At 45.4% G+C, this 144,179-nt stretch overlaps 4 protein-coding genes across 9 annotated transcripts; all 4 read right to left on the bottom strand.

Annotated features, from left to right (window-relative positions):
• Positions 1–42,911: 42,911 nt before the first annotated feature.
• On the bottom strand, positions 42,912–51,859 carry LOC120707001 (chaperone protein dnaJ 15-like). 2 transcript variants are annotated; one of them, XM_039991758.1, is made up of 12 exons: positions 51,571–51,859; positions 51,335–51,480; positions 48,244–48,367; positions 47,330–47,412; positions 47,138–47,249; positions 46,948–47,052; positions 46,787–46,837; positions 45,267–45,356; positions 45,083–45,191; positions 44,858–45,006; positions 44,711–44,764; positions 42,912–43,414 (listed from the first exon to the last, which is right to left on the bottom strand). In XM_039991758.1, the coding sequence occupies exons 2-12, from the start codon at positions 51,463–51,465 to the stop codon at positions 43,196–43,198; spliced, it is 1,227 nt and encodes a 408-aa protein (XP_039847692.1). In that variant the 5' UTR covers positions 51,466–51,480; positions 51,571–51,859; the 3' UTR covers positions 42,912–43,195. The 2 variants fall into 2 exon arrangements, with proteins under 2 accessions (XP_039847692.1, XP_039847693.1); XM_039991759.1 differs by lacking the exons at positions 51,335–51,480; positions 51,571–51,859 and adding an exon at positions 49,335–49,477 and having other exon boundaries at positions 48,244–48,460.
• A 16,242-nt stretch (positions 51,860–68,101) lies between these two features.
• LOC120706998 (magnesium transporter MRS2-E-like) lies at positions 68,102–71,934 on the bottom strand. 5 transcript variants are annotated; one of them, XM_039991750.1, is made up of 6 exons: positions 71,467–71,934; positions 70,967–71,059; positions 70,716–70,861; positions 70,293–70,511; positions 70,073–70,199; positions 68,102–69,668 (listed from the first exon to the last, which is right to left on the bottom strand). In XM_039991750.1, exons 1-4 carry the CDS (start codon positions 71,476–71,478, stop codon positions 70,418–70,420), a joined length of 345 nt encoding a protein of 114 aa, XP_039847684.1. In that variant the 5' UTR covers positions 71,479–71,934; the 3' UTR covers positions 68,102–69,668; positions 70,073–70,199; positions 70,293–70,417. The 5 variants fall into 5 exon arrangements, with proteins under 5 accessions (XP_039847684.1, XP_039847685.1, XP_039847687.1 ...); XM_039991751.1 differs by having other exon boundaries at positions 68,102–69,633; XM_039991753.1 differs by having other exon boundaries at positions 68,102–68,835.
• Positions 71,935–73,429: 1,495 nt separating this feature from the next.
• LOC120707000 lies at positions 73,430–75,378 on the bottom strand. The gene is made up of 4 exons (XM_039991757.1): positions 74,230–75,378; positions 74,084–74,164; positions 73,883–73,993; positions 73,430–73,786 (listed from the first exon to the last, which is right to left on the bottom strand). The coding sequence occupies exons 1-4, from the start codon at positions 74,258–74,260 to the stop codon at positions 73,611–73,613; spliced, it is 399 nt and encodes a 132-aa protein (XP_039847691.1). The 5' UTR covers positions 74,261–75,378; the 3' UTR covers positions 73,430–73,610.
• A 9,264-nt stretch (positions 75,379–84,642) lies between these two features.
• LOC120706999 lies at positions 84,643–90,701 on the bottom strand. Its single transcript, XM_039991756.1, has 3 exons — positions 90,303–90,701; positions 85,176–90,230; positions 84,643–85,102 (listed from the first exon to the last, which is right to left on the bottom strand). The coding sequence occupies exon 2, from the start codon at positions 86,454–86,456 to the stop codon at positions 85,626–85,628; it is 831 nt and encodes a 276-aa protein (XP_039847690.1). The 5' UTR covers positions 86,457–90,230; positions 90,303–90,701; the 3' UTR covers positions 84,643–85,102; positions 85,176–85,625.
• Between the last annotated feature and the right edge of the window lie 53,478 nt (positions 90,702–144,179).

The raw sequence follows: 144,179 nt of genomic DNA, 5'->3' as shown, positions 1-144,179 counted from the left end.
GAGAGGTGATTAGAGGATGAAATATAATCGGATTAATAGAATAAATAGTCGTACTATCAAGAGGGGTCATTGTGCCTTTGCTTAACAGTTCTTTCGGGCCATTTTGCTCAAGTTTCATTGTTGCATGCATGAGGACTAACTTCGTTTGAAAAAATGGCAAAGTTTTGTTTCAAAGAGCTGAAATGAAGGGGCGGATGGTCCGCCCTTAGGGAGCAAATGCTCCGCCGGTCACTCTAATTCTTGTGGTATGGCAGGTTAGGTTGTCTGAAGTATCCGGACTGAAACCTAGAGTCTCCGGGTTGTAGTTCGGATGTTCGAACACTTGCCCAGAGTTTCTGGGATTATACCCGGAGTCTCCCGGTACCCGTCATCACCAGCCCTGTAATGAAGAGGCGGACAATCCGGTCCCGTGGGGCGGATGGTTCACAACATATCTTTTAAGTTTAGTCAGAAACGTTGTGGTTTCGGTCGCCCAGATGGCGCGGACAGTCCGCCAGCCACTGACCAAGTTAGTCAGAAATATTTTCGTCTCTTAGTGTTTGAGACCTTATACGGCGGACGGTCCGCCCCTGGGGTGCGTACAGTCTGTGAGGGCTGTAATGGTCATCTCTGACACGTAATCATTGCACTCTTAGCTATTGGTTTTGAATGGCGGACAGTCTGGTCTCTATGAGGTGAATAGTCCATGAATGGTATGGGCTAGATTTCGAGAGGGGACCTATATATATACCTTGCCCGGCAGTGGTAGGTCTCTCTTGGCCACTTTGAAAGCTTCCTTGACACATTTGAGCTGGTCCCCCCCCCTCTCTCTCTCTTTGCTTGGAGGTTGCATCCTTGTGAGTGTAAGAGCATCCAAGTGCATTACATCAAAAGTTTGAGATTTGTGGCACTAGGGAATCTTTAAGCAAGCATCATCGGCTTGTAATCTTGGGAATACTGACGCTCTCTAACGACTCATTTCAAGTGTCATCTTGAGCCTAAAATTATGAGAACAAAGCCTCATACCTGCTTATGTTATCCAGAAAGAGCCAATTCCACGTTTCTTAGAAATATTGCTATATTGGAATTTAGGCAAAAATGCAGGTAAAACAGGCCTCAAGCGTCAAGACACAAACCTGACCATTAGAGCAAGCGATCAGCTCCTGCATGCGTGCATAAAAGACGAACGTCAACATTAGTGGTAGGTGTTATTTCTAATGAATTCCACAAAGTGTTGGTGTACATTTGTGTGCAGGTTGCTTATGTTTAGAAATGAGAGGAGAATGCTGCCTGTTGGTGTTTCTTATGCCCCAAAAGAATGTTAATTCCGCAAGAACATAGAATCACCGCTATAGCACTTCACCATGAAGTATTCCAGGGTATCGTATTTTTCCTCAGGGAAGCACTATGGTAAAGAGTATCGTAAATCAGATGATAACCGTACTAGCTTAATCAACCGACTAACTAGACGGGGGTAAGCCAGATACAAGATAAGATAAGTGACCAGTCTATGACCGAGTGACACACGGAGGCTCAACTCCTTAGAGAGGTAGCAACTGGGAGGACAATGGGCGAGATAAGACACCTGATACACTTCTGAACTATCGAGCTAGCCTCTCTAGATCAGACTAACTATCTAACTAATCTTCGGGAAGGTAGAGCTTACTTTGGCGACCTTAGGGAAGGACTCAGAATGGGATGAGAAGGGAGTCCAACGGCAGTCAGCACTACTACTATGAAAGCACCCGAACATGGTGGACTACGAGGGACGGACAGGGTTGTCACCACCTGCCGCCTACCACAACGATACCGTGAGGAGGAACACACTTTCTAGCTAACACTAAGCTCAGACACCACGTCTGCACTCGGTGTTAGGATTTCTCTCGAGGCCTTCGAGAGAAATCCCCCTCAACCTAGAGTACTAACTTGAGATACTCTAGTCCGGGCGAGAAAACCCGTAAGATAAATTCCCGACTATTAGAGATATAACTTAGCCTAAGCTAAAGGATACAACTTCCGCACTCGAGCTGAACACTCAGACTTGAGAGGATAAAAGAAAGCGGAAAGTAAAGCTGACTCAGAAAAATAGAGAAGATAACTTATATTGATAAATTCGAAAGAAGGATACAAGAGCTATACCAGACTTCCGAGGACTCCGGAATCCCGATCAAGCTCGACTCGACTCTAACTCCCAAACTACTAATCCTACTCTAGAAAGTGAAGAGAGAATGAGCTCCAAGGTGTGTGTTACAAGTGAGGGATGAGTGCTCCATTTATAGCCTGCCAGGGTCAGTTCTGAGCAGGTGAAGCACGTGGCGTCGGTTGGAGGACGTTGTGGTAGTTGTGCTTAGCTTCCACGCGAAGCCGGGGCTTGAGTGGCTGCAAGGTGGGGCCGGCCGGCCTCCCCTAGGCCGGCCGGCCTGGGGGTGTGGCCATCTGGCCACCGCCTTTGCGTGGACGTCCCTGATCACTCCTGGATGTCGGCGACCGTTGCGTAGCTGCAACGCTTGCACGTGCTAGGCCGGCCGGCCTCCCTCTGGCTCTCCTCGGCCCTCCATTGCACCGACGTTGCGAGTGGACGCTTGTGATCTTCCAGGGAAGTGGATTGCTGATTTGGACATGTCTTTGCACTGAGTTGTAGGTCCTTTGATCCTTGTGCAAGCCTTTCGGTCCATACGATCAAACCGACGTCCAATCCTCGGCTCAGAGACACTTGATCTTATCACATTGCTCCTGGATCGAAGACGTGGTAGTGTACGTGGAGATGCCAGGCCGGCCGACCTAGAAGAGGCCGACGGCCTAGGTTTCTGCCCATTTCAGCCCAATTTTGGTATATGTTCACCTGAAATCACAACTCATCCAAAACTTGTGGAAATTATTAGAATTAAATAAAATATGAATGGAACATAGTGTAAAGCTCGATTTATTCCCGAGAAGTTGATGGTCAGAACGTGAAATAATGGCCGTCAACACCCCCCCAAGCTTAAACTTTTGCTCGTCCTCGAGCAAAGCTCAAATTGAGGCTCGGTGGATCAGGAGTTGCATCAATGTTCACACCTGCAGGTACCTTGTGCACAGCATATTACTTGTCCAGTATGTACTATGAGTAAGTTGGCTCATACCTAAGGTTCTGGAGGATGGAGCGTATTCATTTTCATCTCTTGGTCTTGAGTGGTTGAAGGACTGAACAACCTTCACCGGAATATTTTCTGCTGCTCGTTCAAGTTCCTAGCTCGGAGTTTTGCAAGACTTTTCAAAAGAAGTTCAGGTTTCCCAATGGTACTCTCGAGTCACTCGAGGTGTATGATCCTCACATGGGGTCGGAGTTTTGACCCTCTTTTCCCTACTTCTAAGGCTGATATGTGGAGTTTATAGGTAGGGAGAGTGTTGCATACCTTGGTTACCTATATTGCCAAGCCGAATGGAGATCCATGAAGGATTGGAACTTAACCAAATTCTGATCTTGTGGGATGTCAAAGAGATGGAGGGAGATGGACTCATGCTTGGAAAGGGAATTTGGTCTTTTATTTGAACTCCTTGTTTGCAACTCTTTGGGAGAGTGGGATTTTCTTCTCTCATTTTCAACTCTTTTTTTAAGAATAATCCCCTCTCTCTTTTGCTGAAATGATTCTAATAACTTTGGAGTTTCATGATGAGAAGACCTTGTATGGGATGATTGGGTATATGGTGGAGACTTTGGGTGTATGACTGCAGGGGAAGGATGCCTGGCGGTGGATGTCAATCCCAGAATGGGTGGTTGACAGACCAGATATTTGAGGCTAGCAAACGATGGGTATATGAAGGAAATCGATCGGCAGATGGAAAGTTCCATTTCCTTGATGGACACACCGCTCGGCAAAGCTCATGATAACACAAGATAGTTCATTTTCGATTTATATAACATGAAAGGCTCTGGATGGGTCATTATAACCATGTTGGAAACCTTCACCATAATTTTAATTTTTCAAAAGATTCTGAGAGGTTTCCTACTAGAGCAAGCAGTTTTAAATCCGGTTTGGGCTATCTCGAATCCCGCAACAACTTAGACTTCGGAAATTAAACTCATGCCTACACTCAACCATTTTTCAATGGAACTAAAATGTGCCAACTAGCTCATGTACTAGGAGAGTAAAAAGATGTAAACGAGGCACATATGAGGCATGAACAGAGCAAATATTCATCATTTTTAAAGCAAGAGCTTACACGGATTTCCACTCATATGAGATTATTATTATTATTATTTATTTTTATATGCGTATTTATTATGGCATGGCCACTGAAAACGGTCGGGATGTAGTGACTTACTTGGTGGTACGACCTCTCCCAAGCTTCGAAGAAGCTCAGTCCTCCTCATCGGAGTCCTGATCCTCCTCGTCGGGGTCCTCTTCCTCCTCCTCATCCTCATCGTCATTGTCCTCTTGTTCGAGCTGCTGGTACTGCTGGGGCTGATAGTACGGCTGGGATGGTTGATGGTTCAGCCCCATGTGGATGAACATGTTGGAGACGTCGTAATGCATGGCCGATGTTAGCCCCCCAGCTCTGCTGAGTTAGCTCGGTGTTGTGTGCTATGGTGTCCTGCATCTGCTGCTGCTGTGTGCCAAGTGTGGTGATCTGGCTCGAGAGGTCGGTGATGCTCCGCATGATCGGGTCCTCATAGTTGAAGCGTGCTGATGCCGAAGGACCCACCTGTGGACCATAAGACGAATGCATACCTAGGGGGTAGTAGGGTCCCTGATCACCGGCATACCCACTGCTGCTTCCTGGAACGTGCTCGGGTCGCCATAGGCATAGTACCCATAGGCTTCGTCGAAGCTCATGTTATGAGTAGAAGGCCCGGGTTGCGCAGTAGTGGGGGCCGGGGGCGCTTGACGTGATGGTCCTGCTCCGGCTTGTTGGTCCTGCCGGGTTCTGCTTCTCGTCTGTGGACCTGCAACGCTCCGTCGCGCGGAGCGGGCTCCTTCTTCTCCATCTGCAAGGTTAGGCTTTTCACCGCGTAGAGAGAGAGAGAGAGTCTCAGGCATGGAAGCTTGATCTCTCTATCGTACCCGGGGTAACACATAAAGATAGAGTTTTCGGGCCCTTCACGCATCATGTGTCCCTGCACGAAGTGCTCAAGGCTGACCTCGTACCTGAATGCCTCGGTCTCTGGCATGAAGGTGACCTTGGCATTGTTCATCACACCGATGTACCTCGCAATGCGAGTTACCAGGGAGGTCATATCGATGGGACTTTTGCCGGAGATCATCTTCTGCCAGTGAGCGAGCATGGTTCTGACTGGAGAGCAGCAGATTTGCTTTGCCATGGCATACAAGTACTGCAATTCGGGCAAGCTGCAGAGGCGAAGGTCTGCACGAGGGTGCACGACCATGGCGAGCCACTTGGCTAGGAACCTCAGGGTAGGATTATGGATGGAGACTATGCTGTTTTTGCTACTCGCAGGTTCATTTGATATTGCACTCCACCATGAATTTTGGTCATAACGATGTTTCTTAGCAAGCTCGTTGGGGTCAAGGATGCATCTTTTATGAAAACACAATGCGATGCTAAAGTCTTTTAGTTTTATTTCAAATTGTTCATAGAAGAGACGGAAATAAACTTTAGTTTCAGCACCGGTTTCTTCAACGGCAAGAGAAATCAGAAACTCCATGGTTAAGAGTTGCGAACTTGGCTCAACAATGTCGGCGAAGTTCTCCCATCCGACGGCGGTGAGGGCATTGTTCATGTCCTGCTTGAGTCCTGTCTTCATGAGGAAGCGAGATTCGAACCTCTTGGCATGGCCAAAATTTTGCTTCTTCAGTAGCTCCAGGGCCCCCCGTTCGTAGTCATTCTTGACGGCGATCTGCTCGACCATTGTCAGAATCCTGATGCGGAGACGGGGCTTCGGGACTGCTGGAATTTCCTCTTCCTCCCGGGACACATTTGTATGGCGGCCGGAGTCGACCGACATAGTATCCCACGAGGAAGATGAACTCCGTGAACTCTTCGAGAACGTCCTCTTGATCTTTTCCTTGGCCTTCTTGAACATGGTTCCTGCAAAATGTTAGCACACAATACCCAAAGGATATGACAATTAAGAGGAAGGTTAGTCGTTCTTGCGGGGCGTTAAGCCACCACAAACATTCATCATTCAGTGTTCCATGATTTTATTCAAGGGAAATATTTTTGGTGTTTTCAGATTTATGAACTTCACAAAACACTACTGAATTTGTTTGTTTTTGGTTGAGCTAGCACTTGAGTTCTTTACTTGATTAACCCAAAAGAGCTTAATTAAGCAAAGAAACTCAAGGAAGGGAGAGATGGATGAGCACGGGCTGAGGCACGCAAACCTGAGCTTCTAGTGCACTGAGGAGCGTCGCCATCATCGATTTTTATATAGGGGCACACGGGCCAGGCCGGCCGGCCTAGTGTAGGCCGGTCTGCTCCTTCTCAGCACAAAATGATCCACGCTGGTGCTCTACTTCGTAGACTTGCAGGGGAACATGCACTGGTTGGTGGTGACGGGACGTGGGTGGAGGAGAGGAGCCAGCCGGCCTAACATGTGGCCGAAATTTTTTGAGAATTTTTGAGAAGTTCTTTTGAATGCAGATTTTCGAAAATCAAACGTGCTTTGGTTTGAAAACAAAGATGCTTATGCAGAGATGAAGTAAAGTTTATGAAAGAAAAATTAAACTATCCTATATGTAATGCAATGATGGATACATACCATGAACCTCATGGCGCGGGCTCGGGTTTTGAGTCCGGAGCTAGACTCTCCTTACCTTTGGTTCGTTTGGCGTCACTGGGTGGAGTTCCTGACGATGACCCTTTCTTCCGCCACACCTTCTTGGTGTGGGTTTTGATTCGACCACTTTCTTTTTTGATTCCAGAAATTTCTTACGTTGGATTCTTCGTCTCGCATTTTTGTAGCTGTGAAGTTTAATTTGCTTTGCCTCCTCTTGAATCCGTAGACTTTCTACGTACTCAATGAGGGCTTCGATAGGTGGGATGGACGGCTTCTCCGGCTGTTTGTCGGATTTCTTCTTCCAGTTGATTGCCTTGACTTGAGAACATTGTTCTACCTTCGGCTTGAAGGCGAACGTCTCCTTCTGACCATTGATGTTGAGCTGAATTTCTCCGGCTCCCACATCAATACTTGCGTTTGCGGTACTCAAGAACAGCCTCCCAAGAATGAGAGGTGTCTTGGTGTCAACTTCCATGTCGAGGCGACGAAGTCTACGGGAATAAGGAAATTCCGGATTTTCACCGGAATATTCTCCGCTACTCCCACGGGGTAGCGAACCGATTGGTCCGCTAGCTGCAAACACATGGCAGTAGGGGCAACCGCATGATGATTAAGGCGGTCATAGACTACCTTGGGCATGACGCTGACGCTTGCTCCCAAGTCGCATAGAGCGTTTAAGAAATGTTGAGTCCCGATTGAGCACATGATGGTTGGGCAGCCTGGGTCCTTCTTCTTCACCAGGAGACGATTGAGTATAGCTGCGCTACACTCTTCTGTTAATTGCACGACCTCGGAGGTGGGCAGCGCTCTATTGTTTCCAAGAATATCTTTGATATACTTGGCATACGTAGGCACCTGCATAGCATCAAGAAGCGGTATATTGACATATAGCTTCTTTATTACCTCGACGAACTTGCCGAATTGTTCGTCAGCCATCGGCTCCCTTATCCATTCCGGACACAGTAAGGCAGTTGTGTCGCGGTACTCCCGTGAAGTTCTAGGGGGTTCCACGGGGTCTTCCTGGGCTGCAATGGTGTTGGAGTCGACAACCTCCTCCTGCTCTTCTTCTTCAGCATCGGCATGGCTGGCGGATATGGCTTTCCGCTGGGTTCTTGCATCCTATGGAAAAGGTGGCTCTCGTGTGGACTTACCACCACGCGTAGTCACCGCATTAACGTTCTCTTTTGAGGGAACTTCCGATTGCCCGGGAAGTTTCCCCGTGTTAGCATTAGGACAGGATGAGGCTAGCTAAGCTACTTGAGTTTCTATCATTTTATTAAAGCTCAACTGGTTTTTAATAACAGAGCTAAAGCCCTCTAGTTGTGAGGCCAAGGATTCCAAAACCTTGTCATTAGCAAGAAACTTCTTGCTAATGTTGTCATTTATTTGCTTCTGGCCATTAACTAGGTCTTTTAATGAAGGCTGAAAATTGTTATTAAAGGTCATACCTTGCTGATTTCCGAAGGGGAGGTTGGGCTTTGAGTTCCAACCATGCTGAGGACGGAATCCCGAGTTGGTATTGTTGTTGTTGGTACCAATGAAGTTCGCGTCCTCTTGAGTTAGGGGCACGACGTGCCCGAGTGCCCAGTCTCGCCACATGTTTCACATGTCATCCGAGACTCCGAAACCTGGTTCACCTCCTTGTGCGGAGATTCCAGTTTCTTCATAAGAAGGTCCATCTTGGCAGCCAGCATATCGACGTTGTCGATCTGATGCACGCCCCTTGGACGGGCTGGCTTCTTGTCACCTCTCCAACTCTTATTGGAGGCTATCTTGTCGATCAGCGTCTTCGCTCCCACAACATCGAGAGAGAGGAAGGAACCACCCGCTGCTGGATCTACATGGTCATTGGCTTGCTGATTCAGGCCATGAAAGAAGTTATGAATGATCAGCCATTCCTCCATGCCGTGGTGTGTGCATGCTTGAATGTGGACTCTCCCAGGCCTCTGGGATGGTCTCATCTGGTAGTTGCTGGATATCGGAGATTATGTCCCGGATGGCATTGGTCTTGCCCACCGGGAAGTACTTGGCCAGGAATGCATTTGAACAAGCTTCCCATGTGTTGAAAGCCTCTTTATTGGAGTAAAACCACGTCTTGGCCTTCCCGAGCAGTGAGAACGGGAATAGCCGAAGGTGGATGACATCCATCGTAGTACCCTTGGGGTTGATGGTGTTACTCACCTCCAGGAAATTCTGGAGATGGGCATTGGCATCCTCGGATGCCTTTCCACAGAACGGACTTGCTTGAACCATGTTCACCAGTCCAGTTCTCAGCTCAAAGCAGTCATTGCCGGCTTGGTCTTAGTTCAATCCAGTAGGAATGTGGCTGCTGGACGGGGCTGAAAACTGACGAAGAGTCTTCTGGGCCATGGGTGATGAGGCTGAAGTGGATGGCAAACTGATAGGCCAAGTGAGTCTTTTCTGAGGTGGGACGACGCGGCGTCTCACGATTCTCCCAATTCTTTCTGGATTCGGATTGAAATTACTTGGTAGGTCGAAACCGGTCATGCACTGCTCTGTAATAATAAAAAAGATAGAGAGAGCAATTGTAACACCTCAGTGTTAATCGCGATGCTAACCATGTGCTTAACCCTCTAATCGTGGACTTAAGTTCGTCGTTAGCGCTAATTAAGTTCGTATAGTAAGTGTTCGCTTAGCCGTTTTCGGTCTAGTTTTTCTCCCTAATCCAAGCCTCAAATAAACTTTCGCCCAAAACCAAAGTTGTAGATCTTTTCTTCCTCTACAACTTCTATTTTGGCCAAATTTCATGTTCCCATATGAAAATTTGAGTTTCGGCTAGTCAAAGTTGGGTCAAAATTCGTTGAAACTCCACTGTTGATTCCCTGTTCGTCACTGTGTTCGGCGCCCATACCGCGACGACCGCCGGCGACTCCACACGTCGCGCATGCCGTTGATCCTTGCCCTTCGCACTGTGTCACCCTTATCTGCTCACGAGCCTGGATGCTTCTCGTTCCCGTCCCCTTCTCCTTCCTCGCGCACGGGTCGAGCCGAGCCTGAGCTGGCCGCCGCTGGCGTTAGTGCCGGCCAAACTCGCCGCCCTTTCTCGATTCCCCGCACCCCAACCCTCCTCGCCTCACCCCGCACCTCCAACGCCCCTTCCCAGAGCCGACCGACCCGCTCCCCGGCCAAATCGGCGTCCAGACCACCGCGGCCGCCATTGTTGCCGCCCGAAGCTTCGCCCCCTCGTCGAGCTCCCTCTCCCGGCCCTCCTTAGCTCGATTCGAGTGCACGGTGAGGTTCCTTGCCTTCTCCTCCTCCTCCCCGACCTTTTCCCCCGCAGAAACCGCCACCACCGCCGCCGGCTCGCCGTCGCACCGCCGCGGGGCCGCCCTGCGCGGGGCCGCAAGCCGCTGCCGCGTGCCCCTAGGCCGCCGGGCTCCCCTGGCCGTGGTGCTGCTTCGCCCGCAACCGGCCGGCCTCGCCGCCGGCGGGGAACGCCGCGCCACCACCCCTTCCCCGCGTGCGCCGCCGCCCTACCTCGTGCGCCCCCTATGCTATGCCCCGCGTGCGCCCCCGCATACCCGCTCCGCCGTGGCCGCGGGCCAGCGGCGCCGCGCCGCCGGCCTGCCCCCGCCGGCGAGGCACGCCGCCGCCGCGGAATGGCCTGGCGCGCGCCGGCCATGGCACAGGCCAAAAGCAGGGGAGGGGGGCGGGCTGGGCTCCCTGACGGGTGGGGCCCAGTCGTGAGCCCCCTCTTTTACATTTTGTTTTCCATATTTATTTATTTTATTCGACTGAAAACTTTGAAAATTTGTAGAAAAATATAGGAAAATGTGAAAAATACAAACTAAATTTTGTTGCGTTTCTTAGATCAAGATCTTCAGAAGAAAAAATACTTGTTCTTGGAAAATGTCAATTTTGCCCCAGCTAAAAATTCAGTTTGTGTTTAACCTAGTTTATTTAATACCAGTTGTTCTGTTGCTCTAAAAATTATGAAATTTATTCAATAAATTACTTTTTGTATGTGTAGTTCACTGAAAAATTTTCAGGTGCATAGCCTATGTGTATGGTGGTAGATAAATTGTTGCTCAGTTTATGTTGCTAGGGCAAAAATAAATGTTTCCTTTTTGCAGTAAAAGTTAATAAATTATTTTTCTTGCATGTGTTGTCAATGCATTTTCATGCTAGTAAAGTTTTGTGGTTTATTCTTATCGGCAAGTTGAGTTCCTACACGTGTTTCGCTCCTAGCCGCTGTTTTTCTTTTTGCGCTGCCAAATAATCTTCCTTTTGGTGTTATCATTGCATCATAATCGCTTGTGTCATTTCTTTGCCATTTTAATTATTGCATGGCATCCTTTTTCATACGTGTAGACATAACGAGCGAAGCCGTCTACGAGTTGGTCGCTGAGCCGATCCAGGAGCCGCAAGCAGGGGAACCACGAGCCGAAGCAGCCGTCGAGCCAGATCTAGAAGTCGCTAACCCCGCTGACTGGCAAGGCAAGCCCCGGAGCATGACCCTTATTTTAATTACTCCATGTTATATTAAAGTATTGTGCATTTACGTTCAAGGAATTGATTGGAACCATAGATGCATAATCTTGGCTACCCAGTGTCTCTACTAGTATACAGATCGTTAGTACTGCAATGCTTAATTAGGATCCGGTAGAAGTTGAGTGATTCCTGTCACTCGCGAGATATAGGTCTTGTTACTTATGGAAAAGTTACTGGGGAATGAAGCAATGAGAAAAGAAAGGGAAAATGGAGACCGGGCGGAGGAAAGTTGGTTCTGGGCATGGAATGAATGGAAAGTGAGCCTCCGCCTGTGTCGATTGAGGACCGTATTGTTGTTGGCCGTGCTGACCAAGTTTGAATAGTACTAACCGCATGCCGGGAGTAGGAGGTAGTCGAAACCGGTAAGCTCAGTACCATATGTGCACCGGTAGGCGGACTTGATACTGTCTTCACCAGTGGAGCTAGTATGCAAACTCATGGCTGACCCTTCATTAGTATCGGTGGGGCTAGCAGTCCCGGGTCGCAGGGCAGTTCGGCTATTCGATGTGCATATGTGAAGGGCTGCCACGTAGGGTCCGACGGGGCCTATATGTGACGTGTGTGTTAGGTCCACCTTGCAAGGTTAAATCGGATCGATTCACCGTCTCTCTCGGTTAATAGAACCTTGGTCACTTCGTCACATCGTAGTAAAGAAGTGGAATGAGATTGAACTGAGAATGTTTGTTGTGGTACTCTGAAAAGATAATGTGATCAACCATGCGTGCTCTAGATGTTGGTGAAAACCTAGTTGGTATTTGTATAATAACCTTGAGCTAAAATACTGAAAGTAAGGATTCACTGTTAGTAGCTTTTCAGCAAAATAACTCCAGAGCCAAACAGCTTTGCATGTCTAGGAGTCGGCTAACTATATACCAATAGTCGGGTAAGTCTTGCTGAGTATTAGAATACTCAGGCTTGTTGGTGCCATATATTTTAGCAGGATGCGTTCCAGAGGACTCCGAGGAGATCTGCGCCTCGTGGATCGGTCAACCACTTCCTCCGGGTTGGTCGGGCGAGTGGGTCCCGTCTTCTCCATGAAGTTCGGGCAGGTGAGCCTCACATCAGTGGGCAAGGTGTGAAGCTCGTCTTTGTCTGCGACGTTATCTATCGTACTGTATTTTGAAGCTTGTTTTCAACTCTAAATTACTTTCCGCTACATTTGAACTCTGAGGTTTGAATTGTAAATCTGGCTTGTAAACACTTGTTGTAGATTAAGTCGGTTCTTCTGTTTTAAACTCGGGTTGTAGATGGCTTTGAACGCTTTTGTTGCCGGTAATCATCTGTGCTCGTCTTTTGGCGAGAGTTCCTGTGTAATCGATCCTGGTTACAGCAGGCGGTCTGAGTGTACTGGTTGAGTGCAGTAATTCTGGTTTGAGTTTAAGTGTTAATTATTGCACTTGATTGGTATTATTTGGACTTTTGGACTGTTCTATGACAGCTGGCATCAGAGCTAATTGCACTGGGGGGTGATTACTGGCGTACTTAACTACGTTAAGTAAACTTTGTTTTGCAAAAATTTCGGGTTTTCAAAAAATTGACGCTAGATGCGCTAAGGAATAGAGTAGATAGTTCGTATGCCCTAATTATGCTCTATAAGTTAGGTGGCATCTATGTATCTATTTTATTCCACCACTTCCAGCATTTACTTCTCGTTAAACCTTACTTTTATGCACAACTACTATTATGTAACGACGCACCTACGCTGAGGTAAGCAAGGTGAGTATTCTGATAGTCCTTAGAATAGCCCACGTGTTTCATACGTGCGCGGGTCCCGTATGATGAGCATACGAGGAGGTGATAAGGCTCAATTCAAATGAGCCTGTCGCTATCTGCCGCCTGATATGGAGTGCGGATTTCTTACCATGTGATTGTGATCACGGCCATCTCGTAAGGCAATGTTACGAGGTGAAGACTCATTATGCAGTTGGTCATAACCGTGTACCTTGGGACACGTGTACCCTTGCGTGTCCCGTAAGGCGATTTGTACGGGAAGTGAATACGTTGCTTCGGTAACGTATGCAGCGCTGCCCATTCAGCGTCGAACGTTTGGGTGCCATCTCTATAGTGGATGGTAATGTATGTGTGAATATGTGGGAAACTGTATATGCGTTACCCGTGTGGCGTAGGACACATGGGGGCCGTTCGTGTGTGCTGGCACAAAGGGTCCTAGAAATGGATATTTATATCTATCTCTTGTTGTCTTGGTTTGTTTGCAGGAACACTAACTACGTAAGCACGTTATGAATCCTTGATCGTAGGAACGACTAGTATATATAGGGAGAGTATGTAATTGTGCCACTAGTCGTCTTTGTATACCATAATTGGTAATTGTTTGAGTGAGAACAATAGAACGTGCATGCATCTTGCATATTCGAGTTGGTTGGTCGCTTCGTAGTTAATAATTGTGCAACCTTATGACTGCAACGTTATAGCTAGCCGAGTTACCAACCTGCTGTTCAACCCGATTAGATGCGGTTTCAACTGAAGCAAACCATTTTGTTGTCTTGGTGAACCATATCGCGAAGGGAATGATTCATGTTGTGCGTTCATATTAATTATGCACATTCTTTATTTGCATGGATTAGTCCCGATAGCGGAATGGCTAACCAAGGGATGGTGCTTTTGCAGATGGGCAATAACAATGCTGCTAACCGTGGAAATGAGGGTCAAGGAGCACAGCCACCACCGTCTGCCTCCTTGGCTCAGGCTATTGCAGCTCTTATCGCTGACCGCAATGAGCAGACCGAATTGTTGAGGCAACTGGTGCAAAGCAATGCTGGCAGAGGTCGACAAGCACCATCAGCAGAAACTGACTACGTCAGTTTTTTTGCCACCCAACCACCTCTGTTTCACAAGGCCGAAGATCCCCTTGAGGCAGATGCTTGGATTCGCACCATGGAGGACAAGTTTGGCATTCTTAATTGCACAGAAGTGGACAAGGCTACCTTTGCAGCGCAACAGCTGAGAGGCCCGGCAAAGATATGGTGGGCCAATCATTTAGCTATGCAACCAACAGAGAGACAGATTCCCTGGTCAGAATTTAGAGAGATTTTTAGGGCACATTATATTCCAGAAGGTTTCATAAAAGTGAAAGTGGAGGAGTTTCTAAATCTGAAACAAGAGAACAAATCAGTGATGGAATATGCCAACATTTTCAATCATCTTGCACAATATGCTGCACATCACATAGATACCGATGAAAAGAAGCAAGATTGTTTCAAGAAAGGGTTAAATACCGAGTTACTCATGCGTTTAGCAGTGAGAGCATTTACCAGCTACAGTGACTTGGTCAGTAAAGCTATCCTCCAAGAAGATGCGATGCTGAAGCATGAAAAGGCGAAAAAGAGGAAGAAATCACCTATTGGGTCCTCTGGGAATGTTGTGCGATGCCTACGCCTAGGGTCCACTAGCTTTTCCCAAACTCAATATCAACTACAACAGGGGATTCCCGAACTTGTGGCTCCTCCTCAGTTGGAGTAAAAGAAACCCGTATTGCAGCATGTTTTTCGCTCCCACCCTGACCCGTGCAAGCATCACCTAGCCGAGGGTTGCCATCACTCGGAGAATATCTGTTACACTCCACCCAAGCCGAGAAAAGGCTCTAGCAATACAAATAAGAAAAAGAAGGCGCCGTATATTAAGGATGGTTGTGTGAGTTACACCACTTGTGAGGACGTGCCAGAAGGGGAAAACGTGATGGCGGATATATTTTCCCTCAATGATCATCCAATTTGGGTTCTATTCGACTCTGGTGCTTCGCATACATTTCTTAGTAAGGCTTGTGCAGATAGGCACGGATTGAAAATTGATTGCATGAATACTTCATATAAAATTCAATCCCCAGGTGGTCAAATAATCACAAACTAAATGGCAAGAAAGGTACCAATCAACTTGGCTGGGCGAATCTTTCCGACTAATTTTATCATTCTCCCACATCAAGGGATTGATATCATATTGGGTATGAATTGGATGAAGGCGCATGGAGTTGTGTTGGATACTCAGGCGCATGATGTTCATATCAATTCACGTGCACATGGTTCTACGGTGTTACCTTTGACCAAGTACAAGGCACACAATACAACCATAAATAAATTGGAGGGTAAAAGCTTAGAGGAGATACCTATTGTGTACGATTATTCAGATGTCTTTCCAGAGGATTTACCTGGACTGCCACCTGATCAGGACGTTGAGTTTGTTGTTGAACTCCAACCGGGTACAGCACCTATCTCTAGAAGGCCATATCGGATGCCACCAAATGAATTGGCAGAACTGAAGGTACAATTGCAAGACCTACTGAATAAGGGTTTCATTCGTCCAAGCTCATCACCATGGGGATGCCCAGCCTTATTTGTGGAAAAGAAAGACCAAAGTTTGAGGTTATGTGTTGATTACCGGCCTCTAAATGCGGTTACCATCAAGAATAAATACCCATTGCCTCGCATTGACATTCTCTTTGATCAGTTAGCCGGAGCTAAAGTATTTTCTAAGATAGATCTTCGATCCGGTTATCACCAAATAAAGATCAGACCTCAGGACATTCCGAAGACTGCTTTCTCCACTCGCTATGGTTTATTTGAGTACCTAGTCATGTCTTTTGGATTGACTAATGCTCTAGCTTATTTCATGTATCTTATGAATTCTGTTTTCATGCCTGAGTTGGACAAGTTTATTGTGGTATTCATTGATGACATCCTGATATACTCCAAGAATGAAGAAGAGCACGCTAAGCACCTTCATATTGTTCTTCAACATCTACGAGAGCACAAGCTATATGCAAAATTCAGCAAATGTGAATTTTGGCTTAAAAAAGTTCCTTTCTTAGGCCATGTCATATCTACAGAGGGTATTTCAGTTGATCCAGGAAAAGTTCAAGATGTATTGGATTGGGAGGCTCCAATATCAGTTAAGGAAATCCGTAGCTTTCTAGGATTAGCCGGGTATTATCGTCGATTCATCCCAGAGTTTTCAAAAATTGCTAAGCCTATGACCGAGCTACTCAAGAAAGGTGTCAAATTTCATTGGAATGACAAATGTGAAGAGGCTTTCCATACTCTGAAAAAGTTTTTATCTTCTGCACCTATCGTGGCTCAACCCGATACCTCAAAATCATTTGACATATACTGTGATGCATCTGGTACTAGTATTGGTTGTGTCTTGATGCAGGAGAACCGAGTGATTGCATATGCGTCTAGGTCACTCAAACGCCACGAGGAAAACTACCCAACTCATGATTTGGAATTAGCTGCTGTAGTTCATGCTCTGAAGATATGGCGGCATTATCTCTTGGGTAGTCCTTGTCGCATCTACACTGACCACAAGTGTCTTAAGTATCTTTTTACTCAACCTAATTTGAACATGCGCCAAAGGCGATGGCTAGAACTGATCAAGGACTATGAACTTGAAGTGCATTATCATCCTGGTAAAGCAAATGTAGTTGCAGATGCGCTAAGTCGCAAAGCTCACTGTCATTGCATCTCAGGCTATACCATTAAGCGAGTCTCTTTGCTTTGAAATGGAAAAGCTGAACTTGAGCATTGTACCACATGGCACACTGGCCCATCTAGAACTCACTCCTACTCTTCGTGATCTAATCATCACAGCACAAAAGAAAGATAAAGGAATAAAGGAAATTCAGAGGAGATTATCAGAAGGAGATTCGAAAGTAAGTTGTTTCCACCAAGATAGTGGGAATGTGTTATGGTTTAAGAACCGATTAGTGGTGCCTAAAGATTTTGAGCTCATAAAGCAAATTCTTGATGAAGCTCATACCTCTCGACTATCAATTCATCCTGGTAGCAACAAAATGTATCAAGACCTGAAACAACAGTTTTGGTGGACTCGGATGAAACGAGAGATTGCCAAGTATGTGTCAGAATGTGACATCTGTCGTAGGGTCAAAGCTAGTCATCTCAGGCCAGCTGGAACGTTGCAACCCTTGAGTATTCCTGAATGGAAATGGGAAGACATCAGCATGGATTTCATTGTCGGTTTACCCCGAACTCAAAAGGGTTATGATTCGATCTGGGTCGTTGTAGACCGCCTTACCAAATCAGCACATTTTCTCCCAGTTAAGACAAAATACTTGACCAAACAATATGCCGAGTTGTATATGGATCGCATCCTATATTTACATGGTGTGCCAAAGACTATCATATCAGATCGAGGAACCCAATTTGTTGCTTGCTTCTGGGAACAATTGCATACTTGTTTAGGAACTTGATTGATCCGCAGCTCAGCCTATCACCCTCAAACAGATGGTCAAACGGAGAGAATCAATTAGATTTTAGAAGATATGCTTCGCGCATGTGTCCTAGCCTATCCACAGAAATGGGATCAATGTTTACCATTAGCGGAATTTTCTTATAACAATAGCTATCAAGGAAGCATAAAAATGGCACCATCCGAAGTTGGAGAGAGGACTATTTTTGGACCTGACCTGGTTAAAGAAGCCGAAGAACAAGTTCATCTTATTCAAGAGAACTTGAGGATTGCACAGTCCCGTTACAAGAGTTATGCGGATAAACGGCGTGATCCACTTGTTTTTGAAGTTGGTGACCATGTATACTTAAAAGTATCACCTTGGAAAGGCGTGCAAAGATTTGGAGTAAAAGGAAAACTAGCTCCCCGCTACATTGGCCCATACCCAATTGTAGAAAGATGTGGTCTAGTAGCTTACCGGTTGAATCTTCCAGCAAAATTTTCGGCAATTCATAACATCTTTCATGTATCACAACTCAAGAAGTGTCTTAGAGTTCCGACTGAAGTTGTTGAAAGTGACTCGATTCAATTAGAGTCTGATCTCACTTATCCTGAGCATCCTATCAAAATTATTGATCGCAAAGATCGAATTACTCATCGCACAACCAACCGATTCTACAAAGTTCAATGGAGTAATCACTCCAAAGATGAAGCTACTTGGGAGCAAGAGGAATTTCTAAGATCCAAGTATCCGGACTTTTTAAACGCTCATCAAGGTACTTCTCAATTAGCCCATCTCACCATATACGTTTCTATCGTGCGTGAATCTCGGGATGAGATTCCTTTAAGGGGGGAAGGCTGTAACACCTCAGTGTTAATCATGATGCTAACCATGTGCTTAACCCGCTAATCGTGGACTTAAGTTCGTCATTAGCGCTAATTAAGTTTGTATAGTAAGCGTCCGCTTAGCCGTTTTCGGTCTCGTTTTTCTCCCTAATCCAAGCCTCAAATCAACTATCGCCCAAAACCAAAGTTGTAGATCTTTTCTTTTTCTACAACATCTATTTTGGCCAAATTTCATGTTCCCATATGAAAATTTGAGTTTCGGCTGGTCAAAGTTGGGTCAAAATTCGTTGAAACTCCACTGTTGATTCCCTGTTCGTCACTGTGTTCGGCGCCCATACCGCAACGATCGCCGGCGACTCCACACGTCATGCGCGCCGACGATCCTCGCCCTTCGCACTGCGTCGCCCTTATCCGCTCACGAGCCTGGATGCTTCTCGTTCCCGTCCCCTTCTCCTTCCTCGCGCACGGGTCGAGCCGAGCCTGAGCAGGCCGCCGCTGGCGTTCGTGCCGGCCAAACTCGCCGCCCTTTCTCGATTCCCCGCACCCCAACCCTCCTCGCCTCACCCAGCACCTTCAACGCCCCTTCCCCAAGCTTACCGACCCACTCCACGGCCAAATCGGAGTCCAGACCACCGCGGCCGCCATTGTTGCAGCCCGAAGCTTCGCCCCCTCGTCGAGCTCCCTCTCCCGGCCCTCCTTAGCTCGATTCGAGTGCACGGTGAGGTTCCTTGCCTCCTCCTCCTCCTCCCCGACCATTTCCCCCACGGAAACCGCCGCCACCGCCGCCGGCTCGCCGTCGCGCCGCCGCGGGCCGCTGCACGGCAAGCCGCTGCCGCGCGCCCCTAGGCCGCCGGGCTCCCCTGGCCGTGGTGCTGCTTCGCCCGCCGCCGGCCGGCCTCGCCGCCGGCAGGGAATGCCACGCCACCGCCCCTGCCCCGCGTGCGCCGCCGCCCTACCTCGCGCGCGCCCCTGTGCTATGCCCCGTGCGCGCCCCCGCATACCCGCTCCGCCCTGGCCATGGGCCAGCGGCGCCGCGCCGCCGGCCGGCCCTCGCCGGCGAGGCACGCCGCCGCCGCGGAATGGCCTGGCGCGCGCCGGCCATGGCGCAGGCCAAAAGCAGGGGAGGGGGGGGGGCTGGGCTCCCTGACGGGTGGGGCCTAGTCGTCAGCCCACCTCTTTTACATTTTGTTTTCCATATTTATTTATTTTATTCGACTGAAAATTTTGAAAATTTGTAGAAAAATATAGGATAATGTGAAAAATGCAAACTAAATTTTGTTGGGTTTCTTAGATCAAGATCTTCAGAAGAAAAATACTTGTGCTTGGTGAATCTCAATTTTGCCACTACTAAAAATTTAGTTTGTGTTTAACCTAGTTTATTTAATACCAGTTGTTCTTTTGCTCTAAAAATTATGAAATTTATTCAGTAAATTAATTTTTGTATGTGTAGTTCACTGAAAAATTTTCATCTGCATAGCCTATGTGTATGATTGTGGATAAATTGTTGCTCAGTTTATGTTGCTAGGGTAAAAATAAATGTTTCCTTTTTATAGTAAAAGTTAATAAATTATTTTTCTTGCATGTGTTGTCAATGCATTTTCATGCTAGTAAAGTTTTGTGGTTTATTCTTGTCGGCAAGTTGAGTTCCTGCACGTGTTTCGCTCCTAGCCGCAGTTTTTCTTTTTGCGCTGCCAAATAATCTTCCTTTCGGTGTTATCATTGCATCATAATCGCTTGTGTCATTTCATTGCCATTTTAATTATTGTATGGCATCCTTTTTCATACGTGTAGACGTAAGGAGCGAAGCCGTCTATGAGTTGGTCACTGAGCCGATCCAGGAGCCGCAAGCAGGGGAACCACGAGCTGAAGCAGCCGTCGAGCCAGATCCAGAAGTTGCTAACCCCGCTGACTGGCAAGGCAAGCCCCGGAGCATGACCCTTATTTTAATTACTCCATGTTATATTAAAGTATTGTGCATTTACGTTCAAGGAATTGATTGGAACCATAGATGCATAATCTTGGCTAGCCAGTGTCTTTACTAGTATACAGGTCGTTAGTACTGCAATGCTTAATTAGGATCCGGTAGAAGTCGAGTGATTCCTGTCACTCGCGAGATATAGGTCTTGTTACTTATGGAAAAGTTACTGGGGAATGAAGCAATGAGAAAAGAAAGGGAAAATGGAGACCGGGCGGAGGAAAGTTGGTTCTGGGCATGGAATGAATGGAAAGTGAGCCTCCGCCTGTGTCGATTGAGGACCGTATCGTTGTTGGCCTGCTGACCAAGTTTGAACAGTACTAACCGCATGCCGGGAGTAGGAGGTAGTCGAAACCGGTAAGCTCAGTACCATATGTGCACCGGTAGGCGGACTTGATACTGTCTTCACCAGTGGAGCTAGTATGCAAACTCATGGCTGACCCTTTGTTGGTATCGGTGGGGCTAGCAGTCCCGGGTCGCGGTGCAGTTCGGCTATTCGGTGTGCATATGTGAAGGGTTGCCACGTAGGGTCCGACGGGGCCTATATGTGATGTGTGTGTTAGGTCCACCTTGCAAGGTTAAATCAGATCGATTCGCCGTCTCTCTCGGTTAAGAGAACCTTGGTCATTTCGTCACATCGTAGTAAAGAAGTGGAATGAGATTGAACTGAGAATGTTTGCTGTGGTACTCTGAAAAGATAATGTGATCAACCATGCATGCTCTAGATGTTGGAGCAAACCTAGTTAGTATTTGTATAATAACCTTGAGCTAAAATACTGAAAGTAAGGATTCACTGTTAGTAGCTTTTCAGCAAAATAACTCTAGAGCCATACAGCTTTACATGTCTAGGAGTCGGCTAAGTATATACCAATAGTCGGGTAAGTCTTGCTGAGTATTAGAATACTCAGGCTTGTTGTTGCCATATATTTTAGCAGGATGTGTTCCGGAGGACTCCGAGGAGATCTGCGCCTCATGGATCGGTCAACCACTTCCTCCGGGTTGGTCGGGCGAGTGGGTCCCGTCTTCTCCATGAAGTTCTGGCAGGTGAGCCTCACATCAGTGGGCAAGGTGTGAAGCTCGTCTTTGTCTGTGACGTTATCTATCATACTGTATTTTGAAGCTTGTTTTCAACTCTAAATTACTTACCGCTGCGTTTGAACTCTGAGGTTTGAATTGTAAATCTGGCTTGTAAACACTTGTTGTAGATTAAGTCGGTTCTTCTGTTTTAAACTCGGGTTGTAGTTGGCTTTGAACGCTTTTGTTGCCGGTAATCATCTGTGCTCGTCTTTTGGCGAGAGTTCCTGTGTAATCGATCCTGGTTACAGCAGGCAGTCTGAGTGTACTGGTTGAGTGCAGTAATTCTGGTTTGAGTTTAAGTGTTAATTATTGCACTTGATTGGTATTATTTGGACTGTTCTGTGACAGCAATGGTAAGCCCGCTAAGAGTAGCGGTGACAAACTAGTAAAGTTTATCAAAATATTTACGATATCTTTAGCCAATTGCTTCCCCGGCAACGGCGCTAGAAATGCTTGTTGGCGTTTCTTATGCCCCAAAAGAATGTTAATTCTGCAAGCGCACAGAATCACCGCTGTAGCACTTCACCATGGAGTATTCCAGGGTATCGTATTTTTTCCTCAGGGAAGCACTATGGTAATGAGTATCGTAAATCGGATGATAACCGTACTAGCTTAATCAACCGACTAACTAGACGGGGTAAGCCAGATACAAGATAATATAAGTGGCCAGTCTATGACCGAGTGACACATGGGGGCTCAACTCCTTAGAGAGGTAGCAGCTGGGAGGACAACGAGCGAGATAAGAAACTTGATACACTTCTGAACTATCGAGCTAGCCTCTCTACATCAGACTAACTATCTAACTAATCTTTGGGAAGGTAGAGCTTACTTTGGCGGCCTCAGGGAAGGACTCAGAATGGGATGAGAAGGGAGTCCAACGGCAGTCGGCACTACTACTATGAAAGCACCCGAACATGGTGGACTATGAGGGACGGACAGGGTTGTCACCACCTGCCGCCTACCACAACTGGTACCGTGGGGTGGAACACACTTTCTAGCTAACACTAAGCTCAGACACCACGTCTGCACTCGGTGTTAGGATTTCTCTCGAGGCCTTCGAGAGAAATCCCCCTTCAACCTAGAGTACTAACTTGAGATACTCTAGTCCAGGCGAGAAAACCCGTAAGATAAATTCCCGACTATCAGAGATATAACTTAGCCTAAGCTAAAGGATACAACTTCCGCGCTCGAGCTGAACACTCAGACTCGAGAGGATAAAAGAAAACGGAAAGTAAAGCTGACTCAGAAAAGTAGAGAAGATAACTTATATTGATAAATTCGAAAGAAGGATACAAGAGCTATACCAGACTTCCGAGGACTCCGGAATCCCGAGCAAGCTCGACTCGACTCTAACTCCCAAACTACTAATCCTACTCTAGAAAGTGAAGAGAGAATGAGCTCCAAGGTGTGTGTTACATGTGAGGGATGAGTGCTCTATTTATAGCCTTCCAGGGTCGGTTCTGAGTAGGTGAAGCGCGTGGCGTCGGTTGGAGGCGGTTGTGGCTTAGAGACACTTGATCTTGTCACATTGCTCCTAGATCGAAGACGTGGCAGTGTACGTGGAGGTGCCAGGCCGGCTGGCCTAGAAGAGGCCGGTCGGCTTGGGTTTCTGCCTATTTCTGCCCAATTTTGGTATATGTTCACCTGAAATCACAACTCATCCAAAACTTGTGGAACTTATTAGAACTAAATAAAATATGAATGGAACATAGTGTTAAGCTTGATTTATTCCCGAGAAGTTGATGGTCAGAACGTGAAATAATAGCCGTCAACACTGCCCATAAGCTAGGTGACGCGTCATCAATCCAAGGCAAAATCTTCTCGACGAATCAGACACGTTCACGACGATCTACGGGCACACTAGAGCATCCAAACCGACTCAAGACAGGCCCTTACCCATGTAATGACATGGGGGCCCACCTAGCAGCTACCTAACCAAGAATAGGGCCGAACGAACTCAGCCCATGGTCAGCCGACCATGCTGTTGAGGACCAAAATTGGCAGCAGACCAGACCAGCCGCTCTGACTAGTCATCCCAGGCAGTCTGACTGGTGGGTCTGACCGGTCAAGGCAGAGTCCTAGTACAATTTGTGATTTTCATAGAGTTAGATCTTGTAATAGGATTTTTTGTGGGACAAGTCCACTCAACCCTATAAATATAAAGGGTCAAGGCCGATTGAGGGACCCAACCCAATCAAATCTATCAAATACATTTATCTTTTATTATCTTTACTTTTTATCTTCACCCTAGCTTTTCCAACCTCGACACATTGTTCTTCCATCGTCTCCAAGGCGTTTGAAGACGCTCTAGCTGGCCTGCCGAGCCTAGGGCAACCCAAGGTGCGCCTGCCCCGACGGGGTCCCTCCCGGGCGGGCGTTCGAGACTGGTATGACCGATCCACTATACAGGTTTGACCGGTTGGTGCTGCGGCACTGCAAAGTGCGCCGCTGTTCACCGCGCGATCGTGTGCGTTCATGTGTTGGCCCAGAAAAGGCATCAACATATTTTGGTGACTCTGCTGGGGACAAGAATCTCACCATTACGGCCGATCTATCAAACTCTAGTGACATGATGGCACTTGAAGGATTGCCTGAAGACCTACGCAAGGACATTGATGTAAATATGCATACTCACTGCTATCGGGTAACAGAACAAGGTGTTATCGTGATGAAGATATTTGTCATCGACGAGTTGAGGATGTACGATCTACCAAAGCATTGTAAGTCCACAACCAGCTTTATAATTGTTTTGCTTAATTTTGTGGATGATCTGATTAAGAAAAAGAAAAGTAGATCCAATTCTTGTTATTCAAAAGTCAGCTATTGAGAAGCCAGTTAATAATCCTTGCAATGATTTGCCAATTTGTGATGTTGCTGGTCAAGATGCAATTCAGATGTTTCAAGCCGAATTTGTTGATCCAAAATCCCCTAGAAAGAGCACAGAGACTAAATCTAATACTTCAACGCTCGGGGGGGCAACAAAACAAGGGCAATGGTACCAGTTCCACCACAACTGGTCTGACCGGTTCTCCAACCGGTCTAACCGCCTCGTCTAGAGTTTTGCAAAATAAATTAAAGCCAAAGATGGTTAAACTCAAGAAACTCGAGATTGGTGTTTGGAAAATTGTTGAATCCAAAAGCCGTCATAAGCATGAAAAGGAAAGGCCGAAGCCAAATAAGAAGCTTCCGGCTAAATCCTCAAAACAAAAGAATATCAAACATGTTAGTTGGACTAAAAATTCCAAGCAACCAAAATCTGTTCCAAAATAGAAATTCTATGATCAGAATCGGCAAAGGAGCAATCCTCACATATCAATGTCGTTTTCATCATCATATGGATCACCTCTATATGTGCCATGGGAATTTTATTTTAATATGCATTATTCTTATCCTCCATGCTCTTACAATTCATATATGCCGTTTTCTCCTAGATATTTTTGTTCAGATTATATTACATATAAGGAATTGGCAATTAAAAAGTCACAACCTGTCAATAAAGACTGTTTTAATCATAAAAATCTATCTGTGCAGAAAAAGAAATATGAGGTGACTGATGCATTATTGTATCCTAAATCAAAGCGCACCCTTTTGAGTTTCAAAGATATCTGTTTGAATGGTTTCCACGTAGAGACCGAGACTGAAAAAGGTTCTGAATATCTGCTCATCACTAAATTCGTTAGATTCTAAAAGCAAATAGTGGAAAGACTCCCTTCATCGCCATCAAGTTTGTACTACACATACATAAAACCCACTGAAGGATATGTTGCGATGAAGACCATATTCCGAAATGCAGAATCGTTTCGAATATGGCATGACCGATTGGGTCATCCTGGGTTGAATATGATGAGAAGAATCATCAAAAAATTCTGCTGGCCATGGTGTTAATGGTTTCTTTTATCCTGAATATTTGATTTGCACTGCATGTGCAAAGGGAATGCTAATCACTAAACCATACCTCTTGAAGATTAGGGGTGAGTCGCTTGTGTTCCTATAAAGTATACAAGGCGACATTTGTGGACCTATTCAGCCCCTGTCGGGCTCGTTTAGATATTTCAGGGTACTGATTGATGCATCTACCAGATGGTGCTATATGGACCTGTTGTCCACTAGAAACCATGCTTTTTCGAAGCTCATTGCCCAAATAATTAGGCTAAAGGCGAATTTCCTTGATAACCGCATGTAGTCCATCCGGATGGATAATGCTGGTGGTTCAGGTCAAAAGCCTTTGATGATTATTGCTTAGCCATGGGCATCAAAGTATAGCCATGTCCACACACAAAATGGTCTAGTTGAATCCTTGATCAAAAGGATCAAGTGGATTGCACGGCCGTTGTTGCAGAATTGTAAGCTGCCAACCAATTGTTGGGGCCATGCAGTCTTGCATGCTGCAGCACTGATTCAACTCAGGCCAACTACATATCATGAAACATCCCCCTTACAGTTGGACCGTGGGAAAGAACCAAACATTTTCTATCTGTGTATATTTGGCAGCACGGTGTACATGCCAATACCACCACATCAGCGTACATCAATGGGAACCCACCAAAAGTTGGGGATCTATGTTGGTTATGAGACTCCATCCATAATCAAATATTTAGAGCCCGTGACTGGGGATCTTCATACGGCTCGGTATGCTGATTGTGTCTTCGATGAAGACCATTTCACAGCATTAGGGGGAGATAGGCATCCAAAAGAATGCCGGTAAATTGAATGGAATGCAATGGGGTTGCAATCCATAGATCCACACACCAGTGAGTCTGAACTGAAAGTTCAGAGGATCATACATTTGCAAAATCTTGCAAATGAGCTGTCAAATGCCTTCACTGATCATAAGAAAGTGACAAGGTCGCATATACCTGCAGTAAATGCACCAGAGAGAGTTCAGGTACCCCTGAAGGCTACCAACTCTACAGTCTCTGCTCCTAATCCTAGGAAGAGGGGGAGACCTCCGGGTCCTCAGGACAAGGTCCCGCGGAGATGTCCGCAGAGGTGAGTACTTGAGCCACTTGCATCACATAAGGAATCAGCTGAAGAAGATCAATCTGAAGTTGAGAACGCCCCTGAAGTGGCGGCTCGACCTGGAGTCGAGTTGGTCCCTGAAGGACCCCATCCTGAAGATGGAAACCACCATGCGTCGTGCGCTCAATATCGCATGGGTGGATCGAAATGCCCCAGCTCAATCGTTATGGGAAATCACGATGAGCGGGAGGATGATCATGAGGAGATCGCCACTAATTATGTGGAATCAGGAGAGTCATATAATAGAAAAACCACTATTGTCGACATAAATTTTGCCTAAAAAATTGTTGACTCGATGGATCCAAATCCAGAACTAAAGTCCATAATAGAGTGACAGAAGCGCTCTGATTGGGACAAATGGAAAGCAGCAATTGAGGCAGAATTGCGCTCGCTTTTCCAAATAGAGGTTTTTGGACCTACAGTTCCAACACCTCCAAAACATCCCTGTAGTATCAAAATGGGTCTTCCTCCAAAAGAGGAATGAACATGGTCAAGTGGTAAGGCTGGTGGCACAAGGGTTCATGTAGAGACCCGGCATCGAATATGATGAGACTTACTCTCCTGTTATGAGTGGCATAACATTCTGATATCTCATATCTATGGCAGCTACCTTGAATTTGAAAATGTAGTTGATGGATGTGGTGACCGCATATTTGTATGGGTCACTTGATTCAAAAATTTATATGAGAGTCCCTGAAGGACTCAAGATCCATGGACCAAATCAAAACTGCAACATGTTGAGTGTCCGCCTGCAGCGGTCGTTATATGGGTTGAAACAATCCGGAAGAATGTGGTTCAACTGTTTGAGTAACTTTCTCCTGAAGAGAGGTTACACAAACAATGATGATTGTCCTTATGTGTTCATAAAGAAATCCGCTGATAAATTTTGCATCATCTCAGTTTATGTTGATGATTTGAATATCATCGGAACCACAAGGGACATTGAGGAAGCGTCAGCTTACCTCAAGACGAAGTTTGAGATGAAAGACTTGGATAAAACCAAGTTTTGTTTGGGCCTGCAGCTCGAACACCTCCCTGAAGGAGTGTTTGTACACCAGTCCACCCATACAAAGAGGGTACTTGAAAAGTTCAATATGGACAAGTGTCACCCTCTGAAAACCCCCATGGTCGTTCGATCCTTTGAAGTGGATAAAGATCCATTCCGACCCAAGGAAAAAGATGAGGAGGTTTTGGGACCCGAAGTCCCAAACCTAAGTGCGATCGGTGCACTAATGTACCTTGCAAATTGAACAAGGCCATACATTGCATTTGCAGTGAACTTGTTGGCAAGGTACAATGCCACCCCCACCAGAAGACATTGGGTTGGCGTGAAAACCATCCTCAGGTACCTACAAGATACTCAAGACCTTGGATTATGGTATTCAAGAAAAGGGGTTTTCTCTATGGTGGGTTATGTTGATGCTAGCTATATGTTTGACCCAAACAATGCCAGATCACAGACTGGTTTTGTATTTCTCTGTGGTGGTGCAGCCATCTTTTGGCGGTTTGTGAAACAGACCCTAGTTGCCACATCGACTAACCACTCAGAAATAATCGCCTTATATGAGGCCACACGAGAGTGTGTTTGGATTCATTGAATGATTGACGACATCCAGAAGTCATGTGGTATGAATATTGTTGACACCCCCACCATTATCTTTGAAGATAATGCGACTTGTGTTGCACAGATGCATATGGGCCATGTCAAGAGCAATCTCACAAAGCATAATTCTCCCAAATTCTTTTACCCCCACGAGCTCTAGAAAAGCAGGGAGATAAAAGTCCTCCAAGCTAAGTCATGTGAAAATCTGGCAGAATTATTCACAAAGTCTCTGCCAGCTTCCAGCTTCCACAAGTGTGTTTGTGGAATTGGTATGAGACAACTTAGAGAGTTGCAGGGTTCAGAGGGAGATCAACCTTGAAACCCATAGCCCATAATCGTGGTCCTGAAGATCACATGCCGATCCCGAAGAACCGACTCAACATCAACTATTGTACTCTTTTTCCCTTGATGAGTTTTTTCCCACTGGGTTTTCTCATGCAAGGTTTTTAATGAGGCAGTAGGTGTAACATAAGCTGATGCATGTGATGTACTCTTTTCTCAAACTCTTTTTTACCACTGGGTTTTTGGGAAGAGTTTTTAACGAGGCATACACGTAGCATAAATTTAGCCATTCAAAGTCAAAAAATAGTGTACGAACAAAGACTTTGAATGGTGGACAAATTAATGAAGAGAGAAGAAATTCAAGAGTTCAAACACTGTAACTCAGCCCTCTTTCTTTATAAATAGGGGGTCACTCTCAGATGTACATGATGATGAAAACTGAATAAAGGAGGACTCATTCAGTCATTCCTCTCTGCACCTTTGTTCTATCTTTTCTGTGTTTGTGTTGTGAGCAAGGAGCTTGATTTCTTAACAATGATGATGTATGCATGTGATGTTATGCTAGTTCAGAATCTCTGTTTAGTCTGTCACCAAAGTAGTAGCTCAGTAAATGTGGCATTGTCTATTCATGGGCCCCACGCAAAGAGCCAGACCCTATAAATAAAACCTCACGTTCACACTATAAAATTTTATTAAAATTGACTGAAACTTGTTGGAGATGACTCAGTATAATTGGTAGCTACTATGTATAAAGCAGTGTGCCTAGAACTACACGTTAAGAGACGGACCCTGGACATAAAACCTCACGTTCACACTATAAATTTTATCAAAATCGACTGAAATTTGTTGGAGATGACTCAGTATGACTGGTAACTACTCTATGCAAAGCAGTGTGGCTAGAACTACACGTGGGCGCCACGTCTAGTGTCAGACCCTAGAAATAAAACTACGCGTTCACACTATAAAATTTTATCGAAATTGACCGAGACTTGTTGGAGATGACTCAGTATGACTGACAGCTAATCTGTGCAAAGTAGTGTGGCTAGAACTATAAATATGAGAGGGGGGTTGAGAATGAAGACACACCTTAATTTGCAAGCTCAAACTCTTCACTTGTTTAGTTCGATAGGTTAGTGGAGTTTAGGCTGAAAGTAGTAGTCATCGGGTCCGCGAGGTTGCTCAAGAGTTTCGGTATGTATTCATCTCTAGCTCTCCTTTGTAATTCTCGATCGTTTGTATTAGACTTATCTTACAATTATTTATATTTGCATGACTTATATCTTGTGGTGTCAAACATATACTTCATGATTAGTTTCATTGTGATTACACAATTTGCTTTAGAACACCAGTACCCATTCCTGTATTCGTATGTTTGATCTAGTATGATGTCTATCCATCCGAAAGGTCGGGGTCCCCGAGATACTAGAGTATCGCTTGTTAATGCAGGCATGGTGTCTGGGTTAATTAAGTGTTGCTGGATGTCACCTTTTCCCATGATTTGTAGAGGTAGCCGGCAGGTGGTGACAGCCCTATTTTGTGCCTTCGTAATCCTTCACTTTCAGTATAACTGATGGGAACAGGGGGTCCCGATCTTCCGTCAGGTGGGGTAACTATCGATTTGGTAGAGATGTCACACAAACGATCTGGCTTCCAATCAACACGACTAGAACCCCACAATCGCAGCACCACTTCTCCTTTGGTTATCAACCATGCGCTACACGATTGACCTCGCCACGAAGGCTAATCCTTTCTTGTGAATCGAAGACACAAGCAAGAACAAGAAAGAACACAATCTGGAAAATTGCGGATGAATGATTAAGCACTCGAGTTGGGGTCTCACAAACCGACACGGCGGCGAAACTGTTCTTGACAGAATAATCTAAGCAAAACCCAAACCCTAACAAGGATGTGACAGCTGCAAATAAAGTCTCTAGGGTTGTGCAAGACCCCCTAGACATGCCCCTAATAGGCTCCAACACGATATAAGGCCCAAATACCGAAAGACGGCGCCGCAGCGCCGGGACAGAAACTGGATGTCAAATTCCTCGGACGATTCCTGTCAACTCCGGATGAATTTGTGCCGGAAACCAGGTCCATTGGAAGAGTCTTGAAATTATCTTTCCAACCATATAAAGCACGTCCAAATCCGACTCTGTATGCGGCCTGGGCATCCATTTTAGTGCGGGCTGTTCCTGGACTCCGAAACTGAAACGAAGTCGAATCAGTTTGGGCCTCCATCTTGTTCTGGACGTCCTCGCTGGTCCTCCACGCCTCCAAGGCCTTCTCCACGCCTTTGCTGGTCCTCTCCTTTGTTCCTAAGTACAATTAAATCATTAGGTAGTAAACTATTCTCAATGTCACAAGAATAATTACTTAGGAACGAGCTCACCTGTAAATTCAATAGTCGAGCGCGTGCGTGAGTAATTGGACCTTGTACATCAACTTGAGGAGTGTTGTTTGTATCCATGGGAGTGATGTCCTCATCATCCTCCCCCTCTTGAAGTGGAGTCGTCCTCGACTCAAGTTCATCCTCTTCTCCGAAGTATGGTTTCAAATCTGAAATGTTAAAGGTGGGACTAATCCCAAACTCGGAAGGCAACTCAAGCTTATATGCATTATCATTAATCTTTGACAAAATTTTATATGGTCCAGCAACACGTGGCATCAATTTAAACTTTCTCAAATCTGGAAATCTGTCTTTTCTCAAATGCAACCACACTAAATCACCTGGTTCAAGTTTAACTTCCCTTCTACCTTGACTACCAGCAATTCTATATTTTTCAGTCATCTTTTCAATGTTTTCTTTAGTTGAAGCATGCAATTTCAAAATAAAATCAGCACGCTCCTTAGCATCACTATGTACTCGCTCAGTAGTAGGTAGAGGCAAAAGATCAATGGGAGCACGAGGGTTAAAGCCATACACTACCTGGAAAGGACTTACCTTTGTGTTGGAGTGTTCCGCCCGATTATATGCAAACTCCACATGCGGCAAACACTCTTCCCACATCTTCAAGTTTTGCTTCAATATTGCTCGCAGCATTGTAGACAATGTTCTATTCACCACCTCTGTTTGTCCATCAGTTTGGGGATGACATGTTGTAGAAAACATCAACTTTGTCCCCAAATTGTTCCATAGCGTGTGCCAAAAATGACTCAAGAATTTTGCATCACGATATGAAACAATAGTAGAAGGCATACCATGCAAGCGAACAATCACTTTGAAAAAGAAGTTAGCAATATGAACGGCATCATCCATTTTATGACAAGGTATAAAATGTGCCATCTTAGAAAATCGATCAACCACCACAAAAACACTATCGCTCCCCCTCTTCGTTCGAGGCAATCCCAAAACAAAGTCCATAGAAATATCCGCCCACGGAACCGAAGGAATAGGAAGAGGCATATACAAACCATGTGGATTCAATCGTGACTTAGCCTTTTGACACGTCGTGCAACGAGCAACAAAGCGCTCAACATCACGCCGCATCCGAGGCCAAGAGAAGTGTGTGGACAGCACAGCCTCTGTCTTCTTAGCACCGAAGTGGCCCATCAAACCACCACCATGCGCTTCCTGCAACAACAAGAGACAAACAGAACCAACTGGAATGGATAGGCGGTTAGCTCTGAATAAGTATCCACCATTTAGCACAAATTTATTCCATGTACGTCCCTCTTAGAATTCAATATCACATCTTTAAAATCATCATCTAGTGCATATTGTCCCTTAATCGTTTCAAGTCCAAAAATACGATAATCAAGTTGAGACAACATGGCATAGCGTCTAGACAAAGCATCAACAATCATATTATCATTCCCCTTTTTGTGTTTAATGATGTAGGGAAAAGTTTCAAGAAATTCCACCCACTTAGCATGTCTAGGATTCAGATTTGTTTGGCTACGAAGATGCTTAAGTTATTCATGATCCGAATGAATAACAAATTCCTTAGACCATAAATAATGTTTCCACGTTTGCAAAGATCAAATGAGAGCATATAATTCTTTATCGTACGTGGAATAATTAAGAATAGGTCCATTCAATTTCTCACTAAAGTAAGCAATGGGTTTACCTCCTTGCATCAAAACAGCACCAATACCAACTCCACTTGCATCACATTCAAGCTCAAAAGTCTTACCAAAATCAGGAAGTTGGAGTAGTGGCGCGTGAGTAAGCTTCTCTTTCAAAAGAGCAAAGGAATCCTCTTGTGGCTGCCCCAATGGAATGAAACACCCTTCTTAGTCAGCTCATGTAAAGGGGCAGCAATGGTGCTGAAATCCTTCACAAAACGGCGATAAAATCCTGCAAGTCCAAGGAAACTCCGCACTTGTGTCACCGTCAAAGGCATTGGCCAACTCTGAATGGCATGCACCTTGCCCTCATCCACCTCAATGCCCTATGGAGTCACAACATAGCCAAGAAATGAGACTCGTTCGGTGCAAAAGGTGCACTTCTTAAGGTTACCAAATAAGCGCGCAGCTCGCAAAGCATCAAAAATAGTACGTAGATGATCAAGATGTTTAGATAAACCTGTGTTGTAAATCAAGATATCATCAAAGTAAACCACCACAAATTTGCCAATAAATGGACGTAAAACCTCGTTCATTAAACTCATGAAAGTACTAGGTGCATTAGTTAACCCAAAAGGCATTACTAACCACTCATACAATCCGAACTTGGTTTTAAAAGCAGTTTTCCATTCATCGCCCAATTTCATTCTAATCTGGTGGTATCTACTGCGCAAATCAACCTTAGAGAAAATCTTAGAACCACTTAACTCATCAAGCATGTCATCTAATCGAGGAATAGGATGACGGTATCAGATGGTGATGTTGTTAATGGCTCTACAATCTACACATATGCGCCAACTGCCATCTTTTTTTGGAACCAAAATGACAGGAACAGAACAAGGGCTAAGGCTCTCACGTACATACCCGCGGTCCAAATGGTCTTGGACTTGGCACTGAATCTCCTTAGTCTCCTCGGGATTTGCCCGATATGCAGCACGGTTGGGCAAGCTTGCTCCAGGAATCAAATCAATTTGATGCTCAATCCCGCGAATGGGAGGAAGTCCTGGAGGTATTTCAGAGGGAAAAACATCTCTGAACTCCTGCAAAAGGTTAGTCACAGGAGCAGGCAAAGTGCTAGCAATATCATCAATGGAAAATAAAGCATCTTTGCAACCCAAAGCGTAGCAGCAAGCATCATCAACATGAATTTCAGCAAGATCAGATTTCATTGCAAGCATGACAGGAGCTTTCAATTTAATTGCTTGCTGATTTTCAGGTGGAACAGTTGGTTCTTTTTTAGCACTTTCAGCTCTATCTTTTTCAGCTTGTACAATTTCAGCAGGAGTCAAAGGCAGCAAAGTAATTTTCTTCCCCTTATGCATGAAGGTGTATTTATTACTTCTACCATGATGTTTAGCATCAGTATCATATTCCCAAGGTCTACCCAACAAAAGAGAGCATGCATCCATAGGTAAGACATCACAATCCATAAAATCAGAATATATACCAATGGAAAAATGCACTCGTACCGTGTGTGTTACCTTAACCTTGCCAGAATCACTGACCCACGGAATGTGATATGGGTGTGGCCGTGGTCGTGTGGTCAAGCCAAGCTTCTTGACCAAATCTGAACTCACCAAATTGTTGCAACTTCCTCCATCAATAATAACACGTGCATGCCGATTCTGGATGGCGAAGAAAGTTTGGAACAAATTATGGCGCTGCTGCTGCTGTGAGGGCTCAGGCTGAGTACTAAGGACACGCTGCACAATGATGCTCTGGAGATTCGCCGTGGCAGCGCCACCAAACATGGCATCATCATCTGTGGCAGCCTCACTGGAGTCACCATCATCATCATCCTCAGCATCAGAAGCACTAATATAGCCATCATCTATAGCAATGTATGTCCATTGGCTAGGGCAATCCTTCTTCACGTGACCAATCCCATGGCAGCAGTGGCACTTAATGCTCGAAGTGCGACCACTGGAGGGTGCTGGAGGTGTTGCCGAATCCGGTTTCTTGGCGGGTACCTGCAAAGGAAGCTTACCATTATGTGCCGCAAGGTGTAGCGGGAGTCGAGGCAAGTCGCGTGGCTGATGGAGGGGTCGAAGGTGTGCGACTCGAAGAAGGTGCACTCGTCTTTGGCGTAGGTGAAGCGCCAAAAGTACTCTGGGGTCGCTGTTGTCGTCCCTGCAATTCCTTTTCTGCAAGCATAGCAAACTGGAACAGCATGTCGACAGTGTTAAAGTCCTTATAATCAACAATGTCCTGAATTTCACGCCTTAAACCCAAATAAAAATGATAAATAGCATCCTCGGGTCCCTCAACTATACCACAATGCTGCAATCCTTTTTGAAGCTCACCATAATAATCCTAAACAGATTTATCCCCTTGGTCTAAATGCATCATTTTCTTACGCAATTGTCTATGATAAGATAGAGGAACAAATCTATCACGCATAGCTACCTTAAGATCATGCCAAGTCATAGGTGCTCTACCATCGGCAACGAGACCAGTCCACCAAATGATAGCAAAATCTTTAAACTCACTAGTGGCTTGTCTAACTTGATGACGTTCAGGTACAAGGTGTGAAGCAAATTTTTGTTCTATTGTCATCTCCCAATCAAGATATCCCTCAGCATCATAATGACCCGAAAAAGATGGTATGGTAAACTTAATCTTAGCATAAGGGTCATCAGGAACACGATTGTTATTACCTTGGTGACGGTGTGGAGCACCAAAACCCATACCTTCCGTGTTCTAGCAAAGGCGGCATCGTAGGCGTAAGTCACTGGTGGCTGCTTCATCATAATTGCCATGTTCATCAAACACCGCATCATCTGGAAAACGTGGAGGCGGCGGCGGTGGTGCCTGCTGTTGTGGACGTGTCTCCAATGCAGCAAGTCTGTCGACGATGTCGGACAACCGTCGATCCAACCTCTCATAAGTCTTGCCAATCTCCATGGCAATGATCGCATCATGGACCGACTTATGGACCGTTTCGTCCATCTTTTCTAGCATCAGCTTGTTGGCCACCTCAAGCTCTTCCCGGCTGACACATTCATTAAAATCTGTAGGGATCCTTGCTTCATCTTCACCGTCTCCTGCCATTGCAAACACCAAAACAGGAACAAACGGTGAAGGTTATCCCTAATAATCTCACTACGCGCTCTCTGGTGGAACAAAGATACACACTATGTCTTTCCAAGCTCTTACAAGTATCTTACGAAAATACAAAGCAAAGGAAGGTACAATCGGAGGCTGGTTCATGATACTTACCAAGAGGTAGTGAAACCGCGATTGCAAGGTCAAAGCTGTATTGATCAGAAGGTAACATGTGGAGCTAGGAGGGCACAATATGTATGTTAGTGGAACACAATTCAATAACCGATAGCAATGCTGAATAAAGGTCCCAAGTACTGGTCCTAGTTGCTGGCCTATACGTGTCCTAGAAAAGTAGTGCTAACAATGAAGGATCAAGTATGGAGATGATAAATAGCACTGAAATCAGAGGCAAAGCACACTTGGACAGTTGCAGCAACAACAGCAAAATAGGGCTCAACGGAGCGCGTCGTGAGTTGGAGGCACTAGTAGAAATCAACTTTTTTCTCTTTTTTGCTTTTATTTTTCTTATATTTTTTCTCTTTCTGCCTCACAAGAATAGGCACACCACAAAAATTTAGATCAAATGGATATAAGGTGTGGCATATGGAAATTCTGCAACAAACTTTAAAAAACGTGCAAAATCTTCAGAGCTCTGACAGACTCTTTTCTGAGCCGAATTTAAAAATTCTGAATTTGCCAAACCCGACGAAGCGGGGAACGGATGGATGTGAAATTTTTTTCTCTTGTCCGAAGTGTTAAAGTTTGCCTGATTCCGAGTTCGTATGCGAAAGTTATGGCCGATTGAAGTGGGAAAGTCCGATTAGGGTTTTGGCGGAGGCAAAACATAATCGGTTGGAAGGCGATGGTGGATCTGGTGGTAGCGGAGGATGGAAACACACTACTAAACCAAAACACAAACTAACCAGCAACAAGACTAGGAACTAGGACACAAAACTCAACACTACGAACTCTGAAAAAGAATTATGCAAAGGCTAAACGCGACTGTGGGATGGGGAAACTAAACCCTAATTTTTTTGGCTTTTTCGTTGACTATGGGACGAAACAAAGTAAACACTCAAACTAGGGTAAGCCTGATGGTAATACCTGAGTCTCTGATTACCACTTGATGGGAATAGGGGGTCCCGATCTTCCGTCAGGTGGGGTAACTATCAATTTGGTGGAGATGTCACACAAACGATCCGGCTTCCAATCAACACGACTAGAACACCGCAATCGCAGCACCACTTCTCCTCTGGTTATCAACCATGCGCTGCACGATTAACCTCGCCACGAAGGCTAATCCTTGCCTGCGAATCGAAGACGCAAGCAAGAACAAGAAAGAACACAATCTAGAAAATTACGGATGAATGATTAAGCACTCGAGTTGGGGTCTCACAAACCGACACGGCGGCGAAACTGTTCATGATAGAATAATCTAAGCAAAACCCAAACCATAACAAGGATGTTGCAGCTGCTAATAAAGTCTCTAGGGTCGCGCATGACCCCCTGGACGCGCCCCTAATGGGCTCCAACATGATACAATGCCCAAAGACCGAAAGACGGCGTCGCAGCGCCGGGACAGAAACTTGACGTCAACTTCCTCGGACGATTCCTGTCGACTCCGGATGAATTAGGGCCTGAAACTGGTTCCATTGGAATAGTCTTAAATTATCTTTCCAACCATATAAAGAACATCCAAATCCGACTCCGTATGCGACTTGGGCGTCCATTTTAGTACGGGCTGTTACTGGACTCCGAAACTGAAACGAAGTCGAATCGGTTTGGGCCTCCATCTTGTTCCGGGCGTCCTCGCTGGTCCTCCACACCTCTAAGGCCTTCTCCACGCCCTTGCTGGTCCTCTCCTTTGTTCCTAAGTACAATTAAATCATTAGGTAGCAAATTATTCTTAATGTCACAATAATAATTACTTAGGAACGAGCTCACCTGTAAATTCAATAGTCGAGCGCGTGGGCGAGTAATTGGACCTTGTACATCAACTTGAGTGTTGCTTGTATCCATGGGAGTGATGTCCTCATCAATAACATTCATATATTGTAACAAAATATTTGAGTGACCGTAGAGCTTATTTCCATGGAATATTAGCATGGCAATAATAGACATTTGCAATGATATATTTGCAAGGCAAAAGAGGTTAGTGCTTATGCGTGGAAATATACCCAATTGAAACAAATTAATTATAATGCAATATAACCAATTACAACGAACTAATTTTGGTGGCAAAATTTGCAATTGCCACAAAATCTTTGCATGGCAATATATACTTTTGCCACCAAATATATACGTGGAAAAAAAATATTGCCACAACATCTTATCGTAGCAACAGAGGCTATTGCAACTAAATCTAATGTTGTAAAACAACAACGAAGGTCGTGGTAGTAGAAATATCTAATACAACACATCAATAGGTGGCAATAAATCATATTGCCTCGACTTCGGTCATTGCAAAATCTACAAATGCAATGCATAAATCCGTGGCAAAATCTACTATTACCTCGACTTTTATCATTGCAAAATGTATCAAATACAATGCATCATTGCGTGGTAAAAACCATATTTATTGCAACAAAATAAAAAAATGTGGCTCAAAATTTTAATCACGCAACTATTTGCCACAGCAGCCAACGACAATCATGTCTTGGCAATTTTGATAAATTGCCACGATTTGGCCCCTATTGCCACAATTTTTAGTGTTGCAAGAGCCCAAATTTCTAGTGCAACTAGGGTTCTTCTAGTGCGAAATCTTCATCCCAAAAGAGTTTTGCAAGTTATAGCCAATCCTACCAAGATATTACTCTAAGAATGTAAAGGCACACAAGTTGCAATAAGAAATATAGAAACATAAAGAAGGGATGAAGACAAGCAAACTCTTGACACAAAGATGTATTATGTGGTATCGGTAGGCAAATGACACCCTTAGTACACGTTGTTGAAGCACTCAATCAAGAGAATCGCTTCTCGGCCACGAAGTCTCTTCTTGGGACACCTTAACTTGCCACCAAGGCAATGCCACCAAAGCTTACCAAGTTCTTGGTCACCTTGATTCCGTTTTCCACTAAGGAGCTTCTCCATGAAGGATGGGGGTCTTCACGTCCCCTGCACAAAGTTGTCGACGCAGCTTCACACCAAGCCGGAGGGTCGAAGATGTGCCGGTGAACCACCAAGACTCCAAAGATGGCTGGTGCACCGAGATACACGTTGGTTCACTCTAGAACCAGCTCACAAGGTGCAACACCTTGCTCTCACAGTCTCTCAAGAGTTAATCCTAGCACAAACACTCACAAAGCTTGTGTTAAGCCTAAGGATTTGATCAATTTGCACTTTGTAGCGAAAATGGCCTCTCATGCCATATTTCAATATAATGTTTTCGCGATTGATGACACACACAACACTTGGACTAATATGATTGTTAAGATGACCATTCTCAGGCTTTTAGGTTCAAGTGATGACAAAGAGAAGATAGGCGTAGCTAGGCCCGAAACCTCTTCGGTCCAAAGGATTCGAAGATTGAAGAGACCGTGAAGAAACCAAGTCAAAACAATCAAGACATAGATATTTAAGTATCACCGGTTGAACCGACGATAAGAAAATTACATACGTCGGTGCATTGACTTGGAGCACGTCTGGGAGTTTTGGTAACACCGGTTGAACCGACGCTAGGAAAGTTGAATACGTCGGTGCAATGAACTCAGCAGCTGAGGCAAAATCTATACACCGGATGAACCGACGCTAGATATTTGTGAACGTTGGTGCAGTTGTCCAGAGAGTTAGTTTTTCAAGCAACTACACTCACCGGTTAAACCGACGCTACATCGGTTGATTACGTCGGTCGATTGAGGTAGCCGTTGAAGTATAACGGCTAGTTGGAAAATGCACTCACCGGTTTAAACCGGTGATGACAAAAACGGGAGCATCGGTTTAACCGGTGATAGCATTTTTGTCAGCCTTTTTCCAACGGCTAGTTTGGGGTGTGTGGGCTATATATATGCCACCTCACGGCTCATTTGTGAGTGCTGGAGACCAAGGAAGTATACAAGAGCTAAAAATCATCTCCAACCACCTTAGAGCTTCATTGTACATCATATAGGCTTAAGCACACTTGTGAGAGTGCTTAGTGCTTGTAATAGGGACTAGTTCTTGCGAGAGCTCCCTTGAGAGAAGTCTTGCTGCGGCAAGCAATCCTTGTGATCCGTCGTGTGACCCTCCGACTTGGTGTGAAGTGGCAACGACACTTTATGCGGGGGAAGAGGAGACCCCCTCCTTGGTGGAGAAGCTCCGTAGTGGATTTCGGCTGGGTGACCGAGAGAGACGGTGGCGGTGCACGAGACTCGGTGTCTTGTGGGCACTTGCCTTTGCTTGCCGGCATCGCTTTGGTGGCGTAGTGCAAGACGGTGATCGAAAGAGCCTCGGTGTCCCGTGGACGTAGGCGTTTGTGCCGAACCACATTACATGACCGTGTCTACTCGGGAGTTTGCATCACTCTTGCACTTAACTCTTTACTTACCATATTATGTTTCCGCATTTACTTTATCTTGCGTGCCTTTACTTTCCTAGTTAGTTTGTTTAGGATTGGTTATAGGTTGCAAGTATTTTGGGGTAAGTAGAGAGTAGCAAAGATAAACCTTAGTCATTACTAGCATGTATAGGACGTGTTGGTTTATCTTATGCAAGTAGTTTGAGCCCTAGGTTAAAAAGCGATTAGCGACCCACCCCCTCCCCCTCTAGGGTCGGACACCCCGGTGATCCTTACACACTTGGATGGCTTGGAAACGATTCTTCAATGTGTGTGTGGGTTCTCTAGACTCCAGCAAACTTCAAATGGCTGGGGTGAGGCATATATATAGGCCACCAAGTCTATAGAGCCGCTGTCCCGACGGCTAGCAAAATTCAGCAAAGCATTGGTTGAACCGACGCCTTAGAATGGAGGGTATCGGTTCAACCGGTCACCCACAGTCTGAAACTATCCGTTGGGCTTTCTGACATGCTGCCATGCTGACTCAGCACCCATTGGTTAAACTGATGTATTGCACCGATGCCCCATCGGTTTAACCGGTCTTGAAAAGATCTGCCTCGACCTTCCAACAGTGCTGATGTCATTGCACCGACGCATTGCACTGATGTACCATCGATTTAACCTGTGCTGGAGGCTTCGCTCATGGCCCCTTGGCATGCTCTATGAGTAATAACCTGGTGAATGTACCGACGCCTCTTATTCCTAGCGTCAGTTTAACCGGTTGCAATGGGTTTTCTTCACTTGCCTTTTACCTACACGGTCCAATGCACCGACGCATTGCCGTTGGTTTATCCGATGACTAGACATCAGTTTAACCGGTGCTACTAATTTTGGTGAAACTTATCCAATGCGTCGCAACAGTCATTTGGTTTTTTCCTATGGTTTGGGTATCTCGATGGTGAATTGGACACGTCAAATTACATTCATGGAACCTAAAAATCTTACAAATGTGATCTCACAAACTTGGTAGTTCCATCGATCCTGTTGTCACACAATCATCAAAATCACAAACAATTGCCTAATGGGACCATGTTCCTTGCAGCTACAGCATGTTCTATTCGGAGCTTGGAAACTACTCGATGATGGCTTAAGAAGTACTCGAAGGCCTACAACTCGACTACGAAGAGCTCGGGGGCTTGTCAGACCCGAAGCCATGGGGTATCTGACGTGTCGCGGATCTGTACCGAATATGGGATAGGGCATGTCCTATACCCATACGCAATGTAACTAGTCGTGTAGACTTAGAACCGGTTGGTATAGAAGAAAACCACCTGAGTAATACTCTGAATATACTCTTAGACTAGTACCGATCTAGGATTTCATATAACCCTGCTCCCCCGGCCTATATAAGGGCAGGTAGAGACCCCTCCAAAGCATAGACCTTCATCTACAACCCTCAAGCAATACAAACCACGAGACTTTTACCTGTATATCCTTATGTTAAGTGCTCTTGACCTCCATACCCCTATTTTTTCAGTTGCACCTGTATGTTCTGCCGCCAACTTATCTTTACCCCTATACCCTTCCGTCCATGTGCCATTAGAAGATAACAGGAGTAAAACTCTGGCAGGTGGGACTCAACACTAGAAATGACCCTATTGCCCCTAGGTACCCCTTTACTCATATTCTCAAAAAAAAGCAGCCCCCCTTCCCCCTGATCGGCTCGGGAGGTCTCTCCCGCGGCGACGCCCCTTCCGCCGCCGGTCGCGGCCTCCAGCGAGCGCCCTCTCCGGCACGCCCCTGCTGCCGGCCGACGCCCCCTTCGGACGCCCCTACTCCAGTCGGACCCGCCGTCGGCCGGCCCCCTCCGGCCCGCCCCGACTCCGGCCGGACATGCCTCCAACCGGCCCCCTCCGGTCGGCCCCGCCTCGGCCACCGCCCGGAGGCCGCCACCGGCTAACGCCGCCCCCTCCTGTCGCCACCCCTTCGTGGCCCTCTCCAACTAGGGGCCATAGCGCGGTGGCCCAATGCTCCCGGTCCCAAGCGCAAGCGCAGCGGTGGAAATAGCCGGAGCGCCACCAGCACCCCCACCAGCAGCAACCCCGGCTCCCGGGCCTGCCGGACCACCTGGTGCAACTCTGCCTCGCGTCGCTCCCGTCGCGGCTCCTGCGCGCCATCTGCCGCCCCTTCGCGCCGCGCAGGTGGTGCGTCGCGGGGAGCGCGCTTGGCCACGTGTCCGTCGCCGGCAGCGTCGGCGCCGGCTACGACACCACCGCCCCCCTCCGGCGGCCGCCCCTTCGCGGCACCCTCTAGCGCGGCAGCCTGAGGGGCACCGCGCGGCCAAGGGCTCGTCGCGGATCGTGCGGCCGGGGCAGGGCCACTGCTCAGCCAAGGGCATACAGGTTAAAAAAATTTCAGGGCAACACCTCTTACACATCAGGGCAAAATCGTCTTTTCCCCGTTAGGCACTGTTAGTGGTCATTCCGTCCAAAAGGATATAGGGGTAAAGATAAGTTGACGACAGAACAAACAGGTAAAAAATAGAGATATAAAGGTCAAGAGCGCTTAACATAAGGATATACAGCTAAAAGTCTCACAAACCACCCAACATGACATTGAGTATTATACATCTTGCGGCTCGAACCTGTCTAAACCCCGTGTTGCTTGCTGCTTGCACCATCGTGTTCGTGATCTCGGTGGCTTCCTAAAACACTCATTGAAATGAGAAACACCACAACAAAAGAAGTAGCAGCTTGTCCTACGACAGTTCTTTTTTCCAGATAACATTAATCCGTTTGTCTGAGCTGCAGCTTTTGAAGTTTTCTAAAAAAACTGCTGCTAGCCTTTTCCTTCTGAAAAGCTAATAATAATTTTTAGACAATGCTTTTATCTTTTGGACTAAAAAGACTACAAAAAGCTAAGAAAAATGAGTTTTTCAAATTTACATGTAAACTCAGCTTTGCAGGGCTTTTGACTTTCTAAAAGCTGCGCAACAAATTCACTGTTTGTTTGAGCTTCTAGCTTTTCATGCTAAAAAACTTCCCAGAAACTCAAACAAGCAAGGCCTTAGTTGATTGCTGATGCAGTTATAAAAGTTGTAGGATTTGAAAAAGATAAATGCTGGAAGAGATAGCTACCACTAACTTGGCTTGTGTATTAGTGTATGTATACACAGATTCGGACATCCATCACCAATACAACTTTGCAGATGAACCGTGAGAATGGGATAATGGAGGAATTTAAAGACGATAATACATGTCATTAAAATGCTGTACCAAAACTCCTATAGTATGCTACAAAACTCCCAAAGAATTGGCAACCAAACAGCTCATAAGGCATGAATACAATAAGGTTCTGAAATGCACAACGAAGTGAAACACATGCAATTTCCAGCAAGACTCTTCAGGCTTTCTTGTCAGATCTATTAAGGTTTAGATTAAACCACTTCTTTTTGCCAGATTTGTCTCTGCCATCTACGCTACCATTCTCAGGGCTCTCAGGGATGCTATGCTCTGTGGTATACCTACTGCTGCTACTACCAGGGCCAACAGGGTTTACCAAAGTTCGTTCAGTTGTGAATGAGCAGTGGATATTATCCCTCTCTCTCAGCATATCATCAACCTGCAGATAGTGCAACTATTTAGCACATTTTCAAACAATTCTTCAGATTAAAGACCAGACAGAGCATAATTTGCCAGTCTTTAGACAAGTGTATAGCAAATGCTCACATAAATGACAGTCAGACAGCCTTCTTGTTCAAGGCGTATCCTATTCAGGGTATTACATATATACGAGTTCAAGGCACACATCTAATAAGATTTAACAAATTAACTCTCAATAATTAGTATTTAGAAATTCATGTGATCCTATTCAGTCATCTGCAAGCATGCATCATTGACCATGCGAGCCTCATTTTAACTCTTGTGAATAATTAAACTCAATAATTAGTATTTAGAAATTCATGTGATCCTATTCAGTCATCTACAAGCATGCATCATTGACCATGCGAGCCTCATTTTAACTCTTGTGAATAAGTGGCCGGATTTGAACACAGCATGAGGCCAGGCCCAGCAACAATGAGAATGACAAAGTGCACATAATGCAATCACAGTTTTCTTGCACACATCCAAATCACAAAAACAGCACACATGAAAAGAATACCCAAAAGGAAAGGAAAACACATGATTGTCGAAAACATACAGGCTAGACTTCTTTATATAATGATGTTCGTTCGAAAGAGTTAGCTACAATAAGAATAATATTTGCAATGACACATGCCTTTACAATGAATTTATTAGTCAACATGTTACAGCATCCAGTAAAGTCATTTCAATCAGACACGTTGTCTAACAGAAATGTAGCTGTAACTATCCCTATACATTGTTTAAAACGTAATTACAAATAGATTACACAATACACACAGACTATTCTACACTATTGATCTCATACAGAACAATAAGTTTCACAATTTTTATCAGAGTTAAATAGCATAATACCTACAAGAATCATCTTTACACAAGTTTCAACCAGTTACAAGAAAGTGTAGAATACTATCCATAAAACAGTCGCAGCGCGGAAAAGGGGATATTATTTCTGAGTTTCTATGCACAATAAGTTGTTCTGCCTTAAGGAGGTGGCTAAACACATCAAGGAAAGTTCGAACCTTAGAAGCATCTACATTAATCGTACCTATCTGTACTCTTGGCTTACCTATGTTTTAGTGTGATTTACCCCTATAGCTTATCACTCGGACCCCTAAGCTACACCCATGCATAGCCACTCGCTATATTACCTATGTTGGACCAAATGTTTTTAGGACAGCAGTAAGCTGCCTCTTTCTTGTCTAGTTGTCATCTACTCATCACAATGTCGTCTAGTTGTACATGAGAGAAGGGGGTGAGGGAGCTATATGCATACCGCTTCTCTCTCTTGTGTATATCTGTTGGTGACTTCTTGAAATCGTGCCAAAGCCTGGAAGCCATATTATTCAATTAGATCATTATTCAAATGGATAAACAGACCAAAAAGAATGATTAATAACAAAAGGAAAACATAGGTACTGACTTTTCTGTACTCAGTTTCAAATTGACGCAGATCATTTCTTTTTGCTAGAATTTTGGATTCTATTTCCTTCAGTCTCTCTGTTGTCTCTTCATAACTTTTTGCACACATTGCTTCAATCATATAGCTTGCTGGCTTGAAAAAATTATCACCTGCACAAATCATTTAGGATGGCTCAGTGCAAAGGAATGGCATCACAATACAAAGGGAGATGGCAAGAATGCAGACCATATACAGCAAATATATGAGTTCCAGGTTTGAGAGCCGACACTTCGCAGGGTTGGAGACCTTCCAATCTTTTAAAGAAGGCGGCCTCAGGATCTTTGGCCATTGCCAACTGCAGTTGTAAGAAACAACTTCTCAAAATCAGTTACAATACACAGAACTAACAACAGACCATAGAGTTACTTACCGCATTCACTGTTGAGTCCATACGGTACACCTGGAAATGCAAGAAGTACATGCCTGCAGATGTCACCTTGCCAGTCTTCTGACTATCTTCCTGAAGGTCAAAGGGAAAACTGAAGATAATAATAAAATAGAACTCTGAATGCATGTCTTATTCTTATCTGTAATGTACCATGAGCATACACAGAAAATAGAAAGGAGATTAATTGAGAAAATATCAGTTATTCATTATCCATTCGTACTACATAACCATACCGTGATCTTAAGGTATACCAACGCAAAATTAGGATCACCACTTGACAACACATTTCCTTATGATCACTTCCAGTAGAAACAATGTACTCCCTCTGGTTTTAAAGATACGATGTTAGCACAACTTACGAAGTTCTTAAGTTGTTCTATCATCATATTTTAAAAAACCGGAGGGACTACAATATACAATGAAAAGATGTCCCAGAAGGCCAAAACCATCCTTTACCTACCTCACTAAGCAAGTAATTTCTTTTATCACACTTCCCACTACACCTAGCACATAAGAAATAGAAATGGAATGAAACGAAAAAGATCTTGAAACCTTAAAATAAAGGCGAAACAAACAAGTAATCCATATGACCCCGCCCGTCCATGAATGAAGACATAAGCTAAGTGAAATAATTGTCCATTATACAGTAAATCAGTTGCCTTTCAAGTAAGGAAATGTTGATTTTTATTCTTAAGCTAAATTCCCTATGTCAACCATAGTTATTTGGACAAGATCGGTGATTGAACCGCTCGAGTGCAAAGTTTGATGGTTCATCGGTCCAACCGGTTAAACCGCTGGTTCAAAACGGTCTAAATATATTTCATATGTAACACAACTCGCAATGTGCTCTGGTGTAGGGATCTAAGTTCCAGAGTAGGACCTCGGGTGTTCAAACCTTCCCCATGCCATATTTTTAACATTTATTCTTCATTCCCCCACCACCTCCCACCTCGGCTGCTTGTCAGCTGGCGCCCAGCACGCTTTTATCCAGTTTCTTATACCAGAAACCAGGCGGTTTCTAGAGAAAACCAGCGGTTCGACCGGAATATCCCCCGGTTCGATTGCATGGCAGTCTTTTAGCTCAAATGGACCAAAGAGGGCTCCAGTTCCCAATTCAACCGGTCAGTCCAGCCGGTTAGGTCTGGTCCTAATAACTACGAAGTCAACTGGATCAAGTATTACATATGTCAATTGGAAAACAGGAATCATAACATTATACCACCTAGATTTAAGAAAGTATGCATATAAACAGCGATTGCACTTAGGTAATGATAATGATGATAGCAATTTCAGTTCCCTAAAAAGCTATACTCAAGATTTCGATCACCAGAGCTAACTCTAGAGTTAAAAGATCCCTCGGTAACTATAACATTCGTTCAGGAAAGTCATATATCTATGGGAATTAAACCTACATAACCTATGGAAGATGCCATTCTATTGAAAATACTTGGTACCAATCTATCAAAGCATATTAAAAATACAGTAGAACAATTACAAATTACCTGTAAAGCGAGTCCATAACCTCCATTAACTTCTTGCTCAAAGTAAAGAAGCTGTATATATTAAATAGATAAGAAAATTGAAGGAGACACAAAAGAAAGCAACATAGAAATGCTCTAGTTCTAGAGCAAAGGAATTTTATAAAGAAAAATCAATATCATACCTTAAATTTACTTTGTGCAGGTGAAGTGACTCTGACGACTATTCCAGAATGAGCTTGTTCTTCAATTATCGTTACACCAAAAAAATGAGCACATTGCTTATCAACCTATAAATAAATAAGATGTAACTATATATATAAGATAAAACAGCAATCACATTATAAATATTATCACAAGAATAATAGTATTCACCTTGCCAGTAGCTGATGTTCCAACAGGGAGTGGTCTCACTGTAACTGTGCCATTCATAGCCTCTTCCAGCACGGTGGGAGATATTGTGGTCTTGATAGGAACTCCAAGCTTGCTATAAGTGGTAAAATTTATTACAAAAGTAAAATAAGGATATTTAATTCTAGATATAAATATACCTGATTCTACAATTACCTAAAAAGTGCTGCAAACATTGTGTTGACAGTTCCAAGATTGGACAAATCAATCTCCATATCCATTCCTTCATTTTCTAACGCCTGATAAAAGAAATGTAACAAAAGTATCTCATACATAACTTGATCTTTCAACGAAAGATTTAGTCCACTGCTAAACAAATGAAACATAGCAATCACATATGAAATTTACATGTCATCACATATTGAATTTTCATGTCATCAAAATAACAAGAACCAATGTCAATTATCATGTCTAGTGCTACATCAAGATGCCATAATTTCAACTTAATTACAAACTGCTTATGGCCTGAATCACTAATTTAAGAAAAACTCGGTCTGCAAGCAGCATGGTACAATCATTACCCAATGCATAATTTATCCAGAAATAGTAGTTGTGGTCATAATCAAGGAAAAGGTGGATTTATTAGAGACCACAGTTCAATTGCCATATGGAACTAATATTTCTTGTTATGAACCTAATTACACCTAATTAGATAACATCCACATCACCCTGTGCTAACATTTTGTCATGTTAAAAGATAGCCTCATTGGCTGAGTAAAACTAATTCTGTTACATAAGGAATAATCAATGAAACCCGGATAGTCATAATTTATACAAAAGAACTTTCCTACTGAGAAAAACATGGCTGAAACTCAATATATGTAAAAAAAGATGATTAAAGAATTCCAGTACCATAAGATGCTGGAGTATATGTAACAAACATAAATATCATTGTTAAGAGCATAATCATTTTGACGCACTTAAGTTAAAGCAACAGTAAAAACAAAGGGTTTAGCATCTAGCAATTTTGATCAGACAGATCTGAAAATGTGAAAAAATGCAGAAGCATTGGAGGGAATACAAAATAATTGTAGTATGTTATGGTAGATTCAACAAAGATAAAACAGCACCTCAAAACCAGCAGTATCATATTGCCTCCTTTTATCAGGATCTGACAAGATGCTATAAGAATATGCAACTTCTTTGAAGAGTTCTGATGCTTCTGGATTGCTCGCATTCTTATCAGGATGGTACCTGTCAACAATGATAAGAATTATTATGATCATTCTACAGTAAGGTAGGGATTCATCCACACTGTAAAATGCAGGCATAGCAAACACTACAGAAACAGCAGAAATAATTTCCCAAAAGCTGGATGCAATGGGATGGCAGTATCTGATATTTTAAGGTACCATGGAAATTCCTCATAACTAAAGGAATAATCATTTTGACACAAAACGGCAGTAACATTAAAAATCTAGGCAATGCAGAACATACACTATTTCCATGGAAAGAACACTCCCAATATCGCGGAAGTATTTCACTGGAGCCACCCTCCTTTCTTATGTGAAGGGTCACAGAGTGCATACACGTGGTGTGACTTGTGAGAGCAACCATGACTTCAAAGAAATGTGCTTGGATTTTTCCAAAAAAAAAAAAGAAATGCGCTTAAAGATTGGTTCAGTGGTTTTATTGCTAAGCCAATTTCTAAGGTCATCTGAAAATAGAAGTTAGACATAATGGAGATAATGATGGTTCAAATCAAACCATTCTTTGGGTGTGGTTCGAGCGAGAATTCAATGATCAGTATTTAGATGTTATGTCTCGGGAAGCGCTTGGACAGCAATTCGTTAGCCTAAAACAAGGGAGTGGTACTGTTCAGGACTACAATATGAAATGCGACAACTTGATGAGGTATGCTCCTGACATTGTGGCAGATGACTTCCGCTTGCGACAGCAATATCTGGAAGGGCTTCATCCCAAATAATCGACCTTCCTGGTACAGTGAGACTAGTGGATCTGATGATGCGCTACGAGTGGAGTCATATGAGCCTAGCAAGGGTCAGCAAAGCTTTGTTCTCAATGTAAAGCCACGAGTTGACAGAAGCCCTTAAAATCCAGCTGCTATGGCTGCAAGGGTTATCCATTTCATAGGCGAGGGTGGGGGGAGAAGCAAGCCGAACCTCTGATCGACCCGGACACGTCCAAAATTCTTGAAGAAGTTTTCATCTTCCCCCTGGTACCTCACCACTTCTACTAGCCCGGCCTACAATACCACTACTTCTAATGGTTATGCCGAATCACACTCTACTTTGACTATCTTGACTATAAGAAAAGGCAATCAAGTCAGCAAGAAAAGCTTTCAAACATACTCTCCTTTTATGCAATTATGAAATGCACCTACTGTTCTGAATAGTCGTCCTCCTCATTATAGTCCTCCTAGAATCCAAGGCATTTCGTCGGAATACATCCTGTCTTTTCACCTTTGTAGTCCTATGCATAGTCAGTACTATAGCCCCAATCATAGCTACTAATAAAATCAGACTAGAAACCAAGAACCAGACGGAATAGTAGGTATAAAGTAAATTGCCCAATGTTTCCAAATTAGTCCAACTTCGTACCTTTCCGGCATAAACCGTATATCTCAGAGAGGTCGTATTTCTGTGGGTTGGTAGTAATGGAATGGTTTCATTATCTAAAATGAAGAACATTTCCCACCAAAAGATTAGTCCAATAATACCACTCACTGGTAAACAGTGCAATACTTCTTCGTGAATCTCCGCTATTTGAATATTGAACATCATAACCACGAATAGGAATGAAACAGCAATAGCTCCTATATGAACTACTGGGAAGATCATAGCGGAGAAGTCGAGACCTAACAAAATAAGTAAACCAGAAGTGTCGCAAAAGACTAGGATGGGAAACAAAACGGAATGTACCGGATATTTAGCACGTACAACCATCAAACCAGAGACCAAAGCAGGGCTCGACAAAACAAAAAGTATCATGGTACGTCGTCCTTCCTTGAAATGGAACTTGAATGCTGGAGCAAGAAGATGCATTCAAGTCGATCTATTACGACCAGCGCAGTTGTTCGTATTTCATTTTCTTCTTCCAAGCCGACGCTCTTCTTATAAAAGAAAACACTCACTGAATTACTTACTGAATCTCGTCTTTCTAGTCACTATGTAGTTTGTACTTTGTAGGATGATTGTCATTTTCTGTAATGTAAATGAGTATAAATATATAAATCCATAATTTAATAAAAAAACATCAGTTACAAGGGCAGTATCATACAATGTCAATATGGCTTGAATATCAAAAGAATAGCTGTTACTAAGGTTTAGGGCATTGAATGGAAACAAGATACCTCATATCTGCACTTTTTGTGGCACTATGCTTAGCAGTATAACTTTTTGCTTGCGATTCTTTTCATGTTGTAGGTTCTAAGATGATTTACGAAAAACATAACTAGTGCACGCGATTTTTCAGGAATATCATTTATGAAGACAGGAAAGTATAATATTATCGTTTAATGAAAGTGATACAGCATTTTCAACTGAAACAAACAAAATTTATTGGAGGGGTCTTCGGAACATATAGAATCTATTCAACACAATCACTCTGTTCGGCTGGCTGTGGAGTGAATAATACATTATTAAAAGCCATGAAGTATATACATCTGAAGCCTGAAGAAAGTTCTTTGTATTGACTTGGAAAGATTGCCATTGTTATGTTTTCCATTGCTTTCTCATTAAGAAGCAGACAGGAACTACATCATTTAAGTGCACCTCACATGACTATTATTTCCGAAGTGATGTATCTTCATTACAGCATTGCTAACAGCTGGATGGAAAAATTTAGAAATAATGAGATAATAGAAATTTCCAACACTATAGCCAACATATTGATTTGCTTTGTTGACAATTACCAAATCGGGGGCAATTCATTCACTCATTCAGTCTTCAATCGTCCATTTACAGATACCAAGAATCAAGTATAAAGTGAAGCATATGCAAATTTGACATATATAGCATCCGATAGTAGTATTTGCATACACAAACTACGTGACCTCCCCTGCTGCAAGGTGCAAACAAACCTAGATAAAGCATTCTGCACAACTAATGGAGTAGCGTCCTGTTTTTCCTCTCTCATGCGGAATAAATTAACACAGCATTGCAACACGAACAAGAGCATGGGAGAAAAGGGGGCACCGACTTGAGTGCGAGCTTGCGGTAGGCGGACTTGATCTCCTGGTCGGAGGAGTCCCGGGGCACGCTGAGCACCTCGTAGGGGTCCCGGCGGACCGCCGGGGCCGATGGCCCCTCCATCTTCGCAGACGACGCCATCGCGGGACAAAAACCCTAAGAATAGATGAAACACCAAGCCGTCACAAACGGAAATGCAAGGCCTCTGCCCAAATCGACATGAGATCGGAGTTGGGAATGGCTCACCTCACAGGCGCGGGAGCGGGCAGATCTCGCCGCCGCCTCCCGAGGAGGCCAGGAGGGCGAGACGGCGAACAGGGGCAGAACGGGGTTAAGACGCCTCGAGGGAGCAAGAGCACGAGCCGCAACTTGCTGCAAAGGGGAATTTCGAAACGATTTTCTGATTTTGTTTGGGCCTTCCTTCGCCTCGACCTTGGATTCGGTGCTCCTCCTGCTCCGAGGAAGGGGAAGGCGAGGTGAGCACGCAGCTTTGACGACTTGCTCTTTCTTCGCCGATCCAGCGATGCGGGTTGTTTTACTACAAAAGTTGGATTCATGCTTTCGAACTATGGCACAACTGCACAATCGGGTATTTCAAAAAAAAACTGCAAAACCGGATAATAATATAGGTTATTCAAGTGTCAAAACTGAACAAATATAACGCTTCAAGTGCTTTGAAGATGGGTTTTTTTTGAAAAAACAAAAATATAATTAGATCGAAAAATCAAAATTAATTTACTTTTAATTAGATAAATATGAAACTAGTATCAAATTTTTTCTAGAAACATAATCTATCTATTGTTGCTCCATTTGAATCTTAGTTATTCAAAAATAATCAGTATAACTATAAGCAATAAAATATTATTTTTTGAGCAAGAACCATGAGGCAAAGCCCCCGCAACAATAATATATATTAACAAACAAGAGTACTGTTGACGGCCATTATTTTCTATTTGATCGTCAACTTCTCGGGAATAAATTGAGCCTTGCACTATGCTTCATACATATTTTACCTATTTCTAACAAATTCCACAAATTTTGGTGGTTTGAGATGTTTTGCAGTATTATGCTCAGAATATGCAGGAAACAACACTAAATGAAGCATTTACAAGAATGGTGAAACATGGATATAAGATGACACCATCATAAATATTGTCAAATGCCATATTTGACATTGCCATGTTGAAGAGCTCCTTGAGATGATCGAATTACATATTTGGTTCACCCAATTCAGAATCCGGACGTAAAAGTTATGCAAATTACAAGTTTCGAACTCTTGTTGTGCAGAGGCTGCAGACTGGCCAGCCTCACCTAGGCCGCCCGGCCCGACACCTTTGCCAAACACATCATTCATTGCCACGAGATCATTAGGGACCCTCCAATAGACCTCTATGCACTTGATATACAAGCAAATACAAAAGATATGACCGAAAGACCTAGCACATGGATTAAAGGACCCATCTGCAACACTTACCGAGATCTTTTGGCCCGGAGCACCACTATAGACTTCATGCACTCTTTGATCAAGATGTTGGTGAAACGGGAGGTCAAGACATGCCAAATTCAGGCCAGCCGGCCTACAAATTTCAGCTTTGAACCAACGCAATCATCCATCGTCATCTAGAGAAGATCAGGAGCATCCACGAGAAGGTCGGCGCCAAACGGAGAAAATCCCAGGCCGGTCGGCATAGGGGAGGCCGGCCGGCCCCACTTTGCGGCGTCTTGAGCTCATCTTCGCGAGGAAGCTACATCAACCGACTCTCTTGCTTACAACCGACACCTCGGCCAAATACTGACCTCTAGCAAGTATAAATAGGCCTCCCATCCTAACTTGTGGGACACACACCAAAGGAGTTCTCTCTTCTCACTTTTAGTTTCTAGAGTAGGTTAGGTAGTTGAGAGTTAGAGTCGAGTCGAGCTTATCTCGGGATTCCGGAGTCATCATCGGAAGTCGGGTGTAAGCTCTTGTATCTTTTCCTTTTATAATTATCAATATAATTTATCTTCCTTATCTTTTCGAGTCAGTTTTACTTTCGCATTTATTTATCTTTCCAAGTTATCTTGATTATGTGCAGAAGTAATTCCTCTAGCTTAGGCTTAGTATCTTTCTTGTTTATCGGGATCTTACCATACGGGTTTTCTCGTCCGGACTATGGAGCTCAAGTCAGTTCCCTAGGTGTTGGTGTTTCTCAACTCTTACAAAGAAGTTCGCAAGCGCACGGAAATACCGTTGTAGCACTTCACCCGGGAGTATTCAGGGTATCATATTTTCGACGAGAAACGGGTGTGTAACTGTCTTCTAACTAGATTACCCTGAAGAAGATAAGAGATGGATAGACCTTAGGGTAGTGTGGTTCTGATCTAAAGCTAGGCTCTAGGGAAGATACACTAATGTTTTCACTCGCTCACTTCAGGCACCGATCTGACCCTGGTCTGCCAGGGACCTCCAGTATCGCTCTATGTCGTACCCAGGCGGGAGGGAGTGCACTAACCATGCAGACTGTCTCCGTAGCGGACGGACAGGGCTGTCACCACCTGCCGTCTACCCCACAATACCAGCTGAATACGAGGCAAACAAAGGTAATCTAAGGCCCAGACACCACGCCTATGCCTTCGACTACTACTCTAGAGTTGCGCAGGGTTATCCCGTCTTTATCAGGGGCCCTCTTCTAGAGTATCCGCTACGCGAACGGACAATGAACCCGCGAATGAATGAGAACAAAAGAATAACTTTACTAAAACTCACCGAATAGAAGAACCCGGATATGTACTCCAACCATACCATATCCGTAGAGGTACAAAGCCGAAGAAACGCCAACAAGTCCGGCTCTTCTCCGCACTCCTTCCTCACACACTCCCTAGGCTAATGATACAAAGAGGTGGAGCCTCTCTACTCTTCTCCTTCACATATGAAATGGTGTGTGTATTGAGAGGGGTCTCTCCTCCTCCTTATGTAGCCTCTCCATGGGTGGATTCGCGGTTAGACTCGCGAGGTGGTACTATGCACATCCGGAGTAGACGTAGGGGAGCTGTGGGAGACTGCAGGAGAAAGCTGGGCCCATTTAGGCCCATTAGGGGGTCGGGCGACCCATTGGGTCGGCTGAACCCAAATGGGGCTCCCTCGGGCCTATCTTCTTCTAGATAACTGATAGGTGGGCCCTGGTGTTGATCCTTGGGTGCATCTTGCTTGGCGTGCCCGTTTCATCCGATTTGTGGGCCATCCTTGTAAGTGGCATTTCTGGGTAGCAGTATTCTGTGCATTTCATCGTGTGTTCTCCTGTGTTTTCCCTGCTTTGCAGATGTGGGTGCCTGTAGATGACAATTCACCAAAACTCGTGGAATTGATTAGTTATAAGCCCTATATCTAAGTTTGGTGATTAAATATCCTGAAAAGCTGTAGGAGTTGACGGTTGATTTTAGCACTTAAGGACCGTCAACAACACCCCCCACACTTAAGCCCTTTGCTCGTCCTTGAGTAAAGTTTGAAGGACTAAGGCGGATGCCACTCCTTGAACATAACCTACATACAAGTTATTCCAAGTTTCTTCCAATTTCTGTAAACTTTTGAGTGGCTACCATGCTTTCTTGGGTAATTGAAGAACGGAATGAAGCAGACTTCAGGTTCCTAGATCTTTCTGCTCAGAAACTTGGGTTTTATTTTTGAAAACAAAAGCATAGTCTTGCTCCTCAAATTATTCTCTCGAATCTCTCTTTTTGTTTCTCCAAGGCAAATTTGTTGTCTTCTTTTCTCCTACCGTCTAATCAGGCTTATGTGGAGCTCAGGATAGGGGTAAAGAGGCACGTTTGCTTTGTTTATATTGTTAAGTCAAAAATAAGATCCAAGCAGAAACGAGTCATACAACCTGATCAAGAGGTGCAAGTGTGTGGAATATTTTTGGTGGATAGTTGAACTTCATTGGATGATCTATCTTTCTCTCTGTATTTTTTTCTTGGACATGGGCTATGTGTGTGTGTGTGTATTGCTTCTCTTTTTTTTCGACATGTCTTGTGGACATGTGGCATACCTTTTTTGGGTATGCATCTTTTCTCTTTTTTTTATTGTCATGCATTTTGGGCATGTGGCATACCTTCTTTGGGTATGCATCTTTTATTTCTTTTTGTATAGCCCATATCCTTGATGATAACCTTGGAGAGAGAGAGACATGATAGAACTTGGAGTTTTATTTTGTGAGTGGATGGAAATAATTGCTATCTTCAAGTGGTAGAAGTATAGCATGTGAGTGGACGTGTACGTGATCTTGATCACGAGAGTATGACAAGTTTCTAATCAAGGGCCAAAGAGTTTGACAAAACTCAAAGCAAAGTCAAATTGCATATGAGGGTTTGAGCATGAAAATCTAAATTTGGCCTTGGTAGGAATTTGTAATTTGAGGAGACAAGCCATTGCATTTTTTTATATATTTTTGAAAAGAAATCCCAAGTACTTTGCAAGGAAGAGCATGGTTCCGTTCATCTAATCATATCACATTCGTCAAGTACTTAGATAGCATGGGTTTCCTATGAAGAAATGTGTTCACAAGAACCAGAGAGAAAGCAAGGAATAAAGAGTATGCAAATTTATTCATGAAAGCGCATGGAGTGCAAGGCCCTTCTTTGCATTGTGATTTGGAGTTAAAATTTTAGATCAGAATTTATTTGAATAGGGAGGTGTGAGTTTAGGAGAGCAAACCAGCGTGATGTATGAAGAAGGGCTGTACAGGCCTTCTTAGGAGTTCGGCAGGCCTTGGGGGCCCGGCCGACCCTTTAGTTGGCCTGCTAGGTCCTATCTTGGGCATGTTGCTTGGAGCTGGTATGGCGGTGTCGTGCATGATGTTGGGGGAGAGATCTCAAGTGAGTTTGCTCCTTGTGCTTTTGAGAGATTTCCCCCATACTTATTCTTGTACCTGCTTTTATCCAACAAAACAAAGGTAGAAACAAGCAAGGACTCTGCCGGTTGTAAACACCGGGGAGTCTAAACTTTTATTGAACAAGTATTTGAAAAGCCTAATTTTATTTTTACTTTTTATTTTATTTTATTATTTTATGTTTTTTAATCATAGCAAGCAAGGCGTGACGGGTAACTTAGCAGGGTGGAAGCATGACATGAGGATGCACGAGTTATGGGATTACGTACCTGAGAACTCGCCAAGCATGAATGATAAGACAATAGCTAAGCTTGATGAAGCAAAGTTCTGCATTTTGTTCTGCTTAGTTACTCGTGCATCTGTCCTCCATGGAACCAAGGAGCGTTGCATGAGTGTTGGGTTGTTGCACGTTGCTCGAAGGTTGTTTTCTTTTTATTCCCTGCAAAAGGTTAGTGGACAACAAATACTCGAGGCATGTTTAAAGAATTTTGAAGGGATTTCATCTTTGCCTTGAGATTAGTTGTTTACATCCATGCTCTAAGAACAAAACAGATTTGAAGGTTCAAAAGACATGGATCCCAGATTGTTTGCCATTTTATTTCATCATCATTTTTTTTCATCATCATTTGTAAAATCAAGCTATGTTCAAAAGGAGATAAATATGAGTGAAGGATTGATGAACACTGACTTACCTTAGCACATACCTAAGCGTACTTACCAGCAGCATATATGGATGGAAGTATTGGAGTTGCTGCAGTGGTGGCATGGTCGCATAAGATTGTTGACGATTCCTCCTTTTGATGCGAGCTGAAGCGGAGGAGGGCACTCAGACCATCCCAACTCGAGTGAACAATCAAGCTCAGGTCGTACACACGGCTAGTGTGTAGAAAACATGAACCTAGGTTGCATGATCTATTGGCACAATGCTTTGGGATTGGAGGTGCAAAGTACATCTCCTTTCTTTGCATATGCGCATGTGCCAAACGGGGTGGAGTAGCAAAGCCCTGGATCGTGAGAGGAGCATTCCTCTTCTTTACATGTGTTGGGGCTGCTAGCGACGCTATGCAAAGCTGGAAGTGGATGGGAGTTATGGCAAGGCTTTGCAAGCGCGCGAGAGCAAGGCTAGGTGGAGCCAAGTGGTGAAATCTTTTTCTGTTGAAGTGTAATGCCACAGCTTGAAGGCGTGCACACAAGACAGCCTTTGATGTGTGTCCAGCTACCTGGCTCACTCTCACTCTCTTCCTTTCTTACTCCCCCTCTCTTTTTATATATATATACCCTCTTTTTTTCTCTCTCTCTCTTTCTATTTTTTTTATTTTTCTTCTTCTTTCTTTTTATCTTTTTTTCACTCACTCTTTTTTTTGTTTTCCTTCTTTTTCTTCATCTCTTTTTTTTCTATTTTTCTTTTAGAAGAGTAGGCTAATACCAACCTTGGTACGGATGAATCTTATTGCGGGGTGATTACCAATCTCCCCCACACTTGGATTGTGTCATACGACACTAAATCAAGTGTCCAGTGTTGGTGCCTCCTTCAGAGTGTGCTCCATCGCAGATGTACCAAAGTGTTGATGCAATCCCCATGTTTCCGGCCATTGTATGTCCCCTGTTCTTCTAAATCTTAACCTGCAATGGCTAGGGCCAAGAATACCCGAAGGTGCATACTAAATTGAAAACATGTTCATGCTTATTATTATAAAGAAGGAATTTTATTACATGTATTCCTTTTTTTTCTTTTTGATAATTCGGGCTGTCTCCCGGCAGCGCTTCATTTAAAGTCACGAGCTCGACCATGGGGGCTTCTTCCTGCAGCTATCATCTGGTGGTGTAGCCCCCGTCTTCACCACCGCCCGTTGATTGTGCTTAAGCTGCAAGGTTAGTGCGATAGTGCAACCATGAAATATACAATGCTTATGATAAACAAACGCGTCTACAACCATCCTTCTAAACGTTTTGCTAGAGAGAGTTTTAAGGAGGTTGCAGCTTGCGAAAGCATTCGTGGTGGAACAAGCGGCTGACTCTGGAGGGGTGCTAAAAGAGCATGGTGGTGGTGATTCCAGGATGAAGCTAACATGCTCGTCTATAGATTCGCTTCCTTCGCACTCCAGAGGCAGTGCCTCATTGAATTCCCTAGCCCAAGGGTTCTCTGCCTCAAAAGGTTCATCGTGGACGACCATGGCTGTGTCTCGATCATGATCGAGAACAATACGACGTGGGCTAGTGGGACGAGGCTCGAACTCGATCAAGGATGATGAGGCTTGCACCATTATCTTGAGTGGGTTCTGGTTGGGAAAAGGCTTTATCGAAAGATTTTCTAAGCAAGGTATGGCGAAAGTCATTTTCCCAAGCTCCTCATGTAGGCTCCCTAGAGGTGTATGATAAAGGTTGTCCGGAGGGCAGCCTATGAGAAGATCAAAATCGAGGACATCAAAGATGTGAAAGTCAAGGTTGACCTCGATTTTGTCTATAGCAATTGGCACGGCACTTGCGACCCCTCGGCACTCAAGAATGTGTCCAAAGGGACACCTTTTCAAGAGTTTGCCGGATGGTCTTAGCGAAACACTACCTAAGAAAGAGTGTGCCAAGTGCCATGTCATGATATTACCCTCCATGCTGGGGATAAGCTGGGCTTCTATGGTGATTCCCTTTATGGAGCATGGAATGATCGTGGAGGGCGAATCAATCCAAACTGCTTCGGAAAAGTATCTCGTTCCGTTTGACCGTTCCTCCCTGGTAACTTCCTTGAGAAGTGCTTCATTGAGAGGATTGGGAGGAGAAGCAAAGTTTGGAGAGATGAAAGGTGACGCAAGCATCATCTCTTCGAATGGGTTGCGGTTGGCATGATGCTTCGTCATTGGATTTTCCGGGCTGGAGATAGGAGTGGTGGAAGCAGTTTCGCCGAAATCATGACTGCGGCTCCCTTGCGATGATTTTTCTTGGGGAAGGTTTTCTAAAAGGGAACCTATAAGGAGTTCGAAATCGATGATCAGGTAGACATGGAAGTCTAAGCGAACCTCGATTTTGTCTATCTTGACTAGCACTGCTCATGCGATCCCTCGACATTTAAAGAATAGTCCTGAAGGACTTCGGAAGAGTCTGTCGGTCGGGTCTAGAGGCATGCTTCCTACGAAGGTTTCTGCAAGAAATTCAGACATGATGCAGGCCTCGGCAGTGGGGTCATGAAGGGCTTCTACGACAGTTCCTCTTATTGAACAAGAAATGGTCGTGGAGGGTGAGCTAATTCGAAATACTTCAGAAGAGCGTTTCATTCCCTCCAACAATTCCTCGTTCATGGATTTTCTAGGAGAAGAAAGGGATGTCGTAGGTCTCCTATCACAAAGGTAACTCGAGGTGTTTGTAAGGATTTCATAAAGATAATCCTCGAGTTGGGAAGAGAACTTCGAAGGTTGAATTTCTTCTTCCTTCGATGTTCGTGGTTCGGGAGAGGGCTCAACAGACGAATCTAGGGATGTAGGAGGTGAAGTGTTGGATTCGGCTGATGAGGGGCTCTCATGGTGCAGCTGGAACTCGTGCTGGGGCTCGCAAGGGTAGGAAGGAAGAGAAGATTTTCTTAAGATGTGATCAAGGATTTCTCTTCCTTCTGTTGGAGATCGATGTGCAAACGAACCTCCAGCGGCAATATCGAGATCGTCGGCTGAGTCCATGTCTAAACTCGTGTAAAAGATGTGCAAGGCTACATCATCGGGTATAGACCAGTCTGGGCAAGAAGCTAAAAGGCGTGAGAATCTCGTCCACGCTGCACCTATAGACTCCTTCTCTATTTGTTCAAATGCAAGGATTTCACTTCAAAGAGAGGCTATATGGGATAAAGAAGAGAACGAGAGACAAAAGTCATCTCGGAGCTCTTCCCAATCATGGATCATACCCCTCACATTGTGAGTGTACCATTGTTCCGCCTTCCCCACGAGAGAGAAAGGGAATATCTTCCACCTCAAGGTTTCTTGTGACATGCCTGGTATTACCAAGCACGAACACAGTTCCTCGAACGCTTGCAAATGATGTTCGGGGTCTTTGTTTTCTAGACCAGAGAAGGCTTGTGCCCAAACCATGGCAATGATGCGAGGATGGAGTTCATAGCCAGAAGCCATGAAAGGTCTTGAAGATGTTGATGGCTCTGAGAACTCATCCTCGGAGGTAGAGAGTTGGTGGACAGAAGAGGATGACATGGTATAAGGATAAAATAAAAGAAAGGATAAAACAAAAGAAAAGGTAAAAGAAAAGACACACGGGCAACCGTTCCCCGGCAACGGCGCCAGAAATGCTTGTTGGTATTTCTTAATTCTTACAGAGAAGTCCGCAAGTGCACGAAAATACCGTTGTAGCACTTCACCCGGGAGTATTCAGGGTATCATATTTTCCACGAGGAACGGGTGTGTAACTGTCTTCTAACAAGATTACCCTGAAGAAGATAAGAGATGGAGAGACTTTAGGGTAGTGTGGTTCTGATCTAAAGATAGGCTCTAGGGAAGATACACTAATGTTCTCACTCGCTCACTTCAGGCACCGATCTGACCCTGATCTGCTAGGGACCTCCAGTATCGCTCTATGTCGTACCCATGGGGAGTGCACTAACCACGTAGACTGTCTCCGTAGCGGACGGACAGGGCTGTCACCACCTACCGTCTACCATACAATACCAGCTGAATACGAGACAAACAAAGGTAATCTAAGGCCCAGACACCACACCTATGCCTTCGACTACTACTCTAGAGTTACGCAGGGTTATCCCGTCTTTATTAGGGGCCCTCTTCTAGAGTATCCGCTACGAGAACGGATGATGAACCCGCGAACGAATGAGAACAAAAGAATAACTTTACTAGAGCTCACCGAATAGAAGAACCCGAATATGTACTCCAACCATACCGTATCTGTGACACCTCTGGTGTCAGTTTAACCAAAGCCAGGAAATTAACATAACTTCACACACAAATGAGCTAAGAAAACTTAAATAAGAACCCTATATCTAGTTCTTGCAAACTTGTGTGTAAATGTATGTGTGCATGTGTTTGAGTGCAATGTGTTTGAAAAATAATAATTGGTACCCTTTTTAAACTTGACTTGACATGTGTGGTAATAAGGCAATAAAATACACCTTTCATAATGAGCTATAAACTTTCTATGCAAATCAAATTTAAACTGGAAAACCATCAGTTGAAATGATTAATGGAACCATTCTTTGATTGGTGAAGAGCCACTAGTACAAACAAAATAATAAAATAAGGCCGCAAATATTCAACAAACAAGTAGTTTTGAATCTTGAAAATCTTTTCAAAGAAAAGAAGACATAAAACACACTTACCTTGAAGGTTCAGTAAGAAAATATTCATTCATTTCTTTCTCAAATGACAACTTGGAGTTACGAAAAAAATAAAAATTCAAACAAAAGGTTAAATATTCCTTTAGCTCATGATAACAAAGAGTTATACAGAACAATAATGCATTCTTGTATAGGAGTATGTGTGGATATAAAACTTGTTCCTTTAATTTTCGTAAAACCTTCATGCTCAACTTGTCATAACCATGTAGTTTGAAGGCACACTTATATTTTTGTGACACATATTTTATTTTAAAAGACTTTTTACAAACTCAAAATTTAAACAAATCAAATAAACAAGAGTTCAATTTTTAGTTGTAAGGAAATTCAAATAACTTTCAAACCAATGCAAACATGCATATGAAAATAAATAGGCATATTCACCATGTCATGTTAAACAAAAGTTTAGTTGAAGCCTAGGAGCAAAAGTGCCAAAATTCACATGGAATGATAAGTACTTTAAATGCTAGTTTTTGAAATAATTAAATAACTCTCAAACAATTGCTCAAATGAAAACGTGCATAACACTAAAGTTGTAGATCTCGAAAAACTGAACAAAAATGGTATTCAAAAGTTTTTCATTTGGAGCCAATAAGAAGGAGAAAAGTTGAAATTACAGAACTGAGTTTTGAACTTTGGATTATTTACGAGACTGCCACTGCCAGCACCTCTCTCTCCTCTCACGCCGTCCGTACTCCGGCGACGGAAAACCGCCCCGGGAACAGCCAAATGGGCCCGCGCGCCCCTGGTTTTGCTCGGAATAGTGTCGCCCTGGCTCGTCCTCTACTTTCCATGCGCCACAGGCCACTTGGCCCGGCGCCACGCGCCCCCGCCATGCGCTAGCACGATCGCCGGCGTCGCCGCTCGCCGTCGCCTGCCTTCCGCCCCCTGCCCGGCCAAATCAACCTCCCCCAGAAGTTGTTTGCTTCTCCACAAAGCCTAGCGCGCCTATAAAAGGAGCAGAACCCTCCCCTCGCGCCCGGAACCCGCCCTCTGCCCACCATTGCCGCCGGCGAGCTCGAGCTCGCCGCGGACCGGCCGCTTCCGACCCTCATTGCCCGAGCGAGCCTCGCCATCACCTTCCCAGACATCCACTGACCCTCCTCGACCCAAATCCCCTACCCCATCGTCGCCAGAGCGCCGCCGCACCGGACCAGAGCCACCGCCGGCTGCCCCTCTCCACGGACCCGCCTCCTCCTGCCCTCTCCCGACGAGCCAAGACCACTAGAAGGTAGCACTCGAGCCCCTCATACTTTTCTCCCACTTTCCCCCTACCTCCGGCGACTCTCCTCGCCGGGAAACGCCGCGCCATCATCTCCCCTGTTCTGTGAGTTCCGCCAGGGACCTACAGTTAAAAGAAACGAAACTTCCAGGGTCTAAAACAAAATGTACATGAACTTCAAAACAACAAACTTGTAAAATACATATAAAATCGTCAAAAATCAGAAAAATATAAACTCAACTGTTCTGGAATCCTTAGAACAAGAACTACAACTTTTGTTACAGTCACATGTTCATATTTATCTTTTATTTTAATCTAAGAAAAACACTAGTTTAAATGGCACATAAATGTTCTAGGAGTTTGGTTCAGTAACTATGCTTGATTTTTGGATATATTGAACTTAGTACTGTTAGAAGATCCTAGGTAAAAATATGAGCTCTGTTTGAAATCATTTGCTTGCTCAAATGATCAAGATTCCTAGATCTACTAGTAAACTTCATATATTAATTCTGGTAGAAGTAGACATGATTTAGTTATGAAACTTTTTCTGTAAGAACAAGGTACTGAATCCTTGCTGTTGCATAAGTTTGGGAAATATTTGATCTATTTTACTATATATTCTGTTTATTTCTTGTTTTATGAACTTAATCCATGATATATAGTTCCTTTGCTTAGAAAAATCTAAGTTCATCTCTGGAACTCAGTTTTAGTCATTTAACTATGCCTGCAAAGTTTGAGCTTCATTTACAAAGTATTTCTACAGTTATAAATCATCCTTATGATATCATGCCTAGAATTGTTATTTTTGTTTTGGATGCTATTGTTCATATCTGATCATGATATTTGGACATGTTTTTAGTTAGTATGTGTGCTCTCTGTAGTATACTTTTGACATGCAGTACTTGTCGTCTTGTATCTAGAATGAATATGCAAGTTCATAAATAGTTTAATTCATAAGTAAATGATCTAGTGGAAATAAATGCTGATATTTTTAATGAATCATGCTTAAGTTAAGATCTAGCTCTGGTAAAATTTTGGTACCCAGAAACCATAAGAAACTCTCTGTAGAATTTAACTTATCTATACACATGTTTGTATTATTAAATTGGTTACTACTGTTATATGCTCAGTTAAATCCTGGAAAAATTTCAGTAAGCATAATATCATTTGTAGTAGTTCCTGTAAATTTTTAGCTCCATAAACCATGCCTATCAACCTGTATAAATTCGTGAAGTCTCTAGGTCAATCTGTTTACAAGATTTTTCGTGATTAGATGATTTACTGTTAAAGTCTGAAATTTTTACAGTAAATACTATACTATCTGATCTGCTCAACATAAATTTTTCATCACTAATTCAGAACTTATGCTTATGTTTAAGATTAGGAAACTAAGCACCCCAACACACTCATTCATGAAGATGGTTAATCAGAATTACTACTCCATAAATGACTGCCAGTAAATGAACTCACAAAAATCATCATTAAGTTAACTTTATGTTGGACTACAACTTTATCGTGAAGGAAAGAAATCATTTATCCTATTGTAATAATGAATCTTTGCATTGTATATAGAAACTTTCAATCTCGCTGACGGTGACTACGAGTTGGTTCCTTCACACACTCTCGCTGCAACGGACATTAATCTTAATTGTACTAACTTAGCTCAAGACTTGGGCCAAGCCCTAGAAGAATCTCAGCCTGACAGTGCCCAAGAAGGCAAGCCCCGGTGCATGATCCCATTATTTTCGCGTTATTTACATCTAACTATTCATATATGTTGTAATAATTTTATTTGCGCATTTACGTATTCTTAGGCGTTGTTCTAAACCATAGATGCATGTCCCCTAGGTACCTATGTTTGTTATCCGGATCTTTTTCTCGACTAGTTGGCCCGCTAACTAGGTACAATAGAAGTCGAGAGGTTTCCTGCCTTTCGCGAGATTATAGGAGTTGACTGACTTTAATTCCTGCTGAAATATAAGGACAACGGGCGAGGTTGTGTAGTTGTGATACCCCATTGGTGTAGTTGTGATACCCCGCTGGTGTAGTCGAAAATGGTTAAGGTCGCGGTGTGTGGCTCATTTCGTTAAGCGTTTGAAAGTACTAGCCACATGCCGAGAAATATGGTAGTCGGTAAGCTTAAGTACCTGATTGGACCGGCGAGTGGAACGACCATTCACCCTCTTGGTAGGAGTAGGTTTTATTTTTGTCCGGACGTATGGGTGCAGAGTGGTCGGACTCTGTAGTCGGGGAGGGTGACCCGGATCCACGGACTGGAAAGAAAGGGGAACAGTAGCGTGGGCGGGAGCGAAGTCGATCCCCATGCGTGTGGTCTAGGTTCCCCTGGCCAGGTTGAAATTCGATTCAGAATCGCCCGCCTCTCACGGCATGAGATTGCTTAACGTTTTCGGTCACATAGAGTAACAAGTGCAACTTGATGATGATAATATTGCTGTATGGTTAAATGATTGCTCTACCATGTTTGTATAGAGTTAGATGCAAACTTAGAACGGTTAATTCAACTAGAATATGGTAAAGTTAAAATCTGAAAATAAGGATCAACTCTTAGTGGCGTTTTTGGCAAAACAAACCCCACCAACCAAAAAGCCTTGCATGTCTAGTTATCGGACTATGTTATATCCGGTGACGGGTAAGTCTTGCTGAGTATTAGTATACTCAGCCTTGCTTGTGTCACTGTTCTCAGGTACTAACTTCGAAGAGCTGATTGCGAGTCTTACTTGGCCGTGTACCTTGCCTCCGGGCTGGTCTGTTGAGTGGGATGGCCCTTCAGCTGGTGCTGACCACCCTCCCACTGAGTGACGCTTTTCGTACGGGCTTTATCGATATGTCACACTTTTCGCTAGTAGTCGTTTACTCCTTCCGCTGCAATAATAAGACATGAATAATTTGTATAGTTCGGACTTCTGTAGTACTTTGCTACTCTAAACATGGTTTGTAATAAATTTCCTTTCCGCTGCAAACTCTGAGATGTATGAGATGTTCTGTGTTGTAATCTCTGGGCTCACCTTCGTGTGAGTGTTGTCTGTGCGATCCTGGAATAGCGTGGCTTTTATCGAGGCTTCACTCGAGGAACTACCGGTGAGTGCCAATTTGAGTCAGAGTTGCTTAGCAACAAAGATCAGTGCACCCGGGCCCAGTAGTTTTGGGTGGTTCCGCCACAGTATCCGTAGAGGTACAAAGCCGAAGAACGCCGACAAGTCCGGCTCTTCTCCGCACTCCTTCCTCACACACTCCCTAGGCTAATGATACAAAGAGGTGGAGTCTCTCTACTCTTCTCCTTCACATATGAAATGGTGTGTGTATTGAGAGGGGTCTCTCCTCCTCCTTATGTAGCCTCTCCATGGGTGGATCCGCGGTTAGACTCGCGAGGTGGTACTATGCACATCCGGAGTAGACGTAGGGGAGCTGTGGGAGACTGCAGGAGAAAGCTGGGCCCATTTAGGCCCATTAGGGGGTCGGGCGACCCATTGGGTCGGCTGAACCCAAATGGGGCTCCCTCGGGTCTGTCTTCTTCTAGATAACTGATAGGTGGGCCCTGGTGTTGATCCTTGGGTGCATCTTGCTTGGCATGCCCGTTTCGTCTGATTTGTGGGCCATCCTTGTAAGTGGCATTTCTGGGTAGCAGTATTCTGTGCATTTCATCGTGTGTTCTCCTGTGTTTTCCCTGCTTTGCAGATGTGGGTGGCTGCAGATGACAATTCACCAAAACTCGTGGAATTGATTAGTTATAAGCCCTATATCTAAGTTTGGTGATTAAATATCTTGAAAAGCTGCAGGAGTTGACAGTTGATTTTAGCACTTAAGGACCGTCAACACTAGGTTGAGAGGGATTTCTCTTGAACGCGTCAAGTAAAACCCTAACATCGAGTACGGATGTGGTGTCTGAGCTCAGTGTTAGCTAGAAAGTGTGTTCCACCCCACGGTACCATTGTGGTAGACGGCAGGTGGTGACAGCCCTGTCCGTCCCTTGTAGTTCACCACGTTTGGGTGTTTTCATAGCAATAATTGCCAATTGCCGTTGGACTCCCTTCTCACCCCAGTCCGAGTCCTTCCCTGAGGCCGCCGAAATAAGCTCTACGTTCCCGATAACTAGTTAGAAGTAAGGTTTGGTCTAGAGAGGCTAGCTCAATAGTTTAGAAGTGTTTTAGGAGTCTTTCTCGCTCGTTGTCCTCCCAGCTGCTTACCTCTCTAAGGATTAGAGTCTCCTGTGTCAGACGGTCATCGTTGGCCATTATCTTATCTATCATATCAGGCTTACCCCCACTAAGTTAGTCGATTGATATCTCTAGTAAAGTTTGTCATTCAATTCCTCGATACTCTTTATCCATAATGCTTTCCTGAGGAAAAATACGATACCCTGTAATACTCCAAAGTGAAATGCTACAGCAGTGATTCTGTGCGCTTACGGAATTCATATTCTTTTGGACATAAGAAACGCCAACAAGTATAAGAAATATTTACAAAGCGCCTAACCAGAGATTAAGCAGGCCAAGAGGGGGGGGGGACGAAACAACTCAAATTGTACAAGCAAAACTAGGAAAAGAAGAGGTTGAAGAACTACAAGGCCTCAAGCCAACTGAAAATGGATTGATGTAAACTTTGCTTGATCCTGATCATATGCTTTTGAGACTTCAGCTTTGAAGGAAGACTTTCACAAGGCTAGTATTGGGACTTTGTTGTTACTAGTAGGGTGCACGTGCGGCACGCACGTGTTTAAAAAATAATATTGTGAAAAAATAATCGCACTAAATTTTAGTTGCAGTAAATATTTTTAAGAAATTATATATGGTGAAAACAAACAATGAGGTCTCAGATGTGGTGAAAATAAACAAAATATTCAAAATATAAAAATGTATAATTATAAAAATTGATAAATGGTTGGTATAAGGTAGTACGAAGCACGTGAGAATAATTAGATAGATAATTATACATATAGTGGAGATGTGTGGCACGTGTTATAGAAAAATGTATTCACAAAATAATTTTATTACGAGACACGACTACTAAAGAAGTTAACCTCGTTTATAATGCTTCCAAAACTATGTACCTGTCCGTCGCTACGGGTGAAACGAATTCCTTCCATAAACATCAACGTGCATAGTCATATATTTAACTTTTCCATAGCATAATTGAGTATGCGGCCATTTGAAAAGCTTGCTAGAGCACACGCCAGGATGCTCTTGCTGCTGTCGTTCACATGATTCAGCTGCGGACGAAAGCTGTTTAAATGATCCAAGTTACCAATCTTCTTTCAGGTCACTCAATATTGGATTATGCAATAAGAGAAACATAAATAAAAGTAGCATTTTAAGATCACCAAATATGAATATTAAAAAATTATCGATCTCTCAAGCCAAATGGCTAGTATAGCATTACTGAAAGAAGTAGAGTGCTAGTACAAACTTGTCAGTTCAATGAGTGCTGAAAATATATCGATCTCTCTAGCCAAATGCCTAGTATAGCATTGATCAAGAAAAATTACATCGGCTAGTATAGCCAAATCAATCAGAAATTCCATTGCCAACAGAAGCCACTTATCCGAGCAAGATTACTACACATGTTAATTGTATACTGCAAATTATAACAAAACAGAACTATGGAAAAACTGACTTGTATTCTCTACAATGTGGATGTGGTCTGTGCTGGTGCTATAAACCTCAAATCCTTTTTTTTTTTTGCATCTTGTATACGCCCCCATTCTTTAGGCCATAGAACCTGCAAATCAGAATACTACCTTCGTAGCTGCATCCGATGGGTGAAGGTCATAACTAGTACGAATTGTTTTAGGCCACGATGACTACCTCCAAATTCAAGAAGAAGAACAATCTGCAATGAGTTTTAAGGCATTACACAATGCACTTTAGAATCAGCTAGAGGCATATCTTGAAATAATCCATGGGAGTAAAATTTGTACAGTCGATCCTCAGTTATTTGCCTAGAATCATCCTCACAAAGTCAATCATCCTCACAGCTCACCGCCACGGTACCTGCTCCGTTCCACTTCTCAAGCCCACCTCTTCCTCCGTTCTCCACTACGCTATCCTCCTAGACCCCGACGCCATATCAGTCTGCTGGATATTAACATAGCGGTAAAAAGACTGACATACTGATCTTTGAGCAGAATTAAAATGTGCCAAATCTTTCAAAGCTGCATTGATAATGTGTTGTGGATGCTACATTGCCATTTCTGCCCATAATACACCTTTTTATCAAATTAAAATCCGAATACACAGTGAAGTCCTTGAAATAACGTGTGCAGAAAAGTTGCTCTGCATGAATGTCCTTACCAATTGAAGGTTCCACTTCAGCTTGTTAATTCCAACAGATCTCAAATTATAGGTTTAGTGTAGTGTAAATGGAACTTCCAATGTACTTTCCGTGCAGCAGATAAGAATTGGCAACCAGGAATGGAGGGGAAAAAAGACCATTAAGAATGTTTCCAGATTTTTTTGGGCAGCCATGTAAGATATTCTTAGTCTACTACAGATTAAAATCTTCAGTCTATTTTGACCACATGAAGCATACCTCGGCCATTTTGCGGGCATTGAATGATGAATGCACTTTAAAAGGGACAGAATTGAATGCAGAAGAAAAAAAACTCTTGGAATTGATAGAAGAAAATGGAATATTAGGATTTGTGCGTAAAAATATTTGGTTTGCTACAAGACCCTTGGTTCTATCGGTCCAAGATAGGTGGGTCAATCAAAGGGCAACACTGACAACTAAAGGATCTTCGGTTTTGTAATGTCCGGATACTCGTTTATCTAAAGCAAGAATCCAACTTCTTACCTGAGATATAAGAACAAGCTGAGTTTTCTCTCGGGTTCCTAACATGTCTATCGTCACCTTTGTACAGGCCCTCCCAAAGTCTGGTGCAACCACATATGGTGAATTTACAGCAGCACTACCAAATAATTAAGGAGTCGTCAAATTTGCGCTACCAAATAATTAACAGCAGCACTACCAAAGAATTAAGCACTATAAAATGCAAGCAATTAACACCAATTCATAGTGGACCAAATTTGCGCCTAATATCCCTTGCAGAAAATTGTGCCTAATATAATCGCTGATGTACTGCATCTTGCAGGAAGATTGTGGAAATGAAAACATCTTGCAAATAGAGAATTTTAGAAAAAAAAAGACCATTCAATTTATATGTTGACCCTTTAATTCTTGTTTATTAGAATTCAAACTGAATTATCACTATTCAGGAACAAAATACATGTAATAATTTTGAATGATGAAAGGGAAAACTACGCAAAAAATGGAAATTTGAACTGCTCTACATGTTTCAAAGAGAGATATTACCTTTGAGCTAAAAATATAATGCCGTCCAATGTCCCATAATGATGGATAGAGTCAGAAAGATCATAAATCCTGAGCTCCAAATCAGAATCCTCATCCAGGCAACTTTAAAACGAATTGAACCGGAAGCCTGGAGCATGTATTTGCCAGCGACTTGTTCACAACCAAGAAACATTCCCCAATATGATGAAACGGAAAGGAAGGGCATCAAATTTCTATTCACCTGGAGCACAAAGTTGCCGACCATTCCTCTATCCTCTTCCATTTCACTCATCTCCTAAAAGAGGGTGCGTTAGCACGTTTGCCATCAATTTGTTCAGCGTGCCATCAATCTGCACAAAGTAGGCTTCAACAAGCATTTCCCAACTCTTCAATATCAGGCTTAACATAGGAAAAACTTTCTCGTCTAGTGTCTGTCTCATCGTCACGATCTTCTTCCTCCCTGATACAGTCATACAAGTCAATATTAAAAGGGAAATCATGCGTGCACAACATGACATGAAATATTTTTCTTTTTAATCGATACTCCTGTCAACACACGATTCTGCTCGACAACAAACCTTCCAATATTTTTTAAGGAGTTTGCTTTATGTTCTCATCCTAGCACTCACAGAGGTACAGAGTTGAATCAGACTACTCTACATACTTCTCGTCGTGATCAGTGGATACATCCTTATTTGAATCCACCCTGCTCAATGTCTCGGTGAATCCTTGGAACGCAAGTTTTCTTGTCAGATATATCTCAGACATATCCATACCATTGTCCAGCAAGTGCTCAAGTCCATCCTTGACCTATGAAAGAACAAGCCACATAGAAAAAAACAGATCGCCGAATGATTAAATATAACAGCAGCAACTTCAAACTTTTCAACCAAGAACTGGATTCCTGCTTCCTACCTTCTGCACGCGCCCTGACAACGCGACCAGCCGGTTCTTAATGTGCAAATCCAAGCCATCCAAATCCAAAATTTCAGCTGGACCACCAACATCCTGGTAGCAGAAACACAAAGCACAAAATTGAGAAGACAAAATTGTTCTTGAATTGAACCTTCACCACTGCAATTCCTATTACAGAAACCAAAAGCACAAAACCAAGAAACCCAAATCCCTATCCAACGAGCTCCACTGTCATTTGAATGTGAAATTTGTAATGGACATTCAGCCACAATACCCCACTAAAAGAAACTAGAATCCCAATCCCCATTCGAAACAATAGACCCCCAAAACCTCCCTTAAAACGCAAAAGCTTGCACCCTCCAATCTTGACTTTTTGTAAGCACACGAGCAAAATCCAAATATAATCCAAGCGCCAATGATTCATAACGCACGCGTAACCCACGAGCAAACTCGACAAAAAGCGAGAGGTCCGAGTGGGGGATGAATGGAGACTGGCGTACCGTGGCCTCCATTATGGCCTTGAGCCGTAGGAGCGCAGCGACGCCATTCTCCTTGGAGGCATCGAGCCCAGTGGCAAGAGCGGCCGCCGCTCCACCACCAACACCTGCGCGCCCGTCGCTGCCTCCCTCGCCGCCGCTCGCTGCCGCCTTCGCGCACAGCAGCTCGCTGCCCTCGGCGCCACACCACGGCCGCGCACGGCTCCGCTCCACCGCTCCGCGCCTCGCCAAGCACCGCCACCGTCGATCCACACTGAGCGCCGTGGGGGAAGGGCGAGGTGCGGCCGTCCCGAGCCATGGACGCGGTGGCCTCCTCCACCGCCACCGGCTGGGCCCGCCGCCCCGCGCCGCACCTGACCGGTGTAGGCCCCGTCCGCCCGAGCGAACGAAGCTCCGCCGCCGGGGGGCAGGGGCCGAGCGTAGCAAGCTCCACGGGGAGGCGAGCCGTGCATCGGGGGGGGGGGGGGGGGGGGAAGAAGAGATGGGAGAGAAGGAAAGGGAGGCATGATTTGTGGGACGATGAAGGGACGCCACGAGCAGGAAAGCGTGGTCGGAACGAGATCCGCTGCAGTTGAGTGCTCTGCAGTGTGTCTCTGACACGTGGGTCCCACACATGCAGGCCCACCTGTTAGTGGCCCAACTGCAGGCTGCCGAACTGCAGCGAATCCCTTTCCAGCGTGGTCCGTGGGCGGGATTGAGAGTGGGTATGGTGGGCGGGTAGAACTTTCACCGGTGAAAAAAAAAGCGTCGAAACTCGGGAAATATTATAGAAAGTGTGTTTTTTTCACTTATCATCAAAATTTTACGTCTGGCATCCAGCATCCAGCCAGGTGGGGTTAGGTGCAGTCACCTTGAGGGGTGGGTGGGAATTAACTCAGGTGGATAAGATTAAGGAACCAAAACAATTGAAACATTTTTTACCAAAATTAATATGCTTGTACCTCTCACGGCATCCTCACTTGTCAGACTTCAATCCGGGCGGACCTATGGTGGACCTATGGAAATTGATATTGACTAGGTTCGTGCCAGTGCGTTGCTAAGAGCAAAAAAAAAAATTCATTAACAAACATATCAGCGATCAAGATAACTATAAATGCTTAAGTATACTTGATATGCATGGGCATTCTGTATACATAGCAATAAATAACATATATAGTTCCAAATAAATTCATAAGTATGTCATTGTAATTGAAGCACACTCATATACACACAAAACTATAGTGAATTCTATTTTATATTCCATCCATTGATGTTGGTAAGAATTTTTTTTTACTTCAGTAGGAAGCAAATTTCGATAAGCATTCAAGTCCGTTGACAACAGATCGACGATAAAGTTCTGTCGCATCTTAACGTGATCCTGTGAACAATTCGGACACATAAGTAAACTTCCTATATGTGACCCGTAGCAACAATTATTGAAGATCACAAGAAACCATTTTCACAAAGCAGTATACTCACCTTACCCTGGTTATTAAAACGACATTTAAACGTCGTGAAAACGATGTTTTCACGAGAAAACGTTCTTGTGAAATCGATGTTTAAACGTTAAAACGTCCGTTTAAACGATAAAACATCCATCGTTTCGTTAAAATCTACCCTCTATTCGTTTCGTCGTTTTATCGTTTTAATAACCTTGCACCTTACAAATCTCCACACTCCGGGCACTTTTCCACCAAGACATGTACTACAGAACCAGGTAGCCCGTCGAATAACTGTAGAAGCTTTCATATACATCATATTGTTGTATAGTGTAAATAAAAGCTATTAACAATTAGTAATCTATAATAACTTACCCTTGCTCGTCATCTTCAACAATACCCTTCTCATGGGTGAACTTCCACTGGTAGATATTCTGGTTCCAATTAGGACTATTTACGTTCATTGCAGCTATATACTTATTGTAGAATTCTGTAATCGTATTTCTGTATTTTCTGTATGGAATATCTTCACACCACTCCGGAACACGTGACGGGTCAATCACAAGAAGATTTTTATCCACATGATCCAAGACATATAGCATGATGTTTTTCCTAGTGAACCATGGCAAAAGGAACTACCAAAAATATTTTGTAGTAAGATATACAATAATAATATTTAGAATTAAGGATATGGTAGACTTACATATTTGCAACGCAAGTGGTCGTAGTCTAGAATTGACCATCCCCCAATTGCTTCACCGAAATCTTCAATCTTATAGGTTTTGCGAAATGAAGCACAAGTTTTAATGAGGTAGACATACCAGCGGAATGCTCGGAGAAAAGCTGAGTTGTTGGATGCTCGCTGACTGTGGGAGCGATGGTGAAGGGTGCACCATGTTCTTCAGCTACAACAACCACAAAAGATAGAAGTAGTTTCAAACAGTGCAACAACACACACCTGCAGTAAACAGTAGTGGAAATACTGATCTACTTACACTAACCTGCAGAAATCGTTTCTTGTTTTCCACCACCCTGCTTTTTATTTATTTCAAAACTCCCATCAATTGACTTCAATGGAGCCAAATCACTTTCTCGTCTGAGCAAAGACGAGGCTGTATACATGGACAAACATTTGTATGTTTTGGCAAAATTGCATATGCGATCAAGGAAATTACGAACGAAATTTTAGAACACATGTATACCAGTCGTATGTTCTGGGTTGTTAGAAATGATGCATTCGTCTACCGCATTAGTATTATTAGGATTACTCGTATTGAAGTCCACTGCAAATTAAAAGGGGATCAGATGGACACTAACACTTTAATCGTTAGCTCGATCATGTTCAAACCTTTCCCGCTCTCTTCTATGTCGCCGGCCATCTTGAGTGTTGTTCAGAGGATCCATCTGCTTTTGCACGAACCCAAAAACAGGGAGTGGAACATGAATAAAATGAAATTTTAATGTAGCAACTTTGGACGTCATGTACAAAAATGGCAAGATGAATGCACCGGCTGCACAAATATACCAGTTGTCCTTGTGGAACCATTTGTCACGCAGCTTGAGCCAAAATGCTAAAAACATGAAAACAGCTCAACCTGCTTGATTCTACCTGATTTGTAAACCCTGTTAGAGTCAGAAATTGAAGATGCGCATGAACAGATAATTGTCCAGGCTAACTTTTCTCCAACCTAGAAGCTGAATTAGCAGATGTGATAGATCTGAAAAACTCAATCAAAGGTAGCATGCTTGAAGTGGGTTGGTTACAGATGTAGACACCTAATGTACACTGAAGATTACTGGGCCCCAAAAGGGTGAGATAATGCCACCATATTTTCTAAAAACATCTAATGGGCCTAAGTAAGACCTAATCTGACCCCTAAACCTAACCCTAATGGTGTTAGAAGCTCAATTCTAACTCTCATTGAGCTAAGAGGATGACAATGATGCAACAAATGCTCTATGTGCAGGTGAAATACGGGAATATGATGTTAGAAGCTCAATTCTAACTCTCATTGAGCTGAGAGGATGACAATGAACTTGGGGCAATTTTCTAGGTTTTTCTTTATTCACAAACTCAAAGCCATGCCATCCCAAGGGGGGGCTGGGGATACATTTATACAAGGGGCTGCAGGGCAGCCAAGCTAGATGCTAAGGACACTAGTCCAAGATGCTAACTGCTAGTCCTAACTGAAAGGTAGTCAAGATGCTGTCCTTGCTGTCCTCTAGGGGCAGCAAAGCACAACGTGCTGCAGCAAGAGCATCTCCTCTTGTGCAGCCCCACAAAGACCAAGTACACAGACTTATCCATCATTCTCCCCCTAAGTCTTGTGCGTCGTCTTGTGAGAAGATTGAACCATTCCGGTCCTGGAGCAGAGCTCAAGGAACTTGATCCTCCCAAGGGACTTGGTGAGAAGGTCCGCAAGCTGATCCTTGGTGTTGATGTAGCTCGCCTTGATGCTTCCTTCCTCCAAGCAGCCTCGGATGAAGTGATACCTCACCCGGATGTGCTTGCTCCGTTCGTGGAAAACGGGGTTCTTCGCCAAGGCCAGAGCGGACTTGCTGTCCACCCTGAGCTCCACTGCTCCAGTGTCTCTGCCGAGTAGATCACCAAGCAGTCGAGCGAGCCAGAGCGCCTGAGTCGACGCGGTGGAGGCCGCTATGTACTCGGCCTCGCAGCTGGACAAGGCCACCACCTGCTGCTTGACCGACTGCCAACTAACGAGGCACTTGCCGAGGAAGAAGAGGATCCCGCTCGTGCTCTTGCTGGTGTCGATGTCGCCGGCGTGGTCGCTGTCGCTGTACCCGATGAAGTGTGCCGCTCCAGGGCACCTCGGGTAGTGGAGACCGTGGTCGAGAGTCCCCGCAACATAGCGGATGATCCTCTTCACGGCCTACTGGTGCCCCGTCGTCGGTCGCTGCATGGACCGACTAACGTAGCCGACGGAGAACGCCAAGTCCGGCCGTGTGTGGGCGAGGTAGCGGAGGCTCCCCACAAGGCGCCGGTACTGAGTAGCGTCCACCTCCTATATTGTGCTGTCACGGCTCAGCTTCAGCCTCTCCTCCATCGGAGTGAGAGCTGGGTTGCAGTCGGTGAGCCCAGCGAGCTCGACGATGCGCTTGGCGTAGGCGGTCTGTCGAAGTGTGATCCCGGAGTCGTCCTGGTGCACCTCAATCCCCAGGTAGAAGGAGAGAGGCCCCAGGTCGCTCATCTGGAAGGTGGCCTTCATCTCCTCCTTGAACGCCACCACCTCCGCATCCTTGGTGCCGGTGATCACCAAGTCGTCGACGTAGACACCCACCAGCAGGGCATTTCCGCCATTGCCCCGCCGGTAGATGGCCGCCTCGTGCGGGTTTTGCTCGAAGCCCATCCCCTTGAGCGTGGAGTCTAGCTTGGCGTTCCACGCCCTCGGGGCCTGCCGCAAGCCATAGAGGGCCTTGCGCAGGCGTAGCACCTCGCCCTCCTTGCCGGGGATCGTAAACCCCGGTGGCTGGTGCACGTAGGCCTCCTCCCTCAAGTCGCCGTTGAGAAACGCCGACTTGACGTCCATGTGATGGACGCGCCAGCCCTCCTGGGCAGCCAGCGCAAGGAGAAGTCGCACGGACTCCATCCGTGCCACGGGAGCGAAGGCATCGTCGAAGTCGACCCCCTCCTGCTGCACGAAACCTCGTGCCACCAGGCGAGCCTTGTGCTTGACGACGGCGCCGGTTCCATCCCTCTTCAGCTTGAACACCCACTTAAGGGTGATCGCGCGGTGACCACGAGGGAGGTCAGCAAGCTCCCAAGTGCGGTTCTTCTCAACCGCGTCCATCTCCAACTGCATCGCGGCACGTCATGCCGCGTGTCCCTCGGCCTCTGCGAAAGACCGAGGCTCGCCGTCGTCGCACGCGAGGTGCAACTGCGCCTCCAGGTCGTGAGGCACCAGTCCCGGCACCGGCTGATCACCGAGAAGGTCCTCCATCGTACGGTACCGCAACGGCTCGCCGTCGTGGTACGCGTCGACGCGCTCCTCGTCGTGAGAGAGCGGAGTAGCGAACTCCACCGGACTGTGCTCAGCACGAGCAGGTGTCGAAGTAGACGTGCCCGGAGGAGTAGCTATCGGTACTGGAGTGCGCGGCGTCGCCGGCTGTGGTGGTGCAGCCAAGGAACTCGGCGCAGCCGGAGTCGTAGCTGAAGGGCGTGGTGCCGCCGGTGTGGCGGGAGCCGGAGTCGGTGGAGGCTCGGGGACCGGGGTAGGCACGCTCGGCGAAGAAGAGCTGCCTACTCCCCCAGCTCCCTCGAAGTGGACGTACTCGACGGTGAAGTCGTCGTACGTCGGAGCCGAGCCGTCGTCCACCGCCTGGTCCCACGCCCATCCTCGCCCTTCGTCGAACACAACGTCGCGCGCCGTGCGCACACGCTGTGTCTCCGGGTCGAGAATGCAGTAGGCCTTCGAACCCTCCGCGTAGCCGATGAACACTCCCGGAGTGGTCATGTCGTCGAGCTTGCCGATGTGGCCAAGCTCCTTGGCGAACGCGAGGCAGCCAAAGACCCGCAGGTGGGAGATCGCCGGCTTACGCCCATGCCAAGCCTCATACGGCGTCATGCCGTCGAGTGCCTTGGTGGGCGAGCGGTTGAGGATGTAGACGGCCGTCACCACCGCCTCTCCCCAGAAGACAGCCGGCATCCCCCTCTGCTTAAGGAGGGCCCGGGCCATCCCCACAACCGTCTGGTTGCGCCGCTCGACGACGCCGTTCTGCTGCGGGCTGTACGGCGCGGAGTAGTGGCGCTGGATGCCCTCATCCGCGCAGTACTCTGTGAACTCGGCCGCTGTGAACTCGCCGCCGTTGTCGGTGCGCAGCACGCGCAACTTGCGGCCGCTCTCCGCCTCCGCAGCAGCCTGAGCACGCCTGATGGCGTCCGCAGCCTCTCCCTTGCTGCCGAGGATCATCACCCACATGAAGCGGGAGAGGTCGTCGACGAGCAGCAGGAAGTAGCACCGTCCTCCTGGTGTGACCGGTGTCACCGGGCCACACAAGTCCCCGTGTACGAGCTCGAGCCGCTCCTTGGCTCGGAAACTCGCCTGCTGGGGGAAGGAGGGCCGCTTCTGCTTCGTCAGCACGCAGACGTCGCAGAGCTGCTCAACGTGGTCGAGGCATGGGAGGCCTCGCACCATCTCCTTGGCGCCGAGCCGCTTCAGGGCCTCAAAGTGGAGGTGCCCAAAGCGCTCGTGCCACTGCCATGCCTCGTCGTCCCTGCGAGCTGCAAGACAAAGAGGCTGGGCCACCCCGACGTGGAGGATGTAGAGGCGGTTCTTCCCTCGAACCACCCTTGCGAGAAGCTGGCGACGGTAGTCCCAGATGCGGAGGACCCCGCTGTCGATCACCACGCGGGAGCCGCTCTCATCGAGCTGCCCAAGGCTGATGATGGAGTTCCGCAGCGCCGGGATGTAGTAGACTCCGGTGAGCATCCGGTGCTCTCCGGAGTTGGCGGTGAAGATCACGGAGCCCACGCCCTTGATCTCCACGGCGGAGGAGTCCCCGAACCTGACGGAGCCACCTACGTCGACGTCCAGGTCGGAGAAGAACTCCCGCCGCCCGGTCATGTGGTGCGTGGCGCCGGAGTCAAGGTACCAGCCATCGACCCTGTCGTCGTCGGAGCCGTTGCCGAGGAGGACTCGGGCACGCAGCTCGTCGAGGTGGAGTAGAGCGGTGGCAGGCGGTGCCGCCAGATGCGGCTCCATGTCCCCGTGGAGTAGGAACAGAGCCGTCTCGTCATCCGGCTGGGCATCCGCGACGTGGGCTTGGCCCCCACGCCTCCGCTGCGGGCAGTCCCTGGCCCAGTGGCCGGGCCTGCCACAGTTGTGGCAGGCGTCGTCTCGTGCCGCCTTGGGCCTATCGGCGGCGCCGCCCTGAGCATCTCCGCGGGCGCCACCCTCGGCGCGCCCTCGTGCCCCGGCTTGGGCACCTCCGCGCCCTTTTCGCGGCTTGCCGCGCTTGCGGCCACCAGTCGAGGAAGAGGGCTCCCCCCTCCTCCTGTCGCCGCGCCGGGCCTCCCACTGCTCCTGAGTAAGGTGGAGCTTCCCACCGATGGAGATGCCTCCCAAGGAAGGCTGTGGCTCGTCGCTGTCGACGACCTTGAGGCGACCTATCGCCTCCTCGATCGTCATGGTGGAGAGGTCCAGCAGAGACTCGATCGAGCGAGCGATCTGCCTGTACCTCTCGGGGACGCAGCGGAAGAGCTTCTCGACGGCTCTCTCCTCGTCGTAGGTGTCGTCGCCGAACTGCACCACCTTCTGCAGCAGAGTGTTGAGACGGAGGGCGAAGTCATCAACATCCTCACCTGGCTTGAAGGCCAGGTTCTCCCACTCCTTGCGAAGTGCCTGGAGAGTGGTCTTGCGGGCGCGGTCGCTGCCGATACGTGCCGCAGCGATGGAGTCCCAGGCCTCCTTGGCAGTTCGCTTCTTGGAAAGCGCGAACTGCATCTCCGGCGGGGCTGCTGCAATGAGAGCATCCAGCGCCCGTCGATCCTCATCGTAGTCGACGTCGCTGTACCGGACTGCCTCCCACATATGCCGCACCTGGAGCTTCACCTTCATGACCGCGGCCCACTCGACGTAGTTGGTCTTGGTGAGGGTGGGCCACCCACCGCCGGGACCGACGTCCCTGACCACCGCCTGGAGGCCGTGGTAGCCGGGGGCGCCGCCGTGCGCACCCCAGCCAGAAGCGCCGCCACCGCCCTGCGCGCCGCCGCCAAGGGCGCGGCCGCCGCCAGGGGCGCCGCCTCCGCCCTGCGCGCCGCCGCCAGGGGCGCGGCCTCCGCCGCTGGGTGTGCGGCCCCCTGGACCGTCGCCGGGCGCACCGCTGTCCAGGCCGCCGGCGGCGCGCGGGCCCCTGGACCGTCGCCGGGCGCGCCGCCGTACAGGCCGCCGCCGCCGGGGTGGGCTGCTGCCCACCGCGCGGTCCGCTCCCGCGCTCTCTCCCTCTCCAACTCCTCAAGGTCCTCGTCGGCGGTGGCGTCGCCGGCGATGGAGCCGCTGAGGCTGTCGCGCAAGGTCTCAACCACGACCTCCGCCGCACGCGCTGCATCCTCCGCCGCCTCTGCTTCCAGCTCCGCCCTGGCCGCCGCCAGCTCCGCTGCAGCCAGAATGGCCGCCCTCGCCGCTGCTGCAGCGGCTTGTGCCGTCGCTCGCCTGCGCTCCTCTGCCGCGGCGAGCTCGGCATCTCGCTGACGCCGTGCGCTCGAGGCGACCGAGCGCTGAGACGGTGTGTCGGACATGGCGCGCCTCCAAGGGGCTGCTGCGTGGAGAAGACGCAGCCTCAGACGAGCTGCTCGGGTGAGGAAGGTGGAGCAGAGGGTGCAGCAGGTGCTGCTGCGGTAGTTGCTGCTGCTGCACTAGCTGCTGCTGCTGGTGGCTGAACTGCTGCTTGGGAGGGAGAAGAGCAGGAGATGTCTAACCTACAGGAAAGTACGGCTCTGATACCAGATGTTAGAAGCTCAATTCTAACTCTCATTGAGCTGAGAAAATGACAATGATGCAACAAATGCTCTATGTGTAGGTGAAAGACGGGAATATGATGTTAGAAGCTCAATTCTAACTCTCATTTAGCTGAGAGGATGACAATGAACTTGGGGCAATTTTCTAGGTTTTTCTTCATTCACAAACACAAAGCCATGCCATCCTAAGGGGGGGCTGGGGATACATTTATACAAGGGGCTGCAGGGCAGCCAAGCTAGATGCTAAGGACACTAGTCCAAGATGCTAACTGCTAGTCCTAACTGAAAGGTAGTCAAGATGCTGTCCTTGCTGTCCTCTAGGGGCAGCAAAGCACAACGTGCTGCAGCAAGAACATCTCCTCTTGTGCAGCCCCATAAAGACCAAGTACACAGACTTATCCATCAAATGGGCCTGCCCAGCCAGCCCATAAGACCTCCGACTGCCCATGACAGGAAGAGTATGCAGATCCATTCAACATTTGGGCACATGAATTAGGCATCATTTGGGCATGCAAAGGAGAACCAAGGAAGAGTATGCAGATCCATTCATCAGACTTTATAAACAAAGTGCTCGTACCTGCAGTGGTATGAGGAAGTGTCTGCCTCCAAATTATCCGGTGAAATGTTAACTACCTGAAAAGTAGAGAGCATTCCACTATTAGTACAACGGCTATCGCCAAAAAAGCAGCTTCCTGGCCAATGCATTGGTCCATTATGTATGTATTTTTTCAGAGCAGTGATGAAAAATAGCACTCCAAGCAAGCATGACAATGCAGAAATAGGAGTATAATGGAACTGGTTGCTTCGGGATCACAAGGGGCACAAATAACTCATGGGCGTAGCTCTGTCTCCTAAGGACTAATCGTAAATTTGCATACGAAAATTCTCCTATATCATATATTCATGTCATTGCTACTTGGAAATGTTTTGACTTGAATGTGCAGTTATCATGCTCAGCGATCCATCCAATTGGCAAAATGTCACAAATTTAGGACTCACAACACACTTGTCTCCAATAGAAATGACCAGATTCTAATGGTCCACGAAAGAATGACCGCATAATAGACATGCCACTATTGTCTTTGAATGGGATGGAACTCAGTTGAAACTTGAAAGGTGCCGATGATACCCATGATTTTAGGTATCGATTAATGCCATTCACATACATTATAGATCATACTGCGTTCTTTACCAACTCAGAGGCCCAGTACTTTGTTCTTTAATGATAATTGCAGAGTTATATAACAATTTACAGTGCGCTAAAATGCCATGTCACCTGAACATGCAGTTCTCAAGTTCAGGGATGCAATTGCATAAGGGAGCTTACAAATTCAGGGACATACAGTGCATTTTATCCCAACAGAAATAACCAAATGATGTTGTCCTATCAAGTATTGTAGGAAAGTAGGATGCGTATAATGTGGTCGATGTATTGCATTGAGCCTTTTGGGCGGTATATATAGGAGTACATGGCTTGAAGGGCAAGTAGCCTCTCTTAGAGATAAGGAAGGTTATCCCGGAATTACAATCAATCCTAAACTAACTATATCCGGAGTTGCCTAATATACTCTAACATCCCCTCGCAGTCGTAGCGGTAGTAACACGAACGGTCAGACTGGAGAACAATGGAGACGTATCCCCCCTGCAGTCGGAACGCAGGTGCGAAAGCTTCGACTGGAGACTCATGCAAATGATAGCTCTTTAGTGCCGTAGTAGCCGAAGTCGAGGTGGACGTGGTCGAAGCCGTGGAGGGGGCGCGTGTCGAAGCGTCGTCGAGGTGCTCGAGTACACAAACTCAGCAACTTCTTGCCGAAGACAACAGCAGGACGGTGCGGCGGATGACGATGGTAGACGGCGCGGTTTGCGACTTAGGTCACGCTCGGGACAGGGGTGGCGACGGCGCATGTTGCAGCAAGTGTCACGCTCAGATCAGGGGTGGCGACGACGTCTTCCTTCAGGAACATCGACGGAGATGTCCGCGCGAGAACGGCTGGAGGCGAGAAGGCGGATCGAGCGCCTGCTTGACGAAAACCGGCGGCGAGTGGCGCCACCGCCTAAAAAGGCGATGACACCGGTAGGGTGGCTTGATCACGAACGTCGTCACTGCAGCCTGGAGGGTGCAGTAACAACCTCATCCTTCGGGAGTGTCGACGATGAATGGCGACGAACGGCAGGGCGACACAAACCGATCTTAGATCGGAAAAAGAAAAATAGCAGCAGCATCAAGACGAACCTGCGGGTACAACCTCGGGTGCACGTAGCATTGCTCCCCAACCTTATCCTCACACCCATCGATCAAGAGACAGAGAGGACCAGAGGCAAATCGGTGGAGGGGGCAAGAACCCGCTGGCTAGGGAGCTCAACGGGGGGAGGTGCAACCCAAGCGGATCCTCTGCTCCGGCCGCGCAGCAGCCCGACGACCCCCAGAGGCCGCCCCCGCAGCCGTGACCTTGCGGCCGGCGGCGTGGTGCAGAGGGAGGAGGGGAAGCAGGCCTGCGGCGGCACGTTGGAGAGGACCGGCGTTGGAGGGCGGCGGCAGCGCTGCGGCCCGGCGGTGACGTCGATTGGCGGTGCAGCAGCCTGCCAGCCCGGCGTCCCCGTGGTGGTCCTCCGCAGCCGCAAGGGTACGCACGCTCTTGGGGAGCGGTGCGGCGGCGCTGGTAGGAGGCGGGGCGCCTGGCCTGATGCGCGGGAGGGGTGGGCGGATCCGAATGCGGAGCCGAGGAGGACGACGACGCGGAGGCATGCAGCCCAGTGGCACCCCCACGGCGATGTGGTACCCGACGGGAACGTCGAGCGGCGCCGCCATGGGTCGGCAAAGGAAGAGGTAGGTCCTTCTGCTGTTTGACGACGCGATGGCGCGGCGGATCAAAGGGATCCGCGCGCTGATCCTACGAGGGCGCTGCCCCCGGCGGAGATCGATCTCCCCGGGGGAGGCGCGAGGGCAGCGGAAGCTGAAGGCCTAGGGTTTGAACCTAGACTCGTGATACCATGTAGGAAAGTAGGATGCATATATGTGGTCGATTTATTGCATTGAGCCCCTTAGGCGGTATATACAGGTATGGGTGGGCAGATTACCCAAAACCCGAAATCCGAACCCGAAAAACCAGAGCCCGAACCCGAAAAACCCGAACGCTAATTCAGGTTTCAACCTACGTTACCTGAAATTATTACAGGTAATTCGGGTTTCAAGCCCCGTGTTGGGGACGCCACCTTTGGCCATCGACCGAAGGCCCGCGGACAATCTGGATGCAACGACAAGGTCTTCTACCGGCTCGGCAAAGCGAAGAGCGCCGAAGACCAAGGCGTCGGCGGCGAAGATGAAGGCTAGCGAAGAGCGCCGAAGACCAAGGCGTCGACTGCGAAGATGAAGGCTAGCGAAGAGCGCCGAAGACCAAGGCGCCGACGGCGAAGATAAAGGCTAGCGAAGAGAGGCGAAGACCAAGGCGCCGACGACGAAGACCAATCCGCCAATGGCAAAGTCGAAGACCAGCAAAGAAAGGCGTCGGGGAGCAAACGCTCCGGAATCCACGAAGGGATTTTGTTTACCGAGTGATGATATGTGAGCCTGGGCCCAGTGGGCAGCAAGGGCCTGGATGTAATCTACTAAATGATGTAAAAATACAGTTGTGTCCCTAGAATATTCCGGGAATATAGTTGTTAGGGGGCATTACGGTGTAATAACGGAGGGTGGTAGGTGGACCGTCACCTATAAATACCCGACCCCTATACATTGATGGGATACGGGGAAAAGGGAGAGAGAATTCTGATTGCTTGATCGAAGCCTCCAAGTTCGATCCAAAGTTTGTCCGCTTCGCTTGGTGTGTTCTTTCCTTACTGTTGTAATGTTCGTCCGTTCCGGAGGCATTCTCCACCAACAGTTTGGCGCCCACCCGTCGGTTCGACACACCACGACACACCACATGGCGGCAAAGAAGGGAGACACTACTACTACTTCGGCAGACACGACGACGACACCTGCGCAAGACGAAGCCGCCGCCGGGCAACACAACATTAAGAAGACTCTTCGTCAAAAATTCCTTTGCGACGATACATGAATTCATGCGGTTTCATCACTTTCTCCACGGGCTCCGGCTTCGGCTCTAGAAGACCCATGGGTGCACTATAAGGCTTATCAATGTCCAAAAGACGTTTTATTTCACAGCGAAGCCGGCGCTCGGATAAAATCTTCGCATGTTTTTCAGGATCGCGCTGGAACTCCGCAAAAAAGCACTTCGTATCGGTGTTCCGATATTCATATATACGTTTTCGATTAGACCAGAAGTCTTCGAATGAAAGCCAAGGATGGCGAGTCTGGATCTTTTCCCAAGTTAAACCAGAAACATAAAAATTCCCGCGGTTCAGTCGCCAGGGTACAGTACCTTCGGTGATCTGCGCAGGGGCCAGCGCAGGGTCCTGCGCAGATACCGAAGGCGTTAGTTACAATAATATATTCGTCTTAAGTACAATAGTCTCAAATAACAAGATCGCTACAATAATATATTCGTCTTAAGTACAATAGTCTCAAATAACAAGATCGCTCGACCTTCGCCCCTCACACCTCGCCAGTCTTCGGCTCGCCGTCCTCTTGACCTTCGCCAGTTCTGCCTTTGTCTTGCCCGAGAATCTCGCATTCGCCTTGACCAGGGGCTCCGCCTTCGTTGCTGATGTGAGCGCCGCTTCGCAAGTTGCCGGCTTCAGCTTCGCCAAGGAACCCTCTAGTGAAGATTTCGGCCTTCTCTTGAATCTAGGAGAAAACAAACATGCCAATGAGCGAAGAAGATAACAAAAGTGAGCTTCGGAAAACACGAAACTGGTACCTGATCTTTCATGCGCTCCAGTTCCAAATCAACGAGTCCCTGCCCCTTCTCATGGAAGTACTTCGCGAAGTTCTTGGCGATGTTCTTCGGCAAAGTAGGGAGGGACTCGGGGAGCAAGGAGTCTAGCGAAGGCCACTCAAAGGACGCGTCCTGAAGAAGCCGCAGCTGAGCCTTCACAATGCCCGACGAAGAACTGCTGCTCTCCGCCGGAAGCAAACGGCAGACGGCGGCACTAAGAGTACGCGCCGCAACCGTAGCGGACAGCTCGCACTTGAAGTCCGTGCCAGATCGGGCCATCGCCAAGGAGGCACGGATCCAGCGGAAGAGCTCTGCCACTTCGACATTTTCCTCTTGTGATATCTCCGAGGGGTCAAGAGCGAACTTCCCGAGCAGACCGTGCATATCAGTTTGCACCAAATCTGCGAAAGAGCTGATAGCGGTGCGCCATCGCTAGACTACATCTTTCCCGCCGGCACGCTGGTCTTCGGCAGCTTTCCGAGCCTCTTCAGCTTCAGTCTTGGCTTTTTCGGCATTGGCCTTGGCCTCCTCCGCGGCGAGCGCGTCCCGGCGAGCGGCCTCGGCTGCCTCTGTGTTGCTCTTCGCTTCGGAGCGCGCGGCGACGAGGGCTTCCTCGAGAGCTGCTTTATCTTTTTCCAAGGAGGCCACACGCTCCTCCATTTCCACCAATCGCGAAGCCCGCTCGTTGTCAATCCTCAATTGGCGGGAGGCGCAGCGAGAAGCGACGAAGGCCTTTAGGGAGAGGTCTTCGACATCCTGCAAGATCTGGCTCGCCCCGGTGGCCATCAAGCGCTTCTCCATGAGGGGAAAGCCGAAAGAGGAGCCAGCTTCAGTGAGGAACCTCCTCTCCCGCTCGCTGCTGGAGAATCGGAGGGTACCAACGATATTACCCCCGATCAGCTTTGCCTCCGGCATCCCGAGAACAGCAGCCACCTCAATAAGGTCGGAGGTGCTCACGTGATAGCTGCTGCTCTCCGTCGAAGTGGACGTTGCGGGCCTTCGAATGGAGGACCTGGCGGGTGGAAGCTGACCGCCCTCGCCGACGGCACCAATGTTGCCTACATCAGGGGCAATGGTTTGCTTCTGGAGACCAGACCCATGCCCCTCGACGTCTTCGCCGCTTGACGAAGACGATGAATCCGAAGACGTCGATGTCGATTTGGGGGACGAAGGGGCTGCGGCCGAAGTCGTCACATGGGGCTCCGCGGTTGCGAAGGCAGATTGGATGTCGAGGGCAAGTTTGTCATTGCTGTCTGGCTCCATGGCGCTGTACTCCAGAGCCAGCGGGGCCTTCAGCGCTGGAGCGGCAACCGTGATAGGCCGAGCGGCAATTGGATGCAAAGTGGCAACGACGGGGCTCCCCTTACCCCTGTCATCCTCAGATTCCCCAGCACTGCGAAGGGGCGACGAAGAAAGGAAGTCGAGAAGCTTCGTGCGCTTCGCGCCACCAGGGCCAGAACCACCTTTCTTCCTCTTCTTTTTCTCAAGCACAGCGGTGGCGCCGCCCGCGCCTCCGGCTGTGGCCGCCGGCTTCTGAGTGGCAATTTGGGCTTCGGCGGAGCGCTGCGGGGCCTCGATCTCAAAGAACGAGAAAACCAGGTTGCCCCGCGTGCCACCAAGCTTCGTCTGCAGCAGATCATACTCGGACCCAAATACGGGACCAAGGATTTAGTCGGTGCGGGCCTCCACCTCTACGGCATCAATTTCTACAGGCCGAAGACAGAAGTTATAAGGCCTTCGAAAAAAAAACTAATGTTCTTTTTGAAGTCCGAAGACTTCGCTGAAGTTGGGCATTGGCAGCCCGTAAAATTCCTTCTCCGACGGGGCCTAGGATGACACGGTCCAGTTTTTCCTCACAGGGAAACAACTGCATGCGACGAACTCCTCAATGATATCCCGCATGCTAAGCACTTTCGACACCCCGTGAAAGATGCCCAGGTATGCTTCGTTGGCAGGGATGCGGGCCACGTCCACCTTTGGGGTGTCGCCCAAGTTGCCAAGCTTCCGGACAAAAAGAGGGTGGTGCTTCGTCTCCGGGTCGAGAGGAACCTTGTGGTAAAACCAGAACGAAGACCAGTCCCCAGGCCACTTGTTCTTCGATGCCCCCACGAGGCTTGGGGCGGTCTGCTGGAACGCAAAGGTGTAGCACCCGTACTGGGGCTCCATCTCCGTCGATTTCCCGTCGGATCCTCGGACGGAGATAGTCTTCGGTTGATAGTGTACTCGCATCACTCGAGCGAAATTATCAGGAGTGGGAGCGAGGCGGCACGTCTTTGACAGCCACATGAAGAGGTTGATCCGAGCGAAGGAATTCGACATCATTTGGTGAAGAAAAATGCCGTACCGTACGAAGATGTCGACGACAGCGGGGTCGAGGGGGAAGCGAAGCCCACCTAGAAAGAAGTCCTTGAAGACGACCACCTCGTCTTCCCGGGGCCAGGAGAGAGAACCCCTCTCTTCTCCATGTCTTCCAACATGGCCAAGGTCATTTTAGTCGAACCGAAGAAAGTGGTAGGTGGAAACTTGTTCTTCTTCGGAGCCATTTCAAGACCAAGGGAGCTTGCCGTGGTGCTGGTGAAGGGAGGAAGGCTGAAGCCGCGCTAGATCGCATCGAAGAGGCGTCGAGGCAGGAGAAAGGAAAGCGTTCAGAACAGGAGAGCAGTGGGAGCGTGCCTCCCCCGCCCGCGCGCTCTCACGTTTATAGGGGGGCGAGGATGCGCAAAGACCTTTTTGCCCTCCATATCTATTGAAGGGCGAGTGCGCGCGGAAGGGCTGCGTCGGCATTTCGCATTCAGGCGCCTCGTTAACCGCATCAAAGGAAAAAGTCAAATCTTTTTAAATATATTCATAAATGCACCTATGACGCCTCGATATTTGTCCCATTGATTAGCATGAAATTCAAGACTCAGGCCTCGCCAGACCGCGAAGCGAACGGTCGAGGCCCGAAGGGTGGCGCTTCGGGAGAAGAAGTCGAAGTCATTGCCCCTCCAAGGATGGACAACGACTCCGAGGGGCTACTGTTGGGGACGCCACCTTCGGCCATCGACCGAAGGCCTGCGGACAATCTGGATGCAACGACAAGGTCTTCTACCGGCTCGGCAAGGCGAAGAGTGCCGAAGACCAAGGCGCCGGTGGCGAAGATGAAGGCTAGCGAAGAGCGCCGAAGACCAAGGTGTCGACGGCGAAGATGAAGGCTAGCGAAGAGCGCCGAAGACCAAGGCGCCGACGGCGAAGATAAAGGCTAGCGAAGAGAGGCGAAGACCAAGGCGCCGACGACGAAGACCAATCCGCCAATGGCGAAGTCGAAGACCAACAAAGAAAGGCGTCGGGGAGCAAACGCTCCGGAACCCACGAAGGGATTTTGTTTACCGAGTGATGATGTGTGAGCCTGGGCCCAGTGGGCAGCAAGGGCCTGGATGTAATCTACTAAATGATGTAAAAATACGGTTGTGTCCCTGGAATATTCTGGGAATATAGTTGTTTGGGGGCATTCCGGTGTAATAACGGAGGGTGGTAGGTGGACCGTCACCTATAAATACCCGACCCCTGTACATTGATGGGGTACGGGGAAAAGGGAGAGAGAATTCTGATTGCTTGATCGAAGCCTCCAATTTCGATCCAAAGTTTGTCCGCTTCGCTTGGTGTGTTCTTTCCTTACTGTTGTAGTGTTCATCCGTTCCGGAGGCACTCTCCACCAACACCCCGGTACCCGAACTACCCGAAAAAATCCGAAATTATAGAAGTCATACATAAATGCTAAAGTTCATGCAATTACAGCCCAACTACAACCAGCCCATTACCATTTTTCTTCATGGCCCACCAAGCCAAGCACTCACCTGCACTATGATCCTTATCCCCTTCGACCTCCATTCACCTCTCGTGGAAGGCTAGGAAAATATCTTGCCTCTCTCTCGATCTCTCCCCTCTCTCAGATCTCTCTCTCTCCCTCCCTCTCTAGTCTCCACATTTCTCTCGACCAGAGTCGCAGCAAGGAAAAGGGCCGGCCGGGAGGAGCGGTTGGACAACGCATGTTGGTCTCCCTCGACGGCAAGTGCATGCTCCACGTTCGGCAGCTGCGTTCGACGCCTGCAAGTTCCACGGCAGCAAGCGGGTCAACCTCGGCAGCAACGGCGGGCGGCGGCGTCCAGGTTGGGAACTCCACAACTGGTTTTCCCCCGCATGTTCCAGCTCCGCGGATGCCTTAACGCACGCGCAGATCCGTTCGCAATAAGCGCTCGATCCGAGCTCCATTGTGTTTCTCGGGTATTTCGGGAATACCCGAACCCGAACCCGAAATGTCGAGTACCCGAATTGTCGGGTATTATTTTTTCATGATAAATTTCGAGTTTGAATTTTGAAAACCCGAATTTTTGAAAACCCGAAAAACCCGACCCGAAATTTTCGGGTTACCCGAATGCCCACCCATATATACAGGAGTACATGGCTTGGAGGGCAAGTAGCCTCTCCTAGAGATAAGAAAGGTTATTCCGGGATTACAATCAATCCTAAACTAACCATATCCGGAGTTGCCTAATATACTATAACAAGTATGAATGGGCATAATAGAAATGTCACTATTGTCTTCCAGCGCGAGCATGAATCTCAGTTGAATCTTGAAAGGTGCCAATTATCTCTGTGACTTTTAGAAATCTATTCGCATCCGCATATAAAAGAAAGGTCATATTGTGCTTGTGTTTCATACTTGATATGGAGTATATTACTTACTCACTTAAGTACAAAACTACAGATCCTCCATCATGCTAAATAAGTATAAATAAGGATGCAGTTTTACCATCTGAACTTCATGGGGATCTAGGTAGAGCGACCTCTCATCCTGTATCCCAGCAATGTAACTCATGCAAACAAATAGATACAGCAAAGCTAATAATTCCCTTGCCCCTCCGCGTGAATGACAAGGAATTGTAAGAACAAATATACTGATTTAAACGAAGAAGATTTCTAATCAGGTGTCTAGAAGCTTTCAAAATCACCGTGGCAAATCGACGAACACCTTGTGGGCGTCGGCAGAAGACAACGCTGGTATGCAAGCATTCTGAGAGAAATCAAAATCATGCGAGAGGAGCCGAACGACCCGAGAAGAGTCCGCACCTCGTAGCACCTTCAAGCGAGCGGGCCCGCGGAGGCCGAGGCTGGTGACAACTTGATGGCGCGACGGCGGCGTGATGAGGCAGCGTGGCCGGCGGCGGCGTGATGGCGCGGCGTGGCTGGTGACGACGTGATAGCACCTGCAAGCGAGCGTCCGCGGTGGGGGAGCGGCAACGTGAGGCCGGCGACGACGTGATGGCGCGGCGTGCCGGAGATAAAGCGGCGGTGGGGCGCGGGCGATTGATTGGGGCGAGGGACGCGCGACGCTGGAACGGCGATGGGCGGGCGGTAGATTGCCGCGGCGGAAGACTGGGACGCGTGATTATCGGGCGTCGAGCGGGCGGGATCCGGCGCACCTTGGCGCGAGCGGACGAGATTAGCGAGCGGACGACTGAGATTAGTCCAAGGCCGGACGACCAAGCGGCAAACGATGAGGCGGGGGGCGGCGATAGAGTGAGGGGTTATGGGGTGTTCGGTTTCAGTGGCTAAATTTTAGTCTGTGTCATATGAGAATTTTAGTATTTAAAAGTATTAAATAAAAATTAATTATAAAATTAATTGTAGAACCCTGAGTCTAAATTGTGAGACGAATCTAATAAAATATATTAATCCATAATTAGTTAATAGTTACTGTAGCATCAATGTATCAAATCATATATTAATTATGCTTATTAGATTCGTCTCGCAAATTAGCACTCAGCTGTAAAAAAAATTATAAACAAAATTTATTTAATATTTTAAAATATTAAAAAAAATTTGATGTGATAGGGACTTAAAAAAAATCTTGAGAAACAAATAAGGCCTAAACAAAACGTTCACGGATTTCCTTCTATAGAACTTTCCATCGGCAGAGTCCCTGGATCGCGCGTCCACGGTGACCTCAAGGCAAGGTGGCCGGCGACCGCGTCAACGCGGAGCGCGGGCCGTCGTCGGAGCCGCGGGGCACTGTGCGAGGCCGTGGCCAGGTGGCCAAAGCGCGTCAGACGAGTGCGGGACGCCGCCGAGGCAAGGTGGCCGGCGGCCGCAGCGTCGCCGCGGCGCACTACGCGAGGCCCCAGATAGCGGAGCCGCTGCCAGGCGGCCGATGCACTCCGGACGAGCGCGGCACGCCGAGGGAAGTTGGCCGGCGGCCGTCGGACGCCGCGTGCCGGTCGCCCACACCCTTTATTATCCTCCCAGTCCGCTGCTGCCGTTCACCCTTGCTCTTGCCGTCAAGGTCTCCATCCATCGCCTCGTGCTCGTCGTCCAGTTCAGCGAGGCACCGGTGCTGATGATGTTGGAGTAATGGGCTTGGCCCATTTATTCTAAAGCATTAAAAGAATTTAAAGCCCACTATTAATGCTAGGGAATCAATGTTTAATTCCGTACCGGGAATTGAGGAGGATCTCAACCGACTTAAAAGGTGGACTTCTTGTACACCACTTGTGAAGCCGGTAAGAGGAGGACGGTGAACCACACGCGCGCGCTCGCTCGCCTCGCCGAGCCGTGGCCGTGCGGCGCGGTGCGATGGCTATTTTGCTGTCAATGACTCTGATGGTGTCCAGGTTCAACGATCCTGAGCACCTGAGTCACTATATAAGAGTCACTATATAAGGAGTGCCATTCCCCTCATCCATCCTGCACCAGAGCACTGAGGCAACTCGGCTCCTCTCTTCTCCCTCTCCAGTTGCAACAACTGAGTTCCCCAACGCTAATTTCTGCGCGCACAGAATTAATTTCTGCGCGCACAGAATTAGCGTGAGCAGGCCTCCGAAACCTTGCTCGCCTTGAGATCCTGCACGGGATAGGCGGGCAATCAGGTTTTTGGGTAACGCTTTAGCGTGACTGCTCAAAAATACTAAGGCTTTGCCCGATTGTACGACTACTTCCTGGTGGACGAGCCGAACGACTACGTCGACTACATTCTGGTGGCCGAACGACTACGTCGACTACATCTTGGTGACCGTTCGTGGGACTGCACTGCGAACTTCTTCCTGCACCGATTTAGTTCGACTACTTCGACTGAGGCCAACCGAGTAGATGTCTACTCCAGTTGGTAACAGCGCAGCCAATGCCTCCGGCAACGGCCCCGCTTTAGGGTACTCCCTGAAACTTTGGTTATTTATATTGTTTATGCTTATATGTGTGATAAGTATAAACATGTTCACATGTTTTATTTTACTCCTTAAAGTCATAGAAATATTGCTAATTTATACATTTAATTTTGGAATTAAAATATACCGAAAATTGCCTAGATTTCTAACAATCCAAAAACCTGATTATGTTAATAGGCTTTCGGTATCTAGCTTTGCTGCATCAATCAAACCATCACCTTTTGATGGTTCAAATTACAAACGTTGGCAAGAGCGGCTTATACTGTGGTTAACACTATCGAGAGTGATCCATGTGAAAGAGGGTAAGCCTGAACAATTCTCTCCAGAGGAAGGGAGTGCGTTCGATGAGGCTGATATCCTCTTTCGAGGCTTGATCATTAGTGTTCTCGGTGATAACCTGGTGGATTCTTATATCCGGCTGCCAACTGGCAAAGCTTTGTGGGATGCTCTTGAGGCTCAATATGGAGTATCTGACGCCGGGAGTGAGTTGTATATCATGGAGCAGTTCCTTGAGTACAGGATGGTCGAAGACCGTTCTGTAGTGGAACAGGCTCATGAAATACATACTCTGGCAAAAGATCTCAAAAATTGCAGCAAAGAGTCCCCATGTGTGTTACCCAATAAGTTTGTGGCTGGAGGTATAATCTCTAAGCTGCCACCTTCTTGGAGGGACTTTGCTACTTCTCTAAAACATAAGAGACAGGAGTTCACAATAGATGGACTCATAGGGACTCTTGATGTTGAGGAGAAGGCGAGAGCAAAGGACATACGTGGGAAAGGAGTTGTTGGTGCTTCAAGTGCCAATCTTATTCAGAAGAACAACTCCCATAAGAACAAGAAAAAGCCACCGCAGAACCAACCAAAGACTAAGAAGACAACCACTTTTAAGAAGAAGAAGAAGACGGGAGCTTGCTATGTGTGTGCCAGTACGGATCACTTTGCTGCAAAGTGTCCGAACCGCAAAGGCAACGACTCCGCCAACATGGTTATTAGCGAGCCTGGAGGAACTTCGGGGTACGGTAATTTATTACCTACTGTTCTTTCAGTCTTTGGTTCACCCGAGTGATGGGTTGACACTGGTGCTAATATTCATGTTTGTGCTGATGCTTCTTTGTTCTCTTCTTACCAGACCGGCGGGACTTCCTCCTTGCTGATGGGGAACGGATCACATGCGCGTGTTCTTGGTGTTGGTACGGTAAATCTGAAGTTTACTTCGGGGAAGACCGTGCAGCTGAAGAACGTGCAGCATGTCCCCACCATCAAGAAGAATTTAGTCAGCGGCTCTCTACAGTGTAGAGATGGTTTCAAATTAGTGTTTGAGTCCAATAAATGTATCTTGTCTAAGTTTGGTACTTTTGTTGGAAAAGGTTATGAAAGCGGAGGTTTGTTCCGTCTTTCTTTGTCAGATGTTTGTAATAAAATTGCATACAATGTTATTAACGTTGATGAAACAAATGTTTGGCATTCGAGGCTTTGTCACGTTAATTTTGGTTGTATGATGCGCTTAGCTAATTTGAGCTTAATTCCAAAGTTCACTTTTGTCAAAAATTCTAAGTGTCATGTATGTGTTGAATCAAAACAAACTCGTAAGCCTCATAAGACCGCGGAGGCAAGGAGCTTGGCACCCTTAGAATTAATTCATTCCGATTTGTGCGAAATGAATGGAGTGTTGACAAAAGGTGGTAAAAAATATTTCATGACTTTGATTGATGATAGTACTAGATTTTGTTACATCTATTTGTTGAAGTCAAAAGATGAAGCTTTACACTACTTTAAAATCTATAAAGCTGAAGTAGAAAACCAACTTGAGAGAAAGATCAAAAGAGTTAGGTCAGATCGTGGTGGCGAGTATTTCTCAAATCTATTTACTTTATTCTGCGAGGAACATGGTATTATTCATGAGAGGACGCCTCCCTATTCACCTCAGTCAAATGGGGTTGCCGAAAGAAAGAACCGCACTCTAACGGATTTGGTTAACGCCATGTTAGATACAGCGGGACTTTCCAAGGAATGGTGGGGTGAGGCTATATTGACTGCATGTCATGTCCTAAACCGTGTTCCTACAAAGAATAAAGAGATAACTCCTTTCGAGGAATGGGAGAAGAAAAGGCCAACACTGTCATACTTACGTACATGGGGTTGTTTGGCAAAAGTGAGTGTGCCAATAACCAAGAAACATAAGCTTGGACCTAAAACTGTGGATTGTATCTTTCTAGGTTATGCTATTCACAGCGTTGGATATAGATTTTTAATAGTGAAATCTGGAGTACCTGACATGCATGTTGGTACTATAATGGAGTCCAGAGATGCTACATTTTTTGAAAACATTTTTCCCATGAGAGATGAAACAAGTTCATCTAGGCAAGAGTTCATCAAGGATGATGGCTCTGCTGAGCCGATAGAACACAATGAACATACACTTGTAGAAAATTCTGAGGAGGATAACAATGATGCTCCGAGAAAGAGCAAGAGACAAAGGACTGTAAAGTCTTTTGGTGATGATTTCATTGTATACCTCATAGATGATACACCCAGAACCATTGAAGAGGCATATTCATCTCCTGATGCTGACTATTGGAAGGAAGCAGTAAGGAGTGAGATGGATTCTATTATGTCTAATGGAACCTGGGAGGTCGTTGAACGTCCTTATGGATGTAAACCGGTTGGATGCAAGTGGGTGTTCAAGAAAAAGCTTAGGCCAGATGGTACTATTGAAAAGTACAAGGCTAGGCTTGTGGCCAAGGGTTATACACAAAAAGAAGGAGAAGATTTCTTTGACACTTATTCACCAGTTGCCCGATTGACCACAATTCGAGTGTTACTTTCCTTGGCAGCCTCTTATGGTCTTCTCGTTCATCAGATGGACGTTAAGACGGCTTTCCTCAATGGAGAGTTAGAAGAGGAGATCTATATGGATCAGCCGGATGGGTTTGTATCAAAGGGTCAAGAAGGAATGGTTTGTAAGTTGTTAAAATCTTTATATGGTCTCAAGCAAGCGCCTAAGCAGTGGCATGAAAAGTTTGATAGAACTTTGACCTCTGCTGGCTTTGTTGTGATCGAAGCTGACAGATGTGTGTACTATCGCTATGGTGGGGCTGAAGGAGTGATTTTGTGCTTGTATGTGGATGACATACTGATCTTTGGCACTAGCCTTAATGTGATTAAGGAAGTCAAAGAGTTTTTATCTCAAAATTTTGAGATGAAGGATCTGGGAGAAGCTGATGTTATCCTTACTATAAAGCTGGTAAAAGAGATCAATGGTGGGGTGATTCTTACACAGTCTCACTATGTGGAGAAGGTGTTAAGTCGCTTTGGTTATAGCGACTATAAACCTGTCTCAACACCATATGATGCCAGTTTAATTCTTAGAAAGAACAAAAGGATAATGCGAGATCAGCTGAGATATTCTCAGATCATTGGTTCATTAATGTATTTAGCGAGCGCTACAAGACCTGACATCTCGTTTGCTGTAAGCAAACTGAGCCGGTTTGTTTCAAACCCGGGAGATGATCATTGGAAGGCTCTTGAAAGAGTAATGCGCTATCTGAAGGGGACAATAAACTATGGAATTCACTACACCGGGTACCCAAGGGTACTAGAAGGGTATAGTGATTCAAATTGGATTTCTGATGCTGATGAGATAAAGGCCACAAGTGGATATGTGTTTACACTTGGTGGTGGAGCTGTTTCCTGGAAGTCTTGCAAGCAGACCATCTTAACGAGGTCAACTATGGAAGCAGAACTCACAGCATTAGATACCGCCACTGTTGAGGCTGAGTGGCTTCGTGAGCTCCTTATGGACTTGCCGATAGTTGAAAAACCGTTACCGGCAATCCTAATGAACTGTGACAATCAAACGGTAATTGTCAAGTTGAATAGTTCAAAGGATAACATGAAGTCATCTAGACATGTGAAAAGGCGGTTGAAATCTGTCAGAAAATTGAGAAACTCCGGAGTTATAGCCCTGGACTATGTTCAGACGGCTAAAAATCTGGCAGATCAGTTTACAAAGGGTCTTTCACGAAATGTGATAGACAATGCATCTATGGAATTGGGCTTGTGACCCACGTGAGTCATTCTATAGTGGAAACCTGTCCTATGTGATCGGAGATCCCGTGAATTAGGATGGTGAAACAAACTAAAGTCTGACTGTGAGAAGAGAACCTTTGTGAAAAGGGCTCATTCCGTGTATAAGGTGCATTTCTCTTCTAATCTGTATGGCAGGTTGGTCTATACCTTAATGTGTGCCAGGTGGTTTTTTTTAAACAAATGAGTTGTTTTCTTGAAACAAAGATGTTGTCCTACAGAACATCTGAAAGGAACACACCTATATGAGTTTGACCACTGGTCATGGTCTATGAGAATTGGGTATTCTCTAGAAACTCATGAAGGGCCTGGAGTATGACTTATAAGCTCCAAACCGCGGGGATGCTTATGCAGCCTAGTACCAGTGTAGGGCTCTGGTCAAACTTGTTTGCACAAAACTGGCAATTCAAGGCATAGTCCATTGCACAGTTGTGAATAAGTGTAGCCTTTGTCCTAGATGGAAGTTCAACTTAACAGTCTCTGTCGAATACTGGTATATCAATGAGAGAATGAGGGTATTTCTAGTGTGGCTTGAATTTCTTGGTGGGGATTGTTGGAGTAATGGGCTTGGCCCATTTATTCTAAAGCATTAAAAGAATTTAAAGCCCACTATTAATGCTAGGGAATCAATGTTTAATTCTGTACCGGGAATTGAGGAGGATCTCAACCGACTTAAAAGGTGGACTTCTTGTACACCACTTGTGAAGCCGGTAAGAGGAGGACGGTGAACCACACGCGCGCGCGCACTCGCTCGCCTCGCCGGGCCGGGCCGGGCCATGGCCGTGGCCGTGGCCGTGGCCGTGGCCGTGGCCGTGGCCGAGGCCGAGGCGAGGCGCGGCGCGGCGCTATTTTGCCGTTGACAGCAATTAATCATGCGATTAAACGTGCAATTAAATCTGTAATTAATGGCCATAACCGCATCACCTAAATGACTCTGATGGTGTCCAGGTTCAACGATCCTGAGCACCTGAGTCACTATATAAGGAGTGCCATTCCCCTCATCCATCCTGCACCAGAGCACTGAGGCAACTCGGCTCCTCTCTTCTCCCTCTCCAGTTGCAACAACTGAGTTCCCCAACGCTAATTTCTGCGCGCACAGAATTAGCGTGAGCAGGCCTCCGAAACCTTGCTCGCCTTGAGATCCTGCACGGGATAGGCGGGCAATCAGGTTTTTGGGTAACGCTTTAGCGTGACTGCTCAAAAATACTAAGGCTTTGCCCGATTGTACGACTACTTCCTGGTGGACGAGCCGAACGACTACGTCGACTACATTCTGGTGGCCGAACGACTACGTCGACTACATCTTGGTGACCGTTCGTGGGACTGCACTGCGAACTTCTTCCCGCACCGATTTAGTTCGACTACTTCGACTGAGGCAAACCGAGTAGATGTCTACTCCAGTTGGTAACAGCGCAGCCAATGCCTCCGGCAACGGCCCCGCTTTAGGGTACTCCCTGAAACTTTGGTTATTTATATTGTTTATGCTTATATGTGTGATAAGTACAAACATGTTCACATGTTTTATTTTACTCCTTAAAGTCATAGAAATATTGCTAATTTATACATTTAATTTTGGAATTAAAATATACCGAAAATTGCCTAGATTTCTAACAGATGACATCTAGGACGAGCGAGAGTGGGATGCAGCATGCGAGCAAAGTGGTGAGCGAGATCCATGCCAAGTTTCTCCGATACAGGTCTCCGTGCAGATAGAACTCATGATCAGGATCGGGTAAGCCTCCGTGCTCACAACTTTCAACGACATGGCAATGCATGTGATGTGTATGTGTTTAGTTTCCAAAGAAGGGCATTAGCAGGGTTCTTCCTAATGTATGTTGGAAGATATCCCTCTCCACTAGCAGGATGATTTCTCTGGCGCGGCCATCATCAGGTTAAGGAATTAAGCATCATAGCCTTTATATGAATGTGTCTTGTCTGTTGTATTATTAATTTTTATGGATCATTCAATTCAATTAAATGTTGCCTTGTCTGGTGTATAATCTTATGGTTTTTAATTATTTAACCTTTGACAAATTCTTAGATTCCTTTACAATATTTTTTATGGATTTTTGAATTCCTTTACGTGTCTTCTATGAATATTCATCCTGTTAGTATATATCTATTATCTCATCTCATTAGTTTTGTTATCTGCCATTCTCTAGCGTGTGCTTCTTTTTCTGATAATCATAACAATTTTATTAAATTGATGCTGAGCACACCTCCTCTAGGGTGTGCGTGAGGCCTCGCTCGCTGATGACTCCGTCGCCGCTGTCATGTCCATGGGCTAAGACAGCTACTATATCAGAACTCACATGGCAGGTAGAGGCAGCCTATTGATTAGTGCCTTCTTCTTTACTCACCTGCATGGTTTATTTTTTTTAAACTCCACTTAGTGTTGACCGGGTTGATGTCCAGTATTTCATTGAATTCATTGGTTTCAGTTAGATGGAACCGTTCGAGATATTGTTGCAAAAGATGGTACCATGCTAGTTTGTGTCTGCTTTAGTTGTAATTTTCCTTGTGATAGCTGAGTGTCGTGGTGCGCCCAAAGGTGCTTATAATAGTGCGAAACCAGCTACCAAAAGCTGCACAGAACAACCGACATCTTCTACCTGGCTTACCAGACCAACTGAACTTTGATCAATCTTGTGTTTAATAAATTATTATTTTCTTCGGCTGAATTAATTGATAAGCTTATTGTGGGCTTAATTGGATATTATGGTTCTTGGCCATTTTGCCATCAGGGGCGCGCCCAGGATTTGGGCGGTGGGTATTCAAAATTTCAAATGTTGATCAAAAAATTTTTTGACTACTCAAAGTACACACATGCATTCCGATGTTGCAGGTAATTGAGTACCGATAACATAAATTGTTCATAATTTGAAAATTATTCAACACATAGATAATAGATGTACTAAATATTCAACATATCAAAGTGTGATTATCTGAAATAAATAAAATAGCAAATGACGTTGATAAGGATGCTTACACATCTATACATTGCTGCTATTTTTTCGCAAATTCAAGACCATAAGTAATAAAAAATTATGAATGAATTTGGCAATCCTCTATTCACCTTGGTTCACTAGTATGGCTCCTTGGCTCCTTGCTGTCTTCTCGAGCCGGCCTGCTCGAATGCTCCCCGCGGCCCCGCCTCCACAGGTGGCCAAGCATGTGCCTCCCCCTACTAGCTGCAGGCTGCTGCTCCCTAGGGCTTGGGCGTCGCTGCGCAGCAGCCTGTCAGCAGCGCAGGAAGGCAGGCAGGCAACACACAGGAGCGCGCCACCCAGGAGCGGCGCCCCCTACAGCCAGGCGGCCAGCCACTGGCCCCTGCGCACTACGGCCTACGGCGGTGCGGCCAGCGGACAGCGGTGCGGCTGCTCACAGGGGATGGGGCTGCAGATCGGGGACGGCGATACGGGGCGGTGCTTGCTGCAGCTGCCGTAGGACGGGGCCGGGCGGCGGCCGTAGGGGCGCACGGCGGTCGGCGGAGCGGATCAGGACGAGAAAATTGTATATTTGGGACTCGAAACAATGGGCTTCGCAGTTTTACCATCTCTAACATTGGTTTCGCAAAAATAGGCTCCCAAACGTTGGCCATTTGATTTCCATGCCATTTAATGTATTTCTCCTCTTTTCTAATATTCTTCCATGTATTTGCAACATGAGTAGACTATTTTGCCCTTCTGCTTTTGATACGAATCGAACTAGTGTCGAGACAGCTTGGAGGGTTCCCTGCCGGAATAGGGCCCAGGCGGCGCTTGGCCTCGCCGGAGGTGGCCGGACCTTGGACCGGAGGCGCGCCGGGGTAGGGGAGCGGGCCGTGAAGCGGGTAGGGGTGGCACGGCAGCCGGACGGCGAGGCAGGCGGTAACAGGCGGCGGCTGGACTTTGGTAGCTCCGGTGAGCATTTGGGCATTTCTCTGTGTATCGATTTCGCGTGAATTTGGAGGTTCGAGGAGCTTCATTGGGTTGCGGGGGTTCCGTTTTGAGGGTTGGCTCGGCCGGTATGGGTCTCATGGCGGCCGGCGACGGCATGCAAGACCGGCGGGCGACGGTGCTCAGGGCCGGCCCAAGGAGCGGCGCAGGAGGCTCGGGGGGGGGGGGGGGGGTGATGGTAGCTATGGCCCTCCATGGACGCCGGAAGACGAAGCGACTCGCGTACGGGAGACTGGGGATGCTAGCCATGGCCCTCCATGGCCGCCGGAAAACTAAGTGACTCGCGTACGGGAGACTCAGAAAGGACGTCAACGATTCCTATCCAAAAGCAGAGGGCAATATAGTCCACTCATGTTGCAATTACATAGAAGAATGTTAGAAAAGAGGAGAAATACATCAAATGGTACAAAAATCAAATGGCCAACGTTTGGGAGCCTATTTTTGCGAAACCAATGTTAGAGATGGCAAAACTGCGAAGCCTATTGTTTCAAGTCCCAAATATGCAATTTTCTCGATCAGGACGGGATGCACTAGGGGGCGCGTAGCGGCGATCGACGAGGGCGAGCTTGAGCCCCCGACTGGCGGCGGCGCGGGTGCGTAGCGTGCGCTAGGGCGAGGCTGAAGCAGGGCAAGGGCGCAGGGTAGGCATGGTCAGGGTGGGGGAACTGACTCAATTTTGGGCCGGGTGAGGGGAATGGGCCGGGGGGTGGGGTGGGTTGTTTGGTTGTTTTGGACTAAAACTAAAAATGAACCCTTAGTAGTCTGGTTTATAGTATATTTTTGTTTTTTTGAATCATATGCTTGGAATACACTATATGTATAAACTTTTTGTTCCAAAATAATTGGTATTCAACTGAATACCATTGAATTCAATGGGGCCCGCCCCTGTTTGCCATTTAGGCAAAAGAATTAGGTTTATACTTTACTCAATTGTCCATCTCTATTATAGATAAGAATTTAGGATGATAAACATGTTATGATGCACATGTATCAGTTACAAACAATACTATTTTAAGCTAACAGCTTATTAAAATTTATATTACTTTTGCGCTCTTTTCATCAAAGATATGTTCAAATGCTGACAAATTCCTATAACTTTATTTTGAAATACTATATGTGCAAAAATGGATGGATCACTGATTTTTTTAATTTTTTTAAAATGTCAAATAGATATAGATTCAAGCTTTCTCATGCACAAGGGAGTAGTTGTTTTCTTGTTGGTTGCCTTCTGTTCATCGGTAATGTGGTGTTATAAGTGGCCCTAATTCACCCTATTTTGGTGTTTGTAGCATTTCAGTTTGTTACCAGTGTGCATCTCAAAGTATAAATATGAGATTTGGCATTGGCTTTGGCAAGAAAACTGATCCAGAAGAAATTTGTGAACCTAAACTGTGTATATCGTTTTTGTCATTTCAATATCTTGTAACACATGTATATTGTTTTGCAGAATGTGTAATTCAACCTCTGCCCAAGCCATGCAGATATTGATGAGAGGATAGACATTGTTCACACTCACTAATGACTATTTTCAGGCGTCAACTTGATCAGAAAATTATAAGAGTTTGAATTTCTTACACGCATCTTTATCCAATAAAGTCCCTAAACCACACTTCACCTTCTAGAAAATGCAAGTTGTGTTTTTGAGCTAATATACAGATTGAAAGCACACTTTAGCCTGACATAAAATCACAAAAATTAGCAGAGCACTGATTCAGGCTCAAATGGACCAAGTGTAGCCCAAGAACCCAGTTCAGACCACTCAAGACAGGCCAAGACCAATGGGGTTAGGACAAGGAGGCTCAGGACAGCCTGCTGGACGAAGCTGGGGGCGGTTGGAGCCTCGGCCAGGCTGACCGACCTGCCTGGTCGGCCAACCTGGCCCGTGGGCCCCACCGCCTCAACCAAGCCACGTGTCGCTTCCTCATAGGTCCCCTAGGTCGGTTGCAAGGGTCTCACCCCGTGGCTCCCTGCTATAAATACAAGGGGGTAGAGAATAGGACACACACACCACACCTCACTCACCTCTTGCTTAGTCTTTAAGCTTAGTGGAGTTTAGGAGAAGTCTAGGAGTCTTCGAGTCACCGGAGTTGCTCGAGAGTTCTGGTATGGGTTCATCTCTAGCTCTCTCTTGTAATATTCGGTTGTTTATAATAGAATTAGACTATGGTTACCGATATCTGCTTGAAGTATGTTCTGAGTTATCGGATATATGCTTCTTGATATGGTTGCGTTATTGTTCAATGCTTGCATTGCATGATCGCCCTGTGCTTGCGATGGTTAACATATCGTGCTTGGAACTCTATCAACTGCTCCAGTATTCGTATGTTTGCTCTAGTGTGATGTCTGTCCATCCGGAGGGTGGGGGCTCCGCGCGGAACACTAGAATATCTCTTACTAGTGTAGACATGGTGTCTAGATTAGCTAAAAGTTGCTGGATGTCAACTATACCCACGGTTTGTAGAGGTAGCCGGCAGGTGGTGACAGCCCTGTTCGAGCCCTAGTAATCCTCCACGTTCGGTAGGGGTTGTAGGAGGTGCATAAAGCCGTCGGGGTGTACGGGCTCCTCCCGTTGCTTCGATAGCGGTCTCCCTATTGTGTAGTTTAATCTTTGACGATCTAACCATAAGATGGCATAGATATAGCTAGCCTAGCATAGTTGACTCAAGCTCTAACTTATGTCTTGTTCCCGGCCTAGAGCATCTTTTATCTTTTCTTTCTTTTATTTATCTAGAGGGTAGTTTGTGTGTGTGTCACACTACCTCCTACCATATTATATATCTTACCCCTGTTTATGCATGAGAATATCCAATCTAGATAAAGTTCATCAACTAGTCTATATCTCTTCACTCACCGCCTTCCCTGCGGAAATATAAATGACACTCCGGTATACTCCCGGGTAAAATGCTACGGCGGTATTCCGTGCGCTTGCGGATTTATTCGTGGTTCATGAAATACTGCCACCCCAAATTTGCGTCTGCAGGCGTCATCACTGCTTTCCCAGTGGTGACGTTGGTAGGCGCCAACAGACATCTGATGTCTAGGATTCACTCGATGTCTTGTGGATCCACTCTTTATGCAATCATGTAAGTCTACCCATGGTTTGCGTGAGCAAATCTGATAACCCTTTATTAATCTACCTTAATGATAAATGTAAAATTCTTGTTTTCAGGATTTTTTTAAAATATGTGCATGCCACACATGGGCCTCTGATAGTAGTGTAGAAAAATGAAATCATTTCTCTCATTCCAAATGCACCAAGCACCAATCAAAAAGATTTCCATAAAAAATGGCTGAGAAAGGGGTATCCATTACCCCGGATACAAGCTTGTTTAGAAGAAAGGTGGCCCACCAGCCAGCAACATCAGTCGGAAATGTGCCAGGGGGCACGAGCACAGGCCGTCCGCGCAGCGGGAGCGGGCTGGGGGCGTCCTTTTCCTTCCACTCAAAGGCTACCACCGGATAAAAATCTTTTACCAGGCGAGGATCCCAGAGGGTGACGACGCCGCTACGCCGAGCTCGGCATGAGGCCCGAGAAGAGCGCGGCTTCCCCATAAAAACATCATGATTACGGGGGAGCTGTGCACTCATACGATAAGAAGATAGGCAGCGGGGATAGCTTATCCCTGAGGCATGTCCCGTCAAGCTGTAAATGGGCGGTGGCAGGGGCCCACCACCATTTACCGCGAGTCGCGCTGAGGTAAAAACTAGGGGCACCCGAGCCGCTGTCCCGGGGTTGATCCGCGGTCACCCCGGGACGCTGGGACCCAAAGGGTGTGCCTTGGGCCATCTCGGGAGACCCCATGCCCCCCCGGGAAGCGCCCCCGAGGCACCATGGAGAGCGCCCCTGGGACCGCCCCGGGTCATTGGCCCCACGAGCCACGCCTGGGGCCACCCCAGGGCACCCCGAGGCATCATGGAATATCCCCTGTGGCACCCCCAGGGGTCGTCGAGTCTACCCCGGGCGCCCCAGGGCAGGCCCGTTAGGTAGTTCGCTCAACTGACAAGGAACAGGATGGAAAGGAGGACGACGCCCACCATGTGAAGGAGCGTTCACACAGTTAAAAGGAAGATTTGTACTCTATAAATAGAAGAACGGCAGGACATGTAAAGGGATCGGATCCCTGAACACCGATAAGAAAATGAACCATTAGAACATAGGACGTAGGGTATTACGCCCCCCGGGCGGCCTGAACCTGTCTGAGCTCGACTGTCTCACCCTTCCCTCGGTGAAGTTCTTACCGTGTGTTACACCCCTGGCTGAATCTCTAAATGGGGGTTCCCACGATTCCCTGCTTGCGGTACTCACCCACCGTCAGTTGGCGTGCCAGGTAGGGGGTGTTGGCGCGTGAGATTTCACCTGTTGCAAAGCACCACCAAAGAAATCCATGGCGAGCCGCTCCGACCGGTCGGACGGAGAAAGCGGCAACGAGCGTGCACATCCGCGTTGAGGGCCTCCCAGCACTCCGCCGCATATGGAGGCTGGGGGCTCACTTTCTTCGGTCCCGTCTGGCCAGCGGCCGGTGTCATACGTCACTGCACCACCGCAGCTTGACGCCCCAAGAGCTGATTCCAGGGGCACGGCGTCAGCCGAGGCTTGTGCCGCTCGATTCAGAGCAGAGATGCAAGGACGTGTGGCGTGACGGGGCCCGCCAGCCTGTAGCCGCCTTAGCCGCAGCAATATCCCCCCAAGGTGAGCGTTGGTTGTGGCCCGGGCCTTGCTACATCATCCTCCGTTGAAGGCGGGGACAGGCACCCCCGAGGGGGAATGGCTTGACGAACTGGCAAGCCTGGTTTGGAGAGCCACACCAGGCTCAAAGATGTAAAACTCTTGCACCACCGCTGGGGAACCTTCAGCACGGCATCAGTAGCCCCCCGCTCGCGCCAGTGGGGGCCTGACCTCCAGACCCGGCTCAATGACATGTGGGCCCAAGGGGATGCCCGCACCGGCTTGGAGAGAGCACAAGAATGGCGGTGCCAAGTTGAGGACGAGCAAGCTTCCTCGGGCTTGCCCGTGGGCGGAGGCCTCGCCTCCATTGTTGACATCAGCCCTTACAGGGCCCGTTGCCGGGCATTCACGACGGACTTGCGGCATGTAAACTGGCCCACCAAGTTTCGTCCTGACTTGCCCGACAAGTACGACAGCACCATCGACCCAGAGGAGTTCCTCCAGATCTACACCACCGCCATCGAGGCGGCAGGGGGAGGGCAACAGGTTATTGCCAACTACTTCCATGTCTCCCTCCGGGGCATTGCCAGATCCTGGCTGATGAACCTCCCTCCAGGATTCGTTGGATCTTGAGGGGAGCTATTTGAGCAGTTCGTCACCAACTTTTCTGGGTCGTTTACACAACCCGGGACGCGCGGCGATCTCCTCGCCGTCCAACAACGCAAGGGGGAAATGCTGCGCCAATACATACAATATTTCAGGCAGGTGTGCAACACCATACCTCGCATTTCGGGTCGAGCGTCGGGGCTTGTCGGATTGCTTATCTTGCAACTCCACCAGGGGTATGCCCGGCGGCAGATTTGTAGGTGATGGGAGATCGCAGAACCATGAATTTGATGGTAACACTATGCAGCAGGTGCTCGGCCGGCTACTGGCTTGGCACCTTGTGCCGATCAGGCATCGCCGGCCAGGTGGCCGACGACCTCTACCGCACGTGCGAGCAAAACAGGGGAGGGTGAGGGAGAGAGAGAGAAAAAGAGTAGAGAGTATATGTCCTAGATAAGCCGTCTGATGTAAGCGGGCCCAGCCTCGGGGAGGCGGGGCGTTACATAGGCATGATTTATAGTGTGATGGAGTGTTGGCGCCTACTAGCGTCACCACCGGGAAATAGCGATGATGCCTGCAGACGCCAATTTGGGGTGGCAGGTATTTTATGAACCACGAATAAATCCACAAGCATACGGAATACCGCTGTGGTATTTTACCCGGGAGTATACCGGGGTGTCATTTATATTTCTGTAGGGAAGGCGGTGATGAAGGAGTATAGGCTAGTTAATGAACTTTCTCTAAATTGGATATTCTCTTGCATAAACAGGGGTAAGATATATAACATGGTAGGAGGTAGTGTGACACACACAACTACCTCAAGGTAAATAAATAAAGAAAGATGCTATAGGCCGGGAGCAAGGCAGAAGTTAGAGCTCGAGTCAACTGTGCTAGGCTAACTATATCTATGCTATCTTATGGTTATGTGACACCCTCGGTGTTCAGAAGTCATTAATAGACAAATTAGAACAAAGAGGAGAATTAATGGGAGAGCAAACAAATATTAAATGGCAACAAAAGACAAGTGAAATTCAAATTCAAATATTGGTTTCAATTTGTGAGGGCAAATAAAGAAAGTTCCAACTATATTTCATGTCCTTTCACCTCACCAAAATATTGTACACAAAAATCTGGTACCTTTTGTAACATGTGCTCAATTGAAAGTGGGCCTATTTTCAGCCCAAATAAACAAATGAAATTGATCCTTTTTGTAGGAGTGTTTGAAATTTTAAAATAACCTACAAACCTTTACTCAAATGAAAAAGTGCTTCAAACGAAAGTTGTAGATCTCGAAAAACTGAGCAAGATTGGTATTCAACAGTTTTTCCTTTAAGCCCATCTTGGAGGAGCAAAATCGAAATTGCAGAACTGAATCTGGAAGTTCGGTCTATTTACGAAATTGCCACTGACCACAGCTTCTCTCTCCCCTCTCCCCCTCACGGCGCGCCATACGCCGCCATTGGCGTCCGCCCCCGGTTTCGGCCCAAACCCGCCCCGGTTTGCCCCCTTGCCGCCCTAACGCCATCGCCGCTCGCCGTTGCCGCGTCCGCCCCTGCCCGGCCAAATGGTCCTTCCCCAGGAGCTCCTTAGCTTAGCTTCGAAGGCTCCCAAGCCATAAAAGGAACCCTCCCTTCCCTCGCACGCATAGACCACTGTCCGGCCCTCCATTGTCGCCGCGCGAGCTGTGCTCGCCGTGGCACCGCCCCTCCGCAATCCCATTGTTCAAACCGACCTCGCCACGACCTTCCTCGACCCCCACTGAAGCTCCTCGGCCGGTCACCCCATCTCCAGCGCCGCCGGAACCTCGCCACCAGCGGTCAGACCCGCCGCCGACCACCTGCTCCCATGGAGGGCCTCACTCCGGCCATCTCCCGACGAACCGAGCCCACCCAGAGGTAGCCCTTGAGCCCCTCTCTCTTCTCCCCTGCGGGGCCCCCCACCACCGGCTACTCTCCTCGCCGGGAATCGGCGCGACCTCCCCTGCTCTGTTCCAGAGTCCAGCCAGGGACCTTCCTTTAAAAGAAACCAAAGTTTCAGGGGCCTAAGCGAAAAATGTTTATGAACTCAAAACAGCAAACTCTAAAAATGCCTAAAAATTCTTAGAAAAATCAGAAAAATGAAAATCCAAATGTTTTGGAATCCCTGCAACAAGATCTACAAGTTTTGTTACATGCACATCTTCAGAATCTGTATACATTTTAATCTAGGAAAAGGATTAGATTAAATAGGCTCTTAATGTTCTAGGAGTTGTGCTCAGTAACTATGGATGATTTTTGGATAGAATGCGTATTATACTGTTTCTAGTCGTTGGTAAAAATTTGAACACAAAGGGACATCATTTACTAGCTCAAAACTCCAAGATTCCTAAATCTACTAGCTTTGTTCATGTATTGTTTCTGGTAGAACTATTGTGGTTCTGTATCTCAAACTTTTTCCTTGCATGCAAGTCACTAAAATCTTACTGTTGAGCAAGTTTGGGAAATTTTAGATCTGTTTAACTATATATTTGATTTAAAGCTTGTTAAATAGGTTTTAATGGTGATAAATAGTTCCTTTTCATAGAAAAATCTGGAAATATTTGTGGAAATTTATTCTGATCATATATTAGTGTCTGCAAAATTTAAGATCCAGAAACACTCTAAAAAATTATGTGCTAATTAGTTTTGTTATATATGATTTAAGTTTGTCAAATTTATTACTTCTGTTTTGATCCAAGAAAAATTCTGAAACATCTACAGTATGTTTAGGATCACGTGTAGACTGCTCTGTTAAATTTTGAGCTTCACATCTATTATAGTTTATTCTGTGTAATTCCATCTTCATTTATGTATATTATGTTTTGAGCATTTTCCATGTTTACATGCTTTACTATTTTTGCCTGAAGTTTTTGCTGCAAGTTGCTGATTATATGTACTACCTTGTGTAAATTTTGTAGCTGCAGAAACTATTCCTAGCTTATGAAGTTAAATATTCAAACAATATCATGTATAATGTTTTGAAATAAAAATCGCCACCCAGTTCCTTTTAAGAAGTAAAGTGAAGATATAAACTACTCTATAAATGATTGCCCAGTAAATAAAGTTAACTAAGATCACCACCACAAAACATGCTATGTTGAACTACAACTTTATAGTGAAGGAAAGATTTGTGAATTGTTTCATGTTGTAATAAAAGTCATTTTTTTGCATTCATATAGAGTCGACCACTCTCGCAGATGGAACGTACGAATTGATTCCCGAGTCCGAGTTTGAGCAGCGTGAAGCTAATTTGAATCTAACTGAAGTTGCTGAAGACTCGAACCAATGTTCAGAAGAGCCCAAGGCTAACAGTGCCCAGGAAGGCAAGCCCCGGTGCATCTAATGCCTATTATTTTTAATCTATGCAATCTATGTTGTACTATTATTTATTTGTGCATTTACGTTCAGGCATTGGTTGAAACCTTAGTTGCATGATCCTAGATTCCTATGGTTTGTTACCCGGTTACATCGACTAGATGCTCTGCTAACTAGGACCGGTAAAAGTCGAGTAGTTTCCTGCTACTCGCGAGATTATAGGATCTGACTGTTTTACCATATACTGCAAATATAAGATTTGTGGACTGGATCATGGGACCCCATCGTAGCGAGAAAAATGAATAAGGTCGCAGTGTGTGGTAGCTTTGTTAAGCATTTGAACGTACTAACCACATGCCGAGAATATGGTAATCGGTAAGCAAATTACCTGATTGGACCGTGGCGTGGGACATACCACCCCACCGTCAGCAGGTGCAGAGTCGTCGTACTTGTAATCGAGGGTGGTGGGCCTGTCCCGCGAAACGAGAAGAAAGGAAAAATGTTGCGTGGGTGACTTCGCTCCCCATGCGTGTGTGTTATGTATGCCTTGCAAGGTTAATAAACTCGACTCGAATCATTCCGCCACTCACGGATAATGAGACTGGTTAACACTTTTGCCACATAGAGTAACAAGTGGAAGATGATGACGATGAATATTGATGGATGATTAATTGTTTTCCAACATAGATGATTAGAGATAGATGCTCATCTAGAATGGTTAATTATAGTAGAAATATGAAAGCTAAAATATGAAAGTAAGGATCTACTATTAGTTGCTTTTTCGGCAAAACAAATCCCTCCAGCCAAAAAGTCTTGCATGTCTAGTGAAGTGGACTAAGTTATATCCATGTTGATGGGTAAGCCTTGCTGAGTATTAGTATACTCAGCTTTGCTTGTGGCTTTGTTTTCAAGTATTACTTATGAAGATATGTTTTTTGATTTAACTGCTTTACCTCCGAGTTGGTCTGTGGTGTGGGTTGGATCCTCAGTTGGTGCTGACGCTTCTCCTCCCGAGTGATGTCTCGTATGGGCTTTATCGAGATGTCATGTTATCGTTAGTTATCGTGTTTTTACTTTCTGCTGAATAAATGAACTTTGATGAACTGTTGCAGATAAGACTTTTGTAGTACTATTATCTTTACTTTCAGAAGTGGTTTCTAATAATTTTAAATTCCACTGCAAGACTTTGTGATGTATGAAATGCGTGTTGTTGTACTCTCTGGACTCGCCTTCGTGTGAGGTTTGCTTATTCGATCCCGGTTTTTCGTGGATTTAATCAAGATTTTACTCGGGGAACTGCCAAGGTACGTGCGAGTTGGTTCAGAGTTGCCTTGCAACGATGACTAGCGCACTAATCCAATTTATTTTGGGTGGTTCGGCCATAGCTGGTATCAGAGCTAAATAAGCACTTTACTAAAGATTACGACAAAATTTTCTAACTAGAAATCCTTAAAATTTGACTTCAAAATGTTAAGTTTGCAAAAATGCGTTGGATTCTTAAAGAAGAGTCTAGAACGTAAAGCCCTAGGGATTTAAGGGTATGATTAAGGTGGCTTAATATATATGACTGACTTCTAGCACATTACTTTCAGCACTTTTATTTCAGTACTTAAATTCTGTAACGACGCACCTACGTGAAGGTGAGAATGGTAAGGATCCTCAGTCAGCTGAGGGATTCTGACCTTCTCGTCTGTGATGCGAACCGAACGCTGAGCTCAAGCAGTGGCCTTCTTGAGCTGCTGCCAATATACCAACCATCGGTTGATTATATTGGGAGTAAATGGTCCGAATTGGAATGAAATTCCCCGTCTACGACGGTAATCAGTCAATACGCTATTTTCGTAGCGTATGCTTAACGTTGTCCATACGGCGGGAATTGTATGGATGCCGGTTCTATAGTGATCGGTAATGAATAGGAACACTTTCATGAGTACTGGCACGAAAGGTTCATCAATATATATTCTGTCAATTTTTCTACAAGTACGCTAACCACGAACCAATAAACTTAGGATGACTAGTTAATCGGCTAGTTAAATAGTGAGAGTCGTAATACATATGCCACGAGTCAAAGTGTAAGACTAAAAGTATTTGGCAATTCTTTCAAGTTGTGAGGACGAATAGGACATGCATGCATTCCAAATTCGAAATCGAAATCGAAAAGCAAAACTCCAATGATTCAATTGGAAAGAAAATTTCATAAGGACTTTCTAGATGAGAAAGCATATTCTGCTGTAAACTGAAGAACTCGAATTTTTAGATCTGGAAAACAAACTCATATGAAGTTGAGCCTGTGAGAAGAATTGTAGAAAAATAAGTTTCCTTTATGCTGTAAAAATTTGGGAATTTTTAAAGTAATCTGCAGTAGAGAATCTGATGAGTTTGGAAATACCTGTTTTTCTGCCTAGTTGTAGCAGTCTGACTAATTAAATTTTTCGACAATATTATAAGCACCTTATGAGAAAACGTTCAACATGAAAGTTGTAGATAACTTCACCACGTACATACTGTAAAATTTTGAGAATTTTTAGACAAGTGGATCTATTGCACGAAACACTAGTTCTCTGGAAGATCTGTTTTCTGGGTTGACAGACAGTCAATAACTTAAGGTTATGATCATCTTAGGCTCTGAATTAGACCTCGGCTTGACTAGAAAAGGTGTGCAAAATTATCTTAGGCACCTCCTGAGAATTTTTAGACCACAATTTTAGCAGATATACAATTATCTTTGCAGTATCCAGAATCTGTCTAGCAGTTTTCAGCAATCTGATTCGCTATTTTATCATTCTATCTATGTTTACATGCAAATCTGGACCAAATGATGAATACCAAAGTTGTTCCAAATATTGTAAACTATCTGATACTAAAACTTCAGACTTATCCGACTTGGATAGCCCAAGTTATAGTTAAGATACCGCCGCTCTGTTTTCTGAAAAACAGGAATTTCAGAGAGGTGGAAACTGAATTTTTCGACCACATTAATCTCCGAATCAGACATCGAGTTGAATACCAAAGTGGTAGCACGTGGAATTATCTAGTTTCTGTCAAAATTTCAGAAACTTTCACTGGATAGAAGAAAAGTTACGAATTCTTTCGTAACAGCTGACGCTGCACAAACTTTTTACCCAGCTTTTGTTGAAGTTCTATTGTGTTAAGTCTTTGTTCATTGCATCTTGGAAGCTATATGAATCATATCGCTGATGCCTGAACTTCTATCTTTCAGATGGTGGGACCTACTCGTGGAACCCCCGGTGGTTTTCAAGCAAGTGGTAGTGGTGAACCACCACGCCACCTCCGCCACCTAATCTTGCGGAAGTGCTTGCCGCTCAAACTGAGTTGTTTCGCCAGATCGTTCAAGGGCAGCAACTTCTGCAGCAGCAGCAGCAAGAGGAGTATAGTACCCATCAATCTCAAGCTGCAGGGTATCGGGATTTCTTGGGAACTCAGCCCCCTCTGTTCCACGTGACGGATGAGCCCTTGGATGCGGACGCTTGGATTCGCACAATCGAGTCCAACTTCTCTCTTCTTGTGGTGCCATGTTCTGAGGAAAATATGGCCCGCTTTGCCGCGCAACAACTTCGCGGTACTGCTCGTCTTTAGTGGGATCATTATAAAGCTATGCTCCCGGCTGATCACATTGTCACCTGTGATGAATTCAAGAATGCATTCAGAGCCCATCATATTCCAGAAGGGCTTTTGGAAAGAAAATTGAACGAATTTCTGGATCTTACTCAGGGAACCCGCACTGTTATCCAATATGTTTAAGCTCTCAATAACTTATGTCATTACGCGGGCTATCATGCTGACACTGATGCTAAGAAACGTGATCATTTCCGCAGAGGCTTGTGCACCAAGCTCAAGGATCATCTGAACCCCATTAAGGTTGATACATATAATGAGCTAGTGAATCTGGCAATCACCCAGGAGGATTGCATTATGGCTCACCGTGCTGAGAAAAAGAGGAAAGCACTAGCTGGACCCTCTAGTGCTTCATCATAGAGGTATCATTTAGTGCAACAGGCTACCCATCAAGCTCCTCAGAAGGCCCCTAATCAAGGGCATTGGGTATTCCGGCCACCTCAGCAGCAGGGCGCCTCACATCCCCCTGCTCCTCAGCAAAATGGCCCAAGGCCGAATGCTCCACCATCCCTTCGTCCGAGCAGCACCAATCGTTGCTTTAATTGTGGGGATCCGAATCACTTTGCTCATAAATGTTCTCAGGGCCAAGACTCTGGGCAAAACAAAGAGAACAAGGACAAAGGGCAGACTGTTCAAGTCAGGCATGGAAAGATTAATTTCACTACACTTACCAATCTTCCCGAGCGTGCACCAGTCATGACGGACACATTCTCTATCCACCACAAGCCTGTTGTTATATTATTTAATTCCTGGGCATCACACAGCTTCATTATTCCAAAATTTGGTGCTCACATGGGATTTGAATTCAGCCACACGAGAGGATCATATATGATTTGAATACTAGGTGGTAAAATTGCTTCCAATCAAATAATACGGCTTGTACCAATCAAGTTGGGAAGCATAATCTTCAAAACCGACCTTATTCTTCTACCACTTGAAGGCATGGATATTATTTTGGGGATGAATTGGATGGCTCAACACGGAGTTACACTTGACATTCCTGCACGGGCTGTTGCAATAAATTCACCCAATCATGGAGCCACAACTCTTTATTTACCTTTCTGAGAGTGCATAAATTCTTGTGCCTTCGCATTGGAAGGAGTCAAACTAGAAGAAATCCCAGTGGTATGCGAGTATGCCGATGTTTTTCCAGATGACTTGTCTGGAATGCCACCAGATCGGGATATAGAATTTGTTATTGAACTTCAGCCCAGTACCGCTCCTATATCAAAAAGGCCATACCGAATGCCACCCAAAGAATTAGCTAAGCTGAAAATCCAATTTCAAGAACTCCTTGACAAGGGTTATATTCGCCCAAGTTCTTCACCATGGGGTTGCCCAGCCTTATTTCTGAAGAAGAAAGATGATAGCTTGAGGTTGTGTGTTGATTACCGACTTCTCAATGCGGTTACTATCAAAAATAAATATCCTCTTCCTCGCATTGATGTATTGTTTGATCAATTGGCTGGAGCCAAGATCTTTTCCAAGATCGATCTTCATTCGGGTTATCATCAAATCAAGATCCGACCTTCTGATATTCCAAAGACCGCCTTCTCGACAAGATATGGATTATATGAATATCTAGTCATGTCGTTCGGTCTCACAAATGCTCCTGCCTACTTCATGTATCTCATGAACTCGGTATTCATGCCAGAACTTGATAAATTCGTTGTGGTTTTCATTGATGATATCTTGATCTACTCCAAGAATGAAAAGGAACATGAGCAGCATCTGTGTATTGTTCTTCAATGTCTACAGGACGTTCAACTATATGCGAAGTTCTCAAAATGTGAGTTTTGGCTGAATAGTTGTTGGCGCTCCTTAAGTACCCATTTTATTATACAATTAGGAGAGGTTTTGGTAATTTCTTCGGGATGATTCATGTACTAACCCGTCACTTGGCACCCGAACTTGACCGTTTTCAATTTTGTCCTGGATTTTGGAGCATGTTATGTTTTGGCAGGAAATTGGACATTTTCGGAGATGTTTTGACGCATGGTCACAACTGGGCTAAGATGAGGAATAAGGAGAAGAGGCCGCACGCGAAAGATGGGACTGGAAGGGGCCAGAAAGGGCCCAAGCCGGCCGGCCTGGGGCCCTCTGGGCCAGCCGGCCTAGCCCATTCCGGGGCCCAATCGGCCTCAATTTTCTTCAGCGCGAAGTATGCGTCAACCCTAATCTGTGTTTTACCAAAACCACCGACAAGAACCGCCTATATATACCCCGAAGCCGCCGTCAAAGAGAGGAGGAGCAGAGATCGCAGAGAGAGAGAGAGAGCATCCAGAGACGAGTTTCAGAGATCCATTCGAGTTAGACACAAGAGAAAGGCGACACCGGAGGCCTCATCGTCCCTCGGCGCCGCTGCAAGTTGGAGGACAGCAAGGGATCCGTCCCTTGCCGGAGATTTTGTCACCATGATCGACTACGCTTCGCTTAGCTTCATGGGGTAAAGTCCTCGTTTGTTCATGGGGTTGTAAGGAGATCTTGAGTTGTAATTGCCGAATCCTTTATGAGATTGATCTATCACGATTCTTGTTGATGATGCTTTGATGATTAGTAGTTCGCGACTTGGCTTTGGGTTTGCTTTGCTCTTGCATGGTTTACTTAGATTACATCAACTATCGTGTTCTTATTGATTCGTTACCGATTATCCTCGTGTAGTGACAGTATGCGGGAGGGAAAGGTTTTGATCTTGGAACACACCTTTGGTAGATTAGATCCGTTCTTCGTTGCTTGGCGATTACATCTCTAGTGATCCTAGACCCTATGGACAAATGCTCTTCATATCTTGTGCACACACCTATCATTGCTCACTAGTCTAGATTAGATTAGATTGGTTAGATTAGATCTATTTCACACTCAATCACTCAATATAGATCTTTTACCAAGTACCAACATCATTAGTGTTTAGTTAAGCATAGTAATACACTTGTTCCGTTGATTGATAAACCTTGGGGGAATATTCTAAGGGAAAAGCTACACGATTCGTGCGCTTGCTGTACGTAAATTGGCGCTCTAAGGAGCGTCAACAAGCTTTTCTGGCGCCATTGCCGGGGAACAAGTGATTTTGCTACGTTTAACTTTGTATTAATTTTGTTGGTTACTAACACCTAACCTTTTTCCCTAGAAAATTTTTGTTTTTTTGTTTTTGTTTTGATTGTCTAGATGGCCCATCTCATTCAACACGTGGAGGAAGGAGAAAAATCACTAAGGGATTATGCAAGCCCGCGATCGGAGGACTTCGACATGCAAAAATCAGATTCGGTGTTGCGAGCCACCGAGTACGAGATCAAGCCTCAAATCATCAAGATGGCGGCGGCAAACCCCTTTAGAGGAGATGAGACGGACAACCCATATAGACATATCGTGTGGTTCACAATGCTATGCAACATGGTACAACAAGACGGAGTTCCGCTAGCTTGGTTTAGATGGAATCTTTTCCCATACTCACTTGCGGAAGAAGCGAGAAGATGGTTTGCACTTGCATCCTTCGAGGTAAAAGGAAATTGGGATGACTTGATGAAGAAATTTTGCGAGCGGTTCTTTCCGTTAAGCAAGGTTAAACATATTCGGAAGCAAGTGATCAACTTCGTGCAAGGAGAAGAAGAAGGGATAGATCAAGCATGGGATAGATTCAATGGATTGATTGAACAAGGACCGAAGCTCGGATTTTTCGGTGAAGTACTCTTGCATACCTTTTACTTTTCCCTAACCCCCGAGTGCATGCAATTTGTTCAAATGTGTGTAGGAGGAGATCTCATGGAGAAAACACTCACGGAAGCCGCCCAACTCCTACAAAAAATCAGCAAGGGGGCAGCCATGCGAAGAGATTGGGAAAAACGATGTTCGGCAAGCTCCAAGGAAGAATCTCAAGTGCGGGTGCTTGCTGGAATTTTCAGAAAAGAGACATCGGGAAGTGAGGGAAGAACAACCGAAGCATGGGAAAGTCATAGAGACAAACCACAATGAAGAACCATCGATTCGGAGTGCAATGAAAGATGACCCGGAAAAGAAAGGAAGAACCATGGGCACCGCCAAATCGCTAAGGGAATTCGAGCAAATGGATTGGATATCAATTGACTTCGGAAGATTGTTCGACAAAGCAAGACCGCATCCAAATCAACGAGGAATGGCAAAGGTGATAGCGGAAGACTTCCCGCCGGATAATCACACGGGATATACATTTGGCAATGAATCGGCCGGTAATATTATTCGGAAGCTTTTTGAAGAAAAAGAGGAAGAGATTGACTTGGGCGAAGTGATGGAGGTCAAAAAGATCATGGGAGTGAAATCGGAATCATCACCCTACGTGCACATAGCCCAAGTATATGCGATTGGAAGCGATCAAGGTGAAGGTAATCCATCACCCACACCTCGTGTTGATTGCATGATAGACGGAACAAAATGTTGCAATGTTCTATGTGACGTTGGCGCCCATGTTAGTGTGATGAGTTCCAAGGTTTATGTTGAGCTTTTTAACGAAACAGCAAACCTAGATGCTACAATCATTAAATTGATCATGGGAGATGGTAGATTAATCAAATCGCTAGGAGTGCTTCGAAATCTAAATGTTGCTATAGCGGGTAAAAAAATTCCTATCGACTTTTTTGTGATTAATGCTAGTGATGATGAGCATGAAGGCATAATCCTTGGAAAACCCTTTCTCAAATTAGTAAATGATGTTCTAGATGTTGGAAAAGGGATTGTCACTTTTGATCTAGATGGAGAGAAGCGCACATTCGAATTTCATTCGAAACCGTCTTTTGCTTCACCTCTACCTCTTGATAACGAAGAGGTAGAGAGCATTCGTTCCATTGATTCTTTCAGGGATCCTCTCCAATGCGCTTTGGAGAATGGAGACGCTCAAGATGATCAAGACGGAGAACTAGTGGAAACAATGTAAGAGTTGAAGCCACAACACGGGAATTTGGAGGAAGAAAAATTTGAAGACATTGGAGAATTAGATCAAGAAGAGGATGGTGCGCCCGATGTTGAGATGAAGCCACTCCCCAAGGGATTGAAATATGAATTTTTGGGAGATGGCAAGACTTTTCTGGCGATTGTTAGCGACGAATTGAGCCCGGAAGAGATGGAGAAGTTGCTGAATTTATTGAAGAAGCACAAAAAGGTGATCGGCTACTCGATTAACGACTTGAAAGGTATTAGCCCTGCTTTTTGCACACATCGTATACAACTCGAGGAGCAATACAAGCCGGTCGTAGAGCATCAAAGAAGGTTGAGCCATGCTATGCGTGATGTGGTGAAGAAGGAGGTTATCAAATTGTTGAATGCCGGAATAATATACCCCGTGCCACATAGTGAATGGGTAAGCCCCGTTCATTGCGTTCCAAAGAAAGGAGGATTCACGGTTGTGAAAAATGAGAAGGAGCAATTGATACCGCAAAGAACCATCACGGGATGGAGGATGTGCATTGATTATAGAAAATTGAATAAGGCAACGAGGAAAGATCAATTTCCACTACCATTCATTGACGAGATGCTAGAAAGGTTGGCAAAGCATTCACACTTTTGTTACCTTGATGGATACTCGGGATTCTTCCAAATACCTATTCATCCGGATGATCAACATAAGACCACATTTACTTGCCCGTATGGAACTTTTGCATATCGGAGGATGCCTTTTGGATTGTGCAATGCGCCCGCTTCCTTTCAAAGGTGCATGATGGCTATATTTTCAGATTTCATAGAAGAGATTATGGAGGTATTCATGGATGATTTCTCGGTGCATGGTACTAGCTTTGAAAATTGCTTGGCAAATTTGGAGAAAGTTCTTAAAAGATGTGAAGAGGTTGATCTTGTGCTTAATTGGGAGAAGTGTCATTTCATGGTGAAAGAAGGAATTGTCCTCGGTCATGTTATCTCCGAGAGAGGGATAGAGGTGGACAGAGCAAAGATAGAAACCGTAGAGAAATTGCCACCACCTACGGACATCAAATCTTTGAAGAGCTTCCTCGGTCATGCCGGATTCTATAGGAGGTTCATAAAGGATTTTTCAAAAATCACCAAGCCATTGACACAACTTCTCCAAAAAGATGTGGAATACACCTTCGATAGTGATTGTCTTCACGCCTTTCGAACACTCAAGCAATCTCTCATAAGTGCTCCTATCATGCAACCTCCGGATTGGAATCTACCTTTTGAAATCATGTGTGATGCAAGCGACTACGCCGTAGGAGCCGTTCTTGGATAAAGGAAAGAGGGGAAGGTAAATGCTATCTACTACGCAAGCAAGACTCTCAATGAAGCCCAATTTAATTATGCAACAACGGAGAAAGAATTGCTTGCCGTGGTATTCGCCTTCGAAAAATTCAGATCATACATAGTAAATTCAAAGGTGATAGTTTATACCGACCATGCGACAATCAAGTATGTCTTGTCCAAGAAAGATGCTAAACCACGCTTGATTCGATGGATCCTATTGCTACAAGAATTCGATGTGGATATAAGGGACAAGAAAGGGGCAGAAAATGTTGTGGCCGACCACCTATCAAGGATGAACCATGGAGATGATGGAAAAGAACCTATCAAGGATCAAATGATAGATGATCACCTATATAGAATTCTTGACAAAGATAGTTGGATGAATGAAATAATAAGGGCAATAAAAGGGATGCCCTTGGATCACTTGGACAAGAATGCAAAGAAAAGAGTGATCGCGGAAAGAAGAAAATACTATTGGGATCCACCATACTAATATAGATATGGAGAAGATGGAGTCCTAAGAAGATGCATACCAAGGGAGGAACGTGAAGAAGTTCTAAGAAAGTGTCACTCGTCGGGATATGGAGGACATTATGGGCACTTTAGAACTCAAGCTAAGGTATGGGCTAGTGGATTCTATTGGCCCGAGATGCATGAAGACGCGAAAAGATTTGTTTCGACTTGTCCGGAATGCCAAAGGACGGAGAATATCTCGCAAAGAAATGCCATGCCGTTGAACTACAACTTGCAAATAGATCTATTTGATGTCTGGGGAATCGATTTCATGGGATCATTTGTGAACTCACATGGGTTTGAGCATATATTGGTGATGGCGGACTATGTTTCTAAGTGGGTTGAAGCTATGCCATGTCGGAAGGCATCAACGGAGGTGTCCATACACATGATTAAATCGGTTATCTTCCCTCGATATGGCGTCCCGAGAATCTTGATAAGCGACGGAGGAACACACTTCACGGGCAAAGACTTTGTTAAATGTTTGAAGAAATTGAGAATTGAACATAGAGTGTCCACGGCTTATCACCCCCAAACAAACGGACAAGCGGAAACTTCGAACAAGCAATTGAAGGACATTTTAAAGAAGACCGTGATAAAAGGAGGAAAAGATTGGTCGAAGAGACTAGATGATGCACTATGGTCATATCGTACGGCACACAAAACCCCGATTGGTATGACTCCGTATCAATTTGTTTATGGAAAAACATGCCATTTGCCGGTTGAGCTAGAACATAAGGCGTATTGGGCAATGAAGGAGATGAACTTTGATGCGGAAGCCGCTGGAATTAAAAGGAGAATCCAAATAAGCGAATTGGAGGAGTTAAGATTGAAAGCGTACAATAGTGCATCAATTTACAAAGAAAGGATGAAGAGGTGGTACGACAAGCGATTACAAAACAAGGAATTCAAAGAAGGAGACAAGGTCCTACTCTACAATTCAAGATTCAAACTCTTTGGCAAAGGAAAACTGCAAAGCAAATGGGATGGACCATACGTCGTACACTCGGTTTCACCCACGGGAGCGGTGACAATCATGGATGTGAAAGGTGACCAATATGTGGTGAACGGACAGTGACTAAAGGTATTCTTGGAGCCCGACGTCGTGCCCCTTCATTACATCGACATATACACCATGGAGGAGGAACCGGAACGTCAAGCCTAACGACGTTAAGCAAGGTAAGTTTGTAAATACTCTCTTTTAGATTTTATTTTCATAGTTTATTTTTATTTTGGACGAACTTTGAGTAAAACATAGGCTTCTAATTTATTGGTGAGCACCTCGGAAAAAGTTGGAGTCCAGGGGGACGAAAAATCCCCTGGGCCGGCCGGCCCAACACCCCTAGGCCGGCCGGCCTGAGCCTCCTCGTGTGCGATTCGGTCTCGATTTTTGGTAGGTACGAGATAAGGAAATTTCAAACCTGTGCCTTATAGATTTCACATGCCAAAACCGAAGAGATATTGAACTTCTCATCCAAGTCTTTTCGGGACTTAAATAGAGGCGCGGGTTAGATCTATTCTCTCATACTTTTCAATCTACACCACCACCTCGTGAGAGACGTCGACAATGGCCGGTCTAGCGAGCGCAAGAGCTATGATTGAAGCAATGGAGATCAAGGAGAGGGGCATGGTGCCCGACACCCCCACGCCAAGGATGCCTAGCCCCATCTCGGCAACCGGTGCGCAGCCCCTCCTTGTCAAAGCAAAGCGATGTGAAGCGAAGGCCCCTCCGAAGAAATTCAATACTCAAGAAAGGATGTGCGTCGGAGGGAAGGGCCTTCAATGGTGCAACGAGAAGCTAGCTCAAGCCCAAAGGGTGGTCGTAGTCATCAGCGATGAAGACGAAGGTGAGAAGTGACAAGACAGAGAGCCACCCGCACCTAGGCGTTCCTTGCGCCTCCTCGGAGTTAAAAGAAAGAACTACATCGAGCACACCCCGGAGCCGAAGGATTATGCTGGAGACAGCAATTGGGAGAGCTACATGAGCCCTAGTTCATGGGGCGCTACCGGTCGTGACTACGATGATGATTGGCCGGGGTGGGCCGAAGAGGAAAGAAGGGAGGAAGACGACCCCTCCAAAGGTGACAGCGGCAAGAAGAAGAGGATGGATGACATCGAGAGCTTGGCCGAAAAAGACTACAACTTCCTTGTCCGCAACATAAGGAAGTTATTCGGGATGGTCGGAGATCTACAAAAGCAAGGAGGAGGGCGCCCTAGATGCAATTGCCTTAGGTGCCGTTGAGAACACCGACGAGCGTCACACCCGTCTTTTATATCATTGCGACGAGGACGCCGCATAATCTAAGCATGGGGGGAAAGGTGTGATGACTCGTAGATTGAATTTTGTTAGTCTTTGTTTACTCGAAAGTTTGTCGTGTGCATGTCTTTAATTTTGCATGTGTGAGAGTGAGTCTTAAATTAGTGTTGAGTCAAGAAAACAAAATAAAAAGAGTCTTTGTTTTTTTGTTGGATCGTGCAATTTTATTTATGCATTCAGTTTTATTTTATTTTCTTTAAAGAAATTGTTCACGAGCGTTGTCATGAAAATTAATTCGTATTTGTGGAGCTTAGTAAATTATTCGTCCATGTTAATACCCACACTTGAGCTTTGATCTAGCGCTTGGTTTTGATTACGCTTGCGAGTAAGGCATGATTTGGAGGACTTTAATTTTATAAAAATAATAAAACCCCTACAAACATAAGGTTGATCAAGTTCTTGACAAGTCGAGAGTAAAAATCCTATCATCCAAAAGCTATATTCGTTCCACCATAAGCATTGGATGTACATTGAGTTGAGTTAGGATTTCTTTCTCTTGGGAGTTTTAATTTCGAGCAATGATCATGTCCGTATTTTTCATCTCTGAATTGCTAGCCCCGTCAATATTTGGTAATGAGAATTCCTCATCGGAACAACTCATGAGATCTACCGGATTCCAAAACCCGAACTTGAGATTATCTTGTTTATTATCCTTTTCCTTGACCACAACCCAATTATGAGGATACGTTCTGTTTCTGCGCATGATTTGTATAAAACATAATTTTGGGATGAAGAAAGGAGGGAGTACTAGAAAAACGGACCGAAGCCGAGCTGGGAAAGCCCCAGGCCGGCCGGCCTACACCCCTTGAGCCGGCTGGCCTAGGCCCCTCTGGCCTCGGCTCGGGCTCCAAAAATTCAGGGAGCCACTTTGGAGATTTGCCTATCTATGTTTTATAGAAAGTGTCCTATGAAAAGGTTCGGAGTAGAGAAAGAAAATTCGGGAGAAAGAAAGAAAGAAAAAAATGTATGAGAAGAAAAGAATAAATGAAGGGATTCTATGGTTAGAGAAGTGCAAAGAGATATCACCTTGTTGTTTGAGAATAATATCCTCAATTCCAACCATGTGCAATCCAACAACGAGGACGATGCTTGTGCCTTGAAGTCAATCTTTTTGTATGCCTTTGCACATGTCCACCATTCTAAATCTTCTTACCCTTGAACCCTTTACATTATGGAGAAACTCTCATGATCATTGGCTTGGAAGGTAAGCAATCATTAGAAGGATTTCTTAATTTGACAATATATGTATATACTTTGCTAAGCCTCACCTATAGCCCCACTTTATACTTGAGAGACTTTCGGGAGATGAGAGCTTGCAAATAAAAATAGGATAGCCACTTATATTGAGAGACATGAAAGGACTTGTGCAAGAATTTTTGGTCTAACCTTTGTTGCAGGGTATTTTGCTTCTAAAAACTAAAAAAAAGAGAGAAAAAAAAGAAAAAAACCCTCCAAGGATGGCAAGAAAAGCAAGTGTTGTCGATATTCAAGTTGCCGGCTAAAGGTAAGAGTCGTGGAGTAATATTGGATGAGTTTTTGAACGCCCATGATATGAATATCCTTGCTGCTCCTCTGACCTTTGTTTGAAGAAATATTGTTAGATTTGTTTGCATAAGTAAATTTTGCAGTTTGAGAACTCTCGAGCAACCCATGGAAGGACTTGATGATTTGATTTGCTCGAGGACGAGCAAAAACTAAGCATGGGGGGAATGTTGGCGCTCCTTAAGTACCCATTTTATTATACAATTAGGAGAGGTTTTGGTAATTTCTTCGGGACGATTCATATACTAACCCGCCACTTGGCACCCGAATTTGACCGTTTTCGATTTTGTCCTGGATTTTGGAGCATGTTGTGTTTTGGCAGGAAATTGGACATTTTCGGAGATGTTTTGACGCATGGTCACAACTGGGCTAAGATGAGGAATAAGGAGAAGAGGCCGCACGCGAAAGATGGGACTGGAAGGGGCCAGAAAGGGCCCAGGCCGGCCGGCCTAGCCCATTCCGGGGCCCAATCGGCCTCAATTTTCTTCAGCGTGAAGTATGCGTCAACCCTAATCTGTGTTTTACCAAAACCACCGACCAGAACCGCCTATATATACCCCGAAGCCGCCGTCAAAGAGAGGAGGAGCAGAGATCGCAGAGAGAGAGAGCATCCAGAGACGAGTTTCAGAGATCCATTCGAGTTAGACACAAGAGAAAGGCGACACCGGATGCCTCTTCATCCCTCGGCGCCGCTGCAAGTTGGAGGACAGCAAGGGATCCATCCCTTGCCGGAGATTTCGTCACCATGATCGACTACGCTTAGCTTAGCTTCATGGGGTAAAGTCCTCATTTGTTCATGGGGTTGTAAGGAGATCTTGAGTTGTAATTGCTGAATCCTTTATAAGATTGATCTATCACGATTCTTGTTGATGATGCTTTGATGCTTACACTGTTGGAGAAACGCACATTGGTACCAGCACGTTAGTGCCGGTCAAAACGGAGCCGGCACTAACGTGCATGAACCGTACAAAGCGGGTACGTTAGTGCCGGCTAGAAACTCCAGCCGGCACTAACGTGCCATCCCCCAACGGTCAGCCCGTCTGCCACAACGGTCAAAAGACACGTTAGTGCCGGCTGGTGATTCTAGCCGGCACTAACTTGGTCAATTGCATGTTAGTGCCGGCTGGTAAATCTAGCCGGCACTAAACGTCCACACTTAGTGCCGGCTAAATCCACTAGCCGGCACTAACTTGCCCCGTATAAGCCAGGCACTCCTTCTTCCCCAGCCCGACCATTTCATTTGGCCGAGCTCCTCCTCTCTCTCATGGCGTGTTAGAGGGGAGGTGCTGCCCATTTTCCCCCAAATTTGTGAGGATTTCACCCATCCAAGTGCACCAAAGGTTAGTAGCTTCTTCCACTCTTCTTTCACGGTATTTATTCTTTGTTTCATGCTTTCTAGATAAAGAAAATAGTGATATTAAGGTTGAGGAAAAATGAGCATAATTTTCCAATTTATTCATTAATTTGAGTAAAATAGAATCGATTTGTTACTTTTTAGAGAAGGTTTTCTAGATAGTTTGACTATGACACATTTAGAGTAATTTTTTTGAATTATTTCACGGGGACATGTGTATATGTTATTATGCAAAATTTTAAGGATTTTAAGGATGAGGAAAAATGAGCATGATTTATTAATTTGTTCATTAATTTGAGCAAGGTAGAATTGATTTGTTGCTTTTTAGAGAATGATTACTATATAGTTTGACTATCACACATGTCTATATGTTATTGTGCCAAGTTATTTTGTTATTTAGTTTAAATTTACTAGATAGGTGGTCTATGACACATTTACATTTTTTTTGAATTACTTCATAGTAACCTGTTTTTAGGGATAATGAGCATGATTTTTTTTAATTTGTACAGATGGACCGGCAATGGATGCACGGAAGCCGGAGCACCTCGGCGTGGATTCAGGGTTTAGATTCTTTTCTCAAAGCGGCAATGGCAAATAGGTCGCCAAAGGGTTTAATGTGTTGTCCATGCAGTGTTTGCGAAAATAAAAAGGAATTCCGAAAAAGAGATACTCTATGGAATCACCTGGCCTTGAATGGTTTCATGAGTAACTATAGTCTTTGGACTAAGCACGGCGAAGTTGGAGTTATGATGGAAGATAATGAAGAAAATGACGATGGTGATAACAATCTTCCAGATTGGGCATGGGTTCATGAAGCAGGTGGCTTTCAAGATGAACCAATGGACGAGGGTGAAGCAAATGTTGCACAAGAGGAGCCACCTGACGAGCTAGGTCAGGCGTTACTTGATGCACAGAAAGACAGTGAGACTGTGAAGGAGGCATTAAAGTTCGAGAAGATGTTGGAGGATCACAAAAGGCCGTTGTTCCCTAATTGCAAACCGGAGCAAAAGAAGTTGGGTACCACGCTGGAGATGCTGAAATGGAAGGCAACTAATGGTGTAACCGATAAGGGATTTGGTGAGCTATTAAAGATTGTAAAGAACATACTTCCTGAGGGTAATGAACTGCCGTCAACAACATACGAAGCTAAAAAGATGGTTTGCCCTCTTGGATTGGACGTGCAGAAGATTCACGCATGTCCTAACGACTGCATCCTGTATCGCGGTGAATACGAGAACTTGGAAGCTTGTCCTGTTTGCAACGCATTGCGGTATAAGATTAGGCGAGATGATCCAGGTGATATTGATGGGCAGCCGGTAAAGAAGAGAGTTCCCGCAAAGTTGGTGTGGTACTTCCCTATAATACCACGTCTGAAGCGCTTTTTCAAAAACAAGGATAACGCTAAGTTGATGCGGTGGCACAAAGAAGACCGTAAGGAGGATCACATGATCAGACACCCAGCAGATGGGTCCCAGTGGAGAAATCTTAACCGAGAGTATCCTCAATTTGACAACGACCCAAGAAATATAAGATTTGCTCTAAGTACTGATGGAATGAATCCGTACGGTGAGTTTGGCAGCGCTCATAGTACATGGCCTGTGACCCTATGTATGTTCAACCTTCCTCCTTGGTTGTGCCTGAAGCGTAAGTTCATCATGATGCCGGTGCTTATAGAAGGGCCAAAAGAACCTGGCAACGACATTGATGTGTTCCTACAACCCTTGATGGATGATCTATTACTACTCTGGAAAGAAGAAGGTGTACGTGTGTGGGATGAGTATAAACAGGAGTCCTTCAACCTCCGAGCTTTGCTTTTTGTATGCATCAATGATTGGCCTGCACTTGCAAAACTTTCGGGACAGTCGAACATGGGATACATGGCCTGCACCCACTGTTATGATGAGACCGATAGCATTTATTTGAAACACTGTAAGAAGTGCGTATACATGGGCCATCGTCGATTTCTTCCAACCGATCACCCCCTAAGAACCGAAGGGAAGCATTTCAAAGGAGAGCCCGAAACTCGTCCTAAGCCTCTATTTCGTAATGGAAAGCGTGTGTTCTCGATGATCAAGGATGTGAAGGTAGTATTTGGAAAGGGTCCCGGTAGGCAACCTGTTCCCAAGGATGACCAGGGACATGTTCCAATGTGGAAGAAGAAGTCTATATTGTGGAACCTACCTTATTGGCAAGTCTTACAGGTTCGCAACGCAATTGATGTGATGCATCTGTCGAAGAATCTTTGCGTAAACCTACTAGGATTCCTGGGAGTGTATGGTAAGTCAAAAGACACATTGGAAGCAAGGCGCGACATGCAACAGCTAGCTGGACGAAAAGGCTTGCAACCCGAAAAGAGAGACAAAGGATGCCACTATTTAAAACCTGCCAGCTATAATCTGAGCAAAGAGGAGAAGGAAAGTATGTTCGATTGCTTGAACAGTATCAAGGTCCCGTCTGGGTACTCCTCAAATATACAGGGCATAATAAATGTGAAAGAGAAGAAAATCCAAAACTTGAAGTCACATGACTGCCACGTCCTGATGACACAACTACTTCCGGTTATACTGAGGGGTGTTCTACCGGAAAATGTGAGATTGGCAGTTGTAAAGCTTTGTGCGTTCATGAATGAAATTTCGCAAAAAGCAATTAATCCAAATAATCTAATAAAGCTACAGAAAGACATTGTCGAATGTCTTGTCAGCTTCGAGATGGTCTTCCCACCTTCCTTCTTCAATATTATGACACACCTTCTAGTTCATATTGTGACAGAAATAACTATCCTGGGTCCTGTTTTTCTACACAATATGTTCCCTTTCGAGAGGTTCATGGCCGTATTGAAGAAGTACGTGCGCAAACGTTCTCGCCCAGAAGGATGCATTGCTAAGGGCTATGGAACAGAGGAGGTCATTGAGTTTTGCGTTGACTATCTTCCTGATCTCAATCCGATTGGGCTCCCCGTGTCACACCATGAGGGGCGACTAAAGGGAAAAGGCACACTAGGAAAGAAATGTAATATGAACATCTCTTGTAGTGAATTCAGCCAAGCAAACTTCACGGTTCTTCAGAATTCATCCAAGGTGGCTCCCTATATTGATGAGCACATGAATATTATACGGTCCGAAAATCCACAGAAGAATTTTGCTTGGATTACACGCCAACATATAAAAACTTTTGACGGCTGGTTCAGACGAAAATTATTGGGCAACAACACAGTTGATCAAGAACTTCAATGGCTGGCCAGGGGACCATCAATAACCGTCCAGCAATACCAAGGGTACGAAATCAATGGGTATACATTTTACACGAGAGCTCAAGATAAAAAAAGCACCAACCAAAACAGTGGTGTCCGTATGTGTATAGTAAACAGTAATGGAGAAAAAAACAACTACTATGGTGTCATAGAGGAGATATGGGAACTTGAATATGGACCCATAGTTGTCCCTCTGTTTCGTTGCGAATGGGTGGCTGGAGGAGGCGTAACGAAGGACCAGTATGGGATGACCATAGTTGATTTTAAAAAGATTGGATATAAAGATGAGCCATTCGTTCTAGCCAAGGATGTGACACAAGTGTTCTATGTGAAGGACATGTCGAGCAAACCGAAGAAAAAGTCGGATAAGACGTCTCAAGCAGACAAGGCTGGAAATGAGCCGAAACGGCACATAGTTCTTCCAGGTAAAAGAAAAGTTGTTGGAGTCGAGAATATTTCGGACAATTCGGAAGATTATGACCAGATTGATGACCTTCCTCCATTCTCAGTTGACGTTGACCCCAGCATCCTCTTATCCAAAGAGGACACGCCTTACTTACGCCGTGATCACGTCCAAGGCACTTTCATCAAAAGGAAGATTATCAATGTTCCAGTAGATAATGATGATGAGTAGTACTTTTATATAAATTATATATTATATTTTCTCATTTAGTGATGTAATGTAACGCACCGCGCCGTATTTGTCTCAATTCTCGATACTATTCATCCAATTAGGACACAATATCATCTTCAAATAATATTATATTTTTGCATGGTATAACTATTATTTACTTTCACTAATTTTGCATTACTAGGAGTGTTGAAACATTAAATTACAAACAAATAATCAAGTAATTTGCGAATTGATTACATCATTGTATTGGCTATTACTGAAAAGACTTTTGAATATTTTTGCATGGATCAATCTGAAATTTTTTCGATTTATTACAAATAATAGAAGTATACTAACATATAAACCCTATAAGCTACACATAATTGATAATAGTAGCATATTTGTTAATTTACTTCAATTGCTATTGTTATTTTGTAGATATAATTACTATAATTATTGTGTAGCTAAAAAACTTAAGATATAAATTTTTGTTTTATTATTTTAATTATTAAGCCTATTATGAATAAATTTATGAATATTAAAAATTTATTGTAAATGGTAACCGGCGTGGCGAATTTACAATTCCCGCCAGATGGGACACGTTAGTGCCGGCTAGTAGTTCTAGCCGGCACTAATGTGAGAACGTTAGTGCCGGCTAGACCTACCAGCCGGCACTAATGTGTCCCATCTGACGTCACGGGGGCACGTTAGTGCCGGCTGGTAATACCAGCCGGCACTAACAGAGCCACGTTAGTGCCGGCTGGTAATACCAGCCGGCACTAACCGAGCCCCCGTGACGTCACTAACCTACCAGCCGGCACTAATGTGTCCCATCTGACGTCACGGGGGCACGTTAGTGCCGGCTGGTAATACCAGCCGGCACTAACCGAGCCACCCCCAACAAATTACTCCCTTCGCCGCCCAATTCCGATCGACGTTGCCCGCCGCCCCGACTTCTTCTTGCCGCCCCTGGCTCGCTCGCCCGCGTGCGCCGCCGCGTTCTTCCCCGGCCGTGCGTGGGTCCCCGGCCGGCGCTCGACCGTGGCCGCCCTCGAGGTCCTCCCCAGCCCGCCGTCCCTCCTCGTCGTCCCTAGGCCGGCCGCCCCCACGCCTCGTCGTCTCGTCCTCGCCGGCCCGGCCCGCGCCGCCGTGTACCTCGGCGTCCTCGCCCGGCCCGCGCCGCCGCGCACCTCGGCGTCCTCGCCCGGTCCGTGGAGCCGCCCGTCGACTCATCAGCGCCATCGCGGCCGCCCGGCTGCCCCCACGCCGCCCCGGCCCCGACCACGCCGCCCCTACTTCCACCGAGGTAATGTGTTCTATCTCCTTTTCTGTGAAAGATCATTATAAGCAATTTCTTGCATGAGGTCGCTAGCTGGGGCAAATACATTATGCACAAGTATGATCAGAAGCTAGAAAAGCACCATGTCTTTCTTCAGGGCAAGGCATATAAGCAATTTCTTGCATGAGGTCGCTAGCTGGATTCCTATGTTAATATTTTGGCTAACACATCTGAGATAAACTAGGCTATTAAAGTTTTCTAGCTACCATAGTACTGCTATATGACGTTTCGGCTTAACGAGCGGCCTGTCTATTGCTATTAGCTGCATCGACAATTCGAAGTCCTACAATATTGGCAAAGTTCATACATGCTGTTGGACAAGTTGAACTGATTGACTAAGTATCCTACTGGTGATCCATGTCAATAACTTACACAAGTAATTGTTTACTTGCTCTTTAACCGGCTAGTCATGTTGTAATCTCCCTTCTTTATAAATGAAATAGGTCCAATCTCATGCCCCTTCGTGAAAAAAAAACTTACACAAGGAGAAATCCCCTAAGGTCCTGTTTTTTTTTTTGACATTTTGGATACTTTTTAAGCAATAGCTTCGTGATGTTCAAAAGTTAAATGCCTCGAAAAAACACAAGCGCTGAAAAGCACCTGGCAGGGTGATTCTAGCTAGTTTCTAATTTTGTAGGGCATTTAGTTTTTGAAGATTTAAAAGCCAATGATCAAAATGCGTACATGTCTACATGAGCATAAGTTTTACAACCATCACAACACGACTCTTTGTGCACCCCTAAAATCAGTGAACATTCTGAAGTCTCATTTTCACCTGCCGATGAGGCTGGGGTTTTTCTTTTTCGCAACCAATAAGGCTGGGATTACTTTGTTCATGTTCGACAAGGCCAAATAAATTTTGAGACATTGTTGCGGTATTACTAGAAAACTTGTATTTTGAGACGATCAGATAAGGTATGCCACGTGTACGACCAAGTTGTTGACCGAGTGTGCAAATTGCAACTGCAAAGTATATTGCGAATTGCATATATGAATGCTGACTGAATCTTTGAATGAATTACCCCTTACCTTGATTATTAGATCATACAAGCCTTATATTTGATAGTACCAATACAATGGTTTTCTATTCTATGTTTCTTCTGTAAAAATATCAGATGGTTTTGTAGTCGTTAAGTATGAGTACTTAAGTACGAGTACTGTGCCAAGTCTCTGGAGCATAATTTTGAAGCAGGAACAGGTTATGCTAGCATAAGTGTATATCTATGACCTTCATAATGAAACATGATTGCTACTATATATGACAGTCTCAAATAATTAGATTTTGTCACTTATGATGATGTTCCTTTTTTCTAGAAAGATCTTGTTATACTTAACAGTCGCTAAATCCAAATGAATTTTTCAGTATTTTTAAAAAAATATGCTGCGATATTTCAATCACATTGTAGATTTAAGAAATGTGAAGTTACTGATAACTGGATTCAGTGCTTTAGTTTTTTAACCTGATAGAGAATGTTGTGAGGCAAACAGGGGAACCACCCCTAATGTTTCTTCAGTTCGATGTACAGATCAGAAGAACATATGCATTTTGTCTCTCGGAATAATTTATTAGCAAGAAGAACATATGCATTTTGTCTCTCGGAATAGAAATAGCAATGTTAGGATACCCATGCTATGCAACCTATCTACTGCCAATTTCTCCCATGCTGCTTGGTCATGCACTCCAATGGAGCTTTTCTTTATCTTGCGGCATTATCACAGTATATATGCTTATCTCATTTAGTATTTCACAATCTGGATGTTGCTATTGCATACAAAATAATCTAAAGGCCTTAGCAACTGGGCTCATGCACTCTCTTTGTTTTTTATTGTTTCAGGTAGTGGAAATGGATCCTACGGACAACCAAGACGAGTTAATGCACGAGCTCATTCGTGGTAGTTCTGGGCACATAGCTCCAGAGTTTGATGAGGACGAGAACGATGGCAGCCAATTTTTAAACTTGCATTATCATGGCGACGAGGAGCAAGATATTAGTGGGGAGGAAGAAGGAAATGTCGAGGAAGCCGAGGTATAAAAGTTTAGTGATTCTTTCAGGCATCAGGATAAATGTTTTGTCAATATATATGTTAGGAGCAAGATATTGTTTGTGACACATGCGGCCCAGCTGCGAACTATTTGTGTTATGTTGCTAGCTTTGTTGATGATTTCAGTCCTTGTGTAAGGAGTCGTGCTCCAGCTAAAAATTCTTATGAATGTTTCAGTCAATAAGTTACCTAATATCATGATAATTTTCGATCTGGAACCCTTGCTTGCGGGTTATGAAGGTTACGCATACCTGCCGCGACGTCCACTAGTTGCTAGCAACCCGCTTGATAAATTTGCGATTCTTTCAGGCATCAGGATCGACGAAGCCTAAACGGAAACGTGGCTCCAAGAGGAAGATGGTAGGATGTACAACCATCACGGAGATCAACGAAGCAACCGGCGAGCCACTAGCTCCTGGTCAAATTAAGACAACATTTGTAAATCAATTGGGATATCTTGTTAGGGAATCCGTCCCCATAAAGTATAAGCTTTGGAAGAGAAATAAAGTCTCTGATCGACCTGAAGATATCGTGCCAGATTCAGAGAAAGATTTGTTATGGAAAGAGGTGTCGTTGCACTTCAACTTTCCCCCAGGCAAAGCTGACAAAATAAAGGGATGGGCATTTAAGAAGATGGCAATTCAGTTCGCCTCATTCAAGAAAAAATTGGTGGCAAACTTTGTCAACAAGGGCCTCACTCCAGATTTTGATAAAGTCTGGAAGAAGCAACGAGAGTGGTGGAATGAATTCGTGAATTACAAGCACAGTGCTGACAGCATGGCAGCCTCGATTCAAGGCAAAATGAATGCTAGCAAAAAGAAAAACTTCCATAGACTTGGGCCCGGAGGTTATAAGGTTGCCATTCCGAAATGGGAAAAGATGGAAAATAATTTAATTGTAAAAGGAATCGTACCGCAAACCTTGAGTTGGCCCAAACGAGCAAGGTATTACTTCTATGCTCATGGAGGCACACTAGACCCCGACACTGGAATATTTGTGACTAGCGACGTACTAAGAGAGGCTGCCCAAAGACTCGAGGACGCAATGAGGCGTACCGAAGAAGGAACCTTCCAGCCCAACAGAGAGAATGACGAGCTGACTTACGCTCTTGGGAATGCGGAACACACTGGACGGACCCGAGGTGTGGGCGTAGTTCCATGGAAATATGGCTTTTCCGGAGATCTCGAAACCTACCGAAGCCGATGCAGAAGCAAGGCAGTAGTGGCTGAGAAGATTCATAGCCTAGAAAACCGGATAATGTCACTTGAGGCAGCAGTTGGGCAACGCTCGGACCAACCAGCTGCCAATGTGGAGATCAGCCCCTCTTCTCAGCGTCGTAGCAGTGTTGCTTCCACGGAGCACCCTAATTTGGGTGCCGACAGGCCGAGGGACCCCATTGACGACATCACCGTTAGGACCCAATGTGAGCTTCTGGTTCTTTATGGGAAAAAGCTTAAAGTTTGTGCTGAGGGTTATGCGGAAGTCCAAGAACAGGGCGGGACAATACATTGCCAGCCGATTCCTGAAGGATTCGCCAGAGTCTTTGTTGACCGAATTACTGAAGAACGCTGGGAAGACATGGACCTCCCGATCCCTATAAGTCCTGAAGAAACAGAACTACAACATGCCGTACACACATGGATCGCGTGGCCAAAGCGCGACATAAGATTGGTGCAAGCAGACACAGATTCCGCTCGGTGCTCAAGGCAAAGATCACCAACGCCAGCTGATAGGAATCCTAGTGTTGGCCCACCTTCTCCACCGCCTGCACGGGACCCCAGCATGGATCCGCCATCACCAGCCGCACAAAGCGAGCCAATTCTGGCATCATCACCAGCCGCACAACAGAATCAGAGTCAGCGACAGAAGTCATACACGTCCCCTTCGGTCCAGCCATCTCATAAGCAGCAAAGAAAGAAGAAAAAGAAGGCGCCAGAAGAGGAAGAGGCAGAAGAATCGTTTCAAACCTTCTTGCTGAAGCGCAAGCTACTGAGGGAGGCTGCGAACAAGAAGCCAGAAATAGATCCGGTTGCAAAGGCACACTTTGTGAAACACTTCATTAAAGATCCCACCAAGGAGAAAGAAAGAGAGTCGGATTATGATCGGCAGATCAGAAAGTGCTACATCAACCCCAAGAATCGCCTGATTAATGCAAAGACCGTTCCCTAGCTCGGAGAGCAGTCCAAACAATCGATCCCTCCGTTGATAGTGTCGCATGAAGACTGTCCCGATGAATCAAGAGATCCGTTGACCATGGCTGGGATGATATTGCAAACTGATCTAACAAGGGCTCAATTGCTTGGGGAGGCCCTACAGAATGCCCGCGGCAGGAAAAAGTTTGTACTTGGTGAACCTTTGATATGGCCAGAGTTGCTACCATTCCTACCAACGAGAATGGCCGAGTTACACAAATGGTATGCCGTGCAATCTAAAGCTAGTAAATTAGAGATGTTCCCAGCTCGGATTAAAGATGAGCATTTCTGGCGGGGGGCAGATGATGTATATATCGAGTTTGCATCACTCTACGATTTATACCATCAAGATGCCCTTCACAAGTCACTCGTCAGTGTATGGTGCATGTAAGTATTGTCTCTCATTTCATTATTTTAGCCTTGAGTGTTGATTGATCCCCGTTTTTCTTGTGTCCCGTAGGTCAAAAATTCAAATTTGCCGAAAGAAGAACTTTCATAACGTCGGGTTCTTCGACCCCGATATTATACACGAGAAATCGCTAGCGCTAAATCCTGGAGACATAGTCAATGTTATATACAGGGGGTTGCGTAAAAATAGCATGTGTCCCTTCATTCTCTTGCCATACAACCATCAGTGAGTCGTTCTTTGTTAGACTTTTTTTTCAATCCCTTCGTATTAATAATACCATTTAATAACTATTATAATCAACATTAATTGGTTATGCGTATGTATATGCACAGCTTTCATTGGATATTGCTTTGTATTCGGATTGAGGAGCACAAGGTCTTGGTGTACGACTCGTTAAGGCAAGATAAATCAAAGTACCAAGATATCATCGAGGTGGTAAATACTGCATGGAGTCGCTACCTCCACAAACACATAGGCTTGCCCATAGGTGAAATCGAGCCTCTTCATTGGGTGACTGATTTTCCGGTATGAATATACTCTCGCTACTAATGTCATTCGCAATAAACATCAAAAAAATTCTATATCGTAACCCACATTTGTCCATAGTGTTGGAGACAGGGCCAAGGAAACAACTTATGTGGATACTACGTATGCGAGTGGATCAACTCTTTTGCAAGTGAAAAAGGGCAAATGACAGTGGATGCATTCAATGTACGTGAGCACAATCACATCTGCTCATTATTTTATTTCATTATTTTTTATTCTCATGTTTTTATCGAAAAATGTGACAGCGTTGGCGGATGAAAGAAGAACTCATTGAAATCGCTCGGATCAGGGCAATTCAAGAAGCTATATGCGGATTTCTACTCGATGAAGTCATAAATCCTAAGGGCGAATTTCATGGCGATCTCCGTCTAAGCGTCGCCCAAGAAGATCCGACGACGAGGAAGCTGATACGTTATTATAGTTGATGTAATATCTCATGTACTTTTGAACTCCTAAGTGTTCCATACATGACATATAATATATATATATATAAATATATAATGTTAGTGTAATATGCTGTTCTAATAATACTGTGCAATGCAAAGAGTACGACTATGTAGTCACATACGGTAGAAATACGCATAGCCATACGTATAAAAACGAAAAGAAAAGAAACATAAAGAAGAAAAAACATTTAGTGCCGGCTAGTTATATCAGCCGGCACTAACCTTGCTGTCAGAACTCGGGCGGGGGCGGGCACGTTAGTGCCGGCTGGTATTACGGACCGGCACTAACATACGCACGTTAGTGCCGGTCAGAGTAGCCGGCACTAACGTCTGTCACGTTAGTGCCGGCCATTTAGTGCCGGCCACAGGGACCGGCACTAAGCCGTCCTGTGACCGGCACTAATGTGCCTTTCTCCAACAGTGTTAATAGTTCGCGACTTGGCTTTGGGTTTGCTTTGCTCTTGCATGGTTTACTTAGATTACATCAACTATCGTGTTCTTGTTGATTCGTTACCGATTATCCTCGTGTAGTGACAGTATGCGGGAGGGAAATGTTTTGATCTTGGAACACACCTTTGGTAGATTAGATCCGTTCTTTGTTGCTTGGCGATTACATCTCTAGTGATCCTAGACCCTATGGACAAATGCTCTTCATATCTTGTGCACACACCTATCATTGCTCACTAGTCTAGATTAGATTAGATTGGTTAGATTAGATCTATTTCACACTCAATCACTCAATATAGATCTTTTACCAAGTACCAACATCATTAGTGCTTAGTTAAGCATAGTAATACACTTGTTCCGTGGATTGATAAACCTTTGGGGAATACTCTAAGGGAAAAGTTACACGATCCGTGCGCTTGCGGTATGTAAATTGGTGCTCTAAGGAGCGTCAACAATAGTGTGAAATTTTTGGGCCACACTATCTCTAGTGAAGGCATATCAGTTGATCCTAGTTTAGTTCAAGAAGTAATGGACTGGAAACCTCCTACTTCCGTTCATCAAATCCGCAGTTTCCTTGGTTTAGCGGGATATTACCGCAGATTCATTCCGGACTTTTCCAGGATTGCTAAACCAATGACTGAGCTATTGAAGAAATGTGTGAAATATAATTGGGATGCGAAATGTGATGAAGCATTCCACACCTTAAGAGCACATCTAACCACAGCACCAGTCTTAGCTCAACCTGACAACAGTAAGCCGTACGATGTATATTGTGATGCATCAGGTACCGGTCTTGGCTGTGTTCTTATGCAAGAAAATCGGGTTATTGCATATGCTTCCCGAGCTCTCAGACCTCATGAACTCAACTATCCAACTCATGATCTTGAGCTAGCAGCGGTTATTCATGCTCTCAAGATTTGGAAACACTATCTTATGGGTACTCATTGCAACATCTACACTGACCATAAGAGTCTCAAATACATTTTCACCCAGAGTGATCTAAATATGAGGCAAAGAAGATGGCTGGAATTAATCAAAAATTATGATCTTGAAGTTCATTATCATCCCGGCAAAGCCAATGTTGTAGCTGATGCTCTTAGCCGTAAAGTTCACTGTAACTGCCTCTCAGATGAATCATACAACGAGACATTATGTGTTGAAATGCAAAAGCTAAATCTGGAGGTTATTCCTGAAGGGACTTTGAATCATATCTCCATTGAACCAACCCTTTATGACCGAGTCATCATGGCACAAGTACATGATAAAGGTGTTGGGATTATCAAACAGAAAGTGTTAGAAGGTGAACATAAATACAAATGTTTCCGTGTAGATCACAAAGGGATTTTGTGGTTCGAAAGTCGCTTAGTCGTTTCTAAAAATCAGGAACTCCGTAAGAAAATTCTTGATGAAGCACATCTCTCCAAATTTTCAATCCATCCAGGTAGCACTAAAATGTACCAAGATCTTCGACAAAATTTTTGGTGGACACGAATGAAAAGGAAAATTGCTAAATATGTTGCAGAGTGTGACACCTGTCAGAGGGTGAAAGCTAGTCACTTGAAAGTTATTGGAACCCTTCAACCTCTGCCAATTCCATCTTGGAAATGGGATGACATCAGCATGGATTTCATTGTGGACTTATCCATTACCTCGCAGCATCATGATTCTATTTGGGTTAATGTGGACCAGCTCACAAAAATAGCTCACTTTATTCCAGCACATACTACCTATAAAGCCAACAAATATGCTGAGGTATATCTTAACCGTATCGTATGCCTCCACGGGGTACCCAAGACGATTATTTCTGATCGTGGTGCTCAGTTTATTGCATGTTTTTAGGAACAACTCCAAGAAGCTCTTGGAACCAATTTGATCTGAAGCTCTGCTTATCATCCTCAGACTAACGGTCAAACTGAGAGAGTAAACCAAATTCTTGAAGATATGCTTAGATCCTGTGCCATTCATTATGGCAAGAATTGGGACAAATGTTTACCTCTAGCGGAATTCTCGTATAACAACAGCTATCAAGCCAGTTTGAAAATGGCACCCTTTGAAGCCTTGTACGGTCGCAGGTGTCGAACTCCTTTGAGTTGGTCACAAACAGGCGAACATAAAATCTTCGGACCTGATTTAGTGGTCGAAGCTGAGGAACAAGTACATGTGATGCAAGAAAATTTAAGGGCAGCTCAGTCGAGGCAGAAAAGCTATTTTGATAAAAGGAGGAAGCCTTTACAATTCAATGTGGGTGATCATGTCTATTTACGTGTTTCATCAACCAAAGGCGTTCAATGCTTTGGAATCAAAGGCTAATTAGCTCCTCGCTATATCGGACCTTATGAGATCATCGAAGCGTGTGGACAGTGGCTTATCGATTGCGACTTCCTTCGCAAATTGCCGCAATCCATAATGTGTTTCATGTATCTCAACTCAAGAAATGCGTCCGAGTTCCTACGGAAATTATTGAACAGTAAGAGATCTTCGTGGAACCGGATCTTTCTTATGATGAGCATCCCATCAAAGTACTTGATAAAAAAGAAAGAAGTACTCGACGGAAGGTGGTTAAAATATATAAAATTCAGTGGAATCATCACACTAAAGAATAAGCTACCTGGGAGACTGAAAGTTATCTCGATCAACATTATCCGGGTTTTCTCAAATCTATCCCAGATACCTCTATCTCTGTCTCCTTTCATTATCCAATCACGGGACGAGATTCTTTTTAAGGGGGTAGGCTGTGACACCCTAGGTGTTCAAAACTCATTAATAGACAAATTAGAGCAAATAGGAGAATTAATGGGAGAGCAAACAAATATTAAATGGCAACAAAAGACAAGTGAAATTCAAATTCAAATATTGGTTTCAATATGTGAGGGCAAATAAAGAAAGTTCCAACTATATTTCATGTACTTTCACCTCACCAAAATATTGTACACAAAAATCTGGTACCTTTAGTAACATGTGCTCAATTGGAAGTGGGCCTATTTTCAGCCCAAATAAACAAATGAAATTGATTCTTTTTGTAGGAGTGTTTGAAATTTTGAAATAACTCATAAAAATTTACTCAAATGAAAAAGTGCATGCGACAAAAGTTGTAGATCTCGAAAAACGGAGCAAGATTGGTATTCAACAGTTTTTCCTTTGAGCCCATCTCGGTGGAGTAAAATCGAAATTGCAGAATTGTATCTGGAAGTTTGGTCTATTTACAAAATTACCATTGACCACAGCTTCTCTCTCCCCTCTCCCCCTCACGGCGCGCTGTACGCCGCCATTGGCGTCCGCCCCCGGTTTCGGCCCAAACCCGCCCCGGTTTGCCCCCTTGCCATTCCCTCTGGCTGCACGAGCGAGAGACACGCACCCCGGACGACTTGGACGCGCGCCACGCAGCCCGCCTTGCGCCACGACGCCCTGCAGAGCTGTTGCCGCCGCCTAACGCCGTTGCCGCGTCCGCCCCTGCCCGGCCAAATGGTCCTTCCCCAGGAGCTCCTTAGCTTAGCCTCGAAGGCTCTCAAGCCATAAAAGGAACCCTCCCTTCCCTCGCGCGCATAGACCACTGTCCGGCCCTCCATTGTCGCCGCGCGAGCTGTGCTTGCCGTGGTGCCGCCCCTCCGCAACCCCAATGTTCAAACCGACCTCGCCACGACCTTCCTCGACCCCCACTGAAGCTCCTCGGCCGGTCACCCCATCTCCAGCGCCGCCGGAACCTCGCCGCCGGCAGTCAGACCCGCCGCCGACCGCCTGCTCCCGTGGAGAGCCTCACTCCGGCCATCTCCCGATGAACCGAGCCCACCCAGAGGTAGCCCTTGAGCCCCTCTCTCTTCTCCCCTGCGGGGCCCCCACCGCCGGCTACTCTCCTCGTCGGGAATCGGCGCGCCCTCCCCTGCTCTGTTCCAGAGTCCAGCCAGGGACCTTCCCTTAAAAGAAACCAAAGTTTTAGGGGCCTAAGCGAAAAATGTTTATGAACTCAAAATAGCAAACTCTGAAAATGCCTAGAAAGTCGTAGAAAAATCAGAAAAATGAAAATCCAAATGTTTTGGAATCCTTGCAACAAGATCTACAAGTTTTGTTACATGAATATCTTCAGAATCTGTATACATTTTAATCTAGAAAAAGGATTAGATTAAATAGGCTCTAAATGTTCTTGGAGTTGTGCTCAGTAACAATGGATGATTTTTTGGCTAGAATGCGTATTGTACTGTTTCTAGTCGCTAGTAAAAATTTGAAAACAAAGGGACATCATTTACTAGCTCAAAACTCCAAGATTCCTAAATCTACTAGCTTTGTTCATGTATTATTTCTGGTAGAAATATTGTGGTTCTGTATCTCAAACTTTTTCCTTACATGCATGTCACTAAAACCTTACTGTTGAGCAAGTTTGGGAAACTTTAGATCTGTTTAACTATATATTTGATTTAAAGCTTGTTAAATAGGTTTTAATGGTGATAAATAGTTCCTGTTCTTAGAAAAATCTGGAAGTATTTGTGGAAATTTATTCTGATCATATATTAGTGTCTGCAAAATTTAAGATCCAAAAACACTCTAGAACTTTCTGTGCTAATTAGTTTTGTTATATGTGGTTTAAGTTTGTCAAATTTATTACTTTTGTTTTAATCCTAGAAAAATTCTGAAACATTTACAGTATGTTTAGGATCATGTGTAGACTGATCTGTTAAATTTTGAGCTTCACATCTGTTATAGTTTATTCTGTGTAATTCCATCTTCATTTATGTATATTCTGTTTTGAGCATTTTCCATGTTTACATGCTTTACTATTTTTGCCTGAAGTTTTTGCTGCAAGTTTCTGATTATATGTACTACCTTGTGTAAATTTTGTAGCTGCAGAGACTATTCCTAGCTTATGAAGTTAAATATTCAAACAATATCATGTATAATGTTTTGAAATAAAAATCACCACCCAGTTCCTTTTAAGAAGTAAAGTGAAGATATAAACTACTCTATAAATGATTGCCTAGTAAATAAAGTTAACTAAGATCACCACAACAAAACATGCTATGTTGAACTACAACTTTATAGTGAAGGAAAGATTTGTGAATTGTTTCATGTTGTAATGAAAGTAATTTTTTTTGCATTCATATAGAGTCGACCAGTCTCGCTGATGGAACGTACGAATTGATTCCCGAGTCCGAGTTTGAGCAGCGTGAAGCTAATTTGAATCTAACTGAAGTTGCTGAAGACTCGAACCAATGTTCGGAAGAGCCCAAGGCTAACAGTGCCCAGGAAGGCAAGCCCCGGTGTATCTAATGCCTATTATTTTTAATCTATGCAATATATGTTGTACTATTATTTATTTGTGCATTTACGTTCAGGCGTTGGTTGAAACCTTAGTAGCATGATCCTAGGTTCCTATGGTTTGTTACCCGGTTACATCAACTAGATGCTCTGCTAACTAGGACCGGTAAAAGTCGAGTAGTTTCCTGCTACTCGCGAGATTATAGGATCTGACTGTTTTACCACATACTGCAAATATAAGATTTGTGGACGGGGTCATGGGACCCCGTCGTAGAGAGAAAAATGAATAAGATCGCAGTGTGTGGTAGCTTTGTTAAGTGTTTGAACGTACTAACCACATGTCGAGAATATGGTAATCGGTAAGCAAATTACCTGATTGGACCGTGGCGTGGGACATACCACCCCACCGTCAGCGGGTGCAGAGTCGTCGTACTTGTAGTCGAGAGCGGTGGGCCTGTCTCGCGAAACGAGAAGAAAGGGGAAATGTTGCGTGGTGACTTCGCTCCTCATGCGTGTGTGTTAGGTATGCCTTGCAAGGTTAATAAACTCGATTCGAATCGTTCCGCCGCTCACAGATAATGAGACTGCTTAACACTTTTGCCACATAAAGTAACAAGTAGAAGATGATGATGATGAATATTGATGGATGATTAATTGTTTTCCAACATAGATGATTAGAGATAGATGCTTATCTAGAATGGTTAATTATAGTAGAAATATGAAAGCTAAAATATGAAAGTAAGGATCTACTATTACTTGCTTTTTCGGCAAAACAAATCCCTCCAGCCAAAAAGCCTTGCATGTCTAGTTAAGTGGACTAAGTTATATCTGTTGACGGGTAAGCCTTGCTGAGTATTAGTATATTCGGTCTTACTTGTGGCTTTGTTTTCAGGTACTAGTAGGGTGCACGTGCGACATCGCACGTGTCTGAAGAACAATGTTGCGAAAAATAGCCACGCTAAATTTTAATTGCAACAACTATTTTTGAGAAACTATATATATGATGAAAACAAGCAAATTTTTATAGACTACACTAATCACACGAGATAGGACAAATTTGGACCTGCCACTCTTGCTGAAAGAACTTCAAGTTATGTTAGTACTACTCCTAGTTTCAACTTATGCTATTACTACTCCAAGTTTCAAGTTATGCTATTACTACTCCGATCCAAAGACATGTTATAAGTGTCCGTGGCTCCAAGTTTCTCAAATATTACTGCCATGGCTCAGTCTTTTACTCTCTAAAATTCTGCACAAGGAAAATGGGGGAACAAAGTAAATAAGTTATCACAAGGAAAAAAAGGTTCATCGATTTCACAGCAGGTGCTAACTTGAGAAGCATTGTCACAAGAATATGAAGTTCCCACTACCTGTTAAATGTCAAACCAAATAATATAGAAGTGAGATCACCACTCATGAATACTCATTGAAGATGGAAATTGTATGCATCAGAATGTATGAAGCTTCTCACAGGATAGTATAAGACAATTGACATGAAATCTTTAATAAATGGCAAAGATTCGATATCCCCTAAAGATGTTCACAATGCAATCATGCAACAGGAAAACCAGCTTTATAATACAGACAGCGGGATAGAAATGTTGCCATGAAAACAGTATGCATTTATCACTGGCCAGCTCCAAAACGAGAATAGTATAGATTGATTAAATGACATGTGAAATCGTTAAAAGAGCAAAATGAAATGAGGTATTTCTTTCCTATGAACATCCTCCTATTCTGCAAATCACCTTCTTCCTCCATGGATTTCACATTTTCACTGCTATTCCTCAGGCGAAGCACAAAAATCACAAATTCCCACGGGTAAATTTCAATCATATACCAAACAACACATGATCTATAGTTCAAACAGAGAAATATTTGCTTCACAACTTTATGGGATCATACATTTAATTTTGATGTATCATCTTAAGAATTGCTAAACAAAGAGCAATCAATATAAATCTGCTGGTAGCTGTATCAGTGAACTTCCCAGTGAGACCATAACATAACAGAATATCGACAGTAACACACGGAATCCATATTCACATGGCTTCATCTTTGTATATGTCTTTGTCAAGGTTGTGAAAAGGCTACCAATAAATATCATCAAAGGAAACTGAACTTTTGCTCAGCAGTGCTCAAATCTCTTTATGTGAAAGCAGGAAACTAATGGAAGCCTGCGAATGGACGTTTGCTTCAGGGATTCTTGCCTATCACTGCAGCGTTCACAGCATAACTTTTAATCAGCATCAAGTCTCTCAGCCCCTATAAACCGTTCCAAACATCTCATTGGAGTTGATGCCTAGGAATTCATGCCAGCCAAACCCCGTTCCCCATTGTGCACCAGAAAACACTCTGTGGGCAATGCAACAGTCCCCATGGCCTATTATGATAACAATGTTAGGATGGGACATTAACTGAGATTATTTTACTCCAGAATAGAATTACAGCACACCGAAGTAAAAAAAAAGTTCTTCTACACTTTATCCAAGAAAATTAGGCTGATTTGTTCACCTAATAATACAGGAAGACTATTCTGTTCATGTTTGCCTTTTTTGGTGAAAAGCTGAAAGTCTTGCTCAAATTCTTTTTTGGTTTCTTAGGTCCAGGATTTTACTCATTTACCATTTGCTGCTAGAGAGTTGATGATCATAAAGGTCGCTGCAAATGCTGCAGCTCGAAGGGATGTCCTAGATATTGCTCAGATTTTTTAGGCCCAGAAAGTTGACATATCAGACCACACAATTACACTGCAGGTAACTGTTACTGAAGAGCTTTTTCCCTTTTTTTGGTGAAAAGCTCCTGCAGGGCTATTGGTGAAAAGCTCCAAAGACACTTGGGGCCAACAATGAACATTGTAATTACTACCCACACCAACAGGTTCTACAAGTTTCGCTATTCTAAATTTCTAATACATGGATCTGGCTGAACTTGTATTATCAAAAGAGAAGCTTACTACCTTGGGCGTATGACTTGTATCATCAAAAGTACTATGATAATCTATTTAACACTCACAGATAACTCATTACGCTGGAGCTGAATA

This window comes from Panicum virgatum, chromosome 5K, assembly GCF_016808335.1.
Source record: "Panicum virgatum strain AP13 chromosome 5K, P.virgatum_v5, whole genome shotgun sequence".
Classification (NCBI taxonomy): Eukaryota; Viridiplantae; Streptophyta; class Magnoliopsida; order Poales; family Poaceae; genus Panicum; species Panicum virgatum.
The sequence above is the reverse complement of the archived record's forward strand: the minus strand, read 5'-3'. Positions and strand labels throughout refer to the sequence as shown.

Bases quoted from the DNA above. Each gene is read 5' to 3' on its own strand.
- LOC120707001 (XM_039991758.1), bottom strand. From the start codon at position 51,465: ATGGCGTCGTCTGCGAAGATGGAGGGGCCATCGGCCCCGGCGGTCCGC. The intron at 47,413-48,243 runs GTGCTGTTTTAT...TTCTTTTATCAG, and splicing joins ATGATACTGCTGGTTTTGAG to GCGTTAGAAAATGAAGGAAT. The intron at 44,765-44,857 runs GTCAGTACCTAT...TATGGCTTCCAG, and splicing joins TTGAAACTGAGTACAGAAAA to GCTTTGGCACGATTTCAAGA.
- LOC120706998 (XM_039991750.1), bottom strand. The intron at 70,862-70,966 runs GTAGGAAGCAGG...GTTCTTTCATAG, and splicing joins TGTCAGGGCGCGTGCAGAAG to GTCAAGGATGGACTTGAGCA. The intron at 70,512-70,715 runs GTATGTAGAGTA...TGACTGTATCAG, and splicing joins TCCACTGATCACGACGAGAA to GGAGGAAGAAGATCGTGACG.
- LOC120707000 (XM_039991757.1), bottom strand. From the start codon at position 74,260: ATGGCCGGCGACATAGAAGAGAGCGGGAAAG. The intron at 74,165-74,229 runs GTTTGAACATGA...TTTAATTTGCAG, and splicing joins CATAGAAGAGAGCGGGAAAG to TGGACTTCAATACGAGTAAT. The intron at 73,994-74,083 runs GTATACATGTGT...CCATGTATACAG, and splicing joins CAACCCAGAACATACGACTG to CCTCGTCTTTGCTCAGACGA.
- LOC120706999 (XM_039991756.1), bottom strand. From the start codon at position 86,456: ATGGAGCCAGACAGCAATGACAAACTTGCCCTCGACATCCAATCTGCC.